This window comes from Papio anubis, chromosome 1 (assembly GCF_008728515.1).
Source record: "Papio anubis isolate 15944 chromosome 1, Panubis1.0, whole genome shotgun sequence".
Taxonomy (NCBI): Eukaryota; Metazoa; Chordata; class Mammalia; order Primates; family Cercopithecidae; genus Papio; species Papio anubis.
The window spans coordinates 161166253-161278598 of NC_044976.1; the positions used below are offsets into that span (position 1 = coordinate 161166253).

The window sequence follows — 112346 nt, forward strand, 5'->3', positions numbered from 1 at the left end:
TGTATGGCGGCAAGAACTTTCGAGTTCTAGTTATGCCACTGCTAATTGTCTGATCTTTCACAAGTTTAACTCTAAACCTCAGTTCCTCGTCTGTAAACTAGGGATAACATTAATATTTATTATTACAAGATTTTCAGGACTGAGTGTTTAAAAATTCATATAAGACATTTAGCATATTTCCTACTTGAACGCCTGGCGTAGGAAACACTAGAAAATTTAATTATTATGATTAACATGGGGGCAAATATCCATTTACAATGTGAAGACTTCGATGTAATGGCTTCTTTTGGATTAAAGATCGACAAGAGTGTCACTGTCGTGCTTTTCGTTTAACACCCACTTCAACGAGGTGCCCGCTGCGCCCGCGACCGCCGCCCCTTCCACCGGTCGGATTTAAAGCGGACCAAGCTCCACGCTTTAGCAGAACCCGAGGAGCGGCGGGAGCGTCGCCTGGGAGATGAGGGTAGGGCAAGTCTAGCATTCAGGGATGGCAACGAGAGCCCAACCACCGGCACTTCCGGGGGCCGGGAGGAAACGAAGGCGCGGCACCCGACGCAACGCCCAGCAGCCAATCAGAAGGCGTGGCGCCCATTCAAATTGCGGCCTTCTGGGGAGCCGGCGCTGGAGGTGGTGAGTGGCGTGGGGACTGTCTTGAGGGGGGGTCCCCAAGGTGTTGGACTCTGCGGAGGGGTGAAGTTTCGGCACTGGGGAGGGCGTGCGGACGCTTTCCGTGCAGGCGACCGCTGCGCTGCGTGCGGGTGGTCTTAGCTCCGTTCCCCCATTCAATTCCTCACAATTCCAGGTCGGCGGCAAAGGGGTCCCCGAACGAAGGGCGCAGGACAGCGCCCTTCTCTCTGTCTTCGTCTTCGCCCTTCTCTTCGTCTCTACTGGGACCGAGAAGGCGGACTTCATGGCCGCTGGGCCCGCGGGCTTCTCCCCGAGTCTCCCCGAGTCGGTTGGCATTAAGAGGTAATTCTTAGTCATAGCCCCTAGTAATGACTAGCAGAGAAAGAACACAACCACCGGATGTTTTGGTTTGAATTCCTTGTATTCCTTCCAGTGCTCTTTAAAATCTGATGGCGAAACTCCTCAATTTGTGCAAATCGCAAATGGTTTTTAGTTGCAAGAGAATTTACAGAATCTTTTATTTTTGCCCTTAAATTCATTTCATAACAGGAGAATTTTGTATTTTGAGTTGAAACGTTGATGGGAGATGCTTATAACCTGACGAATTTTTTTTTGTAACGACTGTTATTTATGTAAACATTTAAAAGCCTCATTTAAAAATTACCTTCCATTAATTTGTTCCTCGATAGCAATAATCTTTGCAACAGTTTGAACCAGTGTCATTTGACAGGTTAGAACCCGGCATGCAAATTTAAAGTCTTGTTTACATCCTTGTAAGGAGTTGGATACTAAATTGACTAAAAGCCAGATCTCTTAGCTGTCACTGCTGTTCCCTTTCTTTAAAACGTTAATACCTGATAGATATTGTTGCTGTATATTTACATACACCTCTGTATAATTTGTGTTACTGCTAAAGGGCAGGTTGTCTGTTTATCTAATCTTGCATGGTTTTTCTCAACACAATTAATTTACAGTTCTTATTGTACTTACTGCCTGTGGTACTTGGGAATAATCTGCCTCCTGACACCAATCAATTTAATCTTCTCTGTAGGCATTCCTGTATTCAACATACATGGGCTGGGCGCGGTGGCACACACCCGTAATCCCAGCACTTTGGGAGGCCGAGGTGGGTGGATCACAGGTCAAGAAATCGAGACCATCCTGGCCAACAAAAATTAGCTGGGCGTCGTGGTGGGCGCCTGTATAGTCCCAGCTCCTTGGGAGGCTGAGGCAGGAGAATTGCTTGAATACGGGAGGTGGAGGTTGCAGCAAGGCAAGGTCCCGCCACTGCACTCCAGCCTGGCGACAGAGCAAGACTCCGTCCAAAAATATATATATATATATATATATTTATACAAATAAAATAAACCTTCTTATGGAACATTGGTGAAAAAAAAAATACTTTGCTCCACACTCTGATTTAGGTGCTAGGGTTTCCTTTAGTCCTTCCCACTCCCCAAGCTGGGAGTACTTGAAAATCTATGTTGACATGCACTTTTTACATCTCCTAAGTCACTTGACACATTTGGCCTGATATATGGCTTATCAGTATATTTATTCTAGACTAAAGAAATGGGAATTGTATTCTTGTCTTTGAAGTCTACACTATCTATCAGAGGGCCTGGCACTAGTGGAAAGTTAGTCAATATTTGTTGAATAATGATGGTAAGTTCTCTGAGAGACTTGCCTGAAGTTGCTTGGAAGCAGTATCTGAGCTGCAGATTGTGATCTATTGTAATATATGCCTCTGGGAATTTACTTACACGATGGGATGTTCTCTATATATTTTTGAAGCTTGTTTGTAGTCTATGTAATCTAAATCTTTTTTTTTTTCTTTCAGTTTAGCAGATATTTTCAGAAACGGATACATAAGAAATGGCTGGAAATCAAATGAATGTCCAAAGAAGAGCTTAGGGTCTTATTCTTTTTTAAAATAACTGTCATTATTCTTTTTTAAAATAACTGCCAAAATGTCATTACACAGTACTCATAATAGAAATAACCGCGGCGATATTCTTGATATTCCTTCTTCCCAAAATAGTTCATCACTGAATGCCCTCACCCACAGTAGCCGACTTAAGCTGCATTTGAAGTCAGATATGTCAGAATGTGAAAATTATGATCCATTATTGAGATCTGCAGGTAAAGTCAGAGACATAAATAGCACTTACGTTATTTCTGCCAGTGAAAAAACAGCAGACATGCCCCTTACCCCTAATCCTGTAGGTAAATTGACACTTCAGAGAAGAACTACAAGGAACAAAGAATCATCTTTGCTTGGTAGGGATTTGGAAGACACAACTGAAAAAACAGCAGAAACACATCTTACATTACAACGTCGTGCTAAAACAAATTCTGAAGAAAAGTGGAAAACAGCTGAAACAGATTCTGTCAAAATGACACTGAATGTGGGAGGTGAAACAGAAAATAATGGTGTTTCTAAGGAAAGTAGAACAAATGTAAAGATTGTAAATAATGCTAAAAACTCTTTTGTTGCCTCTTGTGTACCTTTAGATAAAGATCCACAAGTCATTGAAATGATGGCTGATAAGAAATACAAAGAAATATTTTCTGCCCCCAGTAGAGCAAATGAAAATATTGCACTTAAGTACTCAAGTAATAGAGCACCCATTGCTTCCCTGAGTCATACTGAAGTTGTTAGATCAGGACACTTGACAACAAAACCTACTCAGAGCAAGTTGGATATCAAAGCGTCAGGAACAGGAAACTTGCATCATAGAACTATTGGGAAGGAAATTGCAAAAACTTCAAATACATTTGGGAGCTTAGAAAAAAGAACACCTACAAAATGTACAACAGAACACAAATTGACACCAAAGTGTGGTCTGCCTCAGCTTAAGAGCCCAGCTCCATCAATACTGAAGAATAGAATGTCTAACTTTCAAGTTAAACAAAGACCAAAAAGTTCCTTTCTTGCGAATAAACAGGAAAGTTCAGCAGAAAATACAATCCTTCCTGAAGAAGAAACTGTAGTTCAGAACACCTCTGCAGGAAAAGACCCCTTAAAAGTAGAGAATAGTCAAGTGACAGTGGCAGTACGCGTAAGGCCTTTCACTAAGAGGTATGTGACGCCTTTTAAAATCTAAAGCCAAGCAGTTACATGTAACGTACCTTTAATTCCTCTCTGCCTTTGGAAGATCTGTATTCATGCATCTTCAAACTTGAAACTTGTTGGCAATATTTTTATATAGAGAGAACTTTTAGGTCTAGTTGTAGTGTGTTGATAATTTTTGATGACTGGCTATAAAATTAAAAAATTGAATCACCATATTTTATATGTTGAAGTTTCTCTAGATATATTGTTTTTAAAAAGTCTGAATAAGTCACTTAGGTCTCTAATGAAATCTGCTTTCAGATCTGCAATATATGCTGGAATGTTATACCTATCCCTTAAAAAGAGCCGTAACAGGCCAGGTGTGGTGGGTCACACCTGTAATCCCAGTGCTTTGGGAGGCCGAGGCAGACAGTACACTTGAGGCCAGGGGTTTGAGACCAGCCTGGCCAATATGGTGATACCCTGTCTCTACTAAAAATAGAAAAATTAGCCAGGTGTGGTGGTGCACACCTGTAATCCCAGCTACTCGGGAGGCTGAGGCAGGAGAATCACTTGAACCCGGGAGGCAGAGGCTGCACTGAGCTGAGATCAGGCCACTGCACTCCAGCCTGGGTGACAGAACGAGACTCTGTCTGTCTCAAAAAAACAAAACAAAAAAAACAAAAAGAAAACCATAACAAACTACTGGTTCCCTAAAGAGGTCCTTTCAAAACCCTTTCCACAGTAGTGATTACCATCATCATCGTCTCTGATTACTATATAGTAGTTATAAATGCAGTGATGCATTAGATTTGATTTTGATGGCAAAAAATCTCTCTCTAAAAGTGGTTGTGGGTGGGAAAGACACAGATTAAAGATAAGGTTGGAAAAGATGGACATGAGAAAATGTGAATGTGACAAAATATAATTGTTTTAAAATATTTTGATGTAGTTGTTTAAAATATTTTAAGGGACAGTGAAAAACTTCACAGGATTAATAGTGTTTAACTTGAAGCTGTGTATCTAAGCAAGTTAGAAGAGGATATGGTGACCACTGCATTGGGGCAGGAACCTCCAATTTGAACCTAAGGGGTCAAGTAGTTAAAGGCAAGTTATACAGTACTGTAGAACCTTTTTTGTGCAAATGGGTTAGTATTAAGAGGGAGAACTGAGGGTGAGTTGGTTTGAGAGAATTGGAATACCTAACAGAGCCTCAAGAACCATGATGGGAAGAGAAACAATAGAAAGAGCTGGTAGGGACAAAACGCAAGATGGATGACTATACTGAACTTATTAAGGAACCAAATGCCTGATTCCAAACTCATCAGACAAGACTTGAAAGCAGGGCCAGGGTAGAGTACTTGTCAAATTGATGAGACAGGGGTTTTTTCCAGAATAAATTCTGATTTAAAGCAGTCACAGAGTCAGGCGTGGAGAGGGGAGGGAGTGGATATCTGGAGCCAGACAAGGAGTGATGATGTTTTTCTGTAGATCTAAAGTTAGTGAAAGATTTCCACCTAAGTCTCAAAGGGAAAAAGGGTATACATGAAGATTCATGATTTTAAGGGAGAGAATCTAGAGGAAGGAGGAGAGATCTTTAGTAGCCAAGAGAGACTTATGATTCAAACTTACAGTCAACTGAGTTTGTTAAAATTATATTTGTATTTTATGCTAGCTTTATTTAGATTGGTACCCCCCAACTTTGTATAATAAAGATGTTTCTAGATTTGAACGAAGAGTATAGGTAGATTATAGTAGGTGGGATGGCGAAAGGTGTAGTTCAAGAGAAAAAAAAAAGAGGAAAAAAATCTTGTAAAAGTAGGATAGGTTTTCTGAAGAAATCTGGAATTTTCCCTTTGGGGGCACTGAAGCCACAGGAAATATATTTTGGAAACCCACTAAAATTGTTTGCTTATCTGCATTTTCCACATAAAACTAAAGGATTATCTTGCCTTGGAAGATTGTTTAAATAGTTTTGAGGTATTTATTATGTTCTGTGAGAATAATACCCATGACAATTTTAGTTACTTGATTTTTTTCTTTGTGCTTCTTTCAAGAGAGAAGATTGAAAAAGCATCCCAGGTGGTCTTCATGAGTGGGAAAGAAATAACTGTGGAACATCCTGACATGAAACAAGTTTATAGTTTTATTTATGATGTTTCATTCTGGTCTTTTGATGAATGTCATCCTCACTATGCTAGCCAGACAACTGTCTATGAGAAGCTAGCAGCACCACTCCTAGAAAGAGCCTTTGAAGGCTTCAATACCTGTCTTTTTGCTTATGGTCAGACTGGCTCTGGAAAATCATATACGTAAGTTGTATTGGAATGCAATTATCCAAGTGTTTAAATATACTTTTGTGAGAAGTGGCATGGGGGTGATAGAAAGAATATAGTTTTGAAACCACACAGATCTTGGCCCAAATCTCATCCATTTTATATACTAGTTCTGCAAACTTGGGCAATTTACTTAGCCTCTGGGCTTCAGTTTACACATTTACCTTGATACAGTTCATCTTGTAATTATCACTGGCCCCATTTTACTATACTTTATATATTTTATGTAAACTGAGGCCCAGAGAGGTTATCTTATAAGTATTTTGGCGAGAATTAAAAGTAAGGCGTCTAAGCTAGATGTGGTGGCACACACCTGTAGTCTCAGCTACTTGGGAAGCTGAGGTAGGAGGATTGCTTAAGCTCAGGAGTTCGAGTCCAGCCTGGGCAACTTAGTCGCCATCTCTTAAAAAGAAAGGAGTAGGGGGACATCTGATAAATGGTAGCTATGATAATGATACCTGTCCTAGAAGGAAATACTCAGCATTTTAACAGTAGCTAACATTTGAGTTCTTACTATATTCCAGGCGGTGTGCTAAAGACTTTGCTTATATTCTCTCACAGCAATTCTCTGAATTAGACAGTTTTATTATTCCCATTTTACAGTAGAGGAAATTTAAGTTTAGTGAGGTTGAGTATCTTGGAGTCATGATTTGGACTCAGGCAGATTTGACTCCAGAGTCCACATTCTTAATTATGAGATTCCATGAACTTGCTTCCTACTCCCTTCCCTGCCTATTTCCCCAAAAAGAATAATAAAAAAAAAGAATTAGTTTTATTTCCTCCTTATTCATAATATATTTTTCAGGATGATGGGATTTAGTGAAGAACCAGGAATAATTCCAAGATTTTGTGAAGATCTTTTTTCTCAAGTAGCCAGAAAACAAACCCAAGAGGTATGTTCTTATAGTACCTGCAAGCTTCTTATCAGAGTAGAAAATAGTCAAATTAAGTTGAAATCAGTCATGACCACTAGGGAAATACTTAATGCAAGATCAGTTCTAATTTATAGATCACTATTCTTTGGAACAGTGGTATGGAGAGGGAGGGTGGAAATTCTAAATTCAGAATCAATTTCACCTGGTGGGCAGTGATAGCGAGGTTGTCTCTTCTGTCTTCTCTCGTTTTTGCTTTACTTTTGTGTATACGTAGAGGCTCACAAATGGTAGCTATGTGCTATTATACATGTCTTTGTAGTCAGATAGGTGCACAGACTTAATTAAGGACAGCAGGCATAAACTTTTGGACAATGTGAATCAGAAAGAGTAGTGAAATTGGGATTTGAACCCAGAGTTGACTTCAAAAGCCACACTTTTTCCACTGTATTATACCTGAATAGGTTGTACTGGCTTCCTATTTCACTTATTCATTTATACATTCAGCTAGCTTTTACCGAGCATTCTGCTGTTGCTAGGCAGCTTGTTAGATCAATTTTTTTTTTTTCCTCAAATTTACTTGGTCATAAGAATTACTGGGGATTCTTGGCAGGGACATATATGTGCATGTGTATGTGTGTGTGCACACTTGCTAAAAATCTCTTCTGGGGGTTCTGAGTCAGTTGGTCTGGTGTAGAGTTTGGGATTTTACAATTTTCATGCTTTTCCTCCAGTATTTTTTATGATAAGGGAAATTGGGAAAATTGTGCTTGATTAGGGGTCTGGAGTTAAAAGACCCAGTTCCTGTATTCAAAGGAATGTAGTGGGAGAAATAAGTCAGTTAACAGCCAAGTACAATCAATTAAATGCTAAGCAAACTAAAGTAGATGCTCTAATAGAACATGTAAGTGAAAACATACAAAGTTGGAGGGAGACATTCTCTTAGAAGAAGGAGCAGCTGAGCTTATTTTTGAAGGCTACATAGCATTATTAGCTTGGTGAAGAAGGGGAGAAGGACATTCCAGGAAGAGGGAGCAGCATGTACCATACATGTACTATGCTTTGCTTTCAAAGCAAAAAAGTAGGGAGCCTTTGGGAATCTATAAATTGTTTACTTTGCTTTGAGCATGGAATTTGAGGGTGGAGAGTGAAAAGAGAAGAAACTAGAGGGTGGGTGTGGTGGCTCACTCCTGTAATCCCAGTACCTTGGGAGGCCGAAGCGGGCAGATCACCTGAGGTCAGGAGTTCGAGACCAGTCTGGCCAACATGGTGAAATCTGTCTCTACTAAAAATACAAAAATTAGCCAGGTGTGGTGGCACATGCCTGTAATCCCAGCTACTTGGGAGGCTGAGGCAGGAGAATTGCTTGAACCCGGGAGATGGAGGTTGTAGTGAGCCAAGATTGCGCCACTGCACTTCAGCCTGGGCTACAGAGCGTGACTCCGTCTCAAAAAAAAAGAATAAACTAGACAGGCAAGCAGAACTTGACTCATGAAGGACTATCTTAGTAAGTATAACTGGTAAGACTTGCTGATTATTGGAAATGGAGGATGAGGGAGAGAGAATTCAATGTTGGACAACCAGATTAGATATCGATGTCATTTTTTTGAGATCACAAGAGGAAAAGTAGATTTGAATAATGATGAGTTCTGTCTGCTCTGTAGATATACTGCCTGTCCTCTGTCTTCTTCTACCCTCAACCTCTCATTCCCAGTAATTAAACTGAAAATAAGAGGAATATGGGGATCAATAGAAACCTGGTGGTCTTGAGACTATGAGAGGAAATATGATTCAAGTCCAAGTTTAGTGGGCATAAGGGAGTGAGAAAGCTGTGGGCCTGTAGGGTAGAGTCCTCTATTGGCTGTTCACATTTTAGAAGGATAGTAATTTGAAGGTAAAGCCAGGGAGAGAGAGATAAGTGAAGCTGAAGCAAAGTTGAGGCAAAGGTCTTTGGAATTATTTCAAAGGATGGGAGGCTCGGAGTTTTGCATGGAATGACTATGTCATTGGATGGCATAGTGTAATGAATGCTTAAGAGCATGGTCAGCCAGGCATGGTGGCTCACGCTTGTAATCCCAGCACTTTGGGGGGCCGAGGCAGGCGGATCACTTGAGGTCGGGAGTTTGAGACCAGCCTGGCCAACATGGTGAAACCCTGTCTCTACTAAAAATACAAAAATTAGCTGGATGTGGTGGCGGTCGCCTGTAATCTTAGCTATTCAGGAGGCTGAGGCAGGAGAATCGCTTGAATCCTGGAGGCAGAGATTGCAGTGAGCTGAGATCATGCCACTGTACTCCAGCCTGGGTGACAGAGCGAGATTCTGTCTCAAAAAAAAAAAAAAAAAAAAAAAAGAGCTTGGACTTTGGAGATACATTATTTGAATTTGAATCTAAGCTTTATCACTGCAGTAGAAATGTGATCTTGAACAATTTACTTAATGTCTCTGTGTTTCGGAACAGAAAATAGAGATGATATTGACAATATCATTCTCATAGATTTGTTGTGAGGATTAAATGAGTTGATCTATACAAAAGGGTTTGAAGAGTGCCTGGTACATAGTGAACCCCACTAAATGTGGTTACGTCAGGATGGTAGAAGATAATAGTATGTGGATGGGGGTAAGAGAAGGTGGTGTACAAGCACGATGCCAGGAGCCTCAAAGGAGAAGAAAAAAGTGGGTCCTCTCCAATGTGGCCCCAACTACCTTTTCTAATTCGTTCCCTACACCACATTTTCATTTCTAAGACTTCCTGGAGCTTCTGTAACATAAAATACTACTTTACATAATAAAAGCATTATTACATATTTATTGAATTCTGACAGCCCCCATCCCTGTTCATAGCATTTGGCAATTACCTTATAATTACTTGGTGTTCCCATATACCTGGTCTCTTTGTCTGGAAGTGTTTTGTTTCTCTCTCACGACACCAACTATATTCTGTCATTTATTACTCATGTACTATATTGCATATCCAATTAGATTCTGAGTTCTTTCCGGATAAAACCTATGTCCAGTTCATCTCATATTTTCCCACAGCTCCTAGAAGAATGCTTTGTACCTCATAGGGCACAATAAATATTTGGTGAATTGAACTTAAATCTCTTTGACACTCCCTTGAAGCTTCCAATTCTGTTAGATGCTTGCTGACTCACTTCTGGGTCAGTGGATGAAATTTACTCTCTGATAAGGAAACTATGCCCTGTCAGAAGAACTGTTTGGAAGCAAAGTTTTCCCTTTTTGGCCTCTACACTGTATCTTTCTGAGTCAAAAGGAGGAGAAGCTCAGCCCACTTAGTCTAATGATTGCTTTCTGCCCCAATCAGGAAGAATTAATTTAAGGTTCCATCTTACCAGACAAAATGTCAACCTACAGGGTGTCTTTCCTATTTTGAGCACATGCGGTGCACAGATGCTGCTGTCCTTACCCAAGAATGCCCTACCCCTCTTTCTGGTTTAGTCTACTCTGTCTCTCATGCCTCACATTCTATTTCCTCCTTCCCTGTTCTCTCTGTCCATCTAAATTTTCCCTTTTCTGATTAGTCATTTTATTTATAGTCATCTCATTTTGTTGCTTAATTAATTTTCTATTGCTATGTTTTGTCTGTTGGAAGGTATGTTATATGTCTCTGAGATCTTAGCCTCATGGGCAAGAACCTTGTCTTACAACTTCTTTATGTCTTTCTGACAATAACCTAAAGCCATACACACAGTAGGTAGGTACTTAAGAAATGCTTATTGGATTTAATTGAACCTTATGTAGAAGTTAAGAAGAAATGCAAGGACTTTTGTTGTTGTTCATATTAAAAATTTTTTTATTGAGATAAAATTCATATAACATCAAATTAACCACTTCAAAGTATACAATTCAGTGGTATTCACTACATTTCTAATGTTGTACAACTATTACCTCTAGTCCTAAAAAATTTTCATTGCCCTCAAAGGGGACCCTCTACCCATTAAGCAGTCACAATCCATTCCCCCTTCTCCCCAATCCCTGGCAACTACTAATTTGCTTTTGTTCTATGAATTTACCTGTTCTGTGGAAATTTCATATAAATGGAATCATGCAGTATGTGATATTTTGTGTTTGGCTTCTTTCACTTAGCATAATGTAAGGTTCATCTGCATTGTAGCATATACAGTACTTCATTCCTTTTAATGACTGAATAATATTTCATTGTATGGATATGCCAGTTTTGTTTATCTGTTTATCAGTTGATGGACATTTAGGTTGTTTATACCTTTTGGCTATTGTGAATAGTTCTGCTGTGAACACTGGTGCATGTTTTTGTTTGAATACCTGTTCTCAATTGTTTTGGAATGTATAGGAGTGGAATTTCCAAATTTCTATGGTGATTCTTTCTTTTTTTTTTTTTTGAGATGGAGTCTCGCTCTGTCGCTTAGGCTGGAGTGCAGTGGCACGATCTCAGCTCACTGTAACCTCCACCTCTCGGGTTCAAGTGATTCTCCTGCCTTAGTCTCCCAAGTAGCTAGAATTACAAGCACCGGCACCACGCCCGGCTAATTTTTGTATTTTTAGTAGAGACAGGGTTTCACCATGTTGGCCAGGCGGGTCTCGAACTCCTGACCTCAAATGATCCTCCCACCTCGGCCTCCCAAAGTGCTGGGATTACAGGTGTGAGCCACTGTGCCCGGCCTGGTAATTCTATTTTTAACCTTTCAAGGAACTGTCAGCTATTTTCCAAGTGGCTGTACCATTTTACATCCACTAGCAATGGAGGAGGGTTCCAGTTTCTCCACATCTTCACCCACACTTGTTGGTTTCCACTTCTTCTTCTTCGTATTATTGCCATCCTAGTGGGTGTGAAGTGGTTTTTCACTGTGATTTTGATTTGCATTTCCCTACTGAGAAATGATGTTGATCATCTTTTCATGTGCTTGTTTGCCATTTGTACATTCTTCTTCGGAGAAATGTCTATTCAAGTCCTTTGTGTATTTAAAAATTGGGCTGTTACGTTGTTGAGTTGTAAGATATTTTTATATATTTATATATTTTGGATGCTAGATCCTAATCACAGATATTATTTGCAAAACATTAAAATAAATTATATGCTGTGTTTCTATTTCTACTAGGTCAGCTATCACATTGAAATGAGCTTCTTTGAAGTCTATAATGAAAAAATTCATGATCTTCTGGTTTGTAAAGATGAAAATGGGCAGAGAAAACAACCAGTAAGATTAAAACAATTTATTATTTGTTTTGAATTTCTGTTCTTATAAATGCATCTAATTATTTGCGTTCTCTGGATGATATAGCTTAAAGTTTTACTAGAAATATATGACAGCAAATGTTTGGATCTATAGTCCAATTAGATTATTTAGAAAATAAGTGGAACATTGGCTGGGCGCAGTGGCTCACTCCTGTAATCCCAGCACTTTAGGAGGCTGAGGGGAGCGGATTGCCTGAGCTCAGGAGTTCAAGACTAGCCTGGGCAACACGGTGAAACCCTGTCTCTACTAAAATACAAAAAATTAGCCAGACATGGCGGCTTGCGCCTGTAGTCCCAGCTACTCGGGAGGCTCTGGCAAGAGAATTGCTTGAACCTAGGAGGCGGAGGTTGCAGTGAGCTAAGATCGAGCCTCTGTACTACAGCCTGGGTGACAGAGTGAGAGTTTGTCTCCAAAAAATAAAAAATGAAAAAAAGAAAATAAGCAGAACATTATCATTAGTAGAAATTAAATTAGTTGTTAGATTTAACGTCTTTATTTTAATAAAGAATTGTGTAAAACTAAAGATAAAATAGTTGTTCCAAGATTTAGTTGGACTATGTAAGTTGAACACCAGATCCCTAATAGTCTGTAAGCCAAAACGTAGTAAAACTTTTTAAAATTATATTTTATTATAGAATATGTATTTCAATGGGTTACTTTGCAAATTCATACCTTGTAGATAATCTGTGAATAGAAAGTTTCACAATTATATCATTTTTTTAAAAAACTGCTATTTGAATTTAAAATTTTTAATTTTGCAATGGACCTTGGAGCACAATAAACAAAAATCTAAATAAGTCAGCCAGGCGCGGTGGCTCACGCCTGTAATCCCAGCACTTTGGGAGGCTGAGGTGGGCAGATCGCAAGGTGAAGAGATCGAGACCATCCTGGCCAACATGGTGAAATCCCATCTCTACTAAAAATACAAAAATTAGCTGGGCATGGTGGCACATGCTTGTAGTCCCAGCTCCTCAGGAGGCTGAGTCAGGAGAATCACTTGACTGGGAGGCGGAGGTTTCAGTGAGCCGAGATTGCATCACTGCACTCCAGCCTGGCGACAGAGCGAGAGTCTCTCAAGAAAAAAAAAAAGTCAGCTGCCTTCTTCACTTGCCCATGGTCGTGCCGTTTACTATTGGCAACATCAAGAAACTTAAACAAAACTTGATGTTTGCTTCTATGATTTCTGTATGTTTAAAGCTTCTGCTCACAAAGTTGAAAATGTATAATGTAACCATAAAGAAAAATTTTAATGTCTGAAATTTAACAAATATGTTTTAGAGAGCATTTAAAAGTATATAAATCATAGCTACTACAAGATTTAAAATTCGAATGTCTTACTGAAAAACTAGGAAGATAAGCTGGGTGCGGTGCCTCACGCCTGTAATCCCAGCATTTTGGGAGGCCGAGGTGGGCGGATCACTTGAGGTCAGGACTTCCTGACCAGCCTGGCCAACACGGTGAAACTCCTGTCTACTAAAAATACAAAAGTTAGCCGGTGTGGTGGCGCTGTCTTATAATCCCAGCTACTCAGGCAGCTGAGATAAGAGAATCACTTGAACCCCAGAGGCAGAGGTTGCAGTGAGCCAAGATTGTGCCACTGCACTCCAGCCTGGACAACAGAGCAAGACTCCATCTCAAAAACAAACAAACAAATAAACAAACAGGTAAGACATCTGATGCTAAAATATATTGTTCTAATTATTGTCTATTAGACAATTCTAATACCAGTTTTTAAGAATAAAAAAACTAGTAAGACATTTGATGCTATAATATGTTATTGCATATTGTACTACTATAAACAGTTTTTTATATTGAAGCTGTTTCCTAATGCCTCACAGATTTGTTTTTGTGAGAGCTTTTGTGTGTGTGTGTGTGTGTGTGTGTGTGTGTGTGTGTGTTTTTCCTGGATAAAGACAAATCTCTTACCTTAAACTCAAGATATAGAAAAAGCCGATCATTTAAAATTATATGAAATATTTGTCATACTCCTAATGATGCATGTATTTGCTTCTACTAGCTGAGAGTGAGGGAACATCCTGTTTATGGACCATATGTTGAAGCACTGTCAATGTAAGTGTTTGGCTCAGCAAGGGCAAAGAGTATAAAACAAATGAATAGAGTGAATGTTACTCTCCCATAATCTTTATTGTATTCTCATTGGCCTTCCTAACTTTGAAACCCTGGGTAACTATTTCGCCTTCTACCCTTGATATTGTCCAATTGAGTTTTCCCTCTCTTTCCATAGCGTGTTAGTTACTTGTTTATATACTTGCTTGTATCTTTCACAGTACCTGTAAAGTGTCTGCCATGGAGTATTCATTATACTGAGTATGAAGTAAATATTTGCTTTTTCTCCCTTTTACCCCTTCCGTTCATCATTAATTAAATCTTCCCTCTCAACCTGCTTTTTATACCTATGACTCTAAGCTAAACAGGAAAGGAGGTAGTAAGAAGAGTTAAGAGTTTGATACATGCCAGGAGTCCTTTACTTTCTTTTCCAACCCTCCAAATGCTTTCTTAAAGGAAAAGAAAAGTGATTAAGTATTAACTCAGCTGCATTTAATACATCTGGGATTGTATTGGGACCCATATATACCCACATATAAATATACCTATGCATATACATATGTGTTAAAGTATATCTTTTGGCATTGTGATTTAGACTTCAGTATTAAGATGCTAAGGTGCTTCATTGTGTTAAGAAGAATCATACTTTTTGTTAAAATTAAAGCATTATTTTATTTCCTGTCCTTTAAGAATGGGGAAAATAAAAGATTCTGGGAGAATCAGTAAAATAATATTCATGAATTAGTCCATTGTGACCTTCAGAGAGTAAATATGTAATTGAAATGTTATTATTGTTTTATGAGAACAAGAGTATAATCATCAGTACAATTGATTTTGTCTTTTCACTTCTTAAAAATAGGAATGTTGTCAGTTCTTACACTGATATCCAGGTAAGATTGATTGCATTTTGTCTTCTTTTCACTAGATAGAAAGAACATAATCCTAAATATTTTCTCTTAATTGCTGTTTTACAAATAAAATGTTAGTTTCTTTAATTTGTCACAAACTGATTTTGTTTGTTAAGTTTTAATCAAAATAATTGCTCTTCTATATTAAAAATATTAACCTTCCTGTAAGCTTAGAGTTATGGAAACAGTCTTTTAAAGTTATTATGTCTTGCCTCAGATTTCTATGACAGAAAAAAAGGCAATGGGAATATAAATTATTAAAAGATATGTACTCATTTCATTTTATAAATTAATTACAAATGTGAATATGTTATCTCTCTTAATTTTTATACCAATGAATTACAGTCTGCTGATCTGATCTTCCTTCCTTTTTCCTTACAAGAGTTGGCTAGAATTGGGAAATAAACAAAGAGCTACTGCTGCTACTGGGATGAATGATAAAAGCTCCCGATCTCATTCAGTTTTCACCCTGGTGATGACCCAGACCAAGGTATTTTTTTTCCACAGGCAAAATAGTAAATATATTTAAGTAATTCATGTTTTTCTTACTGTCTTCTTTAAATCAAAAGGTAAAAGTACAGTCATATAAATATATAAATTCAATTTGATTATAGGAAATATACCTTAGTTTCAATGACTTTTGGTCAATGACCAAATGACTTATGGCAGTATACTATTTACCAAATTTTTAAATCAATAATAGATGCTTATTATACCATTGATATGATCATATCAATATATGATAGTATGTTTTAAAATAATGTATAGTAATTATGCAGAGTATTTAGAAAAACATCAGAAAGTAAAAGATTTTTTGAAATTTAGCCCTAGGTTCCACGACTCAGATAGTCCCCTCTAAACATTTTGGTATATAATCTTTCAGTTTTTTTTACCATCACAGTTAAATTCACTTAAAATCACCTGTTAAAATCTGTAACAATTTTATATTAAAATTTTTATAAAATAATTTTTAATAGCTACATAATATTCCATTAATTATTACAGTTTCTCAAGTTTTTCTCTACTGTTGGACATTTATATTATTTTTAAATGTTTTGCTATTATAATGTTGGGATAAGCAACATCTTTGTGCATTAAACTTTTTCTTTATTTATTGTTATTTCTTTAATATAACTGAGTGGTTATGGATTGTAATCTCTTTAAAGTAATTTGTTTTATTTTGGCATAATCTATCCACTGCTCAATATATTCTTTTCAGTAGACCGTGTGAATATTTTTGTGTTATAAATTATCACAGATTCACAAAGGGATGATTTTAGGCCAGGTGCGGTGGCTCATGCCTGTAATTCCAGCACTTTGAGAGGCCAAGGCAGGAGGATCACTTGAGCTCAGGAGTTTGAGACCGGCCTGAGCAGCATAGTGAGACCTTGTCTGTACCAAAAATAAAAAAAAGTAGCAGGTGTAGCAGCATGTGCCTCTAGTCCCAGCTACTCCGGGGCCAAAGTGGGAGAACTGCTTGAACGCAGGAGATCAAGGCTGCAGTGAGCCATGATCACGCCACTGCACTCCAGCCTGGGCGACAGAGTGACCCTGTCTGAAAAAACAAGAAGGGACAATTTAAAAAATAAAAGAGTGATGTGTAATATTTTACAACTTTCCCTTTAAAAAGCGTATATTGTTTGCGAAGTCATAGAACTTAAATTATTTTAATTTAATATCATTTTGCTGTAGACAGAATTTGTGGAAGGGGAAGAACATGATCACAGAATAACAAGTCGAATTAACTTAATAGATCTGGCAGGCAGTGAGCGCTGCTCTACGGCTCACACTAGTGGAGATCGACTAAAGGTAAATGGAATGGTTTTCTCCTTTGGATGAAATTTATTCCTGAGGTCATTATTTTAAGGAGAATACAAACAGAATACACTTAACCTCCCCCCAAATACATCTTTATCTGCAGTTTATAGACTGCAATGCTGTGGCTGAAAAAGAGATATGTACTTTTTGGTTATGATTAACTTTTAAAGAAAATATGAAATAATGGCTGGGCGCGGTGGCTCACGCCTGTAATCCCAGCACTTTGGGAGGCTGAGGCGGGCGGATCACAAGGTCAGGAGCCGAGACCACGGTGAAACCCCGTCTCTACTAAAAATACAAAAAATTAGCCGGGCGCGGTGGCGGGCGCCTGTAGTCCCAGCTACTCGGGAGTCTGAGGCAGGGGAATGGCGGGAACCCGGGAGGCGGAGCTTGCAGTGAGCCGAGATCGCGCCACTGCACTCCAGCCAGGGGGACACAGCGAGATTCCGTCTCAAAAAAAGAAAATATGTTTGAGTCATAACAAAGTTGGTAGTTTATAGAAAAAAGTATTTATAGACAGGCGTTGTGGCATGTGTCTGTAGTCCCAGCTACTTGAGAAGCTCAAGTGGGAGGATCGCTTGAACCTGGATGGTCGAGGCTACAGTGAGCCATGTTTGTGCCACTGCACTCCAGCCTGGGCAACAGAGTGAGACTCTGTCTCAAAAAAAAAAAGAAAAGTAAAAAGTGTTTACTCAGTAATTATATGAGGGGAGAAATATATTTTGTGAAATAAATTTCTTGCTAAGAAGTATTTTAAGTTAAAAATTTTTTTTTTCTTGCATGCAGGAAGGTGTGAGTATTAATAAGTCCTTGCTAACTTTGGGAAAAGTTATATCTGCACTCTCTGAACAAGCAAACCAAAAGAGAGTTTTTATTCCTTATCGTGAATCTGTTCTTACATGGCAAGTATCTTTTGACGTATAAAGAATTGTATAAAATATAGCGAATACTATGGGGAAAAGGATGATAGACTGACTTCATTAACTTTGCGATGGAGAAAGGTGGTAAGCATTATGAATTCTAGAACCAAATTACCTGGATTTGAATCTCAGCTCAGCATCTTATAAGCTCTGTGACGTTGGGTAAATTACTTAATATTCTAGCCTGTTTCCTCATCTGTAAAATAGGAATAAAATCAGTAAGTGAGGGGTAAGTGAGGATTATTAGTTTTAGGGGTGAAGATTATTAGTTACAATTCTTAATACATAATATGTACTATATGAGTGTAAATAACTGTTCTTGTACTTAACTATTATTTGTGCCTGATGTTTGAACATATATGGTACTATCAAACATACTGGTAGTTGTATAAAGAGAAATTGAATTATTTTGTTTCCTTACTACACAGTGACTAATATATGGGTGCTCAATAAATGTTTTCATTAGTGAATGTATATTTAATTTTCAATATGTTACATTCAGATTACATCTGTATGGATTTCATATTCAGTTCTGATAGGCATTTACGATAAGGACTGCATCTTTACTTGAGGGTAATGTGTTTTTATAATTGGTTTATTATAATGTGGTTGCCACCTTGAAACGTGTAAGGGAAAACCTGATTTTTTTCATGTCTTATGGAAGTTAAAAATGGTGGTATTCATTTTGCACTGATATATGTTTTAAGTCTCATACTGTTTTTCTCTAAAATAAAGATTTTGCTTATAGTACAATATAGAATTTTTGTTTCAATGTTCATTCATCATTTTCTACATTTATTGAGCACCTGCTTCAAAAGGTTGTGGTGGCACTGGGAATACAAAGATGACTAAGACACATAGCGCCTTCCCTATGGTAGCTCACAGTCACAAATACTTGATGATTAACCACATTTTAAAATCTCTGCACAGATTGTTGCCTCCTCAAACAATATAAAAAGTATAAGAGAGAAAAAGTGTTTATGAGATCTAGAAATAGTTACAAATACCAGAAAAAGTTTTAAATGGTATTTGAATACAGTATAATAATACTGTATTATATACCCTATTAGTTTGTTTTGTACTTTTTAGATAATTACTGTTATTAAGTTGTTGTAGAAGCAAAGTCTTATTATGACTTTTTTTTCTTGCAGGCTGTTAAAAGAAAGTCTGGGTGGAAATTCAAAAACTGCAATGATTGCTACGATTAGTCCTGCTGCCAGCAACATAGAAGAAACATTAAGCACACTTAGATATGCTAACCAAGCCCGTTTAATAGTCAACATTGCCAAAGTAAATGAAGATATGAATGCCAAGTTAATTAGAGGTGAATATTTTCTCGGAATTTAAAAATTATTTTGCCACAATTTAGTCTCAGGTATTATTAGTTGCAGTCTTAAAATATGCAATTTATGAACATCAGAGGTATTTTTCTATAACTATTTTAATAGATTCTAGTCATCAGCCTATAGTGATGGAGGATGATAGGTAGAAGGACAGATAATAAATAAGAAGAAAGACAATTAGAAAAAGAACATAGAAAACAGAGTCTGGGTAAGGGGGAAACAGTAAGCGTTAAACAATAAATTTACACACTGAGTCATAGATGTGTGCAGCAAAAAACCAATAAAACTATTTACTGTTTTTCTTTTATGACCTCTCTTCCATTGACATTTTATGTACTAGCTCTGCTCATGCTTAGTTCATTGACCCAAAGACAATCTGAACTTGAGTTTCTAGTATAGGTTGATCTTCATTTATGCTAAATACTGCTTTCTGTTTATCTCTAGGTAATCATCAATTTAGGATAGACTTTAATGCCTGCAAGAAATCTTGATTTGTACAGTTTTATCTTTGTTGATGTAGAACTATCATCTTTTCATGCCCCTTTGTCCTCTCGCCCTTTTTAGCAGAAGGTGATAGACACTTCAGATATATGAGCCAGAGAAGAATCTGTTTTCTCTATCCTGGTCCATCCTTGCCCTTTTGGATCCCTTGAGTTTCACAAGTGGGACTGTTTTCATTAAAAATTAGTATTCTGGGCCGGGCGCAGTGGCTCACACCTGTAGTCCCAGCACTTTGGGAGGCCGAGGCAGGTGGACCATTTAAGGTCAGGAGTTCGAGACCATGCTGGCCAACATGGGGAAACCCTGTCTCTACTAAAAATACAAAAATTAGCCAGACACGGTGGTGGGCGCCTGTAATCCTGGCTACTCGGGAAGCTGAGGCAGGAGAATTGCTTGAGCCCGGGAGGCAGAGGTTGCAATGAGCCGAGATTGCACTCTAGCCTGGGCGACAGTGAGACTCTGTTTAAATAAATAAATAAATATTCTGAATTCCAGCTTGAAAAATCTTTGATTTTGGCTGTTCTGCCTAGTGAATAGCCATTCTTTTATTTCTTTACTTTTTAAATAAACTTATTTTCACTTTAACAATTCCCCTTTTGCCTCTCGAAAGTGTCCCACTTTGGTCAATACATTATACAGCTTTCCTACTTATGAACAGAGAAAGTTCATTAATATGGGAGCATATTTCAGGTTAAGACTAAGTAAAGATTTATAGATTATATAAGTAAAGTAAAGCTGATTTCTCCAATATTCTATTTTATTTAGTAATACTGTATTTAAAACTTCAAATGAAATAGAAGATTGGAGGATTATGCTTACTGTGGAAATTATGTATTAGATGTTATTATTCATGCATCTTTGTATAAATCTTCAGAATTGAAGGCAGAAATTGCAAAGCTAAAAGCTGCTCAGCGAAACAATCGGAATATTGACCCTGAACGATACAGGCTCTGTCGGCAAGAAATAACATCCTTAAGAATGAAACTGCATCAACAGGAGAGAGACATGGCAGAAATGCAAAGGTAGAATATAGTCAGTACTCTAAATGCTAAGTGTGTTGCTCTGGAATCATAGGAACTGCAGGGACCTCAAGAGGATACTGAGTCTTTTTCCCTACCTTCCTTATGAATAGAGCAGCCCACTCCCAGATTATCGTATTTTAAATATTACTAGGTAGTTCCTTAATTTTCACTGATTGTCTCTTGACTCTCAATCTTATATATCTGGATGTTTTTAACTCTTATTATTTTCTTTGTCTTTGGAAAGGGTGTGGAAAGAAAAGTTTGAACAAGCTGAAAAAAGAAAACTTCAAGAAACAAAAGAGTTACAGGTATTATTTCAACTTTCTAAACTGATTTGAAAATAAATATGCCAAGAAATAAATATCGCCAATATGCCAATGCATGTAAATTTAATGTTTCAAATACTTACTGTATGCTGACTCTGTACAAAGCAATACCACAAGGAAAATTAATATAAAGAAATGTTAAGATCAAGACTGATTGCTTAGAGCCAGTCCATAAGCTAGTTGGAAAGTTAAAATATGAATAAACCATCTTGTTATATTTACTTTGGTTCTACAAATATATATTAAATGTCTATGCTGTGCCAGGAACAGGGGAAGCCAAGGTTGTTAAATACAGTTTCATCCCTCAGAGAGCTTGTGATCCAGAGAGAGATTTACAAAACATAAATAGAAGACTGAAATGCAATGTGATTTCATTAGATTGAGCCATAAGCAATTGCCATTTTTGTAGGTAAAGAATGGTTGAACACTGGCAGTTTCATATGGTTGAATCTAATGTAATGAAAAGTATTTCAAGTGATTGGAGGAGGGGAGTACTATAAGAATTCAGGAGAAGGAGGGAAAATTCTGTGGTGTGGCCAATCCAACCTCATAGAAGAGGTGGCATTTGAGATGGGCTTTGAAGTTTACGTAAGATTTTAATAGGAAGAGAAAAGGAAGAGAGCATTCTCGGAAGAGAAAATTCTGAAAGTAAAGGTAGAAAAGTTTGAGGTGTCTTTAGAAAGGGTATGTAGATCAGTTTTATTGGAAGCAGTTTATATGAGATCGTAAGGAGATACAATTGGAAAGATATGCTATGATTAGTTTATGTAGGACTTGATTTCCAGGCCAAGGAAATTAAGTTTTATCCTATAGGAAGTGAGAAGCTGTTGAAAGTGACCAGGGATTTACATTTTGAGAGTATCTTTTCAAGAGAATTAACTGGCATAGGATATAAGATGGATTGAAAACAGAAGCTATTGATGGTGATCAGGAGGCTGCTTCCATAGTTTTGGTGTGAGTTGACAGGGGCCTAAGGTGACGGCAATGAAGATACAACAAAAGAAACTGATCTATTCTAAAGACCGTCAGTCAGTATGAATAGATCCAATTTGGTGATGGTAGATTGATATATGAGTAGACTGAGGATGGTGAAGGACAAAGAAGGTAGGGAGATAACAAAGGAGAGATTCTAAGGAAGGAGGAGAGAGTCTAAAAAACCTTTAGGGCCAGGCACAGTGGCTCACGCCTGTAATCCCAGCACTTTGGGAGGCCGAGGCAGGTGGATCACCTGAGATCAGGAGTTGGAGACCAGCCTGGTCAACATGGCGAAACCCTATCTCTACTAAAAATACAAAAATTAGCCGGGTGTGGCAGTAGGTGCCTGTAATTCCACCTACATGGGATACCGAGGCAGGAGAATTGCTTGAACCCAGGAGCCAGAGGTTGCAATGAGCCGAGATCATGCCACTGCACTCCAGCCTGGGTGACAGAGCGAGACTCCGTCTCAAACAAGTAATTTAGTGAGACTTCATATAGAATTGTTCTAATGTTTAATATAGACCATTTGTTTTAGGTGAATTTAACAATTTCATACAGTGATTAAAATTAATTTCTTTTTCTGACTTCTACCAGAAAGCAGGAATTACATTTCAAATGGACAATCATTTACCAAACCTTGTTAATCTGAATGAAGATCCACAACTATCAGAGATGCTGCTATATATGATAAAAGAAGGAACAACTACAGTTGGAAAGTATAAACCAAACTCAAGCCATGATATTCAGTTATCTGGTGTGCTGATTGCTGATGATCATTGGTATGTTAATCCTTTAAAAAAAAAGAAAAGGCACCTGTTCTATATCTTGATAACATGTGGTTTCCTTCATATGGCATATTCATTGATACTTATTGTTCAGTATAATTCTTCAAACCCGTTGTTTAGTCAGGAAAAACATACATTCTGAGTGTGTTGTAAGAATGATAGGTCAGTTACTGTCAATATAAAGTACAGTGTAAAGCTCTGTTTTTGTTTTGGCATACTTGATCTGTTGATTGAAGAATTATAATGATGCACATGAAAATAAACTATCTATCTTACATAACAGAATTTTTGGTTGGATTGACCAATTTAAAAATGTTATTTTATGTGAATTTTGTTCATATGAATGGAATACTTGTATATATTGTTGGAATGATAGTATATGTAAACTTTTTTGACTCTACATTGTGTTTCCAAGATTTATATATATTGGTCCTGTTTTATTTTCACTGCTATGAAGCATTCCATTGTATGACTTTATCTCTTATAAAGTTTAGAAAGCGCTTTTAAATTGTATGTCTAAGAGTAGAGATACTAGGTTGTAGAATATGTGCATGTTCAACTTTAGTAGATAATTTCAAATTATTTTCCAAAATGGATTTTTACTCTCATTGGCCTTGAGAATACCTGTTACTCCACATCCTTGCCAATATTTAGTACTGTCAGACTTTAATTTATGCCAATCTGATGAACCTAAAATAGTATATCATTATGGATTCATTTTACATTTCTTTGATTAATAATAAGGTTGAACATTTTTTCATGTGTTGATTGGCCATTTTTGTTTACTATTGTGACTTGCCTTTTCATATCTTTTGCCAATTTTTCAACTGATTTGTTTATTTCTTAATAATTTGTAGGAGTTGCCAATCCTTCATGAGCTTTTTGGTATAAATATCTTTTTTTCTAATGTGTAACATCTTTTTACTCTCTTTGGTGCCTTTTGATTGATTGAAGTTCTTAATTTTATTGTAGTACCTGGCATCAGTCTTTTCCTTTATGGTTGTCAGTTTTTATGTCTTAAAGAAAGAATGTTCTGGCTGGGCGTGGTGGCTCATGCCTGTAATCCTAGCACAGGCATGTGGGCGGATTGTCTCAGGACTTTGAGACCAGCCTGGGCAACATGGTGAAACCCCATCTTTACTAAAAATACAAAAAGTTTTCCGGGCATGGTGGTGCCCGCCTGTAGTCCCAGCTACTTGGGAGGCTGAGGCACAAGAATCGCTTGAACCCAGGAGGTGGAAGTTGCAGTGTGCCGAGATCATGCCACTGCACTCCAGCCTAAGTGACAGAGCAAGACTCTGTCTCAAAAAAAAAAAAAAAAAAAAAAAAAAAACAGAGAAAGAATGTTCTGGCCAAGTGCAGTGGCTCACGCCTATAATCCCAACACTTTGGGAGGCAAAGGCGGGTGGATCACTTGAGACCAGGAGTTCAAGATCAGCCTGGTCAACATGGTGAAACCTTGTCTCTACTGAAAATACAAAAATTAGCCTGGCATGGTGGTGGGCACCTGTCGTCTCAGCTACCTGGGAAGCTAAAGCATGAGAATCACTTGAACCTGGGAGGTGGAAGCTACAGTGAACCAAGATCACCCCGCTGTACGCCAGCCTAGGTGACAGAGTGAGACTCTATCTCTATCTCAAAAAAAAAAAAAAAAAAAAGAAAGGGGTCTCTATGACCTCTACATTGAGAAAATTTCTCCTAAATTTTCTTCTGGATGTTTTGAAGTTTTGCTTTCACATTTAAGTTATTGAATGTCTGGAATTTTTTATTTGGTGTGAATTAGGGGTCTAAATTCATTTATTTTCCACATGAATAGCCATTTCTCCCAGTAACATATATTAAATAGTTTATTGCTTCTTTTGGGATCTGTAGTGCTCCTACAAAAAATTCCTAAAAATATGGGAATCTATTTCTTCCTACTAATACCCTATAGTCTTAATTACTTGAGCTTTGGAATGAATCTTTATTTATTTATTTTTTGATTCAGAGTTTTGCTCTTTCTCCCAGGCTGGAGTGCAGTGGCGCCATCTCAGCTCATTGCAACCTCCACTTCCTGGGGTCAAGCAATTCTCCTGCCTCCACCTCCCCAGTAGCTGGGATTGCAGGCCTCCACTATTATGCCTGGCTAAGTTTTGTATTTTCAGTAGAGATGGGGTTTCACCATGTTGGCCAGGCTGGTCTCGAACTCCCACCTCAGCTGATCTGCCTGCCTCGACCTCTCAAAGTGCTGGGATTACAGGTGTGAGCTACCACACCCAGCCTGTAATGAATCTTTATGTCTTAATGACTCATGGAGCCTCACTGGTGACACAGCCTCACTGTGTCACCCAGGCTGAAGTGCAGTGGTGTGATCTTGGCTCACTGTAACCTCTGCCTCCTGGGTTCAAGTGATTCTCGTGCTTCAGCCTCCCAAGTAGCTGGGATTACAGGTGCATGCCACCATGCCCAGCTAATTTTTGTATTTTTAGTAGAGACGGGGTTTCACCGTGTTAGCCAGGATGGTCTCGATCTCCTGACCTCAGGTGATCTACCCGCTTTGGCCTCACAAAGTACTGGGATTACAGACGTGAGCCACTGCACCTGGCTATGAATCTTTATATTTGGTCGGGCATATCCTCTTGTTCTTTAGGTTCTTTTGCTCTTTAATTAATTAATTATTTTCTTTAACAAATAAATACAGAATTATTAACATCTGTGGCAAAGATACAGAAAATGCTCCCAAAGAGTTAAGAGTCTAGGAAGGAACTTGGAAGCCTCCTGCTTGCCTCTAACTCTCTACTTCCATTTTTAGTACCTTCCTCAGTTTATCTCATTCACTAGACCATGAACTTTATGAGAGCTGGTTTCAGGTCTGTCTTCACTGCTGACACATACCTGGCTCTTGGAGGTTTAATGAATAGAAGAACTTCATGGCTGAGGCTGGTCATGTGAAAGAGAAAAAAATAACTTCAGTATCTATTAATGCATATTAAGTGTTATGAGTGCTGTATACTTACTGCTTAAAAGTGAAGAGAAGGAAGAATTGACTTCTAACTTAAACCCTAAAGAACAGCTTCTTAGAGGACTGTAAGTTGGGCCTTCAAGAATGGTTGCAAGAAGGGAGAGCATGCCCTATCTGGAAGGAATGACTCAAAGAAAGGAGGAAAGCTGACATTAAGGCAAATTCAGAGTATTCATATGGTTGATTGAGTGTGAAATGGGGTTCTTATGGGAAAATAGTGGCAGATGAGGGAGGTTGGTGGTTGAAGCCAGATTGTGGGGAGTCCAGAATGGTAGGCCATGGAATTTTGAGAGCAGAATAGATATAATTAGGAGAGGAAAGGGGTCAGAACAAGTACACATTGTGTAAACCTTCACCTGGATAAGACACTAGACTGGTGGGAGGGATGTAGTGCCTAAGGATGAGCTATTTTTTCCATATACTTTTCTCTGGATGCTTTAATTAAACTATTATTCTCTAATCACATATCTTGGAGCCTCATCAACAGCTAAAAAGATCTTTGGTTAGGACTCAGCTTTTGTTGCAGTTTTTCTTTTTCTTTCTATCCAGTTAATCCAAAGATGAATTGGACTTTGGAGTTTCTTTCCTATTATCTGAATAAAAAGTCTCAAATATGTAGCACTTATAGCTGATTTTCCACAGTATCACCTTATCATCCAGTTAATTAGATGACTTAAGAAGTACACTTTGATCTCCATGTTTTTCCTTCCTCTGTAGTACCCCAATTTTCAAGAGGGGAAAAATATTTGTTCTTTCTGTTAAAGCTCATATGTAAAACCAGAAGCTTAGAAAATTAAAAAAACACTTAAAATTGTTTTATTCATAAGAAATCATTGGCAGTATGTTAATGTTTTTTGCTAGAGTGTTTTTTTTTTTTTTTAATTTTTTGGGGAAGGTTTTTTTTTTCAAAGAAGTTATAATAAAAATACACCCAATGAAAAATGTTCCCACCACTGGTGGATCGGATTGCTAGAGGCCAGGCTTTTTTCACCACACTTCAAAAATCTAATTGGAGGCTCGATGCAGTGGCTCATGCCTGTAATCCCACCTCTTTGGGAGGCCGAGGCAGGTGGATCACTTGAGGTCAGGAATTCAAGACCAGCCTGATGAACATGGCGAAACCCCATCTCTACTAAAATGCAAACGTTAGCTGGGCATGGTGGTGGGTGCCTGTAATCCCAGCTACTCGGGCGGCTGAGGCAGGAGAATTGCTTGAACCCAGGAGGCGGCGGAGGTTGCAGTGAGCTGAGATTGTACCACTATACTCTAGCCTGGGTGACAGAGCAAGGCTCTGTTTGGAAAAAAAAAAAAAAAAACTAGTTGGAGGAAACTAAAATAATTTAAAGTTATTGTTACATGTTGGTATGAACCTTAACACCAAAGGAATAGCCCAAGCAGAATTATCCCATATTGCCTTTTTCTTACTTTTTAGTGTGTTCTGTAATTGTAACAATGTGCTTCTTTTTTTAACAGTACTATCACAAATTTAGGTGGGACAGTGAGTATTATCCCACTTGGGGAAGCAAAGACATACGTAAATGGAAAACGTATTTTGGAACTCACAGTATTACATCATGTAAGTGGATGGGTGCTACAATATAAGAAACTGTTTGACTTTGGACAAGTCATTTAATTTCTTTGAGTTCTGGTTTTCTCTATAAGATAAGGTGTTGAAGCAGATTAAGTACTTTTTCATTTCAAAAATTCTTTTTCCTATTAATTGCCTTCTTGTGCAAAGACAAAAGTTATATTTATATGAATCAGTACCTGAAGAGCTGACCACTAACAGCATCATTATATGTCCTATAAAGACCTAGGCTTTAGAATTAGACAGACAGGGTTGGAATCCTGGCTTTGTCACTTGCTATGTGACCTTTGGCAATTTATTTAACTAGGTGATTAAACAATATCACCCAAGTCAGGACACTTTTGAGATCATTATTAATAATTACATCAAGAGAACAAACATCAGCAGTGTGTTGCAGGCAAACCCAGACATATTGTGACTATATATCCTGCCTTTCAGGGATAGCGAAGGATTAACTGAAATAATAATTTGTGTATATAGTTCTTAGAATAGTATCTGCAAATAGTAAGCTCTCGATGAATGTCTGTTGTTATTACAAGCTTTGTGCTCTTTAGTTTCCTCATTCCTAAAATTGGGATGATTATAGGTATCTCACTGAGTTGTTGTGAATCGTAAATGAGATAACATACAGTCTTGCACCTCATAATGATGTTTTGGGCAATGAGGGACCACATATATCACAGTGGTCCCATAAGATTATTATACTGTATTTTTACTGTATTTTTTTTCTGTTTAGATATACAAATATTTACCATTGTGTTATAGTTGCCTATGGTATTCAGTACAGTAACATGCTGTACAGGTTTGTAACCTAAGAGCAATAGGCTATGCCATATAGCCTAGGTGTGTAGTAGGCTATACTATCTAGGTTTGTGTAAGTACATTCCATGATGTTCACACAACTATGAAATCATCTAACAGTGTACTTCTCAGAACATATCGCTGTTGTTAAGAGACTTATGACTGTATATGTAATGTGCTTAATGCAGTGTTTGGTATATACAAAGTAATAAACGTTGGGAGGCCGAGGTGGGTGGATCATGAGGTCAGGAGTTCGAGACCAGCCTAACCAACATGATGAAATTCCATCTCTACTAAAAATGCAAAAATTAGCTGGGCGTGGTGGCGCACGCCTGTAATCCCAGCTACTCAGGAGGCTGAGGCAGTAGAATCGCTTGAACCCGTGAGGCTGGGGTTGCAGTGAGCTGAGATTGCGCCACTGAACTCCAGCCTAGAGACATAGTGACACTCTGTGCCAAAAGAAAAAAATAAAAATAAATGTTAATTGCTATGATATTTATGTTTATCATTAATACTAGACTATATTGAACTGTTGGGCATAATGAATTTTCTCATATAATTTTTTGGTTGAGACTCATCTCAAGTAGTACATTTTTTTGTGTGCTTTAGGGTGATCGAGTGATTCTTGGTGGAGATCATTATTTTAGATTTAATCATCCAGTAGAAGTCCAGAAAGGAAAAAGGCCATCTGGAAGAGATACTCCTATAAGTGAGGGTCCAAAAGACTTTGAATTTGCAAAAAATGAGTTGCTCATGGCACAGAGATCACAGTAAGTATTGCTGTTGATATGAAATGGTAAGTGTATGAGAGAGATCTACAACAGAGTTAATCATATTGTGCCAGTCTCTAGTAATTAACTCTTTGGGTGCTGGTTTCTAGTGATGTAATTTTTTCTCTTGGTACATTCATTAGTTCAGCAAATGTTTATTGACCATCTATTATGTGTCTGTCACTGTACCAAATGCTGGGGATATAAAGAACAAGGATTGAAATTTAGCTCATGTGCTGGAGGAATTCATCATCTCGAGGGGCTGACAGTTCTAACAGTGCTGTGACACAGTGCTCTGACAAGAGTCCTGAACTGTGTGGTGTGGAAGCTCACGGGGTGACACCTGGCCCTGACCAGTTATCAGTGAAGGTTTCTAGAAGATGAGAAGACGTCCCGTAGAGGAGAATCCCAATAGACGATTAGAATTTAGCCAGAGGAAGACTGGGAAAGTGTACTTTTGTTTTTCTTTTCTTCTTGTGCCCCAGTTTTAGTTCATGCAGTATTGTAGGATTTCTGGCATAAGCAGTATCCTTGTAAGCTAAATGGTAAAGTATATACAAATAAAATGCTAAGGAGTTTGGACTTTATATTAAAGGATAAGGGAAACATTAAAGAATTTTGAGCAGACGTGAGACACTCATAATCAGAATCACATTTTTAGAGAGATCACCAGCACTCAAATCTGTAGAATGTATTAGAGATAGAGCAAGCTTAAAACCTGCAAATGCAGCCAAGAGACTACCAAAGTAAGATAAATATAGTGTGGTTAGGTAGGAAGGAAACATAAAGGAGATAAGATTGACAAGGCTTGATGACTAAAGAGGATGAAAGGAGGAGGAATCAAGAACTAGTTACAGACTAGACTAACTGCTTTGTCACCTTTTAAGAAGCCTCAACCTACTTTTGCTCTTTAAAAATATTTTTTTTATTGAATACAGTATAAATAGCACAAAATTTACTGTGTAAGCCATTTTTAATTGTGTAGTCCAAAGGCATTAAGTACCTTCACATTGTTTTGTTTTGTTTTGAGACGGAGTCTGGCTTTATTGTCCAGCCTGGAGTACGGTTGGCATGATCTCGGTTCATTGCAACCTCCGCCTCCTGGCCTCAAGCCATCCTCCCACCTCAGCCTCCCAAGCAGCTGAGACTACAGGTGCACACTACCATGCCCGGATAATTTTTGTATTTTTTTGTAGAGATGGGGTTTCACCATGTTGCCCAGGCTGGTCTCGAACTCCTGAGCTCAAGCAATCCACCTGCCTCAGCCTCCCAAAGTGCTGGGATTACAGGCTTAGTCACTGTGCCCACCCTAGTGCCTTCACATTGTTGTGAAACCATCACCATCAGCCATCTCCAGAAATGTTTTATTATTACAAACTGAAACTCTGTATTTGTTAAACAATAGCCATTCTCCTCTCTCCCTAGCTGTGATATCCACTAGCCTTCTTTTTGATATTCTTATTCTTTTTTTTTTTTCCTGAGACGGAGTCTCGCTCTGTTGCCCAGGCTGGAGTGCAGTGGTCGGATCTCAGCTCACTGCAAGCTCTGCCTCCCGGGTTCACGCCATTCTCCTGCCTTAGCCTCCTGAGTAGCTGGGACTACAGGCGCCCGCCACCTCGCCCGGCTATTTTTTTGTATTTTTTAGTAGAGACGGGGTTTCACCATGTTAGTCAAGATGGTCTTGATCTCCTGACCTCGTGATCCACCCGTCTCGGCCTCCCAAAGTGCTGGGATTACAGGCTTGAGCCACTGCGCCTGGCCTCTTATTCTTTTTTTCAGTAAAATTGGGAATGGAAATTTCTATATAATGTAGTTACTAAAGCACTGATTTTATTGAGAAGAAAGAGTCTTTAGTTTTCTGTAATCATTGATGCTTTCTCTCCCATATATGGAGAAGTGACAAAGCTGATTTCATGTTTTGACTTATCAAAACATCAAATTATTATAAATGGTTTAAAATACATGATACAATCTCTACCTTACCAGCTCTTCTATCATGTATTTTTAGTCATTTCAATATTTTCCTAACTTATGACCTAAACATAAAAACTATTGATATATGAAATATAATTTTTGCTCTAACCAGTTTGTTTAACATAAAATAACCTTATTTTGTATTTACTATAATATTAACTATAATTTTACTGTACTGTTTATTATGACATATTTTTGCATAATTTATTTTCCTTAAGCATTAGAAAAATATATTTATTCAAATATCAGGCATCTGCAATAGTAACTAAGTTAGAAATAAGCAATTTTTCATCCTGTGTGTTTAAATTTTGAGTGTAAACAATTGTAGAGCCAGTGAAAAATTTAAAAACACTGTTGATAGAATGTCAGAAATTAAGTTTTAAGATTTAAACTTTTGTTCAATGGAAAACTTTTCAGTAGGATTAAGAACTATTACGATGTATAAAGAATTCTTAACATGTATCCTGTAAACATCTTGCTACATTGTAGACTCGAAGCAGAAATAAAAGAGGCGCAGTTGAAGGCAAAGGAAGAAATGATGCAAGGAATCCAGATTGCAAAAGAAATGGCTCAGCAAGAGCTTTCTTCTCAAAAAGCTGCGTATGAAAGCAAAATAAAAGCACTGGAAGCAGAACTGGTAAAAGGCAGAATTGGTTTTATTTATTTATTTTTTTCCGACAGTGTACCCCAAGTGATGTGTTGCTTACGTCCCTTTAAGGGAACTGGGAGAGATCAGAGATTAGTGAATCAAAGCCACAGTGAGTCTTGGCCCTCTTTAATTTTACTTTAAGAAATAAGTCGGAGCTGGGCATGGTGGCTCATGCCTGTAATCCCAGTACTTTAGGAGGCCAAGGTGGGCAGATTACTTGAGCCCAGGAGTTCAAGACCAACCGGGGGCAATGTAGGGAGACCGGTCTCTCCAAAAAGTTTAAAATATTAGCTGGGCGTGGTAGCATGCGCCTGTAGTCCCAGCTACTCAGGAGGCTGAGATAGGAGGATCACCTAGCCCAGGGAAGTCAAGGCTGCAGTGAACTTTGACAGAGTAAGACCCTGTCTCAAAAAAAAAAAAAAAAAAAAAAAAAGAGACAAGTTGGTGGCAATAATAGACAATGGCTATCGGAAGAAGAAGAAAAATAAAAAACTTCTGTCCTCTAGCCGCTTGAGTCATGGCTGTCTCCATGGTTTATTGGAAATCTTGGGTTCCCAGAAGCCCATTTAGAGAATACTCTTAAAAAGTTTGACTAGTGGTATTTATTTTTAGTTAACCTGAAAGAAGTGGAGAAGCTTTAATAGGGCAACTTTTCTATTAGTGAGTAATTTCTTGTACATTGGCTAAAGAAAGGGACTTTTGTACTTTTTTGCTACTTTTTTTGCCTGGGTCATTTTTTATTATCATTCTTTAAAGAGAGAAGAGTCTCAAAGGAAAAAAATGCAGGAAATAAATAACCAGAAGGCTAATCACATAATTGAGGAATTAGAAAAGGCAAAGCAGCATCTTGAACAAGAAATATATGTCAACAAAAAGCGATTAGAAATGGAGACTTTGGCTACAAAACAGGTAATTTTATTGTGTAACCAGTTTGCTCTATTCTGAGAAAAAGCTGAATTTTTTTCTTTTTCCAAATAAGTTGCTTATGGTATGTTGACAGAAGAGAGCCAAATCCAGGTTTGTAGATGTGTAGATGAGAAAAGTACTTCTTGCCTGAAAGCTTGAATCCTGGTAATGCTCACAGATCTGCTCACACATCACACAGAGATTTTGAAAGAGACAGACTTCTTATTTCCATCTAGTTCCACTCCAGTTTTCTCTTTTTATGCATCTACAACTATCTGGTCATTGGTCATGCCAAGTAATTTAAATAACTGAAATAGTACTAGGGCACATCTGAGGAAGGAAAAAAGGCACAGCTCTTATACTGGGTCACATCCTGATGTCACAATGAAACATCTGCCTGTGGAAAGAGCAGCAAGCAGCCTGTTTCCAGAACTCACAGTAGGGCATTCCTTACCTCAGTCTTACAAGCTTAGGCACCTGCCTGCTTTTATCATGTCATTGAGGATAAAGGCATCTTTCATGGGCCTCAACTATTCAGTTTCACAAGCCTAAGGGATAAAACCAGAATGTTAATACCTTTAGGCACCTTACTGTCAACATTTTGGGCCATTCTTTCTATTAGTGGTTCTTGAAGGGTGGTCCCTAGACCAGCAACATCAACATCACCTTGGGAACATGTTAGAAATGCAAATTTTTAGGCCGGGCACGGTGGCTCACGCCTGTAATTCCAGGACTTTGAGAGGCTGAGGCGGGTGGATCACGAGGTCAAGAGATCAAGACTATCTTGGCCAACATGGTGAAACCCTGTCTCTACTAAAAATACAAAAATTAGCTGGGCATGGTGGCGCATGCCTGTAATCCCAGCTACTCAGGAGGCTGAGGTAGGAGAATCTCTTGAACCGGGGAGTCGGGTTTGCAGTGAGCCAAGTTCGTGGCACTGCACTCCAGCCTGGTGACAGAGCAAGAGTCTGTCTCAAAAGAAAAAAAAAAAAAAAGAAAAGAAAAAAGAAATGCAAAGTTTTAGGCTGCACTCCAGAACTACTAAAGCAGAAACTGAGAGTGGGGCACAGAACCTATTTTAAGAAGCCCTGTGGGATGTTCTGATGAACACTAAAGTTTGTAAGCTCTGTTTTGATTCCTTATATCTTAGTCTTAAGGTTTTACTCTCTCAAATGGCAATTTTATTTCTCTTTTTTCCGTTTGTGAGGTCGGGGAAACCAGGGTGGGAGTTGGGGTGGAAGAAAATACTCCTAGTAATTGCAAAGTATTGGTACCATAATACAGTTATTATGGATCTACTAGTCAACTCACGGACACAAAGTGACTAGTGAACTACCTCAGAGAGGTTTAGGAGAAAAACATAGAACTGTTTAAATCTTGAAAAACAATTATTATTACTGGGATTATAATGCTTACTTGTGCTAAGCTAGATTTCTTGTATCTTTTAAATTTAACTTCTTTGTTTAGTCAACAAGTGTTCTTGGATATGGCCTCTTTTTTTTTTTTTTAACAGTTTGTCCTTTTTTCTTTTTTTTTCTGCCTGTTTTGAGTTTTCTTATTTTTAATTTATTTTTATTTCAGTAGCTTTAGAAGTACAAATGGCTTTGGTTTCGTGGATGAATTATACAGTGGTGAAGTCTAGGATTTAGTGCACCTGTCACCTGAGTAGCTTACATTGTATCCAATAGGTAGTTTTTCATTTCTTGTCCTCTCCCACCCTCCTTCTTTCTGAATCTTCAATGTACATTGTACCAGGAGTACACACAGTTCACAATTTAGGTTGCACGCTCCTTATGAGAATCTAATACCTGATGATCTGAGCTGGAACCATTTCATCCTGAAACCAACCCCTGCGCCCCTGTCTGTGGAAAAATTGTCTTCCATGAAAGCAGTCTGTGGTGCCAGAAAGGTTGGGGACTGCTGCATTATACCACTCTATATGCCTTTGCATGCCCATAGCTTAGCTCTCTCACTTATAAGTGAGACCATGCTGATATTTGATTTTCAATTCCTGAGTTACTTCACTTAGAATTATTGCCTCCAGTTCCATTCAAGTTGCTGCAAAAGATATTTCGTTTTTTATTGCTAGGTAGTATTCCATGGTGTGTGTGTGTGTGTGTGTGTGTGTGTGTATTTTCTCGATCCATTCATTGGTTGATGGACACTTAGGTTGATTCCATATCTTTGCAATTGTGAATTGTGCTGTGATAAGTATACACATGCAGGAGTCTTTTTGATATAATGACTTCTTTTCCTCTTTTTTTCTAGTTTTTTTAACTTCTATCAATGGGAAGAAAAAAGATTAATTTATGTCATCAAAAATTCCTAATGATACTGTTGTGGGGAAAATTATTTTATAAGGAAATTTTATAAATCATTTTTAAAAGCTTTTCATGTTTAATAAAACACATAAAACATGTTAACTATATAGGCTTAATAAAACATGTACTATAAAATGAAGTTTACTATAGTGTGTTATCATTATCAATCTATTTTTAAAATAGGTCTTATTGTGTATATTTAAGTTATACAATGTTATGGGGTATATAAATTGTAAAATGGTTACTATAGTGAAGCAAATTAGTATATCCATCATCTCAATGTGGTGTTATAATTTCTCTATTTGCATATTCTCACATGTGGGTCTGTATGAATGAATATCAATTAGGCTTTAGAAGACCATAGCATCCGCCATGCAAGAATTCTGGAAGCTTTAGAAACTGAAAAGCAAAAAATTGCTAAAGAAGTACAAATTCTACAGCAGAATCGGAGTAATAGGGATAAAACTTTTACAAGTGAGTATGTGCTGATTTTAGCAAATATTTTCTAAAATTATGCATGTTATATGTAATATAATTACTAAAATGTTACCATTAGTTGCCTTTATACATTCAAAATATTTTATTCTAGTTGACTTTTCTGGATCTAAATAAATTTGTATGAATGGTTGTTTTTGAATATTCGGTTTTTAGGATATTTATTATATCAATGCTTTAGACTGAATGTTTGTATTCCCCCAAAATTAATATATTGAATTCATAACCTCCAAGGCAATGGTGTTAGGAAGTGGGGGCCTTTGGTAGGTAAGTCAGTCATGAGGGTAGATCCCTCATAGATAGAATTAGTGCCCCTGTGAAAGAAATTGCAGAGAGTCCCCTCACCTCTTCCACCAAGTGAGGACATGGCATGAAGATGGTAGTCTGCAACCCAGAACAGGGCCCTCACCAGAACCTGACCGATGCTGGAACCCTGATCTCAGACTTCCAGCCTCCTGAACTGTGAGCAATAAATTGCTGTTGATTATAAGCCACCCAGTCTGGCAATTCGTTAGTGGTACTGCAACTGATCAAATAGTAAGCAAAATTTCAATGTGCAGCATGTTTTAAAAAAATGTATCTTATTCTAATTATTATTATTATTATTATTTTTATTATTATTATTTTTTTTTTGAGACGGAGTCTCACTCTGTCGCCCAGGCTGGAGTGCAGTGGCCGGATCTCCGCTCACTGCAAGCTCCGCCTCCCGGGTTCACGCCATTCTCCTGCCTCAGCCTCCCGAGTAGCTGGGACTACAGGCGCCTGCCACCTCGCCCAGCTAGTTTTTTGTATTTTTTAGTAGAGACAGGGTTTCACCGTGTTAGCCAGGATGGTCTCGATCTCCTGACCTCGTGATCCGCCCGTCTCGGCCTCCCAAAGTGCTGGGATTACAGGCTTGAGCCACCGCGCCCGGCCTCTTATTCTAATTCTTAATCCTTGTTTTATATCTGTTAATAGTTGTGCTTCATCATGGATTACTTTGTTTTCTTTTTCACTTAGATACTTTTTTCTTTTTTTTTTTTTTTTTTTTGAGACGGAGTCTTGCTCTGTCGCCCAGGCTGGAGTGCAGTGGCGCAATCTCGGCTCACTGCAAGCTCCGCCTCCCGGGTTCACGCCATTCTCCTGCCTCAGCCTCCCGAGTAGCTGGGACTACAGGCGCCCGCCACTGCGCCCGGCTAATTTTTTCTATTTTTAGTAGAGACGGGGTTTCACCATGGTCTCGATCTCCTGACCTTGTGATCCGCCCGCCTCGGCCTCCCAAAGTGCTGGGATTACAGGCGTGAGCCACCGCGCCCGGCCCACTTTTTTCTTAAGAGATACTTTTTCTCGCTTTACTGAGGTATAATTAACAAATAAAAATTATGTATATTTAAGATGTACAACATGATGTTTTTACATATATTGCAAAATGGTTACCATAATCAAGCTAGTTAACATATTTATCATCTCACCTAGTTTTTTTTTTTTTTTTTTTTTTTTTGGTCATGAGGAAACTTAGGATATACTCTCCTATTTCAAGTATACAATATCATTATTAATTCTAGGCAACTTTCTGTACATTAGACCTCCAGAGTGTATTGATCCTGTATAACTGAAACTTTGTACCCTTTGACAAACATCTTCCTATTCCCCTATCCTATATTTCCTGGTAACCATCATTCTACTCTCTGTGCGTATCAGTTCAACATTTTTAGATTCCACATATAAGTGAGATCATATAGTATTTGTCTTTCTATGTCTGGCTTATTTCACTTTTGGTGGTGTTAAAGTTTTCTAATATATAAGATCATGTCATCTGTAAACAAACAATTTACTTCTTCCTTCTCAGTTTGGATATCTTTTATCTCTTTTTCTTACCCAACTGTTTTTGTTAGGACTTCCAGCACTATGTTGAATAGAAGTGTTGAGAGTAGACATCCTTGTCATGTGCCTGATCTTAAAGGAAAAACTTTCAACTATTTGCCATTGAAGATGTTAGGTGTGGGCTTGTCATATATAGCCTTTATTATGTTGAGGTACATTCTTCTATATCTAATTTGTTGACAGTATCATAAAAGGATGTTGTACTTTGTCAAATGCTTTTTTGCACCTATTGAAATGATGATACGATTTTTATCCTTATTCTGTTAATGTGGTATATCACATTTATTGATTTGTATATGTTAAACCATCCTTGCATCTCAGTGATAAACCCCACTTGATCATGGTGTATGATCCTTTTAATGTGCTGTTGAATTTGATTTGCTAGTATTTTGTTGAAGGTTTTTGGATCTATGTTCATCAGGGATATTGGCCTGTATTCTTTTCTTGTAGTGTCTTTGTCTGGCTTTAGTATCAGGGTAATGCTGGCCTTGCAAAAGGAATTGGAAATGTTCCTCTTCAGCTTTTTGGAAGAGTTTGAGAAGGATTAGCATTAATTCTTCTTTAATTGTTTGGTAGATTTCACCAGTGAAGGCATTAAGTCCTGTGAGACCTTTCTGTTTTTGAGACACAGTCTTGCTCTGTTGGCAGGCTGGAGTATGGTGGCGCGATCTTGGCTCACTGCGACGTCCACCTCCCGGGTTCAAGTGATTCTCCTGCCTCAGCCTCCGAAGTAGCTGGGAGTACAGTTTTTGTATTTTTAGTAGAGATGGGGTTTCACCATGTTGGCCAGGATGGTCTCTACCTCCTTACTTCGCGATCCGCCCACCTCAGCCTCCCAAAGTGCTGGGATTTTGCCCAGGCTGGAATGCAGTGGTGTGATCTCGGCTCACTGCACCCTCTGCCTCCCAGGCTCAAGCGGTTCTCCTGCCTCAGCTTCCGAGTAGCTGGGACTACAGGCATGCATCACCAGCTAATTTTTGTATTTTTAGTAAAGACAGGGTTTCACCATGTTGGCCAGGCTGGTCTCAAACTTCTGACCTCAAGTGATCTGCCTGCCTTGGCTTCTGAAAGTGCTGGGATTACAGGTGTCAGTCACCATGCCTAGCCAAGTCCTGGGAGACTTTTGATTGCACTTTTTTTTGGTACATTTCTGTGTAAAACACAGCATATTTTTAATATAATCTTTTTTTATTATGGAAAATTTTAAACAAACTATAAAAGTAGAAATTGCTGTAGTAAGCCTTTACATATTTATCCAACTTCAGTGATTATCAACACATGCTTAATCTTGTTGCCACTATCCTCAAACTCACTGCTTCCCTGGACTATTTTGAAGCAAATCCCATACATCATATCATTTAAGGTGTACACACTTCACTGTGTATCTCTAAATTAGATAAGGACTCTCTTTTTGCTCTCCCTCTCTCTTTTTCTCTGTCACTCTTTTAAGCATTGCCATCATAACTATATTAATAATAATTTCTTACATATCACACATTTACTCCATATTCATATTTCCTGGATTGTTTCATCCTTTTTTAAAAAGAAAAAAAAAAACTTGATTTGTTTGAATCAGGATACCAATATGATCTACACATTGTGTTTGGTAGATGTGCCTTTTTTTTTTTTATTTTATTTTTTATTTTTTATTTTTTATTTATTTATTTTTATTTTTTATTTTTTATTTATTTATTTTTTTTAATTTATTTATTATTATTATACTTTAAGTTGTAGGGTACATGTGCATAACGTGCAGGTTTGTTACATATGTATACTTGTGCCATGTTGGTCTGCTGCACCCATCAACTCGTCATTTACATCAGGTATAACTCCCAATGCAATCCCTCCCCCCTCCCCCCTCCCCATGATAGGCCCCGGTGTGTGATGTTCCCCTTCCTGAGTCCAAGTGATCTCATTGTTCAGTTCCCATGAGATGTGCCTTTTAAGTCTCTTTTAATCTGTAAATTCACTCTTCTCTTTCATCTAATAATTTGTTGAAGAAATCAGATTATTTGTCCTGTAGAGGTTTTTTGGATTCTGGATTTTGCTGATTGTGTCTCCCTGGTATTGCTTAACAGGCTCCTCTGTTCCAGTGTTCCCTAGAAAGTGGTAGTTAGATCTATAGGCCTATCAAATTCAGGTTCAGTTTTTTAGCAAGAATACTTGGTAGGTATGTTGTGTAGTTTCTATATCTTCTTTAAAATAGCTTTTAAAATATTAACACTCTTTTTTTTTTTCCTGAGACAGAGTCTTGCTCTGTCGCCCAGGCTGGAGTGCATTGGAGTGCAGTAGCGCAATCTCAGCTCACTGCAACCTCTGCCTCGCGGGTTCAAGCAATTCTCCTGCCTCAGCCTCCCGAGTAGCTGGGACTATAGGTATGTGCCACCACGCCTGGCTAATTTTTGTATTTTTAGTAGAAACGGTGTTTCACCATGTTGGCCAGGCTAGTTTCAAACTCCTGACCTCAGGTGATCCGCCTGCCTTTGTCTCCCAAAATGCTGGGATTATAGGCGTGAGCCACTTCACCCAGCCAATACTCTTTGTATCTATTGCCAGAAATAAATACTTTTATTCTTCTGAGGGCCTAGATAGTGCCTTACAATGATTACTTGATTTTTTAATTCTTGTGAATAATGAGTTTATCCTTCCAAAAAGCTATTTTTAGTAGACTATTGGTTATAAGTTTGCCTCAACAATATAGAAAATATTCATGGTAAAATCTTTTTTTTTTTTTTGAGACAAAGTCTTGCTCTGTCACACAGGCTGGGGTGCAGGGTGCCATCATAGCTCACTGCAACCTCAAACTCCTGGGCTCAAGTGATCCTCTTGTCTCAGGCTCTCCCGTAGGTAGGACTACAGGTGCATAGGACTACAGGTGCATGCTACCTTGCCTGGCTAATTTATTTTATTTTCTAGAGATAGGGTGTCACTATATTGCCCAGGCAGGCCTTGAAATTCTGGCCTTCAAGTGATCCTCCTGCCTCAGCCTCCCAAAATGTGGGGATTATAGACATGAGTTACTGTGCCCAGTCAGAATCTTAAATTCAAATTAGGAGCTGGGTGTGGGTGTAATGGTGTAACTCATGCCTGTAATCCCAGCACTTGGGAAGGCTGAGGCAGGCAGATTGCTTAAGCCCAGGAGTTCAAGACCAGCCTGAGCAACATGGCGAAACCCCATCTCTACAAAATATAAAAAAGTTAGCTGCGTGTGGTGGCATGCACTTGTAGATCCAGTTACTTGGAAGGCTGAGATGGGAGGATCACTTGAGCCTGGGGAGGTCAAGGTTGCAGTGAGCCATGATCCAGCCACTGTACTATAGCCGGGGCGACAGAGGGAGACCCTGACTCAAAAAAAAGGAAAGTGAAATTATGCACTAAATTATTTTTCTTTTTTATTTTAATGTCTTGACATACACACACATATATATATTTTAATTTTTAGACAAAATACAAAAGGGCATGTTTCTATATAAGTAAGGCTATAGAATACCCAATATTTGAAAGAATTTAGAAATGAGGAAGAAATAAAAACGACATTAGAAAAAAATTTTTTTTTCTGGATATTAGAAAGTAAAGCATTGTCTTTGGCTTATCTTTTTTACATCAACTTCAATTTTCTTAAATCTTTCTACGGGCAAAAGACCTCATTTTACAGGAAAAATGTTTTATTTCACCAAATTACTCAAATATCATTATCCTTCTGCAATATAGAGTTAAAACCATTCATTTACAATCAGTAATTTTTTTAGGAATTGTTTTGCTTAATGATATATGTTAGTGCCCATGTATGTATTTTGAATCTTTTCTGTGTGCTTTGTATTAGTGCAGACAACTTGGAGCTCTATGAAACTCTCAATGATGATTCAGGAAGCCAATGCGATCAGCAGCAAACTGAAAACATACTATGTTTTTGGCAGGTAAGTAATTAATTATCCTGATTATAAATGTTTTAAACAAGTTGGCCTTTATATCATGTAGTTTCTCTCTCTCTTTTTTTTTTTTTCTGAGACAGAGTCTTGCTCTGTTGCCCAGGCTGGAGTGCAGTGGCGCAATCTGGGCTCACTGCAACCTCCACCTCCTGGGTTCAAGCGGTTCTCCTGCCTCAGCCTCCTGAGTAGCTGGGATTACAGGCGTGTGCCACCACATCCAGCTAATTTTTGTATTTGGTAGAGATGAGATTTCACCATGTTGGCCAGGCTGGTCTCAAACTCCTGACCTCGTGATCCACCTGCCTTGGCCTACCAAAATGCTGGAATTATAGGCGTGACCCACCGTGCCCGGCTACCATTTAGTTTCTCTAAAGTCTGTTCTACAGCTGTAGGAAAGAGCTGGTATCAGAATCCGCAGTGAGACTTTACTGTTTCAGAGGTCATTCTGGAGTAAGAGAGATTTCAACAATTAACATACTAGTGTATTTATAAATAAAATAATTTTAGTTGTTTTAGTAATTTGCTAATTTTCTTTTGAGTTGAAAATGTATCAGTATTTCATTGTTCAGAAGGAACATACCTTATTAGAAATTTTTGACTTTAAAAAATTTTTATGTTATTTTTATATGTTATATACTTATATGATTATTACTATAATAAAAATACTTAACTGTGGAAAGACTTAATCAGTGGATGGAATTTTAAGGGAAATTATCTACCCCAGAAAACTCTTAGTATAAATGGGTATGTATGTTTCATGGTAAGCTTTTTTTGTTTGTTTTTCTTTCAGACATGATGTATCAGATAAAAGTAGTTCTGACACTTCTATTCGGGTTCGTAACCTGAAACTAGGAATCTCAACATTCTGGAGTCTGGAAAAGTTTGAATCTAAACTTGCAGCAATGAAAGAACTTTATGAGGTTTGGAATATTATTAAAATCTCTATAAACTTTTTAAAATAAAAAAGTATAAAAGTTCAAGTACCTGCTTTTGGTGAAATATATATATATATATAAAAAAGTGATATATTCTCTGTATAGAAAATTTGGAAAACAAAAGGCAATCTGTCAATTACCTAAACCAACCAGTATTAACAATTATATATATTTATTTTTACATTTAAATGGAGTTTTATTGGATTGTTTTAATACAGTTATAGGTACAATAGAGAAATTTAATAGTGGAATCTATTGTCATAATTGTATATTTAAAAAATTTTACATTTAAGCTTAAGGAAAGAAGAAATTTGATAGACATAAATGATATTACATCGTTTGAAATGATCTTCCTAAGCCTAATGTACCTTTTTGCATGTTTACATTTCTCCGTTGCTGTGCTTCCAGCTGCCTGCTGCCTGTTATAGTCACAACTAAAAAATCTCTGTACATAGTAGTTTTTAATATCTTATTTTCTCATATTTTCCAAAATGAAACTAAAAATATGAACTTTTTATTACACTCTGAGGCTCACCAACAAATTGCTTGCCAGAAATATTGCCATTTACCAATGTTACCAGTTTGCATTTTACACATATATATGTGTGTGTGTATATATGTGTGTGTGTATATATTTCAAAAATATATAAATATATATTTTATATATATATATTTTATATAAATATATATAAAAATATTTATATATATATAAATATATATTTTTTGAAATAGAGTTTGCTCTTGTCACATAGGCTATAGTGCAATGGTGAGATCTCAGCTCACTACAACCTCTGCCTCCCAGGTTCAAGCGATTCTCTTGCCGCAGTCTCCTGAATAGCTGGGATTACAGGTGCCTGCCACCAGCCCCAGCTAATTTTTGTATTTTTTTAATAGAGACGGGGTTTCACCATGTTGGCCAGGCTGGTCTTGAACTCCTGACCTCAGGCGATCCACCTGCCTTGGCCTCCCAAAGTGCTGGGATTACAGGCGTGAGCCACCACACCTGGCCTTATTATTATTTTTTTTTAATAGAGGCAGAGTCTTGCTATGTTGCCCAGGCTGGTCTTGAACTCCTGGCCTCAAGCAATCCTTTCACCTTAGCCTCCCAATGTGTTGGGATTACAGGCGTGAGCCATTGTGCGCAACCTGTATGTTTTTTTTTTGAGACAGAATCTCACTCTGCCCCCAGACTGGAGTGCAGTGGTGCAATCTCAGCTCAATGCGAGCTCTGCCTCCTGGATTCATGCCATTCTCCTGCCTCAGCCTCCCAAGTAGCTGGGACTACAGGTGCCTGCCACCACGCCCAGCTAATTTTTTTTTTTTTTTTTTTTGTATTTTTAGTAGAGACAGGGTTTCACTGTCTTAGGATGGTCTCGATCTCCTGACCTTGTGATCTGCCCGCCTCAGCCTCCCAAAGTGCTGGGATTACAGTGGTGAGCCACCGTGTCTGGCTGCAACCTGTATTTTAATAACTAGTAAATCTAGGGACTTGGGATTTCACTGTTTTTTCTTTAGGGGTAAAGTATGTGTTCATGCTCTTTGAATTTTTTGTTAAATGAAATGTAGGAGATTAATATAGCTCTAAAAGTTATTTACATATTTTGATAAGCCTTTATATTTATCATACCCTTTTTTTTCCTAATTATATCATCTTTTTGTTGGTTTCATTTTGTTATACAGGCATTTTTAATTTGGTAAATTTGAATCCATCTATTATTCCAGAGATCTTACTTAAACATTGTACAACCCCTGCATTTTCTTTTAATTAAAAAAAAAGTTCACATCTTTGAATCACATAGAATTTATTATGGTGTTTTGTGAGAGGTATGAATTTAAAGTTTAAAGTTCATATTATCTAATTATCCATAAAATTATCCCTAAAATAGTTGCAGCATGTATTAAATTGTTGCATTGCTACTATTTGTAAAATATACTACCTTTAAATAATGTAACTCCGTATGGAACTATATGCTATTTAGATCATTATAGTAATGAAGTTATCATATGGAAAAACTTAGAGGATGCTGCCAAACTGTAGCCTAACACTTCAATTGTTTAATGGAAAAATGAAAATAAAAACAAAGTAAAACAAAGGAAAGCAATGAAAAGAATCATGATGAGATAAAAGCAATAATTAATTAGAAATTAATAAATATAAGCTCTTGTTCTTTGAAAAGATAAATGTGATTTTAGAAATGAGAAGTGGCATTTAAGTAAACATAAAGAAAACATTTAAAAATTATGTTACTATAAAACTTTATGGTAATAAATTTGACAATTTCCTACAAAGAAAAGACTTTTTAGAAAAAAGATAAATTATGAAATTTAACTTCATAGGTGAATAACCATGCAATAATTTGAAACATTCGTCAACAAACTGGCCTCAAAAAAAAAAAAAAAAAAAGTGTAGGAAAAGAAGGTGCTAATCTCAGACACTCTTATGGGTAAGCTCTTTTAAACTGCCAAAGAACAGATAAATCTTATTCTGTTTAAACTATTCTAGAACATAGCAATAAATAGAAAGTGTCACAGTTTATCTTATGCTAGAATAAGTGATTAAAAACAACACAAACAAAAACCACAAAAACTGAAAAGATGACTCAGAAGAGAATTACCAACCAATCTTTTTTGTTTGTTTGTTTTTGAGACGGAGTCTCACTCCATCGCCAGGCTGGAGTGCAGCGGCGCGAGTTCAGCTCACTGCAACCTCTGTCTCCCAGTTCAAGCAATTCTCCTGCTTCAGCCTTCCTAGTAGCTGGGACTACAGTTGCGCGCCACCATGCCCAGCTAATTTTTAGATTTTTAGTAGAGACGAGGTTTCACCACGTTGGCCAGGATGGTCTCAATCTCTTGACCTTGTGATCCACTCGCCTCGGCCTCCCGAAGTGCTGGGATTACAGGCGTGAGCCACTGTGCCTGGCCTACGAACTAATCTTAATATGAACACAGTTATAAAAATCCTAAAAGAAATGTTAGCAGGGTCGGGCACGGTGGAGGCCGAGGCTGCAGGATCACTTGAGCCCAGGAATTCAAGAACAGCTTGGGTAACGTAGTTTTTGTTTGTTTGCTTATTTGTTTGTTTTGAGACAGAGTTTCGCTCTGTCGCCCAGGTTGTAGTGCAGTGGCACAATCTTGGTTCACTGCAACCTTCGCCTCCCAGGTTCAAGCAATTCTTGTTCCTCGGCTTCCTGAGTATCTGGCTTACGTGCCACCACACCCAGCTAATTTTTTTTTTTTTTTTTTGTATTTTTAGTAGAGTCAGGATTTTACCATGTTGGCCATGCTGATCTCAAACTCCTGACCTCAGGTGATCCGCCTGCCTCGGCCTCCCAAAATGCTGGGATTACAGAGATGAGCCACCACACCCAGCCGACCCTGTCTCTTTTACCAAAAATCTGAAAATTAGACAGATGTGGTGGTGCATGCCTGGAGTCCCAGCTGCTTGGAAGGCTGAGGTTAGAGGATTACCTGAGTCCAGAAGGTCAAGGTTGCTCTGTAATCCCAGCACTTTGGGAGGCTGAGATGAGAGGGTCACTTGAGCCCAGCCTTCTCCCTACAAAAGAAAAAAAGAGAATTCTTACACCATGAAGAAGTAGGGTTTATGTCATAAATGCGAAGTATATTCATAATAGAAAATCCAAAAAGGCTGAAAGCAATCATACCAAAGCATTGACAATGTTTATATGAAAATGATGGGTTTATGAGTGGTTTTAATTTTTTTCTTTGTGTTTATATGTATTAATAATTTCTAAATTTTCTACAATTAATATGAATTGCTTGTGTTTTTAGAACAACAAAAGTAGCATGGAGGTCATTTGATTATTCTTGCTTTGATATATACTTTAAAACCTAGTGGTTGAATTAACCTAGCTTTAACTTACCTCCTACTTTTAACCATTCATTGCAATTTTTTACTTATATTTCTGTATAATTATACTGTCTCTGAATCAAGTTCTTTGTAGCATTTTGCTAGAACTGTAATTGTTATTACTTTAAATATGTAAAATATAGACTATAATCCTGATCAAGATATTCAACCAGGAAGTGACTACATCTTAACTTCGTCAGATTATTCTTTTGTGTCTCTCCTGAGGATTTTATTGTTTATGTTTTTACTATTCTTATAAATCTCAAGTTTATTATTCCTGAATTATTTAATGATTTCTATTGTTTTTATTAAAAGTAGATGTCTTTTAATATCATCCGTATCATCGTGTGATTGATAATTTGATCAGGAATGATTTTTTAGACTTATCAGATAATATATAATCTTGCTAATTTTATGGTTTAAATGTAACAAAGGTTTTAATCTTTTTTTTCTTAGTTACTAAATATTTTTTCACCCCAAATTAACTGAAACTATATATTATATTTTTCTTAGAGTAATGGTAGTAACAGAGATGAAGATGTCTTTTGTGATCCTGAAGATGAATGGGAACCTGACATTACAGATGCACCAGTTTCTTCACTTTCTAGAAGGAGGTAAAGACATTTTTGTTAGTGGTTTTCTTGCTCTGTGTGCACGCGCGCGTGTGTGTGTAAATTGTATATCATATATATTATTTCCTTATTTTAAAAGAACCATTGTCATGATAGATGTCTGGATAGGAAACCCAGAACTATAAGAGGAATAACATGTTATTCGTCAAATTACAGCACTTAGGGCATTAAATTGTTTATTAGTCAGAAGAGAAACCAGATTTTCAGTGTTTCATCATGTAAGTCTTAAGAGCAACTTAGAGTAGCATAAATTAAATTTTCCGTAAAAATGAACAGTATTTAATTACTTTTAAATTACCCTTTCTCTGGCCAGGTGTGGTGGCTTACGCCTGTAATCCCAGCACTTTGGGAGGCCGAGGTGGGTGGATCACAAGGTCAGGAGATCTAGACTATCCTAGCTAACACTGTGAAACCCCGTCTCTACTAAAAAATACAAAAATTAGCCGGGCGTGGTGGAGGGCGCCTGTAGTCCCAGCTACTCGGGAGGCTGAAGCGGGAGAATGGCATGAACCTGGGAGGCGGAGCTTGCAGTAAGCCGAGATCCCGCCACTGCACTCCAGCCTGGGTGACAGACGGAGACTCCGTCTCTAAAAAAAAAAAAAAAAAAAACTTTTAGCCTCCTGTATGTTGGTAATTTACATCATATTTTCTGTTGACTTTTAAGTTAATAATTAGGGAAGCAGCAGAAATTTAAAATGTTACCAAAAATCAAAACATCTCAGCGTTTTCTAAGATTTTCAAATTGGGTGTTTTTATTTCACAGAGATATTTTTGGATACTTCTATAATTTAAAACTATCATATTTTTTAAAAATGAATTGCTCTTAGTCTGAGACCTTGTATATGAAGTTTCAGCCTTGTAAGAATGTTTATGACAGAATTCCAAACTCTGAGAATGCCTGCAGGTAATGGAAACACTGACAGATTCTTAATTATAGAACTTCTACTGGGCAATGATATGCCACAGTCGTTCTGCAATAAAATAGACTAGTTTGGCTGCCTCTAAATTTTGATATATACTGTTGACAGTTAAAAGTAAATTTCCCTCTGATGTTAAGTAAAAACTCTTTGAAAGTAATATGACAAGCATTTTACTTGGGTTTAAACATTGTTTAACTATGATATTGTTGCAAGAATACTTGTTTTCCTAGACTTAGACTTGCTGTAATAATATACTTTTTTTCACCGCTAAGTAGAAAAACTGTAATATTTGAGAATTGATATTTCCTTTCCCTTTTATCAGTCCTATTTCTGTGTTCTTGTAGGAGTTCATAGCGAAAATTTTATATTTGAAACATTTAGGCTACTAGTGATAGAATGCTTTGGCTTAATAATCTTTTCAACAAATAGTATTTTTCTTTGAGTCGCCAACTGTAGTACAGAGTTGTGTTAGGAAAAAATACTTCAAAGGATCCACTAAATTTAGATCTAGATCACTGCTCTGTTAGTTTCATCGACATAGGAATTAGAATTTGGGTTTAAAAAATTTATAGATGAATGGCAATATGGAGGTAGGCTGCTTTCTCCAGTAGCAGAAAGGGTGGCCTCCATTTTCAAGAAGCAAACAGAAAGAAAGAAAATAACAGCTTAGGCAGCCAAGCAAACTCAAAGCAGAAATTGGGGCATTTTTATAGGCTGAGGAAAAAGAGGTCAGCAAAAAGAGCAATTAGAGATAGAAACATTTCTTCCATTTGTACCACTGCTGCACTTCACAGGTATTATGCTTTGCACACAGTGTAGCAGATACCTACTTTCATGTTTATTTACCTAAATCACTTCCCTGTTTAAAATCTTTCCTTGAAACATTGAGTACACATGGACACAAAGAAGTGAATAATAGACACTGGGGCCTATTTGAGGATGGTGGGTGGGAGGAAGGTAAGGATTGAAAAACTCTTTAATACCATCAGGTATTATGCCTGTTACCTGTGTGACAAAATTATCTGTAGACCAAACCCCCACAGCATGAAATTTATCCATGTAACAAACCTGCACGTGTACCCTTTGAACCTAAAATCAAAGTTGAAAGAAAATAAATAAATCCCAACTCGGCCACTTAAAAAAATAAGATAAAATCCTTCCCTGGATAATTTCCTCAGGATAAAATCCAAGCTTTATTGACATACAAAGACCACCTCAAGCTGGCCCCTGTGCACCTCCCAGCCTCATCCCTTGGTGCTCTCTCTCTTACATTATAGGCCACAGTCCTTCTGAACCTCGTTTGGTTCATTGCGTGTACACTACTTTCATTTATCAAGTCTTCCTGTTGCTTGTGCCTGTTTCCCAAGCCTGCACTCTGTTTGGCTAAGTTTTACTTATCCTTAGGGTCACTGCTCCAAGGAGGAGCTTCTTGGGTTCTTGGGCCAGGTCAAGTTTTTTTATAGAGTCTACCACAACACTCTATGCCTTCATCACATTCATTACTTTATTGTCATTATTTGCCTAATTTATCTCTTTGGTTCCGGACTTTAAGTCTAGTGAGCCCAGAAACCAGGTTTGCCACATTTTACCACAATATCCAGAGCCTGCAAATAGTAGTGCTCAATAAATATTTATTCTGTTTAATTAACTATCTGCCTAGAACAGTGCCTGTAAATAGTAAAATTCTTGCTCAGTTAACCAAATGAATTTTTCCTTGGATGAAAATTTTTAATGAAAAACACACACATGAATGTCCATTTTCTTTAGAGAACTTATAAGTATTCTTAATAATATTATTCCACGTGGTATAGAACTGCTAATCGTATGGTTTGTCTTTTTTCAGGAGCAGGAGTTTGATGAAGAACAGAAGAATTTCTGGTTGTTTACATGACATACAAGTTCACCCAATTAAGAATTTGCATTCTTCACATTCATCAGGTATTTTTTTCTTCACATTTTCTGCACGGCGAGAAAAGCATTAAGTCCTTGTTCTACCATTACATTTTTTCTTGTCCTTGTGCAAATCATTTCATTTCCTGGAAGCTTCCGATCCTCTGTAAAATTCCTTTCCACTTCAAAAATTCTGTGCTCTGTGATTTATTTCAAAACCTTTTAGTAGAATAACTAATTCAAATGTGGAAGATGTGTTCGTTCCAAAATGTATGAGAATATTACTTCCTTACAAGTGAAAAAAGCAAAGTGCAGCGGATTATGTATTTTATTCTATCATTTGTGTGAGGAAGAGAAAAAAGAAGATGTGGACATAGGTGCTTGTAAATGAATAAGATCTCTCTGGAGAACTACACCAAAACCCCAAAGTGCTGGTTGTACATGGCAGCATGGGGATGGAGACAGGACAGGAAGGATGGCACCCTTTTCACTGCATACCCTTTGGTTTCTTCTGAATTTTGCATAATGATCTATGTATCATCTATCCCAAAATTATTTCAATTTTTTAAAAAAGTTAAGGAATTATTCCTGTAAATATTTTGTACCGATATTTATTATAATGTTATTTTAAAATGTAGGAGGAGAGGATACACTGTAAATTGTATATGTGTAACTACCTGTAATAATTACAATTTAAAAATTACTACCTGCTGGGCCAGGCAGCTGCATGACTGGTAATCCTAGCACTTTGGGAGGCTGAGGTGAGTGGATCACCTGAGGTTGGGAGTTCTAGACCAGCCTGACCAACATGGAGAAACCCGGTCTCTACTAAAAATACAAAATTAGCTGGGCGTGGTGGCGCACACCTGTAATCCCAGCTACTTGAGAGGCTGAGGCAGGAGAACCGCTTGAACCCGGGAGGCAGAAGTTGCGGTGAGCCGAGATGGCGCCACTGCACTCCAGCCTGGGCAACAAGAATGAAACTCCATCAAAAAAAAAAAAAATTACTACCTGCTAACAATAGATTACTATGCAGCAATAAAAAAGAAGGAATGACTGATTCACACAATAACCTGGATGAATTCCAGAAACATAATGTTGAGTTAAAGAAGCAGATCCAAAAGAGTATATACTACGTGATTCCTTTTATATGAAGTTTAAGGACAGGCAAACTAAACTATGGTGACAAAAGCCAGAGTAGTTTAGAACTGAATAGTGGTTACCTCTGTTGGGAGTTAGTAACCCAGAAGAGGAAACCTGTTGGGATGGGATGGTGGAAATGTTGTATACGTTGAACTAAGTGGGGTTTGCATACGTACGCATATATAAATCAGCTGTACACTTAAGATATATGCACTTTACAGTACACATATTTAGTAAACAAAAATTTTAAAATAATTATGTAACATAATACCTATTTGATAAAGGTTCTAATAGAATATGAGTAGCCATAAAAGGTATTATATCTCATCTTGACTTAAAATTTTAGAAATTAGGGTTTCTTTTAGGAAGATAATTGTGATCCTACTACTTATTTAATCTAAGGTAGATTAAAATATGCTGTGGGTTTTTTATTTACCAGCAAAATAAAAAGATATATATCTGTGGTAGCAACTTATTTATTTGGTATTATCTGAGTAAGATACTTTACAAAAATAATTTTAAGGGAAGTCAGAGATAGAAAAGGTCTTTGCTTATTTGCGGTTTTCAAAGACGGAAATGGAAACCCACATGTGAACTTAGTAGGACCCTGTCTGGGCAGCTGTGAGTGGAGGAAGGGGCACCAGGCCTGGGGATGAGGGGCTGTACCCCAGTGTCTAGCACTTTCTAGCTTTGGGAAGTTGAGCAAGTATCTTAACTTGTAAAATTCAGGGCCATATATTTTACTGTATTTTTGCAGATATTTCTAAAATGTTTTTGTTGGATTTTAGAATGCATTAATACAATTATCTTCTTAAATAGAGAATATATAGTTAACTATTCTCGAATATATAGTTAGTTATTCTTGATAATAACTATAGTCATTATCATCATAATGATATTGAGTCATCGTTACCCTGCTGTAGCTTTGGGTTTTGTAGCTTTTCTTTTTTCTCTTTACAAAACCGAACTCTTTTTTTTTTTTTATTTTTAGTAGAGACAGGGTTCACCATGTTGGCCAGGCTGGTCTTGATCTCCCAACCTCGTGATCCACCCGTCTCAGCCCCCCAAAGTGCTGGGATTACAGGCGTGAGCCACCACGCCCGGCCTTCTTTTTTTTTTTTTTTTTTGAGAGGAGTGTCACACTGTTGCCTGGGCTGGTGTGCAGCAGTGCCATCTCGGCTCGCTGCAGCCTTCGCCTCCGAGGTTCCCGCAATTCTCCTGCCTCAGCCTCCCGAGTAGCTAGGATTACAGGTGCCCACCACCATACCCAGCTAGTTTTTTGTATTTTTAGTACAGACAGGGTTTTACTATGTTGGCCAGGTTGGTTTCGAACTCCTGACCTTGTGATCTGCCCGTCTTGGCCTCCCAAAGTGCTGGCGTGAGCCACCGCACCTGGCCTAGAAACCAAACTTACCTTTGTTCTAGTTTTTTAATATTGCCCACCCTATGCCTTTATTCTATCTCCTTTTAGTTTGCTGCTTTTAAACACCTATGAAATGGACCAGAAAACTTAATCTTGTCTATTAAATAAGAATAATTATACTCAATATATTAGGACTCCAGGATAAAGTTATTTCCAGAGGTTCTGAATGAATCTTTCAAACTTTTCATTTATTTCTGGTTTAGACAGTGCTTTGAAGATCCATCTCTCAGAGATGTGCTATATAAACTGTAGATAATCAGTTGGTTTTAGCCTATCTTGATTGTAATATACCTCAAGGAGAAACTATTGTAAAGTAGAAGTACTGAGACATTATGTTTTCTTTGTTTTTGATTTTTGTTTTTGAGATGGAGTTTCGCTCTTTTTGCCCAAACTGGAGTGCAATGGTGCGATCTTGGCTCACTGCAACCTCTGCCTCCCGGGGTCAAGCAATTCTCCTGCCTCAGCCTCCCAAGTAGCTGGAATTACAGGCGCCCACCATCATGCCTGGCTAATTTTTTATTTTTAGTAGAGACAGGGTTTCACCGAGTTGGCCAGGCTGGTCTTTAACTCCTGGCCTCAGATGATCTGCCCACCTCGGCCTCCCAAAGTGCTGGGATTACAGGCGTGAGCCACCGTGCCTGGCCCAACCCTGTCTCTTAAAAAAAAAAAAAAAAAGAAAGAAAGAAAAGAAAATTAATTCCTACCAAAAAATAAACAAAGAGATTAAACCAATGGTTACGTGGGATATTTGGATTCTCTATAGTCTCATAGTACAGTCAGGGAGCTACTAAATCTATGGATTGATTGATGCTGTTGAAAGGTTAATGGATCCATAAATGGAATTGTGTTTTCACTTTAGCATACAGAAATGAGGCTGAATTGAAATAAGTATAGCCTACTTTGAATTTATTGATCAATGATCCTATAATATGCTTGCATTAAAACATTTGTTTGAAAGTATTATGCCTGAACATTTTTGGAAGAGAAATAGTATATGAGTAACACTTGCAAGCAGCAGAGGGGTAGTTTCTGCAGAATTAACATTATGGAGCACCCTGGAAATCAACATATGCAGCATAACATGGAAGATATACTTCCAAGTACAGCATAGCATACGATGTTGTATATACTAATAGTTTTGTTTTTCTAATTCCACAACGAACACAAAAATGCTTTGTTGTTGTAATACATTTAAATAGTGCGGAAATACATAAAGTAAGGATCCCATTTTTTTAAAAAAGAAAGTATTATTCCAAAAACAAAGCTTAAAATGGCTATTTTCTGTTGATCTAGGTTTAATGGACAAATCAAGCACCATTTACTCAAATTCAGCAGAGTCATTTCTTCCTGGAATTTGCAAAGAATTGATTGGTTCTTCATTAGATTTTCTTGGACAGAGTTATGGTGAAGAAAGAACTATAGCAGACAGCCTAATGAATAGTTTTCTTAAAATTTATAATGGGCTATTTGCCATTTCCAAGGCTCATGAAGAACAAGATGAAGAAAGTCAAGATAACTGTAAGCAATCCCACTGCTTTTCTTAACTCACATAAATGATTATTTTCTGCACATTGCACTTCATTTTGAATGATTATTTGGCACATCTGGCATGCATCTTTTAACTGTGTTAAATGTTTTAATGATGATCATATATGAGTTATTTTATTTGGATATTATTTCTTCCAGTAATTTTTCTTCTTCTTTCAAAGTGTTTTCTTCTGATCGAGCAATCCAGTCACTTACCATTCAGACTGCATGTGCTTTTGAGCAGCTAGTAGTGCTAATGAAACACTGGCTGAGTGATATACTGCCTTGTACCACCAACATAGCAAGACTTGAGGATGAATTGAGACAAGAAGTTAAAAAACTGGGAGGCTACTTACAGTTATTTTTGCAGGTAAATTGATTTGCTTATTATCATTTGAAGGATTCATTTAATAATTATTTATTGACTTTCTACTGTCTGTATCTTCCCCAATATTAGCTCTGTATGATTTTCAAAAGTACGTTCTGTTTTGAAGTCCTGAGACTGTGGATGTCTGTAATTGATTTATGGAACAAAGACTTACATGGCTCTCTATGTACGAGTAGTTCTAAGTGATTTACAAATATTAACTCATTTAATCCTTATAACAACCCCAGCAGTGGGCACTGTTATCACCGTCTTGTAGATGAGGAAATGGAGGCACAGGGAAAATAAATGTACCATCCAATGTTACCTAACTAGTAAATGACTGAGTTGGATTTGGATCCAGGCAGTCTCGGGCCCAGTTCATGCTCTACCATTATACCATGCTGGCCCTCAATAAGGGATACTGGGAAGAGAGACGGAGTCTTGCTCAGGGTATGGGATTGGGTTTCAACTCAGACTCAGTTGGCCACAATCCTGCTGACACAGAGACAAGGAAATAATTTTGTTTTCCTGCTTATCTTGTGTCAGATAAGATTAGGTTTGGCTGTAAGAAGAAGTAAGATGAAAGCTTATTGTCTCTCACATAAAATCTAGATGTAGACATAGTGGCTGTGATCCACAGAGTCCTCAGGATCCAGGCTCCTCCCAGTGGTCCCCTCTGCCATGCCCAAAGTATAGCCCCTGATTTCATGACCCACCATGGAGGAGCCCCATCTGAGCTCAGCAGAGCAGGGTAGAAGGAGTGGTGAGAAGGATAGGGCGAAGTTTGCCTTCTTTTTTGTTTTTTTGTTTTTTGTTTTTTTTGAGATAGAGTCTCACTCTTGTCACCCAGGTTGGAGTGCAGTGACGCGATCTCGGCTCACTGCAACCTCCGCTCCCGGGTTCAAGTGATTCTCCTGCCTCAGCCTCTCAAGTAGTTGGGATTACAAGTACCCACCACCATGCTCGGCTAATTTTTGTATTTTTAGTAGAGATGAGGTTTCACCATGTTGGCCAGACTAGTCTCGAACTCCTGACCTCAGGTAATCTGCTCACCTCAGCCTCCCAAAGTGCTGAGATTACAGGTGTGAGCCACCATGCCTGGCTGAAGTTTGCCTTCTTTTAAGGGAGGTTTCTGGAAATCACCATATGACACATCTATTTATATATCTTTGGCTAGAATTTTATCATTTGACTACATCTAGCTGCAAGTATCATGAGGAAATTTATTTTTTAAAACAATTCTGGACACCCATATTCCAAGCCAAAAATCAAGGGATCTATGGAAGAAGTGGAAAATTGATATTGGAGAATACTTAGTCATCTACCATATTAACAAATATTTTCCTTCATAAAAATTCATTGAATGTACAAAAGGAGCAGGTAAGGAAATAATGGTCGAGTACAGTGGCTCATGCCTGTAATCCTAGGACTTTGGGAGGATCAGTTAAGCCTAGGAGTTTGAGAGGAGCCTGGGCAACATAGCGAATAATAAGTATCCAACTTGTTAGATACTTCGTCTCTAAAAAAATTTAAAAAATCAGCCAGCTGTGGTGGCATGTATCTGTGTTCCCAGCTACTTGGGAGGCTGAAGTGGGAAGATTGCTTGAGCCCAGGAGTTTGAGGCTACAGTGAGCCATGACTGCACCACTGCACTCCAGCCTGGATGACAGAGTGAGACCATGTCTCAATAATAATAACAAAAAATAGACAATTTTAAAGAAAATACTAAGAGGGTTAGATTTCACTTTTAAAAAAGGATAATTAGACCGTGTAATAAAATGTTCTAGAACACTTGAACAAATTTTATGTTATAGTGCCCATCAAAAGACTTTCCACATTCTATTATTGCGGTAGAATTTTTGTTGTGTCAAATACTTCCTGAATGGGCCGTTTACTAGCTGGGATGTGGAAATCTTTAACTGATCTAACTAGTAAACTTGAAATCAGATGATTGTTTTTAATGTCCGTTGTTCTCCCTCAGGAGGATTTTCTAGGTCTCCCCAAGACTTGGTTAGGCACCTGTCTTATTTGCTTCTCTAGTAACCCTGAACTTCACCTGTTATGACTTTTAATATAACATACTATTTATAAACCTGTACATCTCAATGGACAGTTAGCTCTGAGAAGGTAGAGGACAGTGGGTGTCTTTTTTCACAAGGCCCCATTATGTGATAGATGTTCAGTTGGATACTTGTTATTGAATGAATTATAAATTCATATGAGATGAAGGATGACTTTGGACATAGGTAATGAGGAAATAGATGACTAAGACGAAGGGTGGGGTTGGTGGTGGACTGCAAACAGGTGTGGATGAAGTAGTAGATGAAGGAGAATTTCTGACAGCCTAGAACTATGAAAATGAAAGGTAGGACTGGCCAGAGAGCAAAGCTGGAGAGCCAGAAGGGAAGGGTCTGACTTAAGTTCGAGCCTAGGAAAGGAAGCTTGTTGAAGGATGGTCAGTGCTTAGTTGGCTCTCAGATTTTAGAGGCAGTACTAGAATAGTGGGAGAACACACGAAACAAAAACTCACTACTGGCACTTGAAAAACTGATGTTTGGCTCTTTCCCTTCGGCGCACCGCTGAAGATCCTGGTGTCGCCACGGGCCGCTGCCCCGCCCGTTGTTACCGGTATTGTAAGAACAAGCCGTACCCAAAGTCCCGCTTCTGCCGAGGTGTCCCTGATGCCAAGATTGGCATCTTTGACCTGGGGCGGAAGAAGGCAAAAGTGGATGAGTTTCCGCTCTGTGGCCACATGGTGTCAGATGAATATGAGCAGCTGTCCTCTGAAGCCCTGGAGGCTGCCGGAATTTGTGCCAATAAGTACGTGGTAAAAAGTTGTGGCAAGGATGGCTTCCATATCTGGGTGCGGCTCCACCCCTTCCACGTCATCCGCATCAACAAGATGTTGTCCTGTGCTGGGGCTGACAGGCTCCAAACAGGCATGCGAGGTGCTTTTGGAAAGCCCCAGGGCACTGTGGCCAGGGTTCACATTGGCCAAGTTATCATGTCCATCCGCACCAAGCTGCAGAACAAGGAGCATGTGATGGAGGCCCTGCGCAGGGCCAAGTTCAAGTTTCCTGGCCGCCAGAAGATCCACATCTCAAAGAAGTGGGGCTTCACCAAGTTCAATGCTGATGAATTTGAAGACATGGTGGCTGAAAAGCGGCTCATCCCAGATGGCTGTAGGGTCAAGTACATCCCCAATCATGGTCCTCTGGACAAATGGCGGGCCCTGCACTCATGAGGGCTTCCAATATGCTGCCCCCTTCTTAATACTCACCAATAAATTCTACTTCCTGTCCAAAAAAAAAAAAAAAAAGAAAAAGAAAAACCGATGTTTGAACGCATGCTAAATTAGTTGTGCCTCCTTGGGCAAACTGCTTAAATTTTTGAGTCTCCTGTTTCTCACAGGAAAATAAAACTGGGAATGCCTACTTGGCAGGACTGCTGTGAGGATCAGATGAATTAATGTTACAAGAATGTCTCTCGGCCGGGCGCGGTGGTCAAGCCTGTAATCCCAGCACTTTGGGAGGCCGAGACGGGCGGATCACGAGGTCGGGAGATCGAGACCATCCTGGCTAACACGGTGAAACCCCGTCTCTACTAACAAATACAAAAAAAAACTAGCCGGGCGAGGTGGCGGGCGCCTGTAGTCCCAGCTACTCGGGAGGCTGAGGTGAGAGAGACAGGAGAATAAGTAAGCCGGGGAGAGGGGGCTTTGCAGTGAGCTGAGATCGACCACTGCACTCCAGCCTGGGGAGACCAAGCTGAGACTCCGTCTCCAAAAAGAATGTCTTCTCTCTCTTAAAGTCTCACTGGTGGTGTGTGGTTTCTTTCCTTTCTTTGCGTTTCTAGAAACCCCCACCATGAACTGAGCACAACAGGTTTCCAACTCATAGCCCTGTGGGAAATCTCACACAAGGAATCAAGGATGGAGAGACCAGGTGACTTGGAGGGGAAGTTAGATTAAGCTCAGGAGAGACTTACTGTTATTGTACTGAAACACAATTTAGTGACTATTCTTTCTACTAAGTATAGTTTGAGAATCCTTTTCTTGTAGCAATACAATTAGCATATTCCACAAAGCAGGCCAAGAGAAGTATTTTGAAGAGACACTACAGGGGGCAGGTAACAGAAAGAAGAAAAGCTCAAGAGAAGCTTCCTTATTCCTTTTTTGTATGTGTTCTCTGAGTGCATGTGGGAAGTCTTCTGTTTGAAGGGGTTTGGGGTTTTTTTTCACCCCTTTTGCTTCCCCTTCCTCTCCCTCTCGATTTCTTTTCTCCTGAGAAAATCATATCTTTATTAACTGTCAGATGGTTATCAGAACAGGAAAAGTTCAGAGGCAAAAGAGCCACCCTTCTTTTTCTTTCTTTTGGCTTTTACTTATTAATTCTGCCTTATATTTAGTTAATTTTATACTTACCTTATGTCTCCTATTAGTGTGTATGGTCTTTGAGGGTGGAGACTGTCTTACTCATTTTATCACCTTTAGTAGCCACAGGGCTGCATGTTTTCTGGTTCTGAGACATTTATGAAGTGAGATCACTATATCAATAAATGCAGAATTTATTTTCTCCAGATGATTTTTCTTTTTTTTTTTTTCTTTTTTGAAAATCAGCGAGACAGAGTCTCGCTCTGTCACCCAGGCTGGAGTGCAGTGGTGCGATCTTGGCTCACTGCAATCTCCGCCTCCCAGGTTCAAGTAATTCTCCTGCCTCAGCCTCCTGAGTATCTGGGATTACAGGCACCCGCCACCACGCCCAGCTAATTTTTGTATTTTTAGTAGAGGTGGGGTTTCACCATATTGGCCAGGCTGGTCTCAAACTCCTGATCTTGTGATCTGCCTGCCTTGGCCTCCCAAAGTGCTGGGATTACAGGCGTGAGCCACCATGCCCGGCACATTTTTCTTTCCTTTTTTTTTTTTTTTTAAGGTGGAGTCTTACTCTATCGCCCTGGCTGGAGTGCAGTGACACAATCTCAGCTTACTGCAACCTCTGCCTCCGGGTTCAAGCAATTCTCATGTCTCAGCCTACTGAGTAGCTAGGATTACAGGCGTGTGCCACTATGCTTGGCTAATTTTTGTATTTTTAGTAGAGAAAGGGTTTTACCATGTTGGCCAGGCTGATCTTGAACTCCTGACCTCAGGTGATCCACCCGCCTCAGCCTCCCAAAGTGCTGGAATTACAGGCTTGAGCCACTGTGCCCGGCCCTTATCTTTTCTTTACCACCTGTTATAATCTCATGTATCTGATACACTTGTCCATTTCTATCTTACAGGGATGCTGTTCGGATATTTCATCAATGATAAAAGAGGCTCAAAAGAATGCAATCCAAATTGTACAACAAGCTGTAAAGTATGTGGGGCAGTTAGCAGTTCTGAAAGGGAGCAAGCTACATTTTCTAGAAAATGGTAACAATAAAGCTGCCAGCATCCAGGTAATTTAACAATGTTAGTTTAGACAGACTTCATCAGAGGGAACATTAGACTTTTGATAATAGTATAGTACTAAACATGGCAAGTTCTTTTTAAGTTTTCAGAATAGCTTGCATTTTTAGTAGTTTTGCAATAAGATTTAAAACTGTTTGGGCCGGGCATGGTGGCTCATGCCTGTAATCCCAGCACTTTGGGAGGCCGAGGCAGATGGATCATTTGAGGTCAGGAGTTCGAGATCAGCTTGGCCAATAGGCGAAACCCCCATCTCTACTAAAAATACAAAAATTAGGCAGTCATGGTGGCCCATGCCTGTAATCCCAGCTACTCAGGAGGCTGAGGCAGGAGAATCACTTGAACCCAGGAGGCAGAGGTTGCAGTGAGCTGAGATTGCGCCAGTGCACTCCAGCCTGGGTGACAGAGTAAGACTCCATCTAAAAAAAAAAAAACCAACCAAACCAAACAAACAAAAAAAAACCTTTTAAATATATTGGATTATTTTGCAAACCTTATTTTACCTTTCGGATCCTTAATTTGATGCTAGCCATCTACTGTGGAGTGTTTTCTCAGCCAATCAACACATGAAAAACCCTGTAATACCAGAAAATTTGTATCTGCTTACTTTCACTATTTATGCTATTGAAAATATTGTATTATATTAGAATGTTGCTGTGCTCTGGCCAGGTGCGTCGGCTCACACCTGTACTCCCAACACTTTGGGAGGCCAAGGCTGGTGGATCACCTGAGGTCAGCAGTTCAAGACCAGCTTGGCCAACATGGCGAAATCCCGTCTCTACTAAAAATACAAAAATTAGCTGGGTGTGGTGGCAGGTGCCTGTAATCCCAGCTACTCAGGAGGCTGAGATAGGAGAATAGCTTGAACCAGGGAGGTGGAGGTTGCAGTGAGCCGAGATCATGCCGTTTCACTCCAGCTTGGGTGACGAGTGAAACTCCGTTTCAGAAAAAAAAAAAAGAATATTCCTGTGTTCTAGCAATATAGAGCCCTGCTTAAAGATGATGAACTTTCTTTATAATATGTTATATATGGGATACTAAATTACAGATTTGCTAATTTTATTTCTTTGTAGACTACAGACTGTTAGTTCTTATTCTAGCTTTAGTTGAACTTAATAAACTTGGGCTGTATTATAGTCCTAAAGTAAGCAGAAAATATAACTTAATTACTTGATAGTTTAAAATATATAAAACCTAAATTTAAATAAAATATATAAAACCTAAATTTTCTAGTTAATGCTTAAATACTTTTTCTAGGAGGAATTCATGGATGCTATTTGTGATGGTGTAGGCTTAGGAATGAAGATTTTATTAGATTCTGGACTTGAAAAAGCAAAAGAACTTCAGCATGAACTCTTAAGGCAATGTACAAAAAATGAGGTAAGATGAATAAAAGAATATTCCGTATAGTACTAAATAATATGTAAAGTTGATTTTTTTCAATCAACAAATTAGATTTCTGTAAATTCATGTTTTAATTTGTTTTATTTTTCACTGAAGAGGCTGACATCATGATCTTATGGTGATATTTTCCCAAGTTATTCTTAATTCACTGCAGCCTCTATTGTTAATACTTTCCTTGATCCTATTGCAGCTATTTTCAAGAATTCAGTCTGTAAACTCCTAAGCAGAGAGTGGAGTGTGGTAGTGACACCTAGTGTTCGCTTTCTGGTTGTCATTTTCTTCCTTAGCTTTGTTTAGGCTTCGCCTCTTCTAAGAATGGAAACTATTAGTAACATTTATTGATTCACTATATTGAACTAAATATTTTTCTGGGGCATTCACATAAGATATTTCATATCAAGATACAGAACCAATAAGCATTTCAGTGATTTCCTAAAATATGTGTCCTCCCATCCTCCAGCTAACTAACATTACTTAGTACCTTAGGAAAGATCTGGGTTTTAATATTAGAAGACACGTATTTGAAACCTGGTTCTATCACTTTCCACTTATCATTTAGCAAGTCACTTAATGCTCTGACCCTATTTCTTTACCTGTCACATGTAATCATACCTACTTCACAGGCTGTAAACTATTTATTGATTAATTTCCTCTGACAGTTACTGGACTAGGTGCTTTACATGTAACAGTGGTAAATCTTAGCCATTTCTTTAATGGATTTGTACTTTGTCAGTAAGAAAAAGCCCTATGAATATCATATTTCATATTCATGTCACTTTTCAAGGTGGGAATTTATATTCTTCATTTCATTGAATTGGAGTACTTTGCCTAATTACACAACTATTAAGCCCTGAGCCAGGATTTTATATTCTGCCTGACTCCAAAACTTAACATGTTACGTAAATAAGTTTTTAAAACTATTGTTCATGGATTAATTTTCTTTATTGACAATTATTGTTAGTGAAGTGGGGATTAGGAAGATAAAAATTCAGATTCTTATGAGACTGAATTTCAGAGACTTGTCTGTTTTAGAGTCTTGTCACAACATATTAAAAGCATCCCTGGCCAGGCATGGTGGCTCATGCCTGTAATCCCAGCACTTTGGAAGGCCAAGGCAGGAAGATAGCTTGAGCCCAGAGTGTGAAACCAGCCTGGGAATCAGCGAGACGTCGTCTCTACAAAAAATACAGAAATTAGCTGGGCATGGTGGCATGCACCTGTAGTACCAGCTACTCCAGAGGCTGAGGCAGGAGTAGTATTACTTGAGCCCAGGAGTTTGAGGCTGCAGTGAGCTGTGATTGCACCACTGCATACCAGCCTGCGCGACAGAGCAAGAGCTTGTCTCAAACAAACAAACAAACAAACAAAAACCATCCCTGTCCATTCCATTGCTCTTGCTGGAGTCAAGTGGCTGGGGCAGTGCTACCTGGGGACATTGAGGTTCCTGAGATCTTAGCTACTAGGATGTCTCCTCATTTATATACATATTGTTTGATCTAGAAAAGTAGATCATGTGGAGGACTATTGCCTTCTGTCCCTCTGGGTGGTTGTTTCTGGGAAGGCATGGAGTAAGTTAGTTTTTTGTTGTTGTTGTGTAGAAAAACCTTGGTATTAATGTACTTCTAGCTCATCTTAGAATCTGAGGTGAAACTCTGTGTAAGCCACAGAGATTCTCCATCCCTTTGCTCATACTGCAGGGTTATACAGATTTCTCTCTGCCCAGAAAAACTCCATCTCAGAATAGGGGAAAGACATGGAACATTAAGCTGCTCTCCTATTTCCTATGTAGCCTTGAACAACTTACCTGAGCCTCAGTCATTCCATTTTTAAATGAGGATGATTATGCTTACTTCATAAAATTGTTTGAGGATCATATGAGATGAAGAAACAACATATATGAAAATACTCAAAATGTAGTGCCTGGTAAATCTTAAGTCATTCATCTTACTTGCACGCGTTCTCTTTTTCTCAATATATGTCTGTCTCCCTCACTTTGTGTTTTTTTGTTTTAAAAAATAAAAAGACAGGTGGGTGCAGTGGCTCACACCTGTAATCTCAGCATTTTGGGAGGCCGAGGTGGGTGGATCAAGAGATTGAGACTATCCTGGCCAAGTTGGTGAAACCCCATCTCTACTAAAAATACAAAAATTAGCTGGGCATGGTGGCGCATGCCTGTAGTGCCAGCTACTCAGGAGGCTGAGGCAGGAGAATCGCTTGAACCTGGGAGGCGGAGATTGCAGTGAGCCGAGGTTGTGCCACTGCACTCCAACCTGGCAACAGAGCAAGACTCAGTCTCAAAAAAAAAAAAAATTAATTAATTAATTAATAAAAATAACACATTGTTACTAAATTTAGGAGTTCATATTGTCACTAAATCAAGCTTGCGCTCCAGTAGGCATGAGGCTGATTTCAGTTCCATAGTGCAACTTTGAAGAAAGGGACATACTGGGCTGTCAAAGGCTCATTCAGACCACCACTGACACCTCAAATTTGGTTTTGCTCGGCAGCAGCACCATTTATCACTAAAACACTTCACCATATTTGCAAAGTGATACCACTTTTGCAGTCTATCACTATTGCAAAGAATTTCTGCTGGCAATAAGTGCAGAAGGGTATAGAATAAATTAAAAGTATAGATGAAATAATATATGGGAATGTGCTTAGTAAGCTGTTGAAGTAGGTGCAGGTGTTAGCCTTGGTATTGTTTTGAGGAAATAAGCAGCAAAAGGGCCAGGCCCATCCTGTATACAATTGACGCTATCTACATACCCTCCTTTCTCTCATTTTCTTTCTATAGTATGACAAACCTGTACTTTGTTATTCATGGTAGGGTTTTAGTTTATCTATTCTTGTAAGTTAAAACTCCTCTAAGAACCTATAGAAGAAGGATAAAATATCCAAAGAAATAGAAAATAAGCTGAAACATAAAAGGCATTGGAGCTACAATTTTAAAGCTGGAGTCAGGAAGGAAAAATAATTTGGATATTCTTTTGGATATTCTTTTTTTTTTTTTCAAGCATGTAACACAAATCTGAATTAAAGCTAGGGAAGAGCTCTGTGAGCAAAACCAATTAAATACTGAAAAAGAATTCCCCAGCAGAAATTGAGCAGGAAAGCACCTTAGGGGGCAGCATTGGATAGAATAAAAGCAAAGGCTTAGAATTTAGATGTGGGCTCCCACCCTAGTTCTCCGTCTTAGGAGTTAGGAACCAAGGTCTGTTTCCTTACCTGTAAAATGAGGTACACCATGGGCAGCATAGGACTATAATGGAGAATCAAATAATAAAACATTTATAAAGTTCTTATAGTATTTGCTTGATATGTTACCCCTTTCCAAGGGAAATTTTAGAAATTTCATATCTATAAATACTTAAGTATAACAAATTCTGTTATAACAAATATTAGAGGGTGTCCATATTTAATATAGAAATCAATGTGCAATTTATTTTGAAAGAAATTATTAGTGAATACAGGTGAATTAGACTGATTATTTTCCCATGTCACAGGTAAATAGAAAATACAGACTAAGTATATGATCAATGTGTTTAAAAGGAGAGTAATTGCTATGGCTTGAAATTTTTTATGTAAATAAAATAAATGAGAGAGATTACAAAGTTGAGCTCTTAAAAGTAAAATAAACTTATTTGGAAAGAAGTCAATGTGCAATTTATTTTGAAAGAAATTTCACATAAATGATTTAAGTACTCTCAAGCTATTTAATTGCAATCCCAGAAATAGAACTCCAATCTTTGGGCTTCTAGACTAGAACTTTGTAAGTCTGGTCCTATGCAATTCTATGATTTTTATACTTCTGAATAATAAAGTATAATAAAATTTTTTAACATTCTCTATAGGTTACCAAAGAAATGAAAACTAATGCCATGGGATTGATTAGATCTCTTGAAAACATCTTTGCCGAATCGAAAATTGTAAGAGAAGCTTTAAATTGATTTTAATTTTGCTTATTTTTTATCATTTCGCTTGGTTCAAATTTAGATATTTTTATTTCTGTTTTTATCCTTAGCCAGAGACAACTCTTGTATATGTTTAATTGTAGCATGTAAGATAGCTCTTTATGTTTTTCATGTGTGTCATAACTTACTAGTTCTAGTAATGGATAAAGGATTGTATAGAAATTTTTAAATGTGTCTGTTTCTTATTGCTACTGGTTTAATACCTCAGCTTTTGCTTGGATGGTCATTATAGGCTAAAAAATTGTGTTTAATAATCATTGTGGGCCGGGCGCGGTGGCTCAAGCCTGTAATCCCAGCACTTTGGGAGGCCGAGATGGGCAGATCACGAGGTCAGGAGATCGAGACCGTCCTGGCTAACACGGTGAAACCCCGTCTCTACTAAAAAATACAAAAAACTAGCCGCCTGTAGTCCCAGCTACTCGGGAGGCTGAGGCAGGAGAATGGCATGAACCCGGGAGGCAGAGCTTGCAGTGAGCTGAGATCCAGCCACTGCACTCTAGCCTGGGTGACAGAGCGAGACTCCGTCTCAAAAAAAAAAAAAAAAAAAAAAAATTGTGCTCAAAGATTTTAAAATACAGGTGAATTAGATAGATTATTCCCATGTCACAGGTAAAGAGAAAAATTAAGTATATGATCAATGTGTTAAAAAGGAGAGTAATCGCTATGGCTTGAAAATTTTTATTTAAATGAGAACTATTATAAAGTTGAGCTCTTAAAAATGAAATAAATGTATCTTTTCAGGTACTGGATAATAAATGGCACTGTTACTTTATTCCTTTCTCATGTAATAGGATGACAGACTTTGAAAATTAATTGAAAAGTCTGATTTCTTTTGAAAACAGTAATTAATATTGTATTTTGGTCTTGCTTATAGAAATAGAGTTAACACTGGTGAGGAAATTAAACTCTCTTTCTTAAAGAGAAGATTCTGGCAAATGAAATCATATTGACTGAGCCTTACTGCCATCGAACCTGTTAATGTATTATTTTAAATATTAACTTTATTTATACAGAAAAGTTTCCGAAGACAAGTACAAGAAGAAAACTTTGAATACCAAGATTTCAAGAAGATGGCTAATCATGCTCCAGAATTCTTAAAGTTAAAACATTGCTTAGAGAAAACTATTGAAATTATTATTTCTGCACTGAAAGGTATATTCTCAAATGGAGTTTATAATCAGAATTTATATTTTAAGGAACCTTAGACATCTTTCCTTTTTTTTGAGATGGAGTCTTGCTCTGTCACTCAGGCTGAAGTGCAGTGGCTCGATCTCAGCTCACTGCAACCTCCACCTCCTGGATTCAAGTAATTCTCCTGCCTCAGCTTCCAAGTAGCTGGGATTACAGGCATGTGCCACCATGCCCAGATAATTTTTGTAGAGATGGGGTTTTACCATGTTGGCCAGGCTGGTCTCAAACTCCTGACCTCAAACAATTCACCCACCTCAGCCTCCCAAAGTGCTAGGATTACAGGCATGAGCCACAGTGTCCGGCTGATATCTTTCCTTTTTATTTCTAACCTTTTCATTATTTTAGTCATTAACTGAAGCCTGCCCAATGCTACTTCACTGATATTAGTTACCCATATAGGAACTTGTATTTATAATTAAATTCCCACGTAATATGTCTATCAGTACTTCTGCCTAAATAATTAGATCCTAAAAAACCAGGTGCTTATCTAGCAAATAAACACTTTATGTGACTAATCTTCAGTAGTTTGGAATTGTTTTGATAGGGTCACTCTGACTTGAAAGATATCTAGAGTCTATAAAAGTCATAAATGCCTGATGAAAACTGAAAAGACTAATTAACCTTTCCCTCTCTCTCTTGCATATAGGATGCAGTAGTGATGTAAATCTTCTCCAGAATTGTGTTGAAAGTATTCGCAACTTGGCCAGTGATTTTTACAGTGACTTCGGTGTGCCTTCTACTTCTGTTGACAGCTATGAGAGTAGAGTAACTAATGTTGTCCACAAGGAACTAGAATCTCTAGCTAAGTCTCTCCTCTTTTGTTTTGAATCTGAAGAAAGCCCTGATTTGTTGAAACCTTGGGAAACTTATAATCAAAATACCAAAGAAGAACACCAACAATCTAAATCAAGCGGGATTGATGGCAGCAAGAATAAAGGTGTACCAAAGCGTGTCTATGAGCTCCATGGCTCATCCCCAGCAGTGAGCCCAGAGGAATGCACACCCAGTAGGATTCAGTGGGTGTGAATACTGATGTGTAGGCACTTTTATGACCACCCATGAAAGAAAAAGAACACTGGCGAGGCAATTTTCTCTATGCAGGAAATTATATGCAAAATTCTCTATGCAGGAGAGTATAAAGAGAAATCAGTACAGATATTTCAAAAAATTCCATATCTTTTCATCTTTAAAGTATCTTTTTATTGCCGAGGCGCAGTGGCTCACACCTGCAATCCCAGCACTTTGGGAGGTTGAGGCGGGCGGATCATCAGGTCTGGAGTTCAAGACCAGCCTGACCAACATGGTGAAACCCTGTCTCTACTAAAAATACAAAAAAATTAGCCAGACATGGTGACGCACGCCTGTAATCCCAGCTACTCAGGAGGCTGAGACAGGAAAATCACTTGAACCTGGGAGGCAGAGGTTGCAGTGAGCCAAGACTGTGCCACTGTATTCCAGCCTGGGCAACAGAGTGAAACTCCGTCTCAAAAAAAAAAAAAAAAAAAATCTTTTTATCACAGGGCTGGGTGCAGTGGCTCACACCTATAATCCCAGCACTTTGGGAGACCGAGGCAGGTGGATCACCTGAGGTCAGGAGTTCGAGACCAGCCTGGCCAACATGGTGAAACCCTGTCTCTACTAAAAATACAAAAATTAGCTGGGCATGTTGGCACATGCCTGTAATCCCAGCTACTAGGGGGGCTAAGGCAGGAGGATCACTTGAACCTGAGAGGCAGAGGCTGCAGTGAGCTGAGATAATACCACTTCACTTCAGCCTGGGCGATAGAGCGAGACTCCATCTAAATAAATAAATAAATAAATAAAATACCTTTTTATCTTTAAAGTGTTTAACATTGGTATACTATCCGTAGTTGGTTCATTAGTCTGTTTATAAAGGGTTATTTTCTCATGAGTGGAAACCTGAACAATCAGTTACCTTTGTGCCTATGCCTTCTCTCTCCTCAAACAGCTGGGATGATGTTTGTGGTGAAATGGCCTATACAGGTTTAACTAAGACAACTTAATTTGCATCGTTAATCAAAAACTCTTTTCTCAAAGGGTTAACTGGTTGCCATTTTGAATAGTTTGTTCAAGGGTGTAGCTTCCTATTTCCTTCCAAATTATAAGTAGCTACCTAAATATAGTGTAATTATATATTAATAATATGGCTTTCTGGCATAATAGTTTACTGTGTTTATCTGTGTTCCACAATGGGTTTATGAATATAATTTAAAATAATTAAATGTTGCCAGAATAATACTCAACTGTTGGATGAGGTTAGGAGATCAGAGACTGGACCTTCTCTTGATAATGCTTGTTTTGTTAAAGGTATAATGAAATAATTTGTATATGGTTTGATGAAGATTAAAAATCCTTATATTCCACAGCTTTAAAAAAAAAAAAAACTTTATTTATGATCAAGTAATAAAGATAACATTCTACTTGTGGGATCTTACATTAAGGAAATAGTTTGACATTTTTGCCTCAAGCGTATGTATAATTTGAAGAGATACTTATTAACTCTGCTTGAGTGATACTGAGCAGTTCCTAGAGAATAAGTCATTTAAATAACCTGATCCTTTCATTTGCCCTTTTCAAATTTACAGATACTACTTGTACATTTGGCATAACTAGTTGAAATTGGCCATTAGTACCATGTATAAATCTGATAGTTTCCTTGTTAGGAAGAGGTTGTAAGTAAATATGGTCACTGCAGTCAGAACAGTATTAGTGAACCTGTGTGGTGGTTTCAAGCTCTTTAAAATGGTACAATGTAGCACATTTGCTTTCATTTCTTTTTTATTTTTGGCATTTGACCTTGTATTCTTTCTGAAGCTCTATGTGTATTTGTATTTAGTCAATACTCTGGCAAGTAGCACTTTGCCTGTCCAGTTTGCTGGAGTGTAGATGTACATATGAGGATTTCCCTGGAGGTGCACTTCTTTGAAGAACTTCCTAAAGTATCTGTATAGTAGTTTTCATCTTAATATTCAGTATTTAATCTTCAGTTTGTGCTTTGTAAACTTATGACTTAATTGGTCAGAAACTTTTTAGTGTCTTTATAAAATTTTGTATATATATTTATACTAAATACATTGTGATACTGTATTTGAATGAATGATGAAATAATATTTGCTATTGGAATCATGTGCACTGACAAATGTTATAAAGAGAATGCCTTTAATAAATCTTTTCAGCATTAGAATTGCCTCTTGGTCTATGCTTTTTTATTTTACTGATTTTCTTTGTTTACTCTTCATTCAAAATAGCTCTGCCTTGATAATAGCTAGGCTAGTGTTGAAAATCAAATTAATAATTAAGAAACACTAAACAAATATTAATATTGTCATAACAACTACTTTTCTTTTTTTAACATTGTTCTGCCTCTCTTTAGTTGATTATGCCAGGAATAGATTTATCACCATGTGGTATGTGGAAAGAGCATGAGCTTTGGAGTTTGACATGGTTTTCACACGTTTGGAGTGTGAATCCCAGCTAGGCTGCTTAGTAACTACATGACCTTAGACATGTTACTTACTGTCTTCACTCCCTTTCCTTCATCTGCAGAAAGAAAAGCAATACCCACCTCATGGATATCTATGAGCATTTAGTGAGAAAAATGTGGGAATAACTCCTGGCAAGTAGTAGACTATTAGTAAGTTTATTTTCTGTCCTTTTCATTACCAGCTACAAAACCCTTGCTATGTATATAAGATCACTCTTGGTGCAGGCATATGCCATTTATAACATTCTGCCAATGTACCAAATTATATTGCAGTCCTTTAAATATGGCATATTTGAAAATATATCTGCTGTCATTTTGTCCCATAATAATAAATGGACAATAAAGATAACTAAACATTATCTTACTGCTCTTAAAGAAGGTATAATGTGCTATGTGTCCTCCATGGAGTCCATCTGAAAGTTTTAGCAAAAGGTTGTGTTGTCTAGTTAGCTAACTAGCATACTTCACTTTACAGAGCCTAACTGGGTGCCAGTAAGCATTTCAAGGTTTTCCCTAAATATGGAAAGTAAGAATTAATCACAGGTGAGGGGAAAAGGTATCAGTAGTTTGGTTCAGTTTAAAAACAGTTCTATGCCCAGCTTCCTGTGCATGATTCATTAGGTAAGTTTGTGCTCCGGATTTTGCAAGTTACAGTCATTGCATGATATAATCAAGACTGAGCTTTTCCATCTTTCTTCCTTTAGCCAATATTAGTTTATGGGATTTTTAGATGTGGAGCATAGCCATTAAGTTTGTTTTAATATCTGATAGCTAGGTTCATTCGTTCATTCCAATAATTATTTACTTAATGCTAGGTATGCTTTTGGTGTTAAGCCATAACAACCTGAAAAAGATTAGATTGCCTCATGGACTTTTGAAAGGCCCAACTTATTGGATCCCAGTTGTTCATAACATTGTATTTTCTCAATGTCAAAGACCTCTAAACACGCTAAACTCAGCCGGGTGCAATGGCTTATGCCTGTAATCCCAACACTTTGGGAGGCTGAGGCGGGTGGATCACTTGAGGCCAGGAATTTGAGACCAGCCCAGCCAACATGGTGAAACCCCATCTCTATTAAAAATACAAAAATTAGCCGGGCATGGTGGCGCATGGCAGACCTGTAATCCTAGCTACACAGGAGGCTGAGGCAGGAGAATGGCTTGAACCCGGGAGGTAGAGGTTGCAGTAAGCCTAGATCGCGCCACTGTACTCCAGCCTGGGTGACAGAGCGAGACTCTGTCTAAAAAATAATAATAATAAAATAACAAGGCATGGCAGTTCATGCCTATAATCCCAGCTATTCGGGAGGCTGAGGCAGGAGAATCGCTTGAACCTGGGAGGCGGAGGTTGCAGTGAGCCAACATTGCGCTACTGCACTCCAGCCTGGGAGACCGAGGGAGACTGTCAAACAAAAACCAACCAAACAAAAAACCCACACTACACTCGAACATACAGGAGAACCACCAGAGAATCTCTGACTTATTCAAGACAGAATTCAGGGGTAAACTTTTGATTAAGCAGATGGCAACTGGAAATTGCGTATTTCCTGTTGCAGAACGGTCCTAAACTCAGAATCATAGATTTTTAAAGAATTTAGCCAACCACGGTGGCTCACGCCTGTAATCCCAGCACTTTGGGTGGTCGGGGCGGGTGGATCACCTGAGGTCAGGAGTTCGAGACAAGCCTGACCAACAAGGTGAAACCCCTTCTCTACTAAAAACACAAAAATTAACCGAGCGTTACGGCAGGCGCCTGTAATCCCAGCTACTCAGGAGGCGGAGGCAGGAGAATCGCTTGAACCTGAGAGGCGGAGGTTGCGGTGAGCTGAGAAGGCCACATTGCACTCCTGCCTGGGCGACAAGAGCGAAACTCCATCTCAAAAAAAAAAAAAAAAAAAAAAAAAAAGAATGTAAGAGCTATTTTGTGGTAAGTCACAGGCTTTCGTTTCTCTGCCTAATATTCAGTGAAAACCTGTGAATTTGTCTAAAGAGCGAGCATCTGCCCACTAGAGGGCCTCATTTTCACGAAGAGCAGATTGTGCTGTCCACTAAGAAGATGGAGAATCTCTGAAATTTGGAAAATGGATATCACTTTCTACAGCCCTACATCCGCCTCTTTTAAAAATATTTATGGGCCAAGCATGGTGGCTCACGCCTATAACCCCAGCACTTTGGGAGGCTGAGGCGGACGGATCATGAGGTCAGGAGATGGAGACCATCCTGGCCAACATGGTGAAACCCCGACTCTACTAAAAAATACAAAAATTAGCTTTGCCTGTAGTCCCAGCTACTCAGGAGGCTGAGGCAGGAGAATCACTTGAACCCGGTAGGCAGAGGTTGCAGTGAGCCGAGATCGCACCATGGCAGTCAAGCCTGGCGACAGAGCGAGACTGTCTCAAAAAATATATATATATGTGTGTGTGTGTGCGTGTGTGCGTGTGTGTGTGTGTGTATTTACGGGCCAAGCGTAGTGGATGACACCTATAATCCCAGCACTTTGGGAAGCCGAGGTGGGAGGATCACTTGAGCCCAGGCATTCAAGACCAGCCTGGGCAACCGAGACCTGGTCTTTATTTAAAAAACAAACAAACAAACAAAAAGGCCAGGCACGATGGCTCACGCCTGTAATCCCAGCACTTTGGGAGGCTGAGGTAGGCGGATCACCTGAGGTCAGGAGTTCAAGACCAGCCTGACCAACATGGTGAAACCTCATCTCTACTAAAAATACAAAATAAGCCGGGCATGGTGACAGGTGCCTGTAATCCCAGCTACTCGGGAGGCTGAGGCAGGAAATTGCTTGAACTTGGGAGATGGAGGTTGCAGTGAGCCGAGATGGCGCCATTGCACTCCAGTCTGGGCGACAAGAGCAAAACTCCATCTCAAAAAAAAAATAAAGGTTTTTTCCCCCAGTTTTATTGAGGTATAATTAACAAATAAATTATATATATTCAAGGTGTACAATGTGATGGTTTGATATACAAACACATTGTGAAACCATTACTACATTCAAGTTAACACATTCATCACCATACATAGTTACTATTTGTGAATGTGCGTGTAGGGGGTAAGGACACTTAAAATTTATTCTCAGCAAATTTCAAGTATATTATACAGTATTATTATTATTATTATTTTTTAGACTGAGTCTCACTCTGTCACCCAGGCTGGAGTACAGTGGCAGGATATTGGCTCACTGCAACCTCCGTCCGCTTCCCGGGTTCAAGTGATTCTCCTGCCTCAGCCTCCTGAGTAGCTGAGATTACAGGTGCCCACCACCATGCCCGGATAAGTTTTGTATTTTTTTAGTACAGACAGGGTTTCACCAGGTTGATCAGACTAGTCTCGAACTCTTGACCTCATGATCCGCCTGCCTCGAGCTCCCAAAGTGCTGGGATTACAGGCATGAGCCACCGTGCCCGGCCTACTATACAGTATTGTTAACTAAAGTCACCTTGCTATACATTAGACTCCCAGAATTCATTCATCTGATAAATGAAAGTTTGTATCATTTGATCAATATCTCCCCATTTTCCTCACCCCATCCCCAACCCCTGGCAAACACCCTTCTCCTCTCTGCTTCTATGAATTTGACTTTTTTAGAATCCTCATACAAGTGAGATCATATAGTATTTGTCTTTCTGTGTCTGCTATTTCACTTAGCACAACGTCCTCAAGCTTCCTCCACGTTGTGGCAAATGGCAAAATTTCCTTTATTAAGGCAGAATATTCCTGTTTGTGTGCATGTGTAACATTTTCTTTATCCATTCATCCATCAATGGACACTTAGGTTGTTTCCAGATCTTAGCTATTGTGAATATTGCTGCAGTGAACATAGGAATGCAGCTATCTCTACAGGGTGCTAATTTCATTTTCTCTGGGTATATACCCAGAAGAGGGATGGCTGAGTCATATGGTAGTTCTATTTTCAGTTTCTGAGGAACCCCCATACCGTTTTCTATAATGGCTATACCAATTCACATTCCCACCAACAGCGTACAAGGGCCCCCTAATTTCTTTTATTTCTCTCTTTCTTTCTTTCTTTCTTTCTTTCTTTCTTTCTTTCTTTCTTTCTTTCTTTCTTTCTCTCCCTCTCTCTCTCTCTTTCTTTCTCTCTCTCTTTCTTTCTTTCTTTTTGAGACAATCTTGCTCTGTCACCCACAGTGGAGTACAGTGGCATGATCTCAGCTCACTGCAACCTCTGTCTCCCGGGTTCAAGCGATTCTCCTTCCTCAGCCTCCTGAGTATCTGGGATTATAGGCAAGTGCCACCACGCCTGGCTAATTTTTGTATTTTTAGTAGAGACAGAGTTTCACCATGTTGGCCAGGCTGGTCTCGATCTTCTGACCTCGTGATCTGCCCGTCTCGGCCTCCCAAAGTGCTGGGATTACAGGCATGAGCCACCGTCCCTGATTGGGCCCCCTATTTTCTACATCCTTGCCAACACTTACCTCTTGTCTTTTTGATCACAGCCATCCTAACAGATGTGAGATGAAATCTCATTGTGGTTTTGGTTTGCACTTCCCTGATGATTAGTGATGATGAGCACAAATAGCCACGCCAGCTATTTGCCCATTTTCTTCTCCCTTTTTGTCTCTCCAGGATCCTGTTTCGGGTACTGTGATGCGTGATCACCATTTTCCCTTCCTTCTCTCCCCAGTCACCCCACTGTCCTCTGCCTCAACTAACCCAGCTGAAACTGCTCTCACCAAGGTCATCAGTGAACTTCTAATTACAAAAGCCAAAGGAATTTTTCAGTCTTAATCTCACTTAATTGCTCCCTTTCTTTGGAAATTCTTTCCTCTCATGTCTCCATAGTAGAATATGCCAGAGTTTTCTGATTGTTCTTTTTTCATCTCTTTCATGAGCTTCTTATTCTCTACAAGGTCTTTTAAACATTAGAATTTTGTGTGTTGGTTGAACAAAAATGTATTGTACTTAAGAGATGGATACCCTAAGTTCCCTAAGTTACTTGTCACTACGCGTTATATACATGTAACAAGATGTCATGTGTACTCCACAAATTTGTACAGAAAAATTTGGCGCCCAGACTGGGAGCGGTGGCTCACGCCTGTAATCCCAGCACTTTGGGAGGCTGAGGCAGGGGGATCACTTGAGGTCAAGAGATCGAGACCAGCCTGGCGAACATGGTGAAACCCTCTCTACTAAAAATACAAAAATTAGCTGGGCATGGTGGCGGGCACCTGTAATCCCAGCTACTTGGGAGGCTGAGGCAGGAGAATCACTCGAATCCAGGAGGCAGAGGTTGCAGTGAGCCAAGATTATGCCACTGCACTCCAGCCTGGATGACAGAGCGAGACTTCATCTCAAAAAAAACAAAAACAAAAACAAAAAAAAACTGGTGCTTAATGTGACCTTTTCCTTGCAGTCTCCTTACTTTCCCTAGAGATCAACGCATAGTGAAGCTGTTGAGGGCGTGGATTCTAGAGGTTCTGCTTCTTACTCCCTACCTCTCTGCCCACCTCCTTAACTCTTAGAACTTCAGTTTTCTTATTTCTAAACTGGTGATAATAACAGTACCTACCTGAGGGTCATGGCTTTGAGGGCTAAGTGACACGACACCTCACAGACACAAGCACTTAGCACAGAAAATCCGATGCATGACAACTCAAGAAATGGTGGCCATAATGATTAATTTTATCTACTTGAGTGATGTAACCACTGTTTATAAGCGGGTACTCCCAAATGTACATTTCTTTCTTTTGAGCGCTCTTATTCAATTGTCTACTTGGCCATAATACAAGCACCTTAAATCTAACGGCATCTAAAGAAATAGCTCATACCCTATATCTTTTTTTTTTTGAGACAGAGACTCGCACTGTTGCCCAGGCTGGAGTGCAGTGGTGCTATCTCGGCTCACTGCAACCTCTGCCTCCTGGGTTCAAGCGATTCTTCTGCCTCAGCCTCCCAACCCTATACTTTTTAAACCTAATTCTTTCTGTATTCCTTATTTTTGCTGAAAATGCCACCATCCACCCGGATGGATCCACCATCCATCCAAAGTCACCCAGACCAAAAATCTTAAGCTTATTATCTATTTGACCACACCTGATCCCCACAATAACCCCAGGAGGTGAGTGCTATTATGATCCCATTTTGCAGATGAGGAAAATGAGCCCTCTTGGCTTTGCAGTACAGAATCTCAGAACCAGAATTCCTGGGCCAAAGTCCACACTCTATACCCCTTTCTTCTAAAATAAGTTCCTGTTGGAAGCTAATTAAGAAGCACACATGCTGTTGCCTCTGTGGGGAACGCTCTTCCTCCAGGAATCCCTGTGGCTCCGTCTCACTTCCTATAAGTTTTAACTCAAGTGTCATTTCCACGAGGCCTCCCTCCCTCTCCTTCCCTTCCCTCACAACTCTCTCTGTCCTCTTTCCCTGAATTAATGTCTTCTTGGCTTTTTTTTTCACCAGTTACTATGCCATAACTTTTTCTTATTTTTCTTTTTTTTTGAGACAAAGTCTTGCTCTGTCGTCCGGGCTAGAGTGCAATGGTGCGATCTCTGCTCACCACAACCTCTGCCTCCTGGGTTCAAGTGATTATCCTGCCTCAGCCTCTGGAGTAGCTGGAATTACAGGTGCGTGCCACCACGCCCGGCTAATTTTTTGTACTTTTAGTAGAGACAGGGTTTCACCATGCTGGCCCGGCTGGTCTCGAACTCCTGACCTCCTGATCTGCCTGCCTCAGCCTCCCAAAGTGCTGGGATTACCGGCATGAGACACTGTGCCCGGTTTATTTTTCTTATTTACTGTTTATCTCCTTTCACTAGAAGGTAAGCTCTGTGGGAGCAAGAATTTTTCATTTGTTGTGCACACTGTTGTATCTCTAGCACCTAACAACACCTGGCACGTAGTAGGAGCCAGTAAATACCTGTTGAATAAATAAATGAAGCAAACAAACAAAACAAATTGCAAAGAAAAGAAAAAACCTTAGTTACAGTTTGTGTGATTAAAAAATTACCATCTAAGAGGAACTTTCTAGATCCATAGTTGTTTTAAAATTATTATTATTATTTTTGAGACAGAGTCTCACTCTGTTGTCCAGGCTGGAGTGCAATGATGCGATCTCAACTCACTGCAACCTCTGCCTCCCAGGTTCAAGCAATTCTTGTTCCTCAGCCTCCCCAGTAGCTGGGATTATAGGCATGCACCACCACACCTGGCTAATTTTTGTATTTTTAGTAGAGATGGTGTTTCACCATGTTGGTCAGGCTGGTCTCAATCTCCTGACCTTGTGATCTGCCCACCTTGGCCTCCCAAAGTGCTGGGATTACAGGCATGAGCCACTGAGCCCAGCCTAAATTATTTTTTTAATTGAGGAAAAATTCACATACAAAATATGAAAATATCATCAGCCTTTAGTTCAGTGCATTTTGACAATTGTATTTGCCCACATAATCACCACCCAAAATAAGGTATAGAACTTTTCTATCATTCTAGAAAGTTATCTTATGTCTGTTTCCAGCCATTTCTCTCCTCCTAATGGCCAAACGACTTTCTGATTTCTGTCACAATAAATTAGTTTTACTTGTTCTTGGACTTCATAAAAATGGAATAATTCAGTATATATTAGCTTTTTTTTTTTTTTGGAGACAGAGTCTAGCTCTTTCACCCAGGCTACAGTTCAGTGACATGATCTCAGCTCACTTTAGCCTCGACCTCCTGGGATCAAGCAATCCTCCCACCTCAGCCTCCCAAGTAGCTGGGACCACAGGTGTGCGCCACCATGCCTGGCTTAATTTTTGTATTTTTTGTAGAGGTGGGACTTTATCATATTGCCCAGGCTGGTCTCAAACTCCTGGGCTCAAGAGATGTGCCAGCGTCAGCTTCCCAAAGTGCTAGGATTACAGGCGCCAGCCACCATGCCTGGCCACAGTATATATTTAGGTATGTGTCTGATTTCTTTTGCTCAACAAAATGTTTTGTGATTTATCTATGTTGTTAAATGAACCTGTAGTTAGGCCCTTTTATTGCTCAGGAATATTCCATTGTATTGCTATACTGCAACGGGTTTATCCTTTCACCTGCTGAGCAAAGCCTGGGTTATTTCCATTTTTGAAAACTTGTCCAGATGGATCGCTCTTTTTGTTGTTGTTGTTGTCATTTAAGTTTGGCATTATACTTAGTGCAAGCTCAGCTCTTAGGATTTGGAAGTCGTCCTTCTTGCATTTTTTTTCTTCCAGATCATAAAGGTCATACCTGTTAATGACCTCCTTAGACCTACCAGGTCAGCAGGCTCTAAGCTTCTCAGAGCCCTGTAATGCTCTCTCCTTCCCTCACATCCCTTCTCCTCCATCTCACTCCTGGGCAGTTGGGCTCCAACAATGCCTCCCTCTCCTCCCTCCCTGGCCCACTTGCTTGCTGCCCAGAACCTGCTGCTTCTGAGAGCATCAGAATAGCATCTCCTATGTCCTCCAGGTGATCTCCCCTGCTGGAAACCCCTTAGGGATTTTTGTTTGTTTGTTTGTTTTGGAGATGGAGTCTTGCTCTATTGCCCAGGCTGGAGTGCAGTGGTGCAATCTCGGCTCACTGAAGTCTGCCCGGTTCAAGTGATTCTCCTGCCTCAGCCTCCCGAGCAGCTGGGACTACAGGCTCGTACCACCATGCCCTGCTCAGTTTTGTATTCTTTGGTAGAGACAGCGTTTCACCTTGTTGGCCAGGCTGGTCTCAAACTCCTGACCTAAAGTGATCCATCTACCTCAGCCTCCCAAAGCGCTGGGATTACAGATGTGAGCCAACATGCCAGGCTCCCTTAGGGATTTTAGATAAAACTTCACCTATTTACTATTCAAGAACAGAAAAGTGAGAAAGACTTCTTTAAGCTTCTTGATTTGAGTTCAGGTTCTTCCCCTACTTTCCTCTCTAAAACTAAACCTCCCTCCCCACCACATAATTTAGAAGAAACAAGTTGGTTCAAGTGGACAAGGAAAGAATTTAAGAAAAAGAAAACTGCCTCAACCCCAGGCTATGATGTAACTCACAACCTCCTTCTGGGAAGGAATTAGCATTCCTGATACAATGCTTGAGGAATGTTCTACTGGAACAAAAAGAGATTCTGAACTTCTGGGAAGCCAGGGCTACTCACTCACCTGACTGACTACGCACTCTTTAACTAGACCTTTTTTTTTTTTTTTTTTTTTTTTTTTTTTTTTGAGATGGAGTCTTGCTCTGTTGCCAGGCTGGAGTTCAGTGGCATAATCTTAGCTCACTGCAACCTCTGCCTCCCAGGTTCAAGCGATTCTCCTGCCTCAGCCTCCCGAGTAGCCGGGGCTACAGGCGAGTGCCCCACTAATTTTATATTTTTAGTAGAGATGAGGTTTCACCATGTTGGCCAGGCTGGTCTTGAACTACTGACCTCAGGTGATCCACCTACCTTGGCCTCCCAAAGTGCTGGGATTACAGGTGTGAGCCACCGTGCCTGGCCAGATTTTTTTTTTTTTTTTTTTTTAACGCAACCCAGAGGCTGAAGTGAGAGCATTGTTTGAGCCCAGGAGTTCAAGATCAGCCTAAACAACATAGTGAGAACTTGTCTCTACAAAAAATGAAACAAAACAAAACAAAACAAAAAACCCAACAATAAAAAAAACTTAGCCAGGAGTGGAAGTGTGCACCTGTGGTCCCATCTACTTGGGAGGGTAAGGTGGGAGGCTCGCTTGAACCTGGGAGGTCGAGGTTGCAATGAGCCATGATCACATCACTGCACTCTAGCCTAGGTGACAGAGCGAGACTCTGTCTCAAACACACACACACACACGCACACACACACGATGATTCTCTAACCATTCTCTTCTCTTTCCAGAAAATGTCTCTACCAAAAAGGACTCGTTGAACTGACTTGCTCAAAAACCTCTTCCTGGCAGCAACTTTGAAATCAAACTTTGGCATGGGCTCACAATCGCTTGAGACATTGCATGGCCATTGTGAGGGGATTGGTGATTATTTATATAAAGTGGAGCCAAAAATAGAACTCACTTTTTTTTTTTTTTTTTTTTTTGAGACAGTCTCGCTCTGTTGCCAGGCTGGAGTGCAGTGGCACAATCTCGGCTCACTGCAACCTCTGCCTCCTGGGTTCAAGTGATTCTTGTGCCTCAGCCTCCCAAGTAGCTGGGATTACAGGCACGCACCACCACACCCAGCTAATTTTTGTATTTTTAGTAGAGACAGGGTTTTGCTATGTTGGCCAGGCTGGTCTTGATCTCCTGACCTTGTAATCCGCCCACTTTGGCCTCCCAAAGAGATTACAGGCGTGAGCCACCATGCCCGGCCAGAACTCACTGTTTACAGATTTAAACTTTTAACTATCTTTGTTTTGTTTTGTTTTGTTTTTTAGTGCTTCCTTGTTTTCACTCTTTTCACAAAGTAAAATTACGAGTTTGAGGAGAAGCTAAAAAGAATATAAGAATACTGTGTTGGAGCAGAGCACAGTGCTAGGGCCTCTACTGCCCAAAACAGCTGATGAAAGAGGCAGAGGGTAAAAACCAAACACACAGAAACACAAAAGTGCAAGCAGAAAGGGCGGAGTTTAGGGAGGCAGCACTGAGTGGCAAGAACGTGGGATTTCAGGCCGGCCAGACGTGGGTTGGAGTTTCTGCCTGGCCTTTTACCGCATGATTCTGCATGACTCTGCAGCCTCCCTGTATCCTGCTTTTCTCATGGTCCCCAGAGATGATCATACAAGCTCATGGGGTCATTGTGAGAGAATGGAAATGTTAAGCCATGTGAATTGCTTAAGAGAGTGACTGGCATGCAGGTTTCACTACATTTAGTATTATGAGTGTATTAATATTATCTACGCAGTTTCCAGCCCCAGACCCTGCCTGGACTGTCTCCTGTCCCTGCTGGGTCCGGCTCTGGCAGCCAGGTGCCTCAGCCCCTAAGCTGTGCCAGGGAGGCCCGACTCTCCCTCTTCACCTGCTTCTCAAGGCTTCATTCCCTTCACTCTCTGTGTTTTGTGCTCTTTATACCTACACCTGTGCTTCCTCTTCAGGTTTTTCTGGCAGGCTAAGTCCCAGTCCCTCAGTTCTGCATCAGCCATTTTTTAAGCATTCTAACCCAGAAAAAGACTGCCAGGGCCGGGCATGGTGGCTTGTGCCTGTAATCCTAGCACTTTAGGAGGCTGAGGCAGGTGGATCACTTGAAGCCAGGAGTTTGAGACCAGCCTGGCCAACATGGTGAAACCCTGTCTCTACTAAAAATACGAAAATTAGCCGGGCGTAGTAGCACATGCTTGTAGTCCCAGCTACTCAGAAGGCTGAGGCATGAGAATTGCTTGAACGTGGGAGGTAGAGGTTGCAGTAAGCCGAGATGGCACCACTGCATTCCAGCCTGGGTGAGAGAGTAAGACTCGGTCTCAAAAAAAAAAAAAAAGACTTGTAGCCTCTTCACCGCTTCTCCTGGTGACTTACCAGCCTGGTCAGTGTGGAATGTCCAGTGTGCATTGTTTCCTTTTAGGAGTCACTGGACACACACCTATATTAACGTCATTTACCTCTGGCCATCGGTCTTCCCTGACAAATACGGTCATAGCTAACACTTCCTGAGAGCTTGCACTGTCACCTTGTTGAGTACTTATATGGGCTAGTGTCTTACAAACATGATCTCATTTAATGTTCACAATAATTCAAAATAACACGCAATGTGCCATTATTGCCACCATTTTACAGATAACAAAATTAAGGCTCAGAGATGTTAAATAACTAGGGCAAGATCACACGGCGGGAGGAGGCAGAAAGATTAAGATTTTGGTTTGTTGAATATCAAATTCTGTACTTTTTTCCACTACCTTACACTGCTACAGTTCATCATTTGTATTGTATTGTATTGTACTGTATTGCATTATACTGTATTGTATTTATTTTTGAGATGGAGCCTTGCTCTGTTACCCAGGCTGGAGTGCAGTGGTGTGATCTCAGTTCACCGCAACCTCTGCCTCCCGGGTTCAAGTGATTCTCCTGTCTCAGCCTCCTAAGTAGCTGGGATTACAGGGACGTGCCACTGCGCCTAGCTAATTTTTGTATTTTTAGTAGAGATGGGTTTTCACCATGTTGGCCAGGCTGGTCCTAAACTCCTGACCTTGTGATGATCCACCTGCCTCAGCCTCCCAAAGTGCTGGGATTATAGGCGTGAGCCACCGTGCCCGGCCTGTGTCATATTTATGTTCAAGTCTGGCCCCTCAACTCCCATTTCAATTACTTTTAGAGGGAAGGATACAGTTTGCAGAATCCTTAGAATGACACAAAAGCCTTAATGCTGGTCTGAAATTTTTGCTTATATACAGATCTTTCTTTCTTTTTGCATTTCTCTCAGTTTCCATATCCTCCCTAACCAATAGGTTGTCACGTTATCCTGAAGCTAACGGATTAAGAAATGTCATGTGTCCCCATTGCCAAGTAAATTCACATTGGCCCCGAATACGTGACCAGAAACTTATCAAAAGCTTAAGCACTCAAGTGATATTCACACAGATTAGATTATGGAAAATCCCTTCTGAAGTAAAAGAAAATGTATTAGACACTAAGGGAAATTTCCAGAATAGCAACCCAAGTTCCCACTAACCCATGTGCAAATCAGCAAGGAGTTTCTGAGTTATTTGCAGAGCGGTACTTTCAGAAGGGTCTTCACAAGAAAAATGAAAAATCTCTGGAGCTTCTGATGCTCCTTGGTCTTTCTGCAGCATGACATGCCTTAATTATTCCCTTGTCCGCTCCAGGTCATCTCCCCTCCTCTCCATCTTATCCAGTCCTAGCCATCCCTCAAATTCTACCTCCTTTATGAAAATCTTTCAATTAAATATACATGGAATGCCTGTGGTGTGCCCTGCCTGCCACTGAGACACTGAGAATACAATGGCTGTGAGGAAAGGTAGGAGGTTCCAGTCCTCTCTCTCTCTCTCTCTCTTTTGAGATAGGGTCTCCTTTCACCTGGGCTGGAGTGCAGTGGCATCATTATGACTCACTGTGGCTTTGAACTCCTGGGCTCAAGCAATCATCTCACATCTGGGCTCAAGCAATCCTCCTACCCGAGCCTTCAGAGTAGTAGCTGGGATTACAGGTCTATGCCACCTTGTCCAGTTACTTTTCTTTTATGTAGAGATGGGATCTTATGATATTGCCCAGGCTGGTCTTGAACTGGCCTCAAGCAATCCTCCCACCTCAACCTCCCAAAGCACTGGAATTACAGGCATGAGCCTCCATGCCAACAAGGCCTCTCTTTTTGTTTATAGATGGCCATCTTTTCCCTGTCTCATCACATTGTCATCCCTCTATGCATGTCTGTCTCCCAATTGTTCCTTCTACCTGCTTTTTAAAAATTTATTATTTATTTATTTATTTATTTTAAGAAAGGGTCTTGCTCTGTCTCCCAGGCTGGGGTGCAGTGGTGTGACCATGGTTCACTGCAACCTCAACTTCCTGGGCTCAAGCAATCCTCCTGCCTCAGCCTCCTGAGTAGCTGAGATTACAGGCACATGCCACCACACCTCATTTTGTGTGTGTGTGTGTGTGTGTGTGTGTGTGTGGAGACAGGGTCTTTTTATGTTGCCCAGTTTGGTCTTGAACTTCTGGGTTCAAGTGATCCTCCCAACTCGGCCCCCCAAAATGTTGGGAGTACAGGCGAGAGCCACCATGCCCAGCCAGGCCTCTCTTTTTGGCTTGCAAATGGCTGTCTTTTCCTTGTCCCTTCACATCATCATCCCTCTCTGCACGTCGTCTTCCAATTTCCCTTTTTGATAAGGACACAGTCGTATTGGATTAGCATCCATCCTAATGACCTCGTTTTAACTTGGTTACCTTTGTAAAGACCCTGTCTTCAAATCAGATCACATTCTGAAGTACTGGGGATTAGGACTTTGACATATGAATTTTGAGGATAACACAATTCAGCTCATAAGAGGAGACATCACAAACTTAGTTTTAAATTTGTTGATGTGAGGGATCTTGGCACGGCCACAGTGTGATATGCAGTAGGAAGGTGAGGATATGTGTGAAGGCGGCTGCTTTATAGGTCTTTTATACTTCCATACTCTGGCGTAGCTCTCCTTTTGTCATACAAACCTTGTCACTCCGATAAGTAGATACTTTGCCTCAGGGGAGTTTAATGAATCATCTACTTCTCTCTCACTTTTTTCTTTTCTTTCTTTCTTTCTTTTTTTTTTTTTTTGAGACAGAGTCTTGCTCTATTGCTCAGGTTGGAGTGCCGTGGCTCGATCTCGACTCACTGTAACCTCCACCTCCCAGGTTCAAGTAATTCTCCCTGCCTCAGCCTCCCGAGTAGCTGGGATTTACAGGAGCCTGCCACCATGCCCAGCTAATTTTTGTATTTTTTTTAGTAGAGACGGTGTTTCGCCATGTTCGCCAGGCTGGTCTTGACTCCTGGCCTCAGATGATCAGCCCGCCTTGGCCTCCCAAAGTGCTGGGATTACAGGCATGAGCCACCACACCCAACCAGCTGAATCATCTACTTCTCATAGTAGTTTCATAATGTAAAGATAAGCACTCTCTTCCATTTTACCAAAGAATAAACAAAAAATGTAGAGAATTTTTACTATTTGTTCAAGATTGCACAGGCAGAAAGAATTAGAATTAGGTCTCAAATACTGGTTTATAAACTCCAAATGCCACACTTCTGTATAAATCTTCGTGGATGAAGTGGTGATGGTAGGAAAAGAGGGTTGAATGATGAATGGAGGAATGGATGGGTGGACAAGTGGGTGGATAGATGAAAAGGTGGATGGGTGGATGTATGGGTGGATGGGTGGATGGATGGATGGATGGATGGATGGACGGGTGGATAAATGGACAGGTGGATGAGTGGATGGGTGGATGGATGGCTAGATGGGTGGATGGATGGGAGGGTGAATAGATGAATGGGTGGATGGGTGGATGGATGGATAGGTGGGTGGAGGATAGGTAGGTGGATAGATAGATAATAACAAGAGCTTGTATTTATTGAACACTTACTATTAGGCAATTACTAAGCTGAGCAGTGTATATGCAACTGCTCATATAATCACAAAACAACTCTGTGAAGGAGGTACTATTGTTACCGTTACTAGCCTAGTTAAAGAAACTGAGACTTGGAGCAGTAATTCTTCTAGGTTATAGGGTAAGAAAGTCGGTAGGGCCCAGGATTAGAACTCAGGTTTTTTGGAGAATTTTGATCCTCTCTGCTAATTAATGCAGTACTCTGAAAGTATAGATGCCACTCTCAGACTCAAATCCTCTCTGGTTTCATTTGAGTCTATATTTAGTTAGCAAGCATTTTTTATGTTTGTTTGTTTGTTTGTTTTGAGACAGGGTCTCACTCTGTTGCCCAGCTGGAGTGTAGTGACTGATCAGGGCTCACTGAAGCCTCGACCTCCCAAATTCAGGTGATCCTCCCACCTCAGGCTCCCGGGTAGCTGGGACTACAGGTGCATGCCACCACGCCCAGCTAATCTTTTGTATTTTTTGGTAGAGATGGGGTTTCTCCATGTTGGCCAAGCTGGTTTTGAATTCCCGGGCTCAAGCTATCCTCCCACCTCAGCTTCTCAAAGTGCGGGGATTACAGGTGTGAGCCACTGTGCCTGGCCTGTTTGTTTTTAACTGTAGGAGGACAAGACTAAACCAACTCCCAGAGGGAAGCTCCTTCCTTTCTTTGCCCCTCTGATTATCTGTCCTGTCATTCCTGTTTTAAATGTCTTCTTATTCTTTAATTTGCCCCAGGCATGTCATGCTACTTTGCATGCTCAGTTTTCTTCAAATAAACTTTTTAATTGAAGCATAACAAATGTATAAAATGCAGAAACTATATGTGTCCCACAAGAATTTTCACTATGTGAATGCATCAATGTAGCTTCTACTTAGATAAAGAAATGGTGTATCATATCACAAACATTGGAAGCCCTTCTGATGCCTGCTCCTAGTCATTGATCCCAAAGGTAACCCCCACCCTGACATTTAACACCATCATTAGTTGTGCCTGTTTTTGAGGTTTCTATAAGTAGAATCATACCTATGAACTCCTGTGTTTAACCTCTTTTGCTTAATATTATCTCTGTGAGATTTAGGTTGTTACATATAGTGGTAGTTCATTTTCATTGCTGTATAGTATTCCATTGTATGACTGTCACAATTTATTCATCTAATAATAAATTAGACTTATTGTTGCATTAATAATAAATGGTGGCTGGGCGCGGTAGCTCACACCTGTAATCCCAGCACTTTGGGAGGCCGAGGTGGGTGGATCACGAGGTCAGGAGATTGAGACCGTCCTGGCTACCATGGTGAAACCCCATCTCTACTAAAAATACAAAAAATAAGCCAGGCCTGGTGGCCGGCGCCTACAGTCCCAGCTACTTGGGAGTCTGAGGCAGGAGAATGGCGTGAACCCGGGAGGTGGAGCTTGCAGTGAGCCGAGATCGTGCCACTGCACTCCAGCCTGGGCGACAGAGAGGCTCCATCTCAAAAATATATATAATAATAATAATAATAATAATAATAATAATAATAATAATAAATGGTGATAGGTTGCATTTTCTTCTTCTTCTTTTTTTTTTTTGAGACGGTATCTTACTCTGTCACCCAGACTGGAGTACAGTGGCGCGATCTCGCCTCACTGCAAGCTCCGCCTCCCAAGTTCATGCCATTCTCCCGCCTCGGCCTCCCGAGTAGCCGGGACTTTTTGTATTTTTTAGTAGAGACGGGGTTTCACCGTGTTAACCAGGATGATCTCGATCTCCTGACCTCATGATCCACCCGCCTCGGCCTCCCAAAGTGCTGGGATTACAGGCGTGAGCCACTGCGCCCGGCCTTTTTTTTTTTTTTTTTTGAGACGGATCTCGCTCTGTCTCCCAGGCTGGAGTGCAGTGGTGCCATCTCGGTTCTCGGCTCACTGCAACCTCCGCCTCCCAGGTTCAAGCAATTCTCCTGCTTTGGCCTCCTGAGTATGTGGGACTACAGGCACACACCACCACGCCCGGCTAATTTTTGTAATTTTAGTAGAGACGGGTTTCACAATGTTGGGCAGGCTGGTCTCAAGCTCCTGACCTCAAGTGATCCACCTGCCTTAGCCTCCCAGAGTGCTGGAATTACAGGCATGAGCCACCATGCCTGGCCGATAAACTGCATTACTGACCATCCTTCCTGTATCCATACCCTTTGTCATGTAACTTTTCAGTGCCTTCCCACTGTGGGCAGGGTGCAATTCCCTGCCATAGGTTTGACCATGTGATTTGCTTTGGTTATGAGGATATTAGCAGAAGTTATGCCATCTTGAAAAAAGTGCTCTGAAGATTCGTTTTGCTAGCTCTTGTCTCTCTGCTGTTGCCATGAGACAAATAGGTGCAAGCTGGTCCTAGGAGCGGGATGAGAGATGTGTAAAGCAGTGCTCCACCGAACCCTGCAGAGCCCAGCCTAGATGAGCCAGCCATAGAAGCATGAGCTAAAAAGTATGCTATTGCTGTATGCCGTGGGGATTAGTGTGGCCATAGTTACCTGACACTCCGTTCTACAGTTGATGGACCTTGGTGTCATTCTCCGTTTTTGGTAATTACAGTAATGTTGATATCAACATTCTGGGACATATCTTTTGGTGCACACATCCACAGTTTTCCACATTGCTCAATCATGTAAAAATTAATGATATGTCCGTATGTAATTTCCTTTATTAATTTTATTATGAAATATATATCCAAAAAGTAAAAGTAACATCTATGTGTCTCTGTTTTCATCTAAGCCTCTGGAGAGCTTTATAGTAATTGCAAACAATAATTTCTATGGCAAAAGTGGTTAAGACCTCACTCTTTAACTGTATGTGCAGCTGTTTACTTTCCTGCAAATAGAAGGCCTTGGGAGGCCAGTGGGAACATGGCCTGGTGGGATCTAAGTTGTGTTTCTCTTTGCCTCTACAAGTTAAACCGAACCCACTTTGAACTTGTTCTCTCCCAGTTGGTGCCCTTGTCAGGGCCATACATCACCAGCTTGCTTCCCCCAGACGACCATTTCAACTATACATCATCCAAGTGAGCTGGGGCTCTCTTAACGTATTGCTCTTATACATCAACAAAGTGAGCTTCGGCTCCAGTAATCTATTAGTGTAATACACCACCAGGGTGAGGCATATTGATAGAGCAAAGCTGGTCGATCTGTGAATTGTGGATATCTAGGAGTTCGGGTCAAGAGAGTAATGCAGATTTCAGGTTGGATTGATGTGGCTATGAATGGTATTTTATGATATAAAGTTTACCTCTGATTTAGAAAGTAATTTAATGTGGGTGACAGCTCAGGTTCGGGCTAAGAGAGGTCGACGTGGTAGATATCTGTAACTCTTGGAAGATGTATTTCAGGAATAAATTACTGTTCTTGATACTTTTATTTCATTTTGCGATATGTCATCAGGGGCACCAGAAAATTGGCCTGGGAGGAAAGTTTTGCACATAAAGCAAAACGGGCTCATTCTGCTGCCTGCCAGGTAAATAAATGTGAGGGGAGTGTGGCCTTTGGAAGGCTCAGTTACCATCTGTTTCAGCTGGTCAGAACTGCATTCTCAGGGTCTTGCTCTTGACCTAATGTTTATGTAACAAAGCAGCGCAGCAGTTACAATGCATAAATTGTTATCAGTTTCTGCAAGACCTTAGAGATCAGAAGAATTGTAGCGTTTAGGCAGAGGAACAAGGGAATACAGAAAGTACAATGACCAGACCCCAACGGTTGGTTCAGATAAATTAGGCCCACATCAGGGGCACATAGCTACATTTGTTGCTCAGGACAGAAGCAGCTCTGTTCTATACCATATGCATAACAACCATACGCATAACTGACAGCTTCTGATGAGACTTGGAAAGAATTTTCTGGAGACTCTCAAGGGTTACCCACAACTTCATTAGATATAAAAACAATGTTAGCAAACACTAAATAATTATCCATTGATTCACTTAATTCTCACAACAGCCTTATGAGTTAGGAGCTATTAGCTCTCTCTGAAAGTTTAGAAGAGTGAAGCACAGAAAGGTTGAGGGACTTGCCCCATGTCACACAGCTGCTACAGGTAAATGATGAAGATGGGATGAAGACAGGTAATCTGGATCTAGACATTCTGCTTTTAGCCACCAAGAGCAGAGTCCCAAACCTAGCTGCACATCAGTATCACCCAGATAGCTTTTTTTTTTTTTTTTTTCCCTGAGACAGAGTCTTGCTTTGTCTCCCAGGTTGGAATGCAATGGTCATGATCTTGGCTCACTGCAACCTCCACTTCCCATCTCAAATGATCCTCCAGCCTTGGCCTCCCAAAGTGCTAGGATTACAGGCGTGAGCCACTGCTTCCAGCACTGGGTAGCTTTTTAAAAATACAAACACCTGGCTAGGTGCAGTGGCTCATGCCTGTAATCCCAGCACTTTGGGAGGCCGAGGTGGGCAGATCACTTGAGGTCAGAAGTTCGAGACCAGCCTGGCCAACATGGTGAAACCGCATCTATACTAAAAATACAAAAAATTAGCTGGGCGTGATGGATGGTGCTTGTAACCCCAGCTACTAGGGAGGCTGAGGCATGAGAATCACTTGAACCTGGGAGATGGAGGTTGTAGTGAGCTGAGATTGCACCACTGCACTCCAGCCTGGGCGACAGAGTGAGACTCTGTCTCAAAACAAACAAACAAACAAACAAACAAAACAAAAACAAAACCTGACTTCTAGAGATTTTGATTTATAATTGATCTGGGATAGCAATGGCCTATAAATAGGTTTTTGCAGCCTTTTTTCTATTGTGCAGGCAAAATGAGAAATAACTCGATATCTGTTAATAAATGGTACTTATTTTTATTATAATATTTTAATGCAAATACACCTGAAAAGGGCAGAAATCACTTTCCAATCAGCAAGCGAGAGGTAGTGCCACCTGGGTAGAGTCACTCATTGGCTCAATGGTGACACCCACAGGCGAAGTAAACAGCTGCAGATTACCATGCTTTGCCCAGCTAATCAGATGCCAGCAGCCTCACAGGGTCTAATATTAGTCATGGGCCCCTTTTAAAAGAAGAAAGTGGGCCGGGCGTGGTGGCTTATGCCCTGTAATTCCAGCACCTTGAGAGGCCAAGGCAGGAGGATCATTTGAAGTCAGGAGTTCGAGACCAGCCTGGTCAACATGGTAAAACCCTGTCTCTACTAAAAATACAAAAATTAGCTGGGTGTGGTGGTGGGCGCCTGTAATCCCAGCTACTTGGGAGGCTGAGGCAGGAGAATGGCTTTAAAAAAAAAAAACCCGGGAGGCAAAGGTTGCAGTGAGCCAAGATTACGCCACTGCACTCCAGCCTGGGCAACAGAGTGAGACTCCACCTCAAAAAAAAAAAAAAAAGAGTAGAAATACTTTAAAAGTAAAAGTACTTTTTAAACTTAACACCAATTTTTAGAAAGATTTTAGAAATTTCTCCTTATCTCAAAGGCAATGAATATTTTGTTTCAATGGAGATGCCTTTCATAGTTCATAGCAGTCATGACAAACAGAGCTTGTGTTCTGTCATTTCAAGCAGCTGAGACAGAACCACATGCCATTTGTATAGGGGCTCCCTTCCCGTGGGTGTGCCCACTTACCCCTGTGTGGGGAATCTTAATGCCCCCTTGCTCTAGTTCTTGCTGCCCGACAGCTCCAATCTATACTGCAGGCCAAATGGAAAATGGCACAAACTCAATTCATTCACACACCCATTTGGCATTTGCAACAAAAATCAGGAAACATGGTCATTCTTCCAAGGGTTTTCGATGTTATAAGGACAGAATGCAGATAAAAATTAACATCTGAATATTACTAATTCTTTGAACAATATATTAATGTTTTTATGCAATATAACCAGGTGAAATTACCTGAAACTGACCATTAAGCTTTTCAATGCTAATACAGAGTGTAGACCTTTCTGTGCAATATTTGATTTTAGCCCAAACCTTTAAACTCTATTAACATCGAAATGCTGAATGAGGCTATAAGATACACATACATAATTTTGGAAACTGAAACAGATAAGCTTTTACAATATAATTGATGACACCTGCAATCCCAGCACTTTGGGAGGCCGAGGCGGGTGAATTACTTGAGACCAGGAGTTTGAGACCAGCCTAACATGGTGAAAACCTGTCTTTACTAAAAATACAAAAATCAGCCAGGCATGGTGGCGGGTACCTGTAATCCCAGCTACTCAGGAGGCTGAGGCAGGAGAATCCCTTGAACCTGAAAGGTGGAGGTTGCAATGAGCTAATATTGCACCACTGCATTCCAGCCTGGGCGACAGAGCAAAACTCTGTCTCAAAAAAAAAAGTGTCTTGAGTATGATAAACTCACACAGGAAGAATTGATTAACTGTTGCTGTTCTTAATTAGACAACAGCAACAACAAAGTCGAGTGGGCTTTGTGGAGTGGTCTACCTGATAGTTCCTTTGGTCAGGGACCTAATTGGCCTGATGTAAAACCATAGCGAGGAAGGGAGCGGGGGAAATGAGTGCCTTGTCTTCACTCTCCTGCCTCCCTCCAGACTCCCTCTGGGGCCAAATCCAATAAGAAGCCAGATAAGGCAAGGGAACGTCCTAGAATGGGCCATATGGATCAGCCTCCCCAGTATAGAGCCAAGTGGAAGAGGATTTAGTTTAGACCCAGAAAAGCAAACAATTTCAAGGTCCTATTGGGAGTGTGGAGGAAATGCCCTTCCCAGCCTCTTCCCCCATTGGAAGGGGAATTCAATTCAATAATTAGGATAGAGAGGCCGGGCGCATTGGCTCACACCTGTAATCCCAGCACTTTGGGAGGCTGAGGCGGGCAGATCACTTGAGGTCAGGAGTTTGAGACTAGCATGGCCGACATGGTGAAACCCTGTCTCTATTAAAAATATAAAAATTAGCTGGGTGTGGTGGTGGGTGCCTGTAATCCCAGCTACTTGGCAGGCTGAGGCAGGAGAATTGCTTGAACCTGGGAGGCGGGGGTTGCAGTGAGCCGAGATCCCGCCACTGCACTCCAGCCTGGGCAACAAGAGTAAAAACTCTGCTAAAAAAAAAAAAAAAAAAGAATTAGGATAGAGAGATTGGGCCTAGTGCCTGCCTTCCAGTGTGAAATTAATTATATAGGACTTTGTAAGGAATGCTAGGTGGAATAGGGGACAGATGTTTCATTCACATAATAAAGTCAAAGTCATGTTAATAGAGGAGTTGATCTTGAATGAAGACTTGATGAGGGTTATTAATAGGCCTGCCTTTCCCTTTTCCTAGGTGATAATCAAAGAAAAACAAATGGAGGGGAGGGAATCTACCAAACTGCAACAAGCAGAAAAGGAATCATCCCACATCATTTCTTCCCTGCCCTCTCCCCTCCCTCCTGGGACTAGACGCTGCTCCATCTCCTCTACCCAGCAGCGAAATGAAACGGAGAGGGAGGCTGGGGCCCACCCTCCCACCAGAGGCTGAGAAAAATGCAATACCCTTGAAACGTGTTCACTTCTTGGGGAGAGAAAGTCTGCAGAGAGCAGAAGGAGACAGGTCTTCAGAAAGAGAGGGCATAAAGGGAAAAGGCCCTTTTGTCTGTTGCAGGAGGAGGCAGACCGTGTGAAAGTGACTTAGCCTGTGCCCAGGTGCAAAGTTAGTGCCAAGTAAGTGTTAACTGTGGCTTTCTTTCTTCTCTCTCCTCTCTCTCACACGCACACCCACACCCACCCACCCACACACACACATGCAGTCACAAGCAGATTCTACTACAAATGCCTGTCTTCTGCTATAGGACCCTACTGTCACCTGACATCATACTCCGGGAAGTGACATGGGCGAGGTGTGGGAGACTTTAGTAGTGTCCTCTCTGGGATCTCCCCGGTATAGGGCATGGTAAGGCAGCATGGATGCTGATCACCAGCCATTACAAAATGCAAAATTTTGCTTCTTTGGAGGTTTTGGCTTAATGTGGGCTCAGTTCCACTTCACCTCTATGGAGTGCAGAGGATGTGGTGGTGTGGCCTAGATGCTTTGAACTAGTTTGCATACAGGAGCCCAGGGCCCCTAGGAAGGATCACAGCTGCACTGTGGGGACGTTGGGGGTGCAGCCGCTTAGCTGAGCAGAATGGGAGCGGCTGCAACAGCCTGTAAAGGTGCTTGATTTCAGGGTCTTTATCCAAATAAAATATGGCTTGCTGACAGGTTAGGGAACACACCTCACTTGACACATAAACCAGCACTGATATGTTCATTTATTTCTGTAAGGTTTGCAGTTACCTAATGGGGTCGGGTTTACAGGGTGGCCCTTTAGCCCCCGCATTTTTTTTCCCCTATCAAGTCGAGAAGCCTGAACACCAAAGGCTCTAGGAGAGGCAGAAAAATGACATAGAGCACAGAGCCAACCAATGCAATCCACGAAAATGAGAGTGTACATGCTTCACGATTCAGGAAATATGGTAAACACATTTATTGTATTTATTTATTTTTGAGATACAGTCTCAATTTGTTGCCCAGCCTGGAGTGCAGTGGCGCGATCTTGGTTCACTGCAAACTCTGCCCCCCGGGTTCAAGTGATTCTCCTGCTTCAGCCTCCTGAGTAGCTAGGATTACAGGTGTGCACCACTACGCCCCACTAATTTTTGCATTTTTAGTAGAGACGGGGTTTTAGTAGAGACGGGTTTTTTTTTTTTTTTTGAGACGGAGTCTTACTCTGTCGCCCAGGCTGGAGTGCAGTGGCCGGATCTCAGCTCACTGCAAGCTCCGCCTCCCGGGTTTACGCCATTCTCCTGCCTCAGCCTCCGGAGTAGCTGGGACTACAGGCGCCCGCCACCTCGCCCGGCTAGTTTTTTTTTGTATTTTTTTAGTAGAGACGGGGTTTCACTGTGTTAGCCAGGATGGTCTCGATCTCCTGACCTCGTGATCCGCCCGTCTCGGCCTCCCAAAGTGCTGGGATTACAGGCTTGAGCCACCGCGCCCGGCCTTTTTTTTTTTTTTTTTTACCAGGCTGGTCTCGAACTCTTGACTTCAAGTGATCTGCCCGCCTCAGCCTCCCAAAATGTTGGGATTACAAGCGTGAACCACCATACTTGGTGGATAAGCTCATTTAAAGAGATACCCACACACTCACATACTGCCTGACACTGTTCATTAATCTTTACAGGAGCCCCTTAAGCTCACCATTTTATACATGGAGAAGAGGTTAAAATTCACACAGCTAACAAGGGCCAGGGCTGGGATTTGAACCCAGTGCACTCTGATGAGATGTCTCACCTTCAAACATCCTACTTCGCTGCTGGAGGTGACCACTTAGCAAGATTTGCAAAAGGTACTTACAGTTTAGTAAAACACAAGGGCTGCTTGATTACTTTGCATTCTTGTTAGTCATTTCTTAGGGTCTGCCAGCTTTTATCACTGGTTAAAATGGTAACCACTTTTCATTCTAAATGAATCCTGCCCTCTAATTAGGAGCTTTAGTAACCTTGGAAGGTGATCTAATGCAGGTAAAATTTAAAAAGAAAGATTTTTCACACTTCACTTTTAAAATATGAAATCATGCAGGCAGCTTTGAACCAGTGTTACAACTCTTAGGTTTCCCCCAGCTGCATAGTACCCAGGAAATCAGGCCACCTCACCTTTCTGAGCTTTCAGAACAAACAAGAACTCCAGTAAATCTGGCTTGCTTTACGTTAGTGGCTCTAATTACAACCGAGGGGTCCTGTTCCCCTCTTGCAACCTCTTTGAGACCTTATGTTAATGGGAGAGCTTCACAGAGTCACTCATGGTGTTTTCAGTTGTGCAGTTTTTTTTTTTTTTTTTGGAAACCTGATTTTCTGCTGACACTTACTATTTCTTAAAGTGGCTTTGCACTTCTCTTCTTTTGAATTTGAGCCATGGATGAACTAGGCAGCTAGTTGTCAGCTCTGGGCTTGGTCTTTATTCTTTGAATGATGCTCTTCAGTTCCCATGGGCAAGGACAAAGCAGGGGACTGTCCTGGGCTGGTGCAATCCCCCAGAGCCATGTGATTCATGTGCTCAGTCCAAGCTGGGCATGGCCCAGTGACTGCCACTTTCATTTGAGTTGACCCGGCTTCAATAAGGATTCCTGGAGGGCAACAACCCAGCTTTTGTGGAGACAATCCCAGAATAAGGTAACTGATCGCACACTGAAGTAATGATAGAGTTAACTTCCCAATTCTTTAAAGTATAAGTGCAATTGGAACAGTTACTAAACACAGTTCAATGACAGCATCATCCTAGTTCCCTTAGCAAAGACCACATGATGTCTAGGACTGATGAGTCACAGAACAGCGAAGACGGAAAGAACATGAAAATCATGTGCTATACCTCTTTGTTTATTTTATTTTATCTTTATTTATTTATGTATTTATTTATTTATTGAGACGGAGTTTCAGCTCTGTCGCCCAGGCTGGAGTGCAATGGCGCAGTCTCGGCTCACTACAACCTCCGCCTCCTGGGTTCAAGCAATTCTCCTGCCTCAGCCTCCCGAGTAGCTGGGATCTTTGTATTTTTAGTAGAGACGGGGTTTCACCATGTTGGCCAGACTGGTCTAGAACTCCTGACCTCAGGTGATCCCCCGGCCTCGGCCTCCCAAAGTGGTAAGATTGCAGGTGTGAGCCACTGCGCCTGACCTATTTTATTTTATATTATTATTATTGTTTTTTGAGATAGGGTCTTGCTCTGCTATCCAGGCTAGAGTGCAGTGGCAAAATCAGGGCTCACTGAAGCTTCAACCTCCCCAGCTCAAACAATCCTCCCACCTCAACCTCCCACCCACATACGCCCGCCAATGAGAAGCTGGGACTACAGGTGTGCACCACCATAACCGGCTAAATTTTTTTTGAATTTTAGTAGAGATAAGGTCTCACTATGTTGTTCAGGCTAGTCTCAAACTCCTGAGCTCAAGTGATCCTCCTGCCTCAGTCTCCAAAAGTGCTGGGATTACTGGCATGAGCCACTGCACCCAGTTACTTCTTGATTTTAAAGTACCAAAAGTCACGTAGCCAGTTGGCAGTCCAGCAGGCACAGTAGCATTCTTGTGTGATTGGCTATAAATGTTGTGTCTCTAAGTAGTAGCATAAGAAATCACAAAAATGCCTTCAGGAGAGGCAGTAGAAAGGCATCGTGTAAAAGAGCTGAGCCTCAGGAGGATGGGCTGCATAAGACACGACTGACAGCCAGCCACATATCTGTGGCGTGCCTAATGAGGGTGCCCTGAGTGTCTCTGTCATCTAGAGTATGGTGGGGCACATTTTCCCTTAGAGATTTCCTTAGAGATGGCCACGGTGGCTGAGAGTAGAATCTCCAGTCTGAGAGGTTCCCGAGCGTTTTGTATTGAACAGTGATTTTTTTTAAATTTCTGTCTAGCATCCCTCATGCATTGGATGAACTGCTTTTTCCTTATTCTAAATCATGTGAATCTGATTCCAGTTGCAGTGTTCCATCCTGGGCCATGGTCATGTGGCCTAGGCCTGACCAAGGAGAGGGAAAAGGAAACAGAGGCCTAAGGATGTCAATTGAGTTCCTGGATCCAGCTGTGTCTGAAGAGAGGGTTTGCTCTTCTGGACTTTTGGGTTACATGAGGCAATTACGTTTCTGTGACTAACAACCAAAACAGTGCTAATGTCTGGCGGTTGGGGAAAGGTTGCTGAAGGGGCTCAACTGGTGCGTGTGGTCATCAGACCGGGCAAAGAGGCAAGCAGTTCCGTGATAGGACAGAGTCCAGACAGTCCGTTTCTGCCCACAGCCAGGCCCAGAAGCCCCCAGTGTGGGGGCCTGGCAGGCGGTGGGCCCCTCTCTGAACCCAGTCACCTATTGCCTGAAAAGCCTTTCTTATCCCAGGAAAGACAGGGCTGTGGGCTGGAGCAAGTATCTTTAGCTTTTCCAGAAAACAGCATGGTGGCCAGTATGGAGACAGAAAGCAGTACAACTCTACTGGCAGCTTGTCTAAGGAAAGATAAGGCTTCTGACCTCTAGTCCCTTGGGGGAACTCAGGAAGACATACGGGCCTTGACTTCTCACAGCTTGGCTTTCAGAGTGGAGTGGAGGTGTGGGTGTCAGAGCTGCGGGGGTGCAATGCCTCCCCAGGCTCCCGGGCTGATTCACAGGTGCTCCAGTTCTCAGCTCCCCATGGGGGACCGGCAGATGGGTAGTGAGCCAGCTGTTGGAACAAGCACAGCCCAACTTGTCAAGTTTTGGGTGGCCCTGAGGAGTGTTTCTAGTGATTGCCCTTTCTGTTGCAAAGCACACCTTCAACTGTTAGCGCCTGGCATCTGCTGCAGGTGTAAATGTGCTTCTTGGTACTTTATCATTGTCTACAGTGGGGCTGGGCATTCTGCAACCCACTGTCAAAAGGAATGCTTTTTCACTCATCCACTTTACGTCATTGTAAGGATGTTCTAATACTTATAGGATAACCCTTCCATGAAGGTCTAAAACCTGGATCAGGCCAGTGGTGGTGGCTCACACCTGTAATCCCAGCACTTTGGGAGGCCGAGGCGGGTGGATCATGAGGTCAGGAGATCGAAACCATCCTGGCTAATACAGTGAAACCCCGTCTCTACTAAAAATACAAAAAAATTAGCCGGGCGTGGTGGCGCATGCCTGTAGTCCCAGCTACTTGGGAGGCGTGAACCCAGGAGGTGGAGCTTGCAGTGAGCTGAGGTCGCGCCACTGCACTCCAGTCTGGGCGACAGAGCATGACTCCATCTCAAAAAAAAAAAAAAAAAAACCCTGGATCAGATGACTCTTCTAAGTGCATTGTTACTTTGGCATTGAAGGATGGTTGAAATTTCATATATTTGATACCCGTGGCCCAATACTCAGAAAACACTGTTGGGAAATACATGCAAAATGTCAAATTTGATTAAAGGTTATATCAATATTTCCACTAGGCCGGGCATGGTGGCTCAGAGAGGGGTTCAGAGAGGGGCCCACAGCCTGTAATCCCAGCACCTTGGGAGACTGAGGCGGATGGATCACGAGGTCAAGAGATCGAGACAATCCTGGCCAACATGGGGAAACACTGTCTCTACTAAAACTACAAAAATTAGCTGGGCGTGGTGGCACGTACCTGTAGTCCCAGCTCCTCGGGAGAATGAGGCAGTAGAATCGCTTGAACCTGGAGGTAGAGGTTGCAGTGAGCCGAGATTGAGCTACTGCACTCCAGCCTGGTGACAGAGACTCCATTTCAAAAAAAACAAAATTCTAGGAAACACTGTAAGTGAAGCTACCATGCTTCTGGTGAAACCTAGATCAATTTGGACCTTATTGGACAAGGGATTAGTCGACTGGGTTAGTAACAAATACACGAGTGCTTCCCAGTGGCTCCTGCCTTATTTTATCCATGCTTAGAATTTTCCAGTTTACCCTCATTGCCTCTAAAGTAGACATGCAATTATCAGAAAGTTCAGTGGTTTCTAGAACAGTAACAGTTCATGTTTCCGTAGTTCTTCTTTTTCCTTTCTTTCTTTTTTTTAAGAGTTAGAATAAGCACAACAACATTAATGGAGTTGACTCAGCAGTTACAATGCTGTCTTCTCAGTGGCTGGTTTCCCTGACTTATTCTTTAGAAGAACTTGAAGTATTGGCGGTGACACGTTTTAATCTACCGGCCGCAAAATATAACCCTGGTAATCATTGCTGGAAAATGCACGCACTGTGATGTAATATATTTTTTACTCACTAGATATTTTCTAAATCCTCAGAGTAAGAATGGGTCTCCTTTAAAGTTTCTAGTGATTTACGCAAAGAGACTTGGCTCCTGGATGTCCCTTGAGCAATAATCATACAGTATTAAAAAGGCATTTCGGGAAGAAGTCTGGGGAAGTTATCTTTGCAGGGATTTTTGGCAATGTAGAGAAGCCCTTTGCTTAAAAGAGCACACGATGGGAAACAGAGAACTCCAAAGGTTTTTCTTTTCTTGTTTTTGTCTATTCGGCTAACTTCAGAATAGATTTGTGAAGAGAAAAGGCAGGACACTAGTTAATGAGGCCTGATTTATAGGCAACCAATGCTGTTCTTGGTGAGGCCTGGAATGCTCACTTAGCCTCTTCTGCGTCAAATCCTCTTGTCTCTCCTGGAGTCACTTCACTGCTCCTGAAGGTGTTCTTCAAAAATCCTCACTTCCAGGCTCCTAAGTTCAAACATGACAGGCTCTTGGCTGACGCAGCCTTCTGCAGCTGGATGCGGGCTTACAAACAGAGACTGTTTCCCATGTGGCGTGATCGCTAGGGGATTGGAAAGAGCTCTCTCTCTGCTCCCCAGATATCTAAGTGGCCTTCTCCAGTGCTAGGATTTCCACCATTAGTCATGACTTGGTGTCAGAATTTAGGTTGCTAGTAAAGGTGGTGGTAGGTGGGTACAGAAGTGAAAAGACCTGTGCATCCAGGATGGGGTTTTATTTTACTTTTATTTTCATTTATTTTAGTTTTTGAGGATCAAATATCTTTTTTTAAACTTTTTTATTTTTATTTTTTGAGACAGAGTCTCACTCTGTTGCCCAGACTGGAGTGGGGTGGCGCAATCTTGGCTCACTGCAACCTCCACCTCCCAGGTCCAAGCAGTCCTCCAGTCTCAGTCTCCCGAGTAGCTGGGACTACAGGCATGAGCCACCATGCCCGGCTAATTTTTGTATTTTCAGTAGAGACAGGGTTTTACCATGTTGGCCAGGCTGGTCTTGAACTCCTGACCTCAAGTGATCCGCCCGCCTCAGCCTCCCAAAGTGCTGGGATTATAGGCATGAGCGATCGCGCCTGGCCCAAGTATCTTTCTAAATTATGGAAATCTGTACAAAATTAGAGGCTAAATCGGTAGATGTCAAAGTCTGGAGAAAAGTCAAAGCTGTTTTCAATTTTTTTCCTATTCTTTCCTTACCTCCTTTTCTCAAATTCTTGCTTCTTAGAGGTAACCACTTCCCAACTACCCCATGGCACCTAGTATAGGGCCTCCCTCACAGCCAGCACACTCTCAAAAGCTCCTCTGAGCTCTTCACCTGTTGTCCTTCCTCCAGCGACCTGGAGCCCACCTGCTGCTAAAGAGTAACAGGGAACAGTTAGGAGTTAGAAGAGGCTCTGGGAGGCGTTTGTGAATTAGTTGTTTACTCACTCAGCTGCAGTGCTCCAATCTGGAGAGGCAGTGACGTGGTGCTGAGTAGAAACTGCAGTTTCAGGGAAGAAAAGTCTGGCGAAACTTACTCACGTCAGGAAGGGAAGCAGTGGCTTGACCTTTCAGACCTGCCCAGCAAGGGGACCCTGGGTGCCAGGGTCACCTGGGCCTCCATCATACCCCACTCTACCCTCCATGTTATAGCCATTGGAGTGGTGGCTCATGCCTGTAATCCCAGAACTTTGGGAGATTGAGGTGGGAGGATCCTTTGATCCCAGGAATCCAAGACCAGCCTGGGCAACATAGTAAGACCTTCATCTCTACAAAAAGAAACCTCAAAAAACAAACAAAAAAACACCATCCAGGCGTGGTGGTGCATGCCTGTAGTCCCAGCTACTCAGGAGGCTGAGGGGGGAGGATCACTGGGACCCAGAAGGTTGAGGCTGCTGTGAGTGGTGATCATGCTACTGCACTCCATCCTGGGTAACAGAGTGAGATCCTGTCTCAAAAAGGAAAAAAAAAAAAAAAAAAAAAAGAAGGAAAACCAGGTTAGGACAACTTTAATCTGAAAACAGCGTAAGAAAGAGAATCAGCGACCTGAACTTAGGTTCCAGCTCGGTATCTTTTTTTTTTTTTGAAACAGAATTTTGTTCTGTCACACAGGCTAGAGTGCAGTGGTGCAATCTCGACTCACTGCAACCTCTACTTCCCCGGTTCAAGCAATTCCCCTGTTCAGCCTCCTGAATAGCTGGGATTAGAGGCACATACCACCATGTCCAGTTAATTTTTTTTGTATTTTTAGTAGAGATGGGGGTTTCACCATGTTGGCCAGACTGGTCTTGAACTCCTGACCTCAGGCAATCCACCCACCTTGGCTTCCCAAAGTGCTGGGATTACAGGCGTGAGCCACCACACCCGGCCTCTTTTTTTTTTTTTTTTGATACGGAGTGTTGTTCTGTTGCCTAGGCTGGGGTGCAGTGGCACGATCTTAGCTCACTGAAACCTCCGTCTCCCAGGTTCAAGCAATTCTCCTGCCTCAGCCTCCCAAGTAGCTGGGATTATAGGCGTCCATCACCACATCTAACTTTTTTTGTATTTTTAGTAGAGATGGGGTTTCACCATGTTGGCCAGGCTGGTCTCGAACTCCTAACCTCAAGTGATCTACCCACCTTGGCCTCCCAAAGTGCTGGGATTACAGGTGTGAGCCACTGCTCCAGGCCCAGCTCTGTATCTTTCGGTGCCATCTTGGGCAAATAATGTTTCCTTGTGGTTCCTCGAAACTCCACATCACAGAGTTGTAAGGACCACGTAGGATGAAATTGCAAAAGTGTTTTGAGAGGCTGCTTTTGAGATCTGCAGTTTGGTGCTTTTCACTCCATAGTGTGCTCACGAATCACCTGGGGGTCTCATTAAACTCAGATCTGACTCAGTGGTTCTGGGGCAAGGCCTGAGTTCACCTTTCTAAGAAGCTCCCAGGTGACGGCAATGCTGCTGGTCTATGGATCACACCGTGAGCTGCCAGGATTATCTGAAAGGTTTATCACAGGCTAGGCATATCGTAAGTGTTCCAGAGGTGGTGGCTGTCATTAGTAGTAATATCCAGAATAGCTTTGCTCTTATTTTGATCTAGAGAATTGCTTTAGGATTTACCTCCCACCTCCACCACTAATCTGGGTGATAGAATATTTTGTAGTCCTGGCTGGGCACGGTGGCTCACGCCTATAATCCTAGCACTTTGGGAGGCCCAGGCAGGTAGATTGCTTGAGCCCAGGAGTTCAAGACCAGCCTGGGCAACATGGTGAAACTATCTCTACAAAAAAAACAAAAATTAGCCAGGTGTGGTGCCATGTGCCTGTATCCCAGCGACTTGGGACGCTGAGGTGGGAGGATCACCTGAGCCCAGGGAGATTGAGGCTGCAGTGAGCTCTGATGGCACCACTGCACTCCAGCCTGCGTGACAGAGTGAGACCTTGCCTCAAAAAAAAAAAAAAAAAGAAAGAAAGAAAGAAGCTGGGCGCTGTGGCTCAGGCCTGTAATCCCAGCACTTTGAGAGGCCGAGGCTGGTGGATCACGAGGTCAGGAGATCGAGACCATCCTGGCTAATATGGTGAAACCCCGTCCCTACTAAAATACAAAAAATTAACTGGGCGTGGTGGCGGACGCCTGTAGTCCCAGCTAGTTGGGAAGCTGAGGCAGGAGAATGGCGTGAACCCGAGAGGTGGAGCTTGCAGTGAGCCGAGATCGCGCCACTGCACTCCAGCCTGGGCGACAGAGCGAGACTCCATCTCAAAAAAAAAAAACACTTTGTTCCTTTACCACCTCTCTCAGACACGCATTGTTCCTGTTTTATCTGATTTAATTCCTCCAGCACGATTGTAGCCTCAGTCGTATTAGTAACATCCTCATTTTACAGATGAGAAAACCAAGGCTTGTGCAATTCAGGTGATTTCCCCAGCAACAGCGAATGCCTGTCAATTGACCGGGAAGATGCATTCGTTGGTCACAGGCTCTGAAGAGATGAGAGAGCAGGCCGAGGTGGGATTCTGGTTCCTTCTGTACGAATGTGGGTTCATTCTTCCTACTCCTTACATTTGCTAAGGGCTGGGTGCCCCTACCTTTTTCCTTGATTATCCAGTGACTGGTTTGTTTTGTTTTGTTTTTTTTAAATCTGCATTCCTCTGGTAAAATTAACCTTTTTTTTTTTTTTTTTTTGAGACGGAGTCTTGCTCTGTCGCCCAGGCTGGAGTGCAGTGGCCGGATCTCAGCTCACTACAAGCTCCGCCTCCCGGGTTCACGCCATTCTCCTGCCTCAGCCTCCCGAGCAGCTGGGACTACAGGCGCCCGCCACCTCGCCCGGCTAGTTTTTTGTATTTTTTAGTAGAGATGGGGTTTCACCGTGTTAGCCAGGATGGTCTCGATCTCCTGACCTCGTGATCCGCCCATCTCGGCCTCCCAAAGTGCTGGGATTACAGGCTTGAGCCACCGCGCCCGGCCGTTTTTTTTTTTTGAAACAAGGTCTCACTCTGTCACCCAGGCTGGAGTGCAGTGGTCCCATATCGGCTCACTACAACCTCTGCCTTCTGGGTTACCGCGATTCTCATGCCTCAGCCTCTTGAATAGCTGGGACTACAGGTGAGCACCACCACGCCCGGCTAATGGTAAAATTAACTTTAAAAGAAGCTCTGGAGGCCGGGCGCGGTGGCTCTTGCCTGTAATCCCAGCACTTTGGGAGGCCGAGGTGGGAGGATCATTTGAGGTCAGGAGATCGAGACCAGCCTGACCAACATTGTGAAACTGTCTCTACTAAAAATGCAAAAAATTAGTTAGGCATGGTGGTGCGCGCCTGTAATCCCAGCTACTGGAGAGGCTGAGGCAGGAGAGTCTCTTGAACCCTGGAGGTGGAGGTTGCAGTGAGCCGAGATTGTGCCACTGTACACTGTACCCTGTTTGCTCTGCAGCCTGGGCTACAGAGCACACTTCTTCTCAAAAAAAAAAAAAAAAAAAAAAAGAAGCTCTGGGCTTCCTGTCCATCTGGACTGTGCGCCATTTAACAACTGCCACTTTTCTCCCCAGAAGAGGCTGCGTTTCAGTAGCAGAGAATGTGTCCCCAATATATAATTTATCATTCTTTTATAAAGCACTTTAAGCTCTTTGGGGATAGCGAGGGCTGTGTAAATATGTTATTTATTATTCATTAACTTTATCCTCTTAATGGTCCCCCCCTAACAGGTCTGAATCAATCGAGAGGCGTCAGGTTGCAAGAAATGCCACACAACCTCCTTTGTTGATGAGAGGCTTGGCCACCGCCCACGCATGTCCATAGACTAGGTTGTCTTCAGGTGAGCAGCTGACCTGAGGTGTTTATGATCCCTGCAGCAAACTCTGTTCATCACAGAAATGTTGTTCAAAGCACAGGAACCCTCAATTCATTGGTGAGTAGGGGAGAGCAACGGTTTAGTAAGTTGAGTATTTTTGTTTCAGTGCTTCAGAGTTGCTGGATATCTTGCCCAAATTTATTGCTCCTAGCTAGTAGAGTACACTAAATACAAATACATCTTTTTTTTTTTCTTTTCTTTTCTTTTTATTTTTTTTGAGACAGGTTCTCACTCTGTCACCCAGGCTGGGGTACAGTGGCATGATCACTACTCACTGCAGCCTCAATCTCCGGGGCTCAGGTGATCCTTCCACATCAGCCACCCAAGTAGCTGGGACTATAGGTGTGTGCCACCATGCCTGGTACATTTTTGTATTTTGTTTGAGATGGGGTTTTGTCATGTTTCCCAGGCTGAAATCTTTCTAAAAATTAGACTTTGTGTCTAATTATGAAAATATTAGGTCGGGTGTGGTGCCTCATGCCTGTAATCTTAGCACTTTGGGAGGCAGAGGCAGGCAGGTCACCTGAGGTCAGGAGTTCAAGACCAGCCTGGCCAACATGGTGAAATCCCATCTCTACTGAAAATATAAAAATTAGCTGGGCGTGGTGGTGCACACCTGTAATCCCAGCTACTCAGGAGGCTGAAGCAGGAGAATCGCTTGAACCCTGCAGGCGGAGGTTGCAGTGCGCCGAGATTACAACACTGCACTCCAGCCTGGGAGACAGAGCAAGACTCTGTCTCCAAAAAAAAAAAAAAAAAAATGCTCATTTGTAAAAATGTGGAAGATCAGAAAAAGAAGAAGAAAATAAATATCACCAATAGTTTTTACTGCACAGAAATAATAACAGCTTTAAAATTTTAATTGCCATCCAGCCTTTCTCATGTTTGGCATGCTGCATCTTGCTTTTCTTATTCAACATTTTCTGTTTCATGAATACTTTCCTGTGTCATCAAATATTTCTCAGAATATGATTTAAATGTCCTTATATGGACATGCACAAGCAGATCTTTCCTTGGTACCTTAGGCTGTGTGCACTGTCATTATTCCGGAACATTAATTTCCATTGATGATGTCACAGGGCTAGGTGACCTGACTGAAAATGAAGTGTCAGCAGAACTCGCACTAAAACTTAAGTGTATTTTAATACACCACTTAATAAACTGTTTCTCATAATAATAAGTTTTTCCCCATTACCAGAAGAAAATAAAAATCCTAGTCAATTTAGATTTTTCCTGAGGCTTGAAGATAGTAAAATTGAGAGCACACTGGGCAAGAAGCCAGCAATGACATTAATAAAGCCCACCATAAGCCAGGTACAGTGGCTTATGCCTGCAATCCTAGCACTTTGGGAGGCTGAGGTGGGAGGATCACTTGAGCCCAGGAGTTTGAGACTGGCCTGGGCAACATAGTAAGACCTTGTCTCAACAAAAAATTAAAAAATCAGCCAGGTGTGGTGACACATGCCTGTAGTCCCAGCTACTCAGGAGGCTGAGACAGGAGGATCGCTTGGGCCAGGGAGGTAAAGGCTATAGTGAGCTATGATCACACCACTACATTCCAGCCTGGGCTATAGAGTGATACTCTTTCTCTAAAATAAATAAATAGGCCAGGCGAGGGGCTCACGCCTGTAATCCCAGCACTTTGGGAGGTTGAAGCGGGTGGATCACCTGAGATCAGGAGTTCAAGACCAGCCTGACTAACATGGCAAACCCCTGTCTCTACTAAAAATACAAAAATTAGCTGAGCATGGTGGTACGCACCTGTAGTCCCGGCTACCCAGCTAGCTGAGGCAGGAGAATTGCTTTAAGTCAGGAGGCGGAAGTCACAGTGGGCCGAGATTGCGCCACTGCACTCCAGCCTGGGTGACAGAGCAAGACTCCATCTCAAAAAAATAAAATAAAATAAAATAAAATAAAATAAAATAAAATAAAAATAATGTAAAGACCATGATAATGATTTGTTAGCAGCCATGATAAATTCACAGAATCTTTCAGCTTGGGTTCCCTGATTTGTGCTGCTACACTCCAGGGACATCAGACATGAAGTCTTGGACCACAGGTCTGCCCTGAAGTATCTCCTTTGACAGTTCTGTTCTTATTCCTGTAGACTCACCAGATCCATGAGTACAAACCCATATACTGCGTTTCTTTTAGAACAAATTAGAACAGGTCAAGTTGTAACGCAAAGAAAACAAACCTAAAACGATTCATGACACACGAATGTCTGAGAGCCGGGAGAGGGAAGCACCCAGGGCAGAGCTCTGTTCTGGGTGGGAGGGCACTTCCGGCCCTCCGGCTGCCCATCACTGACTTCTCTTAGTGGGGCTCTTGTTTGGGCCTTTCCTCTCACTAAGGTTTGATTCTGTCCCAAGTTCCTGGCAGGCAGAGGCCATATCTGTGTAAATCACTGTGTATAATACCCAGCCAAAACCCATCCACAAATGTCCCCGATAAGAGGCTTTATTTACTCATTTCCTTAAGAGGCAATGCATTCACCTGGTTCAAAAATCCAAAAGGCAGATGGGTGCAGTGCCTCACGCTTGTAATCGCGACACTTTGGGAGGCCAAGGTGGGCAGATCATCTGAGGTCAGGAGTTCAAGACCAGCCTGGCCAACATGGTGAAACCCTGTCACTAGTGAAAATACAAAAATTAGCCAGGGGTGGTGACGCATACCTGTAATCTCAGCTACTTGGGAGGATGAGGCAGGAGAATCGCTTGAACAAGGGAAGCGGAGGTTGCAGTGAGCCGAGATCGTGCCACTGCACCCCAGCCTGGGCGACAGAGTGAGACTCCATCTCAAAAAATAAAAATAAAAATAAATCCAAAAGGCACAAAAGGGTGGCAAAAAAAAAAAAAAAAAAAAAAAAAAGCCTTCTTCCCTCCCCAGTCATCTTGTTTTACCAGTTTCTTATGTGTCCTTCCATAGATATTTATGCATTTATAAGCAAATATATATATTTTTCACCGTTTAAATCAAATAGTGTGTTCTGTGTATACTCTTCTCTACCTTGCTTGGTTCCCATAGCAATGTCTTAGAAATCATTTCAAAAGCAGTTCATAAAGAGCTTCCCATTCTATTTTACAGTTGCCTAGTATTCAATTGTCTAGGGCATAATATAGTCAATCCATCCCTTATTATTATATTATTATTATTATTTTGAGACAGAGTTTCACTCTCTTGCCCAGGTTGGAGTGCAGTGGCATGATCATAGCTCACTGCAACCTCGACTTCCTGGGCTCAAGCAATTCTGCTGCTGCAACCTCCCGAGTAGCTGGGACCACAGGCACACACCACCATGCCTGGCTAATTTTTGTATTTTTTGTAGAGACAGGATTTTGTGGTGTTGCCCAGGCTTGTCTCAAACTCCTGGCTTCAAGTGATGCTCCAGCCTTGGCCTCCCAAAGTGCCAGGATTACAGGCATGAGCCACCAAACCTGGCCTCACCCCTCATTAATTGACATTTAGATTTTTCAATCTTTTATCATTACAATGCTTCAATGAATAACAGTGTAGTTCATTATTTTATATGTATGAGGGAATAATATATGCTTTGGCCTCTCACTACATGGATCTGAAAGTTTGAAAGGCATGGGATGAATTGAGGCAAATATCATTTCATGTTGAAATGGGGGGAAGGTAGGGTTCAGCTCTTTTTTAACAAAACAAAACAAAATTAGCCTGCCCAGGTGAGTGTCTAATAGGGTAAATAGCATAGTGTAGGCATTACTGAATTTCAGTGCTTAGCTCTTTGCTATCTGATCAACGTAGAGAGATACAAACAGTCAATCTGAGGTACTTGTGTTCTCCAAGACTTCTTTTATCCTTTCTTTTTACTCGATCCCATTTTCTTGTATTTTTAAAGAATCAAGAATAGGTATTGAACACTCTAAACACTGGAGTACTACCAGTCCTCTGCCTTTAGCTTCAAAAGGAACCTGAGCCTCCAGCTACCGGTGAGCTCTATTCCCTCCCTTTTCCTTCCTCCCTTCTTTCCCCTTCCCTGCTTCCTTCCCTCTCTTCCTTTTTTCCTTCCATCAACCACCAAGTAACCAGCCTTTACTGAGTGCCTGTCCTATGCAAGCCCTGTACCAAAATCCCTGCTCTAAAGGATCTTGCTACTAATCGGAGAAGAAGAGAGGGCCGCCATTATGGTTGTGTAGTTTGGAGGACACTTCCTGGAGGGAGGTGGGCTTGGAGAAGACCTCATGGGCAGAACTGAGGTTGGGGGAATCCCAGGCATTGTTCCCTGCAGGTGGATGGAACAGAACAAATGAGGGTGAGGGGGAGGTGTGCTCCCCAGACACAGAGAACATCACAGCAATGCTGGAGAGAGGAGCAGGCGAGATTGGGAAGGGTGGTTTGGGGTCAGATTGTAGGTCTTTGAGATACTGGGGACCAGAGATTGTGTGAGCAGTTGCAGGGGAAGAGGTCAGAGCTGAAATGATGTCCCGGCCATACTGTGTAGATTGACTGCTACTCCAGCCTGGGCAATGGAGTGAGACTTGGTCTAAAAAAAAAAGAAAATTCCCATGTGGGGCAGGGCTCAGTGACTCAAACCTATAATCCCAGCACTTTGAGAGGCCAAGGCTGGAGGATTATTTGAGGCCAGGAATTCAAGACAAGCCTGGGCAACATAGGGAGACCCCATCTCTACAAAAAATAAAAAAAGTTAGCCAGGTGAGGTGGTACACACCTATGGTCCTAGATACTCCAGAGGCTGAGGCAAGAGGATCACTTGAGCTCAGAAGTTTGAGGTTACAGCAAGCTGTGACCTCACCACTGTACTCCAGTGCCTGGGCGACAGAGCGAGACCCTGTCCCTTAAAAAAAAAATTCCCACGTGTACTCCAGATACCACATCATAAACAACAGGAATAATTTTTCTGAAAATGTCATTTGGATATTTTTTGAGTAAGAATCATCTGAAAAAGAATCCCAAGAAATGTGTCCTCCACTTCCCAAATATATTAAAGATCGTTTCAAACTAATGTTGAAGGAACAATAGCCACACCAATAGTTTTTTTAATGTAAATTTTTTTAAATAATTAAGTTCTGCTGTAGGAAAATTTAGAAAGGTAGAAAAGCAAAAAAAATTGTGGAATAATCATCCACAATTTTACTTCCCAGGAAAATTATGTTAACATTTAGGAATCTTGTTATATCTGTTTAGGTCTCAAATATAATATATATATGCAAATACATGTACCTATATATGTAATATGTACCCTGCTTTTCTTTACTTATTATCAGCATTTCCTCATAGCATTCAATATTCCTTTAAAGCCTTATTTTTACTGATGGCATAAATCCGTTTCTATGAGTGCTCCATAATGTATTTAACCGTTCTTCTAGCTTGGGAGATTTGTGTTGTTTCCAATTTCTCACTACTACAGATAATGCTTCAGCAAGCATTTTGGTACATAAATTCTTACATCTCTGATTATTTCCTGAGGATATATTCATAGGAGTGGGATTATAATATCCAAGGGTATGGAATTTGTTATTTTGTTGTTGCTTTGACTTGAAACAGGGTCTTGCTATGCCATTCAGGTTGGAGTGCAGTGGCACGATCATGGCTCACTGCAGCCTCAACCTCCTGGGCTCAAGCAATCCTCCCACCTCAGCCTCCTGAGTAACTTTCCCAATTACAGGCAACCACCACTATGCCAGCTAAATTTTAATTTTTTTTTGTAGAGATGGGGTCCTGCCATGTTGCCCAGCCTGGTTTCAAACTGCTGGCCTCAAGCAATCTTCCTGCCTGAGCCTCCTAAAGTGCTGGGATTACAGGTGTGAGCCACTGTGCCTGGCTAGATATGAAATTTGCAAAGAAGTTTAATATACATTAATACATTTATACTTCCATCACCATTATATGAAAGCATCAGTCTCAACATAACCTCATCAACAATAAGTATTATCATTTTTAAAAATTTTAAGCTGTTTGATAGGTGAAAAATTACATCTTACTTTTGGTTCACTTTCATGCTTCACTTATCAATGAAGTTACACATTATTTCCATGTGTTAATTGACCACATATTTTTTCTTTTTTTTTTCTTCCTTTTTTTTTTGAGATAGAGTCTCTCTCTGTCACCCATGATGGAGTGCAATGGTGTACTTTCAAGTCACTGCAACCTCTGCCTCCTGGGTTCAAGCGATTCTCCTGCCTCAGTCTCCCGAGTAGCTGGTATTATAGGCATGTGCCACCACGCCTGGCTAATTTTGTATTTTTAGTAGAGATGGGATTTCTTCATGTTGGTCAGGCTGGTCTTGAACTCATGACCTCAGGTAATCTGCCCACCTCAGCCTCCCAGAGTGCTGGGATTACAGGCATGAGCCACTGTGTCTGGCAACCACTTATATTTTTTCTTTTATGAAGAAATTGTTTATGCCTTTTGATCACTTTTCCATTAAGCCATTTATGGGTTTTCGTTTTGTTGTTATTTTAGTTTGGCTTTTATTTTGGTTTGTTTTTATGGCTTTATTTACATTAAGAATACTACATTTTTATCATATGCATTGCAAGTGTTTTTATAGTTTTTAGTTTGCCTTTTGTTATATTTTTGAAAATCAGTAATTTAAAATTTTACAGGGTCAAAATTGGTATCTTGTTCCATTGTTTAATTGTTTCTTTCCATATATTTTGTGTGTGTGTGTGTGTGTGTGTGTGATGGAGTCTCACTCTGTCACCAGGCTGGAGTGCAGTGGTGCCATCTCAGCTCACTGCACCCTCTGCCTCCCGAGTTCAAGTGATTCTCCTGCCTCAGCCTCCCAAGTAGCTGGGATTACAGGCGTGCGCTGCCATGCCTAGCTAATTTTTATACTTTTAGTAGAGATGGGGTTTCACCATGTTGGCCAGGATGTTCTCGCTCTCTTGACCTTGTGATCTGCCCACCTCGGCCTCCCAAAGTGCTGGGATTAGAGGTGTGAGCCATCGAGCCTGGCCTGTTTCCATAAATTTTATGCTTAGAAAATCTTTCATCATCTTCAGATTGTATAAATAGTCACCATTATATTTTTCTACTCTTTTTAATGCTTTCACTTTAATTTTTTTTTTTTTTTTTTTTTTTTTTTTTTTTTGGGTTTTCTTCCCTTTTTCCCCGTTTGGTGTTTTTGTGCAGTCTGGGGTCACTTCAGCCTTAACTTTCCTGGGCTCAGATGATTCTCCCATCCCAGCCTCCCCAGCCTCCCCAGTAGCTGGGACTACAGGCACGCACCACCACACCTGGCTAATTTTTTGTATATTTTGTAGAGATGGAGTCTTACCATGTTGCCCAGGCTGGTCCCGAACTCCTGGGCTCAGGTGATCCTCCCACCTCAGCCTCCCAAAATGCTGGGATCACAGATATAAGCCACCGAGTCCATCCACATTAAATTCTTTAGTATTTGGGGCTTATTTTGCTGTGTAATGAGTTGTAAAGAGGATTTTTCCCCAAGTAGTTAGCCATTTGTGAAAACCGTATTTATTTCACACTGTACCTTTCCTCATTGATTTGTGATTTTAAAAATACCATACCATATCCTAATAGCTTAAATATTTTAGGATCCATTTTAGAACCATCTTTTGTACTTCATTGATCTATTTCCTTATTCTCGTGTCACTACCATATTGTTTCAGTGAATGTGTCTTTCAATTGGCTTTAATATCTGGTAAGGCAGATTCTCCCTTACCATTCTTCTCTGTTGGAATTTTCTAACTATTCTCAACTGTCTATTATTTCAGATATATGCTAAAGTGATTTTTTCAAATTTAAAAAGTTTTGAATTTTATAAGCCTATGTACCAATTGAAATAAAGTGTTCTCCCATGAATGTGTCTGCCTCTTTCCTCAGGTGTCTTGCTAATTCTAATCCAACAGGAGAAAGCCTCTTGAAAGTCCCTGGCAGATGACAGAGAGGAAAATTAGAGGCAGATAATAGCTGTCTTGGGTGACTAGTATTGAACATTACGTATTTCCTTGTCAGAACAATTAGAAAGGAAAAAAAATTAGATGCCTTAAAACCTACTAAAAAGTTAAGTGGACAGTTGCAGAAGTAGAATTACATGCACACGTATGTAAAAAGAGTCAAAGTGGCTTTAACCGTAAATAGATTGTACATATTCAAGAGAATGGCCACAAGCTGTGTTTCCTTCATAATTTGGAATGCTCTCTGTGCAGGTAGTAAAGAGCTTGTGTCAGTATAAACCCAGCCGCACTGTGTTTTGTGTCCTACACCCCTCCATTCTGTGGGTTGATGTGTCACCAACAGAGTTAAGCGTGATTCGCTTAGCTGAGTCAGGATCAGATGCTGGGGAGCTTAAAAATAGATGTGTTGGAGAGCAGATTTAGCTTTATTTCATGAAACATGGAGTCTTACAGGCTGCATACTAAACCCTAATGGAAACTTTAGCATTTTAAGCGGGCTGAGCAAAAACTCTTCTCCTTTGGTCTAACTCAGCCTCAGTGGAAATCTAAGAAAAAGAAAGAGGGAGAGAAGTTCCCTGATTTTATAAAGACTGTCCAATGATTGTGTGAGCTACTTATAAAAGTAAATCTAAAGATCTTTATTCACTTGTGCAGGGTTTAAGTTAAAGTGGTAACAATGTTGGATATCTTTCTAGTATAGAGAAGGCAATATTCACAATTTCAAAAGGACTATCTTGGAGTTTTAGTAGTCTGGGCAAGCTGATTGCTCTAACAAACAACCCTTACACTGAGCAGCTTAACACAATAAAACTTTATTTCTCACTCATGTCACGTTTTAATGTGGGTCAGTGGGGCACTCTACTCCATGCAGTCATGCAGGGATCCAAGTCTACCTTGTGGCTCCACCCTCCTTCCAGCCAGCAGATGGGAAAAGAAAAGGAGCACCCCATGTAGAATGTTTTAATAGGTCAGGTCTGGACATAATGTTTCCAATGGTAGAATTTAGTCCCATGTCCACACCTAACCTCAAAGGAGACTGGAAAATGCAGCCTAGCAGTGTGCCCAGGAAGAAGTGAGGAGCACAGATATCGGTGAGTACTAGTGGCTTCTGCCATAGGACTTTCTTTCTCTCTCTTTCTTTCTTCCTTCCTTCCTTTCCCTTCCCTTCCCTTCCCTT

General features: G+C 40.5%; 2 protein-coding genes across 3 annotated transcripts; both read left to right on the forward strand.

The window, feature by feature from the left end:
- Positions 1-637: 637 nt before the first annotated feature.
- Positions 638-67058, forward strand: KIF14 (kinesin family member 14). 2 transcript variants are annotated; one of them, XM_031657342.1, is made up of 31 exons: positions 638-969; positions 1679-1753; positions 2468-3709; positions 5740-5994; positions 6824-6911; positions 11985-12083; positions 14140-14192; positions 15049-15079; positions 15480-15587; positions 16790-16906; positions 17702-17817; positions 18987-19159; positions 20554-20701; positions 20946-21009; positions 22600-22784; positions 27265-27367; positions 28790-28950; positions 31414-31561; positions 32330-32482; positions 35148-35274; positions 40982-41075; positions 41878-42007; positions 46404-46504; positions 49286-49380; positions 53192-53416; positions 53608-53795; positions 59070-59228; positions 60496-60618; positions 64497-64571; positions 65630-65768; positions 66454-67058. In XM_031657342.1, exons 3-31 carry the CDS (start codon positions 2598-2600, stop codon positions 66831-66833), a joined length of 4950 nt encoding a protein of 1649 aa, XP_031513202.1. In that variant the 5' UTR covers positions 638-969; positions 1679-1753; positions 2468-2597; the 3' UTR covers positions 66834-67058. The 2 variants fall into 2 exon arrangements, with proteins under 2 accessions (XP_031513202.1, XP_031513203.1); XM_031657343.1 differs by lacking the exon at positions 65630-65768 and having other exon boundaries at positions 66454-66583.
- Positions 55943-57111, forward strand: LOC100998792 (60S ribosomal protein L10-like). Its single transcript, XM_003893339.5, has one exon. The coding sequence runs from the start codon at positions 56545-56547 to the stop codon at positions 57034-57036; it is 492 nt and encodes a 163-aa protein (XP_003893388.2). The 5' UTR covers positions 55943-56544; the 3' UTR covers positions 57037-57111.
- Positions 67059-112346: the final 45288 nt, after the last annotated feature.

Coding starts and splice junctions, on each gene's coding strand:
- LOC100998792 (XM_003893339.5), top strand. CDS start 56,545: ATGGTGTCAGATGAATATGAGCAGCTGTCCTCTGAAGCCCTGGAGGCT.
- KIF14 (XM_031657342.1), top strand. CDS start 2,598: ATGTCATTACACAGTACTCATAATAGAAATAACCGCGGCGATATTCTT. Junction 12,084..14,139: donor ATGGGCAGAGAAAACAACCA/GTAAGATTAAAA, acceptor TGCTTCTACTAG/CTGAGAGTGAGGGAACATCC. Junction 21,010..22,599: donor AAGAAACAAAAGAGTTACAG/GTATTATTTCAA, acceptor GACTTCTACCAG/AAAGCAGGAATTACATTTCA.